The sequence below is a fragment of the Pipistrellus kuhlii genome, unplaced genomic scaffold (genome assembly GCF_014108245.1).
Source record: "Pipistrellus kuhlii isolate mPipKuh1 unplaced genomic scaffold, mPipKuh1.p scaffold_m20_p_9, whole genome shotgun sequence".
NCBI classification, from domain to species: Eukaryota; Metazoa; Chordata; class Mammalia; order Chiroptera; family Vespertilionidae; genus Pipistrellus; species Pipistrellus kuhlii.
In genome coordinates, this window is record NW_023425595.1 from 58,502,205 (window position 1) to 58,646,383 (window position 144,179).

At 38.8% G+C, this 144,179-nt stretch overlaps 2 protein-coding genes and 1 pseudogene across 8 annotated transcripts; 1 reads left to right on the forward strand and 2 right to left on the reverse strand.

Annotated features, from left to right (window-relative positions):
- Positions 1-8,879: 8,879 nt before the first annotated feature.
- On the reverse strand, positions 8,880-73,348 carry CWF19L2 (CWF19 like cell cycle control factor 2). 2 transcript variants are annotated; one of them, XM_036427055.2, is made up of 18 exons: positions 73,193-73,348; positions 71,553-71,663; positions 70,483-70,605; positions 67,167-67,277; positions 66,337-66,456; positions 61,678-61,771; positions 57,299-57,414; positions 53,467-54,116; positions 47,730-47,826; positions 45,309-45,392; positions 39,453-39,569; positions 37,702-37,839; positions 29,619-29,831; positions 26,973-27,089; positions 21,177-21,332; positions 18,590-18,670; positions 11,287-11,388; positions 8,880-9,554 (listed from the first exon to the last, which is right to left on the reverse strand). In XM_036427055.2, the coding sequence occupies exons 1-18, from the start codon at positions 73,283-73,285 to the stop codon at positions 9,411-9,413; spliced, it is 2,667 nt and encodes an 888-aa protein (XP_036282948.1). In that variant the 5' UTR covers positions 73,286-73,348; the 3' UTR covers positions 8,880-9,410. The 2 variants fall into 2 exon arrangements, with proteins under 2 accessions (XP_036282948.1, XP_036282949.1); XM_036427056.2 differs by lacking the exon at positions 26,973-27,089.
- An 18,638-nt stretch (positions 73,349-91,986) lies between these two features.
- Positions 91,987-140,575, reverse strand: ALKBH8 (alkB homolog 8, tRNA methyltransferase). Of its 6 annotated transcripts, none has more exons than XM_036427597.2 (12): positions 140,491-140,575; positions 133,251-133,386; positions 129,884-130,121; positions 128,118-128,249; positions 127,356-127,451; positions 125,681-125,785; positions 124,144-124,214; positions 103,788-103,894; positions 102,863-103,014; positions 99,566-99,822; positions 94,666-94,815; positions 91,987-92,741 (listed from the first exon to the last, which is right to left on the reverse strand). In XM_036427597.2, exons 1-12 carry the CDS (start codon positions 140,502-140,504, stop codon positions 92,187-92,189), a joined length of 2,013 nt encoding a protein of 670 aa, XP_036283490.1. In that variant the 5' UTR covers positions 140,505-140,575; the 3' UTR covers positions 91,987-92,186. The 6 variants fall into 6 exon arrangements, with proteins under 6 accessions (XP_036283490.1, XP_045433608.1, XP_036283486.1 ...); XM_045577652.1 differs by having other exon boundaries at positions 140,474-140,494; XM_036427593.2 differs by lacking the exon at positions 140,491-140,575 and adding an exon at positions 140,380-140,489.
- LOC118713024 lies at positions 93,873-94,329 on the forward strand (annotated as a pseudogene).
- Positions 140,576-144,179: the final 3,604 nt, after the last annotated feature.

Sequence of the window (144,179 nt, forward strand, 5' to 3'; positions counted from 1 at the left end):
TCCCTCCCCCCAGCCAGCCCCATTCCCATTACCCTCCCATTGGGGCAGGGCCAGCTGGCCCAGCCAACCTCCCACATCCCCACCTCCTGCTGGCCTGGCCCCAATCAGTCCCTATCAGGATGGGTGGGCCATACCTCATCCATGCACAAATTCATGCACTGGGCCTCTAGTATTTATTATAAAAATGAGAATTGGGTATGATATGCTTAATAACTGGAAACCAATTTAATTTTTCTATGATTTGTATGAGCATTTCCAAACTTTTTATTTTAAAAAATTTCACACATTCAAGTTTTGTAAGAATACTACTACATTGAATACCTGTTTGATAGTCTCTTAGATTTACCAGTTTTAACATTTGCTTTCTCCTATATATCCATTTCCCCATCAACCATATGAAACTACTTGCAGACTCTGGCACTTTATCCCTAACTACTGCAGCATACATCTCCAAAGAACAAAAGCATTCTCATCCATAACTCGATGCCATGATTATACTCAGGAAACTTAACATGGATAAAATACAAGTACCTAAGATACAATCCCTTTCAACTTTTGCCATTTGCTCCAATTAAATTTTGCCAACTGCTCCTTTATAGTTGTATACTTTTTTTTTCTTTTCATTTTTTTTTTCTTTTTATTTTTTATCCAGGAATTAATCAGGAGATGCACAGAGTATTTAATTATTTTTTTCTTTATCTTTTTAGTCTCCTCCAATCTAGTCAGTTCATCAGTCTTTGTGTCTTTTCGTCATCATCTGCTGTATGTCTAGCTCCTTCTGAATCATGCACACTGTAAGTGATCAGATTAGTGATCAGCTAGATGAGCAGACTCTCATCACTGCTATGTCAAATCTTTTCAGGTAACAATCTCATTAGGAGCAGGTCTTTGAATTCAAAGAACAGTTCATAAGATTTAATTATAGTAAACCCCTTGAGATAAAACAGATTTTGTCTTCTAATAGAATATATTACCATTTGGCATTCAAAGTCCCTGATCACTGGTTTGCCAACATGGCCCGTTTGGATCTTCTTTACAGTGTTTAAAGATGAATCGCTTGAAATATTCAAGTAAGGTCTAGAAAACTATTTTCTAGAAATCTCCTTTGAATATTGTGATCACTGCATAGCAGCACAGAAATCCTCAACAATTATACCAGCTAATAATTTAATACTTCTCAATGATGCCTTGTTCCTCACTCACTTGACTTACACTATGCAGATAAACAAGCCTAGAGAAACACATTCTAAAGAAAAAAAGAAATCCATGCTCTTTACAATGATTCCAACTAAGACATCAGATATTAGTGGGGAAATCTAAATAAACTGAAGCAAGTTTCATTTACTTTGTTGCTACACACTCTCATTTAAAAACCAAAAATACATGAGTTCATTATGATAGTTGACATGTATAAAGCATCCAGTAGGCAGTCTGACACAAGCTGCACCAAATAACACTACTTATAATGAAATATGACAGCTGTGTAAATGATGAGCAATGCCTTAATATGCAGTACATAAAAGATAACTAATAAGAAGGTTGGCATGTCTTACTGTTTATCATTAAAATGTTTGAATCGAGACTAATGTGAAAGATAAGATTGATGAAAAGCATTAACTATGCTATAAATTCTGTTACCACATATTTCACAGAGATAAATCCAGGATGATCATTCTGGAGCCTAGAGATACAGATAAATCATCAAGAAAGAAATGCCCTTTTTACTAGTAGAGTTTGTGATATTTGAAAGACTCCAAAGTTTTATCAACTTTTATCAAGACATTTAGGAAACCAGGAGTGTGTGGGTATATTAAACTCAGGGAAGGAACCACCTTCTCTGCCCAAAAGTGGACTCTCCACAGCTGTGTTGCAGTCATTAGCTCAGAGATTCTCTCTCAAGTACTATAAATTGGCCCGTTCTAATGATATAAAAATACAAACGATAAAAGGAAAAACCGTAAGTTATACCATTTCATTTAACTGCTGCTCTTTATGCATACCATGGGACCAGAGAAGCCTCTCCAATGCCTTTCTTTTTCTTTTTAAATATATTTCATTGATTTTTTACAGAGAGGAAGAGGGATAGAGAGTTAGAAACATCGATGAGAGAGAAACATCGATTAGCTGCCTCCTGCACACCTCCTACTGGGGATGTGCCTGAAACCAAAGTACATGCCTTGACCGGAATCGAACCTGGGACCTTTCAGTCCAAAAGCCAACACTCTACCCATTGAGCCAAACCGGTTTCGACTCCAATTCCTTTCTACCCGATTGGGGAGAAGGTTGCATGTATCAACAAAGATGCGTATATCAGCATCTCTAAGAGAGTACAATAAATCTCTTCCTTGCGGTACTTTAGAAGCACTGTCCCTTCATCTTTCCATTGATGTGACTGTGGAATGTTTGATCAAAATTGCAACACTCATTCTAGCCCTTATTATAACAAGATGACAGTAAAGCCTTCAAAATGACCCTCATTTTTTATACTCTCTTCCAGACTAATTTCTTAAGACCCTACTTCAAGTGGGTTACCATCCTTCTAAACTGCACAGATGCCACAATGCGGACAGGGAAAAGCCACAATTACATAGTCTGAGATTTTGCAAAGTTTGTCCCAAAACCTTCAGGGTTCACTTCCTAAGAATTCTCCAAATGGCTTTTGGAGAAACACTTGATTTACTTGTTATCCTCCAAGCATGGTTTGTGTATTTGCCACTTTTGCACTTTTCTCACACTGTTCCAACCAAGGCATGATGTCCTGACAACTCTGTCTGATCAAATCTTATCCATTGACTTGTAAATTCCATAGTTTCGTAAAATTGTCCCATCCCGAATTACCTCTCATCCCTCTGAAATCCTTTTGACATGGTCTGCAAGTTCTTCAGTTGCTTTAAAATATTAATTGATAAAGATATTGCTACGACATATGTCTGATATTTTGCTGCCTTTTGAGTCTTCTGAGATTTTTATGGTTTCCTGCCTTACATTTAAGTCCTTTATCCATTTTGAGTTTATTGTTTTGTATGGTGTAAGTTGGTGGTCTAGTGTCACTTTTTGCATGTATCTGTACAATTTTCCCAACACCATTTATTGAAGAGAATGTCTTGCCTCCTTTGTCAAATTGTATGCTCTTGCCTCCTTTGTCAAATATTAATTGAGTATAGGAGAGTGAGGAAGTAAGAGATCAACCAAAGGATTTGTATGCATGCATATGAACAAAGCCCATAGACATCGACAGTGGGGAAAGGGGAGGTAAGGGTTTGAAGGAGGGGGTGTGGGGAAGAGGTCAATGGAGGAAAAAAGAAGACTCATGTAATACTTAAAACAATAAAGAATTTTTAAAAAGAAATAAATGCAAAAATTATTAATTGAATATTTAACATAATTAAACTTTTTATAATATCTTAGACTTTAACCTCCTTGAGAATAAAAAGCCCATCTCACTCTTTTTCATATTTTCACTGTGCCAAACAGTTTGTTTTTTATAATGGGCACTCAGTAAATACTTGCCAATTTTACTCTGCCTTTATTTAACTAAGGAACTGCGGGAAATGGAAGACCAGATTGCAGAGCAGAAACCACGACCCTTCTTCTTAGCTTTCCATTTCACAGAAAATTGGTTAAATTTGATCTTTTTAAACAGATTGACAAACTTTCCTGTTGGTATCTTTAGGTTCTATGTTTTCTCTCTCTTTGCCTACCTTCTTCTGTTATTTCATATTCCCCATCTATCCCTCTTTAACTGTTCTTACAGTTGTTTAATTACCATTACACCACACATCCTTGATTTGTCAAAGCCTGGTGGGTAGTTGGTCTTCTTCAATGCAGACTTTGAACTCTTTAGCTCCATTTACCTCCCATAACAAATTGTATTTTCCAAAAATGTTTCTAACATTTTTTATTCTGCATGCTCTTCCAATATCTTGCCATTCCCCTAGCAAAAGGCATTATTTCTCCTCCCCATGCAACTGGGAAGACCTGTGTGGCTGCCTACATGAAAAGATGCTACAGATGTAATGCTGCGTGGCTTCTGGAATCAGTGAGTGACCTCAGAGGTGATACCCAGTTTGGACTTCTCCGATGTTCATCCTTCCTAGACCAGTGGTTGATAAACCATGGCTCACAAGCCACATTCGGCTCTTTGGCCCCTGGAGTGTGGCTCTTCCACAAAATACTTCATGCGGACGCGCACGTACAGTGCAATTGAAACTTCGTGGCCCATGCGCAGAAGTCAGTTTTCGGCTCTCAAAAGAAATTTCAATCATTGCACTGTTGATATTTGGCTCTGTTGACTAAAGCGTTTGCCGACCACTGTCCTAGACTAACACTGCCTTGTGCATTTTTCTGTACCTTCAAGCAGGTGCATTTGGTTTATTTTTTATGATTTGGCTGGAAGGAGTGAAATGGGCATAAAATGGGAGAAGTGACAATAGAAATGTAGAATAGAATCACATTATGAAGAACGTTTCTCTCATGTTGAGGAATGAGGACATCATCCTACAGTAGAGAACCCTTGGAGAGGTGTGATGTGATCTTTTAGAGAAATAATTCTGACATTATTGGAAGAGAGAGCAAAGCTGAAGGGAAACAGCAATTACAGTTATCCAGCAGGGGGATGAAGCGGTCACATTGAATGGAAACAAAGAGGCTATGTGAGAGATGTTAAGAGAGTGTATTGTCCGGGACATGATTGCTGATTAAATGTGGGAGATGCAAAAGGTAACTCTCGAGTTTATGGGCTGGGCGATTCATTCACCATTTCTGGAACTATGGGAGGAAGAAAAATTTTGGAGAAGAGTAAAATGTGATTTCTTTGGGATATGTTGATTCTGAAGTACCTTATGGAGAATTTAGGTAGATAATTCACTTAAGGAGGGTACAAAGAAAAAGGAACCAGAACCCATACCTGTAAGAACAACTAGAGAATAAGATAATAGAGACAAGACTACCAATGAAGAAAGAAGAGGAGTTTCAGGTAACATTCAACAATGCCCATTCCCACAGAAAAAACAACTAAGATGAAGACTGGAAAAGAAAACAACTATTCTGGGTTAATTTGCTTTGAACTGGGCAACCGGATCAATATTGCTATTGTAGCTTCCAAATATAAGTAGCTACTGGAGAAAACAGTGCAAATGGCTGGAGTTAAACAGGCTAATCTATGAAAAAGTACACAGTGGGACTGATCTTTTGAAGTGAAGGTGCGGTGCTAGACACTCAGTGGGGAAATAACTTAAGCCCCACAGGTCTTGCCCCTGGGAAAGATTCCTAACTAGATAACATAAACTGAGAGAGAGAGTTCAGAGATCAGTAATTCTCACAAAACAAGAAACCATCTCAACCACACCTCCACTCTCCACCTTGCCCCACAATTATCATGTCTCAAAAAAAAAAAAAAAAAAAAAAAGTACAGAATATAAAATATCCAGGTCTCAAACTACAGTATAGGGTTAACTGGAAAACAACGGATCAAGTTCAAGTGTGAAGAAAGTCAAGTGGTACCAGTTTTTATATAATGTAGAGCCCAGACCTCCAAGGATGAGCAAGATGAAAAGAAACATCCTGGTAATTGCACACACACGGTGACAGCCAATGAATGAGGGAGTAAATATAGAAATACACTGGGACAAAACATGCAAACTACAAAGATCATGATCTGAAGACAACTCACACAAAAGAAATTCCTATAAATTGCTTCTTAACCTGTTAACCGGGGAGTTCCTTTTTTAATTATGCAACCTGTAATGGACGCGTACTCTTTCACTAGGACGTGTCAGTACATCATGCCCGGAGGACATAATTTCATATTATTATTTTTATCTATTTATACTTAATTAAAATAAATGATATTTTTCCTTTTATTTATATATAAAGCACAAAGGAAAATACAAAATTACAAAAAAAATAGAAAAGAATACCAACAAAAAAATGGAAACATCGAATTAAAAAATTATAAATTTTACAAACAATTATAAAGATTACAAAAAATATATAACGTCCCTCTCAGGGTGCAACATATATTTCCAGGACATATTCATACGTCTTACCCGTTCCCAATATTGTTTACGTTTGACGTATTTATAAGTCCCTCTCGGTTAACAGGTTAAGAAACTTGAAGGAAATTTGAATGCAATAAGCAAAAGCTCAGAAACAAGATGATTTAACAACAAAAAAAAAGAATCCGGACAATCACCGAGCTATAAAAAATGAGCAAGCAAAAACTGAACCAACAACATCACTACGTAATAAAATTAACAAATTAGGAACAGCACCAAATAGAGCAGGCCAGGCTGACAAATAATCAGGCTGGCTTTGAGCCCATTTACGCAGGTGACGCCAAATGTGAATCTGGAGCAGCTCAGAGGAATGCAGAGCTGGGAGCAGCAAGCATTTGAATCAACAGAAGATGTTCTTCTCATTAAACGCTTTGAAATAGATTTAGGTATTTAAAGCTGTAACAGTAATGCATTCCGTGAATTCGGATACAGAAGTAAAATGTAGGACAACAAAGGACAAGGTCCGAGAAATGAAAGCAAATTTTCAGGTCCTTCAAATGGAAAGGGGCGTACTTTTGGTGGACAAACTCGTAGGTGGTCTCCATTATGTTCTGAGCCTGGTGCTTGCATCCTTGTGTGATCCCACCCCCTTGAGTGTCACAGGTCCTGTGACATGTCTCTGACCAATAGCAAATAGTAACCGATGAACATGATTTTGTATGATCATGTGCTTGCACCCTGAAAGACTTCAGTGGCCATCTTGCTGGAGTCTCCTTCTCCCCTGGGGGACCCTGTGTGGTAAGAAAGTGCTGATGCCGAGTAGGACCAGAGGGCAGCCCCTGGCCAACAGGTGGCAAAATGAATAAATAAACAAAAACCTTGAAGCTTTTAGTTCTAGTCAAAAGGAACTAAATGCTGCAAAGAACAGAAAGTCAGGGAGTGCACCTTTCCCCATTTCAGCCTCCGGATGAGACCCCTGCCCTGGCGATCCCTGAACACAGCTGTGAGACCCTCAGCAAAGGACCCAGGCAGTGTGCCTGACCTCCGACCCGCAGAAGTGGTGAGCTAAGTAATGTGTGTTGCTTTAGGCTGCCACCTTTGTGGTTGCAGCAATGAAAAAAATGTTATGAATATAACATTTGTGTTGAAATCTATCATTTATCTACGTTGTGTTTTCCGTTTGTTCCATCTGTACTTTATTGCCCCTTACCTGTTTTGTCTTCATTTGGATTAGATTATTTTATGTCCCAATTTATCTTTTTTCTTGGCTGCTATAAATTTGTATGTGCCCATTTTTTTATTTTAGGGTTTGCTTTAGAGTTCATCGTGTTTATTAAGTCTAAATTCAAGTTATATCACACTGCTTCAAGTGTAGTGTAAAACCTTATAATTAGGTACTTCCATTTCCCCCTTCCCACCTTTGTGTTATTATTGCCATTTATTTTGCTTTTACATGTTATAAACTTCACACTAATTGCTTTTTGCTTAAACAGTAAAATATCCTTTAAAGAAATAAAATAAAAAAAAGCCCATATACAACCAAAGGACTTGTATGCATGCATATTAGCATAACCAACGGACACAGACACTGGGGTGGTGGGGGCTTGCCCGGGGTGGGAATGGCTGGGAGGAGAGGGGGAGTCAACTGGGGGAAAAGGAGACATATGTAAAACTTTAGACAATAATAAAAAGCCCATATATTTACCCAGGCATTCAGTGCTTTTTTGTACGCTTGATCATTTTTTACTGGATGCCAGACACTGAATTGTATGTTGTGACTACTGGATATATTTTTATTCCTATAAATATTTTTGAGCTTTGTTCTGGGATACATTTAAGTTATTTAAAAACAGTTTGTTTCTTCTTCTTCTTTTTTTAATAATTAGAGGAGGGAGAGAGGGAAAAGAGGAAAGGAGAGAGAGAGGAGGGAGGGAGGGAAGGAGGGAGGGAGGGGGGGAGGGAGGGAGGGAGGGAGGGAGGGAGGGAGGGAGGGAGGGAGAATATCAATTGGTTGCCTTCCATTAAGAGCCCTGACCAGGAATCGAACTGGCAACTTTTCAGTGCGACACTCAACCAATTGAGCCACTCCAGCCAGGCTAGAAACAGTTTGATCCCTTTGCGTCTTGCTTTGAAGACTTGTCAAGACTAGATCAGTGTTAAGTCTTTAGATGATTCTTCACTACACACTACCGTTCCGTGTGCTCTCCCCCATTCCTGGTCAGTCCTGACCTTCCTGCACATGAGAAATGTTAGCTCTGCTTGGCCCAGGCAGTGAACTCTGCCTCTGCACATGGTGCACTGGTCAGTGCAGACACTAGCAGGGACCTTCTGAAGACTTCAAGAGTTCTCTCTCTGGGCGGTAATCCTCTCTCCAGTAACCTGACCCATTGTCTTGATCTCCCCAGACTCCCACAGCTCCATTCCTCCACTCAGTTAGTTGAATAGGCTCTGCCCAGACCCCACTCACCTGGCCCCACGAGAAGGGAATGCTCTGAACACAGTAAGACGGGGCAGTCTCAGGGCTCATCTCGTCGTTTCCCATCTCTTAGGGACACTGTACTTTCTAGCCCGATAATATCCCAGGTCTCAAAAACCATCGTTTCATAGATGTTACCTATTTTTAGGTTGTTTTAGTCAGCAAGATAACTACTTTGCCTTAGGTGGAAGCGTTAAGTATTGAGTTATTTCTTATGCAAAAGAAGAGTTGAACCAAGGGTAGTAACCAACACAACATAAAAGCAATCATTTGGCTGCAATTTTTAACTTTCATACAAATCCCAAAAAACTGTAAATTGTGTTACTTAGAACAATTACTTTTAAACTCACCAAAATTCAAAGACACTATTTAAAATTTCTAGAAATAAAAACAAATTATGAACATGCTATAATTCAATTCTTTATTACAGTTGGAATATTCTTTTTCTTTTAATAAAAAGAATAGCAGTGATACATATGCTACTGGTAGAAAATTAAAAGATCTCCAATAAAACGCTATGAAAAGAAATTCCAATTTTTACTGAATATGCCAACTCTTAATTTAAAAAGTACAAAAGAAGTCAATCAATAGACTTAACCTTGACGTTGACCCAATTCCTTCTGAACCAGTGGTTTGTTATACTTCCTGCCTAATCTTTCAGAAAAGTCTTTCCGTATGTACACAGAATAGTTCAACCCCAAACGTAGGCACAGAACAGAAACGTGAACAGGTCACCCGACACAGCTGGCCTCACGCTGGGTTCCTGCCACGAAGTCCACAGGAGCAGGTGGGAAGGATGCAACACAATCCAGCGATGTGCTCTGGTCAAAGACCCAGAGCACGACTCCCCGAGGACCTGAGGGTCAGCTGTTTGTTAGGTGCAATGGAAATAGAACGGGAAGGAATCTGAAGAGGAGATAAATCCTGGAAGGTCTGATTCAACACTTTTTATTTTTGGTGAAGTCAAATGGTTTCCACCACTGAGCAAACTGCAGTGCTTTCTTCCTCTGGTCCTCAAAGCTTTCACGGACCCCTCTCCTCCAAAGTCGAGGCTCTACATCCAGCATCCCACCAATGATTTCCTTTCAAAGAATGAGAAAAATACAGACACGTGTATGTATAAATACTGGAAACAGGAATGAAACGACTTGTTTATTCTGCTAATAAATATTGCATTAAGTAGTTTCAGTGAAAATGTCCAAATTTTACATAAAGATTAGTTTCAAGCTTAAAAAAAAAAATCTGGTTTTCAATTAGTTCTAACTATGCAAACTCTGTAATCTTAGGAGCCTCACTGCCAAGCAATCTGTCCATTCTGTGGCCTGTTAGCACATTTACCAGACAGCAGCAAAAGGAGGAAAAGAAAGTGAAATTTAATTTATTTGATCCTTATTAGCTGCTCTGATTTGAAAACTAATCAACATCTAATAATTATTAACTTGGTTGTTCAACTGCAGTTGAATTTCAGGCTAATGTTCTTTCTGCTACCCAGTATATTTATAAACCAATTGTGGTAGGTGAGAGAGTGGGGGGGGGGGGGGGGTGGAGGGGGTTGGAAGAAGGTATAGAGGGAATAATTGATGATGGAAAAAATAAAAATCTAAGATTTATAAAAAAATAAAATAAATGATAATTTACTTCAATTTAAATAAAATGAAGTTTAAAAAAAGTAAATTTTGTCATGTTCAATGACAAAATTCTGTAATTACTGAGTAACAACAGACTGTTTCACAACAATGAAAACAAATTTCTTTCTAGTTAACTCTGGAAAAAAATATTGTGAAAATTCTCAAACAAGTTTCTGTAATGTATCTCAACAGTTCAAAGATGCTGGTTAATCCTTTCAAGGACATAAGCATAAAACGTTTCTAATCCAAACCTGGGGGGTTGAGATTCCTCTTAACACGTCCCTTCTCCATTGTAGAAGATGGTCTTTGATGGGAGATAAAGTGGGGAGGGAGCCCAGGGAACCCTGGGAATTCATCAGGGCTCCTCTCATTAGAGGACGATCTGAGAGGAAAGGTGGAGCCACCCTAGAGTGAAGGGTCACTTGTAGAGCTATTATTGCCTGGACTTCAATAGACTGCCTAAGTGGTTATTTTTATTCTAATCCCTGACGCAGGCTTATCCACCACCCAGAATCTCGGCAGACACACAGGAAGACTATATCCCTAGAAGGCAATCTGCAGTAATGAAAAGAACCTACTGGCCATAAAAGATCTACACTCCAGTATCTTCCCAGAAACTATGTATAAAATGTACGGTTCTTAAAATATACGGTGCTTACTTATAAATGAGGAGGTGAGACCATTTGCTCTCTAGTTCAATCATGAGTTCATGTACCCCTGCTTCTGCCATTTATTAGCAAATTATGTTTGGGCAAATTATATAACCTCTCTGAAGCTTAGTTTCTTCATCTGTAAAATGAAAGTATTGTAATAACAATATCTATATAATGATGTTGTTGTGAGAATTAAGTGAATGCTCAGAACTATACCTGTGTCAGTGTAAAGCCTCAGTAAATGTTAGCAACTACCATTCTCAGCACGAGGCTGGCTGATTCCATAGGAAAACACTACAGTCATTGTTAACACTGCCAACAAATCTTTGGTCCCAACGGGGCATTCCTGACTGTACAACTATTCTGGGTTAATGTTATTAATAGATGCTAGGCTGTACCTCTAAAAATTGGGTGGAACAGTACTCACCAACCTCGCTGTATACTGTGTCTAAAGTTTTGTTTTGACTTCCCTTCAAAAGAAAAGTGCTACTAAATGGATAAACACTCGAATGTTATTAAATTTGTGAGCATACCTTTCCAAAGTAATGAGGGAATTTGTGTTGATCTTCAATGACATGAGCAAATCCTCCTTGAAGACCAAAATCCACAGAGAAGTAAGGTAAGCCTTTAGGCACCTAAATAAATAAATAAATAAATCACATGTAAATACATCACGAAATCATGCTTAATCCCTCTTTTTGCTGTGCGGCATATCAATAACTAAGTATCCTCAAGAAAAGTAAAAAAAAAAAAATAATAATAATAAAAAAAAAGTTGAATTTCTAATATAGAAATACTAAGGCAATGACCTAACACTCTAAAAAACACATTTTATTTGGTAGCGTTTCAGGCAGATAGCTCTTCATAATCATCAAACAATTTCATCAAAACCAATTATTTTTAGGAATCCAAAATGGCAGCAGAGTAAGTGGAAACTATGATGACACTCTCCCAGGACCAAACTGGAATACAGCTGAAATATAAGAAAACCATCCTGAATAATCAACTGAAGCCGGGCTAGAGAGAATCCCGATAACCAAGGTCGGGGAGTGGAGATCCCATAGTGGCTGTAGGAAGCGTGGAGGTGCGAAAGGGCTGGCCGGGGTCCCGCAGGCAGCAGATGAAATTAGGGAGGGATATCTCAGTTGCAGGGGATTCCCACTGAGAACTAGGGCCACCCAGCAGAGAGCACCACAAATGAGAAAGGTGCCACATAACATCTGGCTGGGAAAAGCAGCAGGGTTGCTGCCTGCCAGGGACATTCAGCTGGAAATGCAGAAAGACTCTTAAAGGGCCAATCCACATTTTCTTGTACAGTCACTCACCTTGGGCTCTGACAAAGGGAGGGCAAAGTGAACTAAAGCTGTGTGAGGAAATTCTAAGGTTGGGGACCCTGGGTTTAGAGATTGGAAGGCAGCCACCCCAATTTCCTGTGCTGAGTCATCCCTCAAGCTGCAGAGGACATCTTTCTCAGGGAGACCTTTATTATCCAGGCAGCTTTTGCCTGTGTGGCAGCAACTACCCCACCCTGTTGGAAAATCTCTCACCCTACCTTGTAGAATCTACATCTTGTTGTCGTCGATAGCCTGAGGCTGAGACTGAATAACAATCAGACTGTAGGCAGAAGTGGATCTCTGGTGGTTTTTAGTCCTTGCCTGATCTAATTCAAAGCCTGGGGCTAGGGAAAGCAGACCTTGTTACACATATCTGTCCTTTTCAAATACACTAAGCACCAGCAGAGGAAGCCACAAGTTGTGCATTGCTTATAGCTCCAAACATGGAGCCCAGAGCCAGTCACCAACAGATTCTGAGAGTGAAGGAATGGGGGAAAAATTTCCCAGGCAAATGGAAATGAAAAAAGAAAGCTAGGGTAGCAATTCTCATTTGACAAAATAAGACTTCAAAATGAAGACCATCATAAGAGACAAAGAAAGCCACTTCATAATACTAAAGGCAATGATTCAACAAGAAAATATAACCCCTGTAAACATATATGCATTCAATATAGGAATGAATTAACATTCCTATATTCAGTATTACACTAGATCACATGGATCTAAGTGATATTTACAGAATATGCCACACCAAAGCAATAGAATATGCATTCTTCTCAAGTGCACATGGAACATTCTCAAAGATAGACCACATAAAAGGGCACAAAACAAGTCTATACAAATTCAAGAAGACTGATATAATACCAAGAATCTTCTCATATCACAACGGTATCAACTTAGAAGTCAACTAAAATAAAAACACTCAAAAACATTCAAACACATGCAGGCTAATAGCATGTTATTAAACAATGAATGGGTTACCAATGAGATCAAGAAATAAAACACTTCCTGGAAACAAATGAACACACAACCACCCAAAACGTTAGGACATGGTGAAAGCAGTCCCGAGAGGAAAGTTCATAGCACTTCAGGACTACCTCAAGAAACAAGAAAAAGGACTACTAAAGTATCTAACCCTACAACTAAATGAACTAGAAAGAGAACAAGAGCCCAAAGGAAGTAGAAGGAAGAAAATAATAAAGATCACAACAGAAATAAATGACATAGAGACGAAGAAAATGGTACAAAAGAAAAATAAATACAAAAGTTGGTTCTTTGAAAAGATAACAAGATTTATGAAACTCTAACCACACTCATCAAGAAACAAATAAATATAAGTAGAGATGAAAGAGATGATATAACAACAGACATCATAGAAATACAAAGGATTATATGCAAACAAACTGAACAATCTGGGTGAAATGGACAAATTCCTAGAAACATACAATCTTCCAAAACTCAATTAGGAATAATCAGAAAGCTTGAATAGGCCAATAGCAGCTGATGAAATTGAAGCGGTAATTAAAAAACTTCCAGCTAACAAAAGTTCTAGGCTGGATGGATTTACAGATAAATTTTATCAAAAACAGTATGAAGTTTTCTCAAAATATTAAAAATGGAACTTCCATTTTACCCAGCAATCCCACATCTGTGAATATATCCTAAAAACCAAAAAACACCAATTGGAAAGAACATATGCACCCCTATGTTCATAGCAGAGTTATTTATAATAGCTAAGGTTTGGAAACAGCCCATCAGTAGATGAATGGATAAAAAAGCTGTGGTACATTTATACAATGAAATACTATGCAGCTGTAAAAAAGAGGGATCTCTTACCCTTTGGGACATGAATAGATCTGGAAAATTATGCTAACTAAAACAGGCCAAACTGAGAAAGATAAATGTCACGTGTTCTCATATATTTGTGGAATCTAATGTACTGACCAACATAATAAGACTCCAAGTGGTGAGGCATGGTACAGACGGCCATGATGTGGGGTTATGGGGACAAGAACAATTTATATACCAGTACTTATATACCAAGAACTTATATAGCAGTGTGTATGTGTGTGTGTGTGTGTGTGTGTGTGTGTATGTGTGTGTGTGTATATAGCCCATGGACAAAAGCAATAGGATAGTGAAGACCTGGAGAGTTTGTAGGGGCTGAGAGGAGGGACAAAGAGAGGGAAAATGGGAGGTATCAACAATAAAGAATACATTTTAAAAAATAATAAAAGTTAAAAAAAAAGTGGATAACTTGAGAGTAGATAGTACAGTGTAGTGGAAAGAAAGTGGTCATCTTGAAATAATACAAAGCAATTAAAATTAGGGCTAACAGAGTTTTTCATGTTATAGGAAAAGGGTAAGTAAAAACAACTCAGTTTACAAAATATGCAGAAAAATGTGTTACTGTTTTATGACTTTGTGTTTTTATATTTTCACATTTTAAAAATATAAACATGTGTGAACTAGAGTATTAAGAAAAAATAAAGATACAGATAGAGCTCTAATCACAGTACTGATTCTTATAACAGGCAAGTTATTCAGCATCTCTGAGTCTCATGAGAAGTGTGAAGAGCTCAGAGGTTTGCTGGGAGGGTCAAAAAGGAAAGTGCTCATTAAGTGCCTGGCCCCGTGCCCGGCACAGACAAGATTACTCAAATGTTACTTTCTTTTCTGCTTCTCAAACAACAGTACTTTGTGCAAAACTGGTGGTTAAAGAAAAAAAGGATGGAAGACTCCCATAAAATATTTTTGCTACCTGAAGCAGATCATGAGCGAAACAATGAATCTGAATGGCTAAAACAATGTTATAGCAGTACATCAACTAAAGGACGGTACTTGGAGGGAGAGAGAACTTCAGGAAGCGATTTGTGATGACAATGCCCATGCCTTCTGTTTGGATTATACTGTGGTTGGCAGAATGATGGCCCCCTAAATATGCCAATAACTTAATCCATTATGTGCCATGAATACGTTGCTTTACATGACAAAAGGGATGTTGCAGATGCAAATAAGTTATGGATCTTGAAATGGGGAGATTATCCTGGGTTGTCCAGTGGGCCCAATGTAATCACAATAGTATTTCTGAGAGAGAAACAAGAGGGAGCGACTCAGAGAAAGATTGGAAGGTCCTACACTGCTGGCTTTAAAGATGAAGGAAGGCACCTAGACCATGGCACGCAGTGACTTATAGAAACTGGAAAAGGCACAGGAACGGCTCCTCCACTAGAGCCTCCAGAAAGAATGCAGGCCTGCTGAACACCTGGACTTCAGCTCAGGGGAACTCATCTTCTAATTGTGACCTCCAGAACTCTAAGATAATAATAAATCTGTGTTCCTTTATACCACTAAGTTTGTGGTAGTCTGTCACATCAGCAATCGGAAGTTAATAAACACACCAAATCCTAACAATCTACGGCATAACTGCCAAGATGGCACAGCCAACTCTCCGCTACGTTTAACGAAGAACAGCTCCTCCCCTGTGCTCTCGCTGAGGCTGCTGAAGGAACAGCCTTGCTACCGGAGTTGTTAGTCAGCAGGCATTGGGAAGGCGCTACTTTCAAAATATAGCTTTTATCTTTCCTTGCCTTAACCAGCCAGAGAGAGAAAAGTTAAAACCTTGGTACCATTCTTGAAAAGTACTGATAGAGTTACCTGTTTTTTACAATTGCTACAATTGCAAAACCATTTTATTTATGATAGAAAAACTGTAGTATTTGAATTTTCTCCTTTTAATATTCCAGATATCACTCCTGACTTCTTATAATTATCCTTGAGCTTGATGGTCTCTGAGAAAATTACAATTTTCCTTAAAAAAAATCAGTCCTTAAATGTGTTAGATGTTTTTCACAAAAATACCTTAAAAGTCACATTTAAAAGTTAACAAAGAATTCATATGAAATCTCAATAGCCTTGGAACAAAAATGACCAGTTTCTTGACAAGTTATTTAGTATCATGTCATCTCCCCTGCAATGAACATTCAGAACTATTTCTTTTGTATATTTCCAAAAATTCACACTACACTGCAAAGATATTAAAAGACACAAGAGAGAATAAACAAGATGGACATATAAAGAGACAATTATACTCACATAGTGAGGAAAAATATAAATCAAGAAAAAATCAGAATTAATTACAAATATTTGAATCTCTACTAAAAGCCAAGAATCTACTTTGAAAAAAAAAATCAATTATCCATTATTTGCCATGAATATGTTGGCAAATAAAGTATAAAAGCTCCAAAAGGCAGTTCAAATACTTTATGAAATTACCAAGGACAAAAAGCTCTTAAAACACATATAATGAGGATTTTTTGTGTTTCTTTTTCAGAATAAAAATAATGTCAAAATAACTCAAGATTGTTCACTTCATGCTCAAAACACTTTTATCACTTTAAAATGACACTGGAAAGCTTGTTGACCTAACAATTGACCTGCTTTGGAATTATTCTTATACTCAAGTTCTCTTCACAATTCTATCACATAATTGCTAAATCCTAAAGCTAAGATGGACCTCAAAAATTCACTGACTCCTTCCTCACCTGTTATGACTCTCAGATGCAGCAATATCTAGAACTATTTCTTTTGTATATTTCCATAAATTCACACTACACTGGAAAGATATTAAAAGACCCAAGAGAGAATAAACAAGATGGACATACAAAGAGAAAAAGCAATTGGTGCTATATTTGAAACATTTCAAAGTTGAATATACAACTACTAAGGATTGGGAATCCGTTTTTTATTTTCCATATTAGTTAAGTTAAATATTAAAACCCTCTGAGTACTTCTAGGAGAGTCTTTATGTGTTGTTTTTAAGTATGTTGTCTAGCTCAATTCACTAGCAAGGGAAAATAAAAAAACCATAGAGAATATTTTACCTCTAAATTAAAATTATCTTTGATAATGCATGAAATTTGAATATTCTGACAGGGATATAATACATGTAGTAAAGAATCCTATCATTCACATGTACCAGGAGTCCAGCTTTCCAAAAGAAGAAATGGGAGAAAAATATTCTAGTGATATCTACTACTAGAATAGGGTAGGCAAACTTAAGAAACTTACAAAAGTTTCCACTTAAATAAACTATTTGGAGGCTTTGCAGATCATAGTTTCTGTCATAACACTCAACTCTGCCCTTGCAGCATGAAACCTGCCAAAGATAATAGATAAACAAATGGGTGTAGCTGTGCTCCACACGCACAGGCGGCAGGGTTTAACACACAGCCTGAGGTTCCAAATCCTGCTCTCAATATAAGCTCCGTCAAGTCAGGGATCATCTCTGTTTTGTTCCACTATGTATGAAAAGCACCTAAATAGTGCCTGGTGAATAGGAGGCACTCAATAAACACTTGTAGATTAAATTACACTTTTAATAGAAAAACGAAATGGAATTCACAAGTCTATCTTTATTTCATTTCATTTCTATTTCTAAAAAGAGAAAGGTCATTAAAAAATTACTCAACTTATGTGAACCTTACCTTTAAACATTGATCTGGGTGTGCTCCCCTCCCAGAAGCAAGCCAGTGTCTTTCCCTTCCCTTTCCCCTTCCCCTCTGCTCCCACACCTGTGTATCTCCTACACTCTAAGGGACCCCATGAGACTTGCATCCAGGGGAGCACTGGGCAGCAGCAGCTTGTCCCAGGCTAAACCCTGAATCTGTCTCCAAGGCCCCCTTTTCTTTGACTTTTCAGTGAGCTAGAGCAGCCCAGCCTACGCTCTCTCCTGTTGCTTCTTCTATCTCAAGCCCTTCTTTGTTTCCTTGTCCTGGCTTTAATAAGAGCATTCTCAAAATCAAAATTTTAAAAAGTTGATCTATAAATCAGTATTAAACTAGGAAAAATGGTGGGGATATTCCCCATAATAAACCTGTAATCTAACTCAACTACTTGAAAGGGACATAACAGGAAACCTTTGTATAAAAAAACAGCAACAAAAAAAGAAATGAGTTCAGGTGGTTAGGGCATCCCCATAAGCCAAGGTTACAGGTTCCATCCCAGGTCAGGGCACACACAAGAAACCAATGAATGCATAAATAAGTGGAACAACAAAATCAATGATTCCCTCTCTCTTTCTGTCTCTCCCTCCCTCTCTCTTTCAAAAATCACTTAAAACAACAATGAAAAACAAGTTCAAAAATCAAAATAGAGCCTCTAGAAAAATGTCTCCCATTGTACTTCTGTGACAAGAAAGCCTCGCTCACCACTGCCCCACTGTGGCCAAGAAGCACAGGACAGGAGCTCTCGTGGCAGGGTCTGATGGCTGACTACAATGGCAGAGGGCAGGAGGGGCAGGAATAAATATTCCAATAAGCATTTGAACAAATATGCATTTGCTAGATCAGGCAGAATGAAAAGAAATCCTTCTTCACCTGAAGAATCAGTTACTTCACATTTGGTCATTCAGCCAAACGGTTCCTTCCTCAAATAAGATGTGGAAATTAATGAAGATCCTTAACACTAGGGTAATTTCTTATATTGGAAAAAAAATACTTACAGATTTTCTGATATCTTTGGAAGACAGATCGATCAATTTCTTGTTCATAGACCACTCCTCATCAGATTCCATTATGGCTTTCTAAGAAATAGCCATTTGTTAATGAAAAATAATATATACGTAAATACAACAAGACAGTTTAAAAAACTCAAATACAGTAAATGAATTACAGGGTATATTACACGTGGTAAGTCAGTATTTTGAGTGGATGGGCTTTAATTTGAGTTACTTAAAATTGGAACTTCTTGATTTTTTTAAAAGTCCTACCTTTAGTCAAGAGAGTTTTCTCATTCTTAACTCTTGTACTGAAGTTAAGTTCAGCTCAACTTTACATGAATAAAACCATCTTTAATACAACCAACCAATTTACTATTGCACAAAATTATGAATATAAAAGGTCACAAATTCCTTCCTCTTTTCATAGACAGCTACTACAAATAAATACACTTAGTTTTATTGCTTTTTTCAAATATGAAAAGAGTAATTCCTATGCCTTCTAGCAACCAAGTAGTGAAAACTATTTCTGGACATATAACAAACAAGTAAAAAATGCAGGGGGGGTGGGGGTGGGGGGTGGGGGGGAAACATAGAAATGGCAATATAATACTTTCTAGTCTAAGCAATAGACTAAAATTTATGGTAAAGAAATATTTAATAGAAAGAAAGGCTAGGGTGATTAATATAAAATAATCTTTTTATACAGTACTAGAGGCTCAGTGCACAAATTCGTGCACAGGTGGGGTCCAGCTGGCCTGCCCCAACCAGGGTAGATCAGGCCAGGGGAAGGGGCCGAAGGTGGTTGGCCAGCTGGCCCCCGCCTCCTGGTTCAACTCCTAGTTGAACTCTAGAACTTGTAGTTGAGGGGACAATTTGCATATTAGCCTTTCATTATATAGAATTGTAATTAATGAAGCAACTTCTAATGATGAAATTAACATTCAAATAACACAATTTAAATACATCAGATATACTGCTGCTCCCTATTTAAAAAGCATGGGTTGCCCTAGCTGGTTTGGCTCAGCGGACTGTAGGCTCCATCCTCAGTGGGGGGCATGCAGGAGGTAGCTGCTCAATGTTTTCTCTCATCACTGATGTTTCTATTTCTCTCTCCCTCTCCCTTCCTCTGAAATCAATAAAAATACATTAAAAAAATTAAAGGCATGGGTTACTTGTGTTGGCACTATAAAGTAGCACATTCTATATAAAAATTGAGCCAAATCCGCCCCACCAGTTTGGCTCAGTGGTCAGCCTGTGGACCAAAGGGTCCCAGGTTCAATTTCAGTCAAGGGCACATACTTTGGCTGCAGGCTCCTCCTCAGCCCAAACCCTGGTTAGGGCTCATGCAGGAGGCAACCAATCAATGTTTCTCTCACATCTATGTTCCTCTCTTTCCCTTTCTCTTCCACTCTCCCTAAAAATCAATGCGAAAATATCCTCAGGTGAGGATTAACAACAAAAATTTAAGCCAAATCCAATAAATGCATCTTTAATGATCATATGGTGTGCCCCATACCTCCATGCCTATAGTCACAATCAATCAGGATTATATCAGTTCAAAACAACAAACAATAGGCACTGAAGAACAGTACAATATCTCTCAACTTATTTTCTTTAACAAAGGATTTACATTGCCATCCTATACTGACTAAACATTGCATTTGCAAGTCATCCAACAGTATCTCACAAAACATTACCTCATTTTTTTTATTGCGCACGTTACTATTTCATGTACAGTTCTACACTTATGTAATTATATTAGTCTATTAAACTATACTGTATTCAGGTCAGCATCAGACACATGCTATTTATTAAGTTTCTTGAATATTATAACACTTAAGCAAGAACTGTAGTCATTTACTATATATCCAAAAATGTATGTCAAAGTAAGATATCAGTTTCTCTTTATAAATAGCATAATGAAGTATGAAATACTAAAACTTGCAGCAATAACTTGCTTCAGCAATTGCTATTTGTACTGTTAGTATGTAACTGTCTATGGCTCTCATGAATTTCAATGATAAGTTTTCTAGAGTATGACTATAATTTTGATTTGCAAGTACTTAAAGTAAAACTATTTTTCATTTGAAAAATGAGAAATTGGAATAGTAATTATAAATTATCATTTGATATTATATGCACACTTATAAAAAAGCATGCTGCCCTAACCAGTTTGGCTCAGTGGATGGAGCATTGGCCTGTGGACTGAAGGGTCCCAGGTTCCATTCTGGTCAAGGGCATGTACCTTGGTTGCGGGCACATACCCAGTAGGGAGTGTGCAGGAGGCAGCTGATCAATGTTTCTCTCTCATCGATGTTTCTAACTCTCTATTCCTCTCTCTTCCTCTCTGTAAAAAATCAATAAAAAAAATATATATTTTTAAAAAGGCATGCTTTTCAAGGCCAAAAATCCCAAATTTCTTTCCATAGAAATTTATAAAGAATTTTTTTGTGATTTAATTTGTGTCTTCATATAACATAAAATCTTATTTAAGTACACTGGAGACAAAATACAAAATAAAGATAACTATATTCATAAAACTGCACTGTAGCAAAATACAAGTACTCATGCAAAGACTATCTGTAAATACCTTAAAATAGATGGGCGCCATGTCACCCACTTCCTTTGGGACAGGAATGCATTCATAAACCATATGATACTGTTTCTTCAGGCTCATGTTAGTTTCTAAAAAGACGCAATCCAACCCTTTACCTTCAAACATCTTTACCAATGATTTTCTAAACATCTAAAGAAAGGAAAACATAAAGAAAGGTAAAGCACTTACAGAAGACTCAGAATATGAAAATAATTACAAGTACAACCAATCCCTTTAAAATAAAAGACAAATTGTAAACTACACCAGAACTACATGTTACTTTGTAGCTGCTTTACTTTCTAAATCCACTACATAATTTCACATATTTAAGCAATGTTTTTAAAAACTGCAACTCACACTGCATAGTTTTATCTATATATGAAATGGTTCCAATAAACTAAAATAAGGAAAGAGATCAAGTCAAATTCAGGTGGTAAAATATGCAGACATTACAGTAAAATATAGAAAAACATCCATATGCCAAAAAAAAGGCAGCATCCTTTAATCCAGTAACAGACAGGCAGACTTCACTTCTAATCGTTTCCCTATGCTCACAGCATCTTCATTTGCTGGTTCTCTCATGTCTGCTGACCCTTCACTTGTAACCTTGTGTGTTACAGTCCTACCAAGAATATGAAAATCAAATATACTAAAGATGAAAAGAGTAATTTCTCTTCCCAAATAGCTCATCATTATTACAAAATCCTTATTATTATTATTTTTTACTTATTTATTTAATTCACATTTCACACTCCTTGATCTGAGGGATTGCTGTCTGTACAGGAGCTTAGACAAAGAGTCCACAACTTTAACATGTATTCACAGGCTACCCCTCATAGTATAGGAGGGAGCAGGGATTGGAAGAAGAAAGGTGAGCAGGCCAAAGACCAGGAGCCAACTCTCCCCACGGCACCATGTGCAGACCCCCAGGGTGTCTGAGAATTACAAATTCAAACTTGGCCTAGTAGAGTGTTATGCAAGTATGTGTGTCCAAGTAGGGGAATGAAATACGTTTCATTTAGATTTATCAGCCTGATTTATAACTTTTAAATATCTTAATTAAAATTATTTTATTATGATATAGATCACATGCAGAAATAATACGGAGCAATCCCATGTGCTCTTAACCCAGCTTCCCCCAATGGTAACATTTTATAAAAGCACATACAGCTGGGACCGGTTTGGCTCAGTGGATAGAGCGTCGGCCTGCGGACTGAAAGGTCCCGGGTTCGATTCCGGGCAAGGGCATGTACCTTGGTTGCGGGCACATCCCCAGTAGGGAATGTGCAAGAGGCAGCTGGTCGATGATTCTCTCTCATCGATGTTTCTAACTCTCTATCTCTCTCTTCCTCTCTGTGAAAAATCAATAAAATATATATAAAAAAAAAAAAAAGCACATACAATCAAGACAGTAATATTGATGCAAGTAAGATACAGAACGACTCCAATACTATGAGGATGTCTCCTGTTGCCCTTTTCTCTCACGCTCACTCCCACCCCCATCTCCTTTCTTAAATCCTGGCAACAACCACTTTGTTCTACTCTCTTTAATTTTGTCATTTCAGGAAAATTATATACACTGAATCACATAATCTTTTGGGGTTGGTGTTCTTCACTTAACATAATTCTCTGGAGATCTAACCAGTTTGCTGCTCAGACACTGCCTAGAAGTTAAGGTTCCCCTCTCAGCCCCTGCTGACACCGGAAAAGGGAAGAGGCTGCTCATTACTGTGGGTGGGGGATTAACAGTCTGGTCCCAGCCAGGCCTCCACTGATCATTGTCACTCAGCACTGTTCTACCTTTCGCTCATTTTATGAAGTAAGAGAAGTTGGAAAGGAAGGGAGAGAGGGAGGGGTCAAATAATTATAATTTGAGGTGAATTATAAGGGTACCTCATAAGCAACAAGCATGGGATTCACTTTTCATTTCTGATGGCAGCAATATTAAGCTCAAAGTCTCTAAGACTCCAGAGGCCCGCCTCCACACCAGCAGAATACTAAAGAATTATCCTTTGTAGAAGGCAGCTGGGCTAAGAAAACCAGATAGCTGAGATTCTACAGTCTGAAAATGGGCATTATATTTAAATGTTCAACATTTTGGCACTCCAGCCGCTTCCCTGACTCAGCTCCCAGAACACTGACCAGCTGGCTTTAATGCTCGAGGCAAGAGATTAAAAGGGTCTTTCTAGAGATTCTGATTCGCCCCAAGAAAAAGACCTAAAGGTACCCACACTGGAGGTTTCCCAATGGAATGGCCCCATCACATCTCTCCACAGTGAGGTCCACTGTAGATGAGAATCAAGGACTCTACCCCCATACTGCTAATTTGGGATATTTAAAAAATGGACTTGTAACATATGTTCAAACACATATTTGTCAAACTGATAAAAATAAATTTTAAAGGGGACGGAATTTCACTATGTATTTAACAAAACTAAAAATCTGGAACTTATTCATTCAAAATTTGTGATTATTCCCATATGTTCCGATGAAACTTATCTTTGCATTTTTATTAAATATAAAATCTAAGATTAAATTTAAATGTTACTAGAGGATGGTGAAAAAGTCACTTGAAAGAAATGGCTCCTCAGCTGGTTGTGGAACGAACCAGAGCAACAGAGGCCAGGCCCGGAGCAGCCTAGCCCAAAACAGCTCTCTCCTCGCCTGCCCCTGCCCCACGGCTGCCTCTCAGACATGGCTGGAAACTTTTGCAGGAACTTGAGGGTCTGCTGAATCAAGTGATGAAGGCTTAGATCTGGATGTGTTGAGTTAGTATAGTCCTGGGGTGTTGATCTGTGAGTGCCTTGGGTGGGGCCTGGATGAGGCTGGTTGTCCTATTAGGAAATGTCTTTTGTGTGAAGTGTATCATTGGGCATGTGGAGGTATTATTGATATGAGAAAATGCTAAGTAACTGATTTGCTATCTGAAAAGGGATTTACTATCGGGGAAAGGGAGGGAGGAAGAGACTGAACATAAACTGTGCATCAATGAATGAGGATGAGGGGGCAGAGGGTGGGGTGGGAACCTGGTGGAGGGGGTAAGAAACGAGGAACCTGTGTAATAATATGAACAATAAAGATTGATTTAAAAAAAAAAAAAGGGAAAAAAAAAGAAATGGCTCCTTAGCTGAGACCGGTTTGGCTCAGTGGATGGATCGTTGGCATGCGGAATGAAGGGTCCCGGGTTCAATTCCAGTCAGGGGCGTGTACTTTGGTTGCGGGCACATCCCCAGTGGGGGGTGTGCAGGAGGCAGCTGATCGATGATTCTCTCTCATCGATGTTTCTAACTCTCTCTATCCCTCTCTCTTCCTCTGTGAAAAATCAATAAAGTATATATTAAAAAAGAAAAAGAAAAAAGAAATGGCTCCTGCATTTGCAAACAATATATTCATATATATATATTTTAATATTTTTAATGATTTCAGAGAGGAAGGGAAAGGGAGAGAGAGATAGAAACATCAATGATGAGAGAGAATCATTGATCAGTTGCTTCCTGCACACCCCACAGAGGAGATGGAGCCTACAACCCGGGTATGTGCCCTGACTGGGATTCAAACTTTGACCTCCTAGTTCATAGGTTGATTCTCAACCACTGAGCCACACAGGCTGGGCTGCAAACAATATATTTTGCTAGCTCTAATCATTTTTTAAAATATATTCTCTAAAAGAGGTAAATAGCCTTATGGATATTTACCAGGGTATAAGTTGACTTTTTATACATATTTGGAAGTAAAAAAATAAATAAATAAAAAGCTACATTTCTTTAAATATGCAAGAATTCAGATATCTTATTCATTTATTATTTTACAGCAATTTACAACGTTTAACAATTTTTCTTTTTATCACACACACAAAGAGAGCTGTAATGCCATTATTTGTATGAAACAATTTGGTTTTTCTTCCCTCACTCAATATTCGGTAATTCACATGGCTTACAAAATCTGCTAAACTATAATGTAACCTGTACTAGAATATGCCATACATTTGGGCAGAATTAATGAATGCATTTATCTCTGCATTTCTCTCAACACTTGGATTATCTTATACTCACGTATTCAGTATATGTTGTACTGAATAAATTCCTTCTTTATCTACCTCAATGTGTTTCATAAAGTAGCTTAATTTCTTACAGAAATATAAAACACACAGACTTGATTCCTGTATTACCTAAAATCTTTCTGGCACTGTATTTTGTTCTAAATAAAATCAGTTTTGACATATAAATTTTTTGTTTTATATGAGTACCACTTTTTTCATTCTTTTTTTTTAATTGATTTTAAAGAGAGGAAGGGAGATGGAGAGAGAGAGACATCGATGAAAGAGAAACATCCATCAGCTTCCTCCTATAGGGCCCCACTGGGGCTGGAGCCCATAACCTGGGCATGTAACCTGACCAGGAATTGAACCGGCAACCTCTTCTTGCATGGGATAATGCTCAATCCCCTGAGCCACATGGGCTGAGAAATATATATACTTTTTAAAAGCACTTCAGAAAAGTCCCAAAATAATTCTGAAAACTGAATTTGCATATTTTTCACTTGAAATTATTTATTGCATTGGCATCCACTACTAGGAAAAAAAAAAATTTTTCACATCAAATATGTTAGTCCACATTCTTACCCTTGCTTGACAATAGATGCATTAAAACAGTCTGTCCTTTAACTTTCCCAGCATAAACTTAAATATTCCCGGGAAAAAGAGACTTGAATTTCATTCAATGCAGTTAAAATATCTCCTCTTTTGGCATCTTTACCGGCATCATGAAAAGACTAGACTAGTATATAGTCTCTTTTGAAGTCTAACCATTTTCACATTTTTCTAGGTAGAATTCCTGTATCCATAGATCAGGTATTAAAAAAAAAGAAGAGTTTTCATTCTTTCTTTCTTGGTGATTATGAGGACTTGAAATAATTTAGCAGCAATTTCAACAATACTATTGTGCCTTTCAATTTCTTAAAGCCCCCTGATGGATTCAGCGTCCCTGAATCCAAACTCTGGGCCAGGTTATAAAGGGAAAAGCGCAAAAATTAAAGCTGGTAACAAATCCCCACAAAAATCACAACAGCAGAGACAGTCATTTCCATTACAGGAAAAATAAAACAACTGCTGAATATAAAAATCTAACTTCCAAAATTTATTTTTCATTATCTAAAAATATCTTTCCTTTTGGCTGTAATTTATTAGCTTACTGTGGTAAGCATGATATCTCATGTTTCACAAATGCACAGATTAAAAATCTTACACTGACTTTTTTTAAAGTAAAAATAATAATTACTTTGCCACAGTTTATATAGTAGACAAAAGCTTACAGTTGAACACCTGAAACTAAAATGTTATATGTCACTGTATCTCAATTTAAAATAAAATAAAAAAATTTTTTTTAAACTTTCAAAATATGGCCCTGGCTGGGTAGCTCAATTGATTAGAGTGCCATCTTACTATACCACGTTGCAGATTCGATCCCAGGTCAGGGCTCATACAAGAATGAACTAATGAATGCATCAATAAGTAGAACAAATCAATGTTTCTTTCTCTCTGTCTCGTCCTCCCCCCCTCTCTCTCAAATCAATAAATAAATTTTAAGAAAGTAAAAAGCTTCCAAAGTATATAGTACATGAGGGATCATGATGGAAATACCATGATCCACAGATATGCACAACTATATAAATGTATACAACTTCAGAAAGTTAAAAATCATTGGATGAAGGTATAAAACTTGAGATTTATCAGAAGAGTTTGTAAAAATTGTTCATAAGCACTACAATGACAATGGACATTATCAAGCTGACCTGAATTTCCTCCCAGATGTCTTCATCCAATAAGGTAGCGGCTCTGTGGTGCTGCAGAGGGACTATCAGGCAGTGACCCTCAGTAAGAGATTGAAAGTTGGGCAAACATAAATAAACCTATGGGGGGGGGGGGGGGGAATTGCAAACATGAAATGTTATTGCTATTTATTCTCAGTTGCAACAAACAGACCCTTATTAGGGAAATACGGCTAACATTTAATAAAGTATACTTACCTATAAGCAATATATTTTAATATTTTTAAAATATTTTAAAAGCCACAAAGATGTTTTTTTTTAAACTAAATCTTTATTGTTGAAAGTATTACAATAATACTTGACCCCTTCTAGCCCACCCCACCTCCCTACCCCAGGTCTTCACCCCTATTGTCTATGTGCATGAGTTATGCATATATGCATCCAAGTTCTTTGATTGATCACTGCCCACCGACCCATACTCCCCCACCTTCCCTTTGATAGTCTGCAGTATGTCCTATGCTTCTATGTCTCTGGATCTATTTTGTTCATCAGTTTATTTTGTTCATTAGATTCCACATATGAATGAGATCATGTGATACTTGTCTTTCTCAGACTGGCTTATTTCACTTAGCAGGATGTTCTCCAGGTCCCTCCATGCTGTCTCTTTTTTTACTGCTGCATAGTATTCAATGGTATAAATCTGTAGTGGGCAAACTGTGGCTCTTGAGCCACATGCGGCTCTTTGGCCCCTTTAGCATGGCCCTTCCACAAAATACCACAGCCTGGGTGAGTCTATTTTGAAGAAGTGGCATTAGAAGGAGTTTAAGTTAAAAAAAAATTGGCTCTCAAAAGAAATTTCAATCATTGTACTGTTGATATTTGGCTCTGTTGATTAATGAGTTTGCCGACCACTGGTATAAATGTAACATAGCTTTTTTATCCACACATCTACTGATGGGCACTTGGGCTGTTTCCAAATCATTGCTATGAATAGAGGGTGCATAGATTCTTTATGATTGGTGTTTTAGGTTTCTTAGGATATATTCCTAGAAGTGGGATCACTGAGTCAAATGGCAAGATAGCTTTTAATTAATTAGAAATTAATAGCACAAGTCTCAGTTTTAAATAGTATACATCAAAGATTATTAAGCTTACCCAAGGGTAGAATGAAAGACACTTTATCCATGATCTGAAAAAGGTATATGCTTTAAAGACCTTGGTATAATTTTGCAAGAATAAAACATGTGTGTGTGTGTGTTTTATTCTTGCAATATATATGGCCTGGTAATAGCAGATGTCTAACTAATACTTATTAATTCAGGCCTTTCTCTCATTGGCTGAGAAAGGAGAATTCACTCTACTAAGAGAGAACGGAAATATAGCCTCTGAGTGGCTATACCTCTCTGGCTAAGTTCCTTTTATTTACATACATGTATTAGCTACAAGCTGGAGCTACTTATCCATTATAAACTTTTTTTTTTTAAGAAAGCGTTAATAGGCCCCAGCCAGGTGGCTCAGTTGGTCCCCATACATTAGAAAGGCACATACCTAGGTTGCAAGTTTGATTCCTAGTATGGGAGGCAACTGATCAATGTTTCTCTCTCACATTGATCTCTCTCTCTCTCTGTTTCTCTCTCTCTCTCTCTCTCTCTCTCTCTCTCTCTCTCCATTTCTTCCTCTCTCTAAAGTCAATAAACAGATCTTCAGGTGAGGATTAAAATAAAAGGTCAATTAGTATGCATAATAGTGAGCAAAAGGTATTCTTGAGGAGCATCAATAATATTCTGCATAGTCCCTTGATCACATCTTCTGGTTTTTGTTAGGCTTTAGCTAGAAATATTTTGTATGGCAGACAATATTTATTTATTGTTTGTTTTAATAAAATAATTCAAATTTTTAAAACTTTGCTGAGAAAGGACCATATTCGCAATTAAAAATGGTATCAGTAGTGATTCATTAATAAAATAAGCTCCATAATATATGAGTCTCAATTTTCCCCAGTGAATAATTAGGGTCAGTGAATATCAGGTACATGATAATGATTTACTTAATATAAGAATTAAGTCACCAAATATTTATTGAAATAAGCGACTCTTATTAGTTACTACTAAATAAGTGATTATTAAATTTATTGAAATAAATTACTGTAAATAGGCATTCTTGGCATACAATGATGAACAAATTATCTATATCCTCATGAAACTTAGACTCTTGGGGAAGATATTCAATAAACAAGTAAAACAAAATACAGTAAACTTCTTCAAATGATGAGATATTCTATAAAGAAATAAATAGGTTCTGTGAGAAAGTAAGCAAAGAAGAAGCTACTTTAGATGATCTCTTATGTGGATTTTAATTTGGAAAATCAAGTGTCAATCATAAAAATAAGGTCAGACACGGGATAATGACAGAGCCAGAATTTGAATTCACATAATCTGGCTCCACAAAGAATTATGCAAAATGCAAGCTTCATGTTATTTAAATATTTACACTCGCTGTAAAAAACATTTTAAAAGTCATGGGTCATGGGTCCCTAGAAAAGAAAAATATCTGAAACATAGAATAAGAGAAGACAGATTCCTTAGGAATCTTATAAAAGTATGAAGAAAGAGGCAAATCTATTATACGTATACCACTAAATCATTTCCCAATAAATTGTATATTTCTTACCTTAACACCTATTGCAATAATAAGGTGCTTGGGAAACTGAGAGCTGTCAAAACAATACAGACACCTTTCCATTTGTGCAGCAAGACTCCGGTGTTCAGCAATAGCTCTTTTCCTCTGGTTCTCTGCTTCTTCACCGAAATGCTCTTTTTCAGCTGCTTTGGAGACAAACATGTCATCCAGAGTATAATAGTCTCCATCTGTTTTCCCCATAAACTGAAAAACCAAAACAACAGTAGTAGAAGGTAGTAGTTAAGATTTTATTGTATTGGAGCATACTTAAGTCCTATGTAAGTTCTATGATAAAACGCTTACTTTTTTAAAAAAAGGAGAAAAAGAAAACATGATTAAAATTTAAACTTGACCTTCAAGAGTCAATCCATCATCTTCATCATCGCTAAAGTTTATTGAGTAATTACTATATGCAATTCTAAGAATGTGTTTTACACTTCTATGAAGAGGGGACCATTCTCATTTCCATTTAATAAATGAAGAAACTGAACCACAGGAGCCATTTTCACTATAAAATTAGCATTATAGAACATAAAACATTTTTCAACTATATCTCTAGGTATCTTCTCCATATCTCCCCTAACATAAACTGTACCAAGGGTGATGCTTTTAACAAAAAAGCATCGAATTTTACTTATGTCCCTGATTAAAAGTCTTCAAGAGCTCTGAACTGTGAACAAAATCAAGTTCAAACTCTGGGTTGGCGTACTAAATCATAGACACAGAAAGACATAAAGGTTAAAAGCTTGACCTCTATAGTCAGAAAGACCTTGGTAAAATTCTACTTCCTGTCTTTGTTCTCTGTCTACGCCTTATTTCCTCATTTTACAATGGTTATAAGAATATTATCTATCTAATAGGTTTACCTCACTTAATCTTCACAATACATGCCTGGCACACAGTAAGGAATCATAAAAGTGAGCCACCATTACCATTACAAACCTCTGTGATCTGGAATTGATCACCTCTCCAGTCACATCTGATCACATCCCTACAAACTCCCTGCTCTAGCCACTCTAATTTCAGCCTGCAAAGTCCTGCTGTGCTCAGGCTTTGGGCGGATCACTCTGTGACCAATGTTGCCACTGTACTCCTGCTCATATTTCAATCTGAGGCTTAGATGTACTTGTCACCTCCGTGTTAATACTTTCCTAGATCTTCTAAGCAACTCCAGCACTGTATGTACTCCCATCAGTCTTATGATGACCACACTGTATCATAATTGCTCATTAACTTGTGGTTTTACTTCCCTTACACTCAGTTCTAAGTTCTACTTAGTCTACTAAGTACCAAAAAGAGAACCACCTTTTATCAACTACAAAGCAATTGCAAGGAACTCAGCAGGTATTTTTAAAAATATGAGCCTGGTCAGTGTGGTTCAGTGACTGAGTGTCAACCCATGAACCTGGAGGTCACCATTCCATTCCCTGTCAAAGCACAAGCCCGGGTTTCAGGCTATATCCCCAGTAGGGGGAGTGCAGGAGACAGCTGATCAATGATTCTCATCACTGATGTTTCTATCTCTCCTACTCCTTTCCTCCCTCTGAAATCAATAAAAACGTATCTTAAAAAAAAAAAAAAAAAAAAGATTTGAAGAAAGCTGAAGTGGCTCTAGTCATATCAGAGAAAGTAGATTTCAAAGCAAACAGGATAAAGGGCATTTCATGGTGATAAAAGAGTCAGACCATCAAGAGGACACAATAATCCTGAAGTGCATGAACCTATTAACAGTTTCAAAATATATGAAGCAAAATTTGATAGAACTGCAGGAGAAATAGAAAAATCCATAACTATAGATTAGAAATTTAAACACCACTGTTTCAAAAAATTTAATAGAACAAGTAGAAAATCACTAAGTATATTGAAGACTTAAATAAACTACAACTTGAATAAACTATAAACCTGACATTGATAGAAATTCTATCCAACATCAGCAGGATACACATTCAAGTGCACAAAGAACATTTACCAAGACTGATGACATTCTTGGCTGTAACACAGTCTCAATAAATTTAAAAGGATTCAAGTAACATAAATTATGTACACTAAACACAATGGAATTAAATTAGAATTTGTAACATAAAGATTTTTGGAAAAATGCCAACTATTGGATATTTGGACACCAAATAACATACTTCCAAATAGCCCGTTGATCAACAAGAACAACAAAAAGAAAACTAGAAAGTATTTTAAACTGGAAAAAAAAAAAAAAAAAAAAACCACATATGAGAATATATGGAACATTGCTAAAGTGGGATTCCCAGGGACAATTAAAGCACTAAACATCTATATTAGAAAACAAAAGAAGGCCTCAAATCAATGATGTCAAATTCTACCTTAAAAACAAGGGAAAATGAAACAATATAAACAGGAGAAAATTTCTAAAATGTCATTGAGAGAATCAGGTAAAACAATTATCAGTTAGGTATTTCCCAGAGAACATTAGCTTTCTTGTCCATACCAGGAATTTATTTTTATCTTTTTTTCTCCATATTAATCCTTGTATGTCTCTTTGTTCTTTCAGGTTTACCTATTTATGTGAACTGCCCTAACTTACAAATTATTATTTTAACTTCAGACTATATCTCAACCATAACATACTGCAGTTCTGATATTTTTCATAACAATGAGCAACTATATGCTAGGTATTAATAAAAACTATGAGTACTCGCCCATCCAAATATCCCTGCAACAGAGAATTTATCATCCTCCTTTGTATTGTCATACAAAGCTGAACCTGAGAGAGACTAAGTAACAAACAGTCACACGGCTATTAATGGATAGAGAGAGGAACCAAACATAGGTTTTCCGATGGTCTTAGGCTCTACAGTAGCGGTTCTCAACCTGTGGGTCACAATCCACAGGTTGAGAACCGCTAGCAGGGTAGCCTAAGACCACCAGAAAACACAGATATTTACATTATGATTCATAACAATAGCAATATTATAGTTATAAAGTAGCAACGAAAGTAATTTTATGGTTGGGGGTCACCACAACATGAGGAACTATATATCTATATATTAAAGGGTCTCGGCATTAGAAAGGTTGAGAACCACTCACTGTCTTAGAGATTAGATCCAACCACTCTGTTTGACTGCCGGATGCTCCTAACAGCTCGCCTTCCTGCCTGATTGCCCCTAATCCCTCTGCTTGCCTGCCTGATCACCTCTGCCTGCCTTCCTGATCGCTCCTAATTGCTCAATTGGGGGGGGGGGGGGGCGGCCTGCCAGAGTGAGGGGCCATGGTCATTCTGATTGTTCTGCCATTTCAGTTGCTGGACTTTTATTGTATAAGATATTCTTATCAGGCTATTAAGCTTTTGAGCTCCCCAAAATATCATCACTAATTTTGAAATTTAAAAGCATATATATCAATTCTTGATTCTGTGTACTATAAATCAATCACACATTCCAGGAAAGTTGTCCTATCATCTATCTCTATGACCATAAAACCTGAATAACTTTTTCTCAGCAGTTCAGTGTTATAACCACGTTGAAAGTTATAGAAATGTGGAAACGTTTGAGAATTAAAAGGTCAACAATGCTAAGAGATAAAAGATTGTGCTTGTTTTTAAAGTAATATTGTTGCAAAATCAAAACAACAAGCAGTATTGAGAAAAACAGAAAATATCTTAATTTTCTATGCAAGTTAGTATAGTAGTGAAAAGGGAAATTTTGTCTTTGACTTCAAGTCTCAGGTATGTGATTCTGGGCAGCAAATATTTATTTAATGCTCTTATATGCTAAGGACTCTAATGGATAGCTAAGTCACAATGGTAAGCAAAAGCAGACATAGTCCCAAAAATACAGAAACCACACAGCAGTGGGAAGACAGACTTACTAAAGGGTTGCACAGTAGAAAAATCGAGTTAGAGCGATGATGGTAATTTGAGATCCTAATAGAGGGAATGATATATGCAGAAAGATGAAAAAGGCTTTCCTGAAAGAATAATGATAAAGGTGAGATATATATGAATAGAAAGAGTCAACTAGATTGAAGGTGGTATAGCAGAAACAGCATGTGCAATGTGTTTTTTGTGGCAGCGGAAAACAGAGCATATTTGAGGAACTGAGTGAAAGTCAGCATGGCTGGAACAGAGGAAGCAAAGCAAAGAAAACAAGATTCAAATGAGGCTGGAGAGGAAGAGAGCAGATCATTCAAAGTCTTGTTAGGCCAGTAACAAGGATCTGGTCTTTAACCTTATAGCAACCAAATGCCATTTGAAATGTCTTAACATAGAGGACAAAGGACCAGATATACATTGGGGGAGGGGGGTGCAGTGAGTCTGCCTGTAGTGAGGTACAGTTAAGAAAGAACTAGAAAAAGATAAGAAATGCCAGCTAACCAGTTACCAGGCTCCTTTCATAGACCTGGTGTAGCAGCGGGAATGAAGAGAACAGAGTGATTAGGAGTAGGGGGAGGACATGATTGGTGATGGATTTGATGTGGAACATGAGGGGAAGAGTGGCATCGCTGAAACATCTTAACTTTCTGACATCGGCTAGACAGCAGCACCATCTACTGATAAAGGAAAAAATTAGAAAATGAACAAGTTTCAGGAAAGGGATAAGACAAACTATTAAATATCTCTGAGCATCGGTTTTTGTTTATTAAATGGGATTAATATCAATGCTGTCAGATAATTATAAGCATTAATGTATATAAAGAGTCTGATATATACCAAGACTTCAAAACGCAGTAGTTAATATTCTCTGTTAGAGTAGTATTCTCAACGGGGGGGGGGGGGGGGTGTGCGGGGGGGGGGGGGGGGGGGGGGGGGAGAGGGAGGATCTGGAAATACCTGGAGACATTTTTAGTCGACACAACATGGGGTGGATGTGGATGCTACTGGTAACTATTGGGTAGAAGCCAGGGATGCTGCTAAACATTCTACAATAGACAGAGTCCTCCCACAGCAGTTAGCCAGCCCAAAATACCCATAATGTCACAGCTGAGAAACTCTGTCCCAGAAGGATTATGATCACATTATCACAGCAAGGAAAGTTCTTTTGTATTCATTAATTATAATGACTATCCATGTGAATTAGGGAGTTATATTATTACTTGGATTCTGTTTAATCTAGTAGTTTCCAAATTAAAGTCTGGAAACTGAAGATGTTGGTGAATTAATGGTTAAATGCCAAGTATACAAAAATGTTATATGTCTTCTAACCATGAAAACTAATTTGTTTTCCTATTCTGATATTTAAGTAAAAAAAAATCTGAATTATAACTGGCATCTTATAAAAAATAAATAAATAAATAACATGATGCTAAGAAAAATTAGACAAGCAGGTGTGGCTCAATGGTTGAGTGTCGATCCAGGAATCAAGAGATCAGGTTCAATTCCCAGTCAGGGCACATACTTGGATTGCAGGCTCAATCCCCAAAAGGAGGCATGCGGGAGGCAACCAATTGATGATGTTTCTCTCTCATCAATGTTTCTCTTTATCTCTCTCCCTAAAATTCAATAAAAACATATTTTTAAAAAATTATATGAAAATTGAAAGCTTTTTTAGCATTATGCAGAACAATGATTTGTAACAAATCTAATTAAGGAATATTGCATTATTACACAAAGACTGCCCACAATGAAATAGAAATTGTAGTCTAATTCTTACAAAAGCACTTCAACTTTTATAAGATTTACTCAAAATTTTTTTATCAAAACTGAAACTGTCCTTCTAATTCCAACCCCTCAAATTCTGAGAATAGAATGGTTATAAGATAATTGAAGCAACGAAAGATGACAATTTTGATATTCCTTACTTTTGTGTAATCATGCTTTCAAGAAAGATGTGTCACTTAATTTCTCAAGATTTGTTATTATTTTAATTAATTGAAAATGAAAAAATAAAGAATTTAGGTTATGAAAATATGTACTTTGTAAATTTTAAAGACTACTTCCATAAGAAAATATATCAAACCTCAAATGACACAAATTCAGAAAAATAAAACTATCAATAGAAATACAAGCCATCTTTTATTAGAAAGTAAAATCTTGTTTTCTCACAGTTTAAGATAATACCCTAATTACTTAAGTCTCTCTTCCTTTTCTTGTACCTTCCATTTTCCTTCCGCTCCAGTCCATTTTTACCGCACTATCAGTACAAAAAGTATGAAATGACTGCCCACAATGCAAACAAAATTAACGAGGAAAGATGTATATAGATCTCACAAAGATGTGCCCAAGTTTACGTTGCCACGGAAACACTGACGTCTTAGATTTTAAATGGAAGAGTTTATATTTAAAGAATGTTGGAGTCAGTAGAATGTATTTTAAGAAAGAGCAAAGCACATACCACTTTTACTCCAAATACCAACAAATGACACATGGAAATTGTACAAAAACAATTAGAGTTAGGCAACAATCAACAACCATTTATTAACCTGAGTCACTTGAAAGGCAGTACTGTTTAATGAAAAAAAGTTGACCATGGAGTTAATAGTTGAGGCTTATGGTGCCGGCTTTTGCAGATCATTAGTTATGGGAACTTGGAAAAGTTACTTAGCTTTGCATAAGCCATTTCATTACCTCAGAGTTTTAGTTTCACCCTCAGGGAAATTTTGTGAAAGATTAAGCAAGTCCCTTTCTAGAACTGAATATTCTTTAGTTTTATGATATCTTTCTTTACACATTGAATTTCCAGATCCTAAACGATATCTAGGACTTTCTCCAAAATAAATAGAAAATTATCCTCCTGGCTAACTGTAAGATCCCACATAATTCTTGGTAATGGAAAGAATGACCATTTCTATTTAAACCCAAGTTTGCTTTACTCCCTCCCACAGACACATACAGTACACACTCAGTCTAGTTTTCATTAAGTTACTTTTTTTTTTTTTACCAGGTAATATGTTCAATCTTTTTTTTTTTTTTTAAAGTCTGAAAAGGTACAGTACAAAGTCTCTCCCATGTCCTTTAAATACCTAGTTCAAATTTCTACAAACTTCACACTTCACAAAGTAAGTTCAAACTTCACAAAGCAAGCACAGGTATCAGAAAACAGAGATGAGCAAATTTTTCTGTAAAGGACCAGATAGTAAATATTATCAGCTTTGTCTGCTATTAAAGTCTCTGTCACAGTTATTCAACCTGGCCATTATATAGTGTAAACAAACACAGACTACGTATAAACAAATGTGCATAGTTGTATTACAATAAAACTTTAATTGCAAATATAGGCAGTGAACTGAATTTTTTCAGTGGGATCAAAGCCTGTTATAGAGCTAAGTTTGAATATTTCTCTATTTTTTAATCCTTACCAGAGAATATGTTTTTACTAAATTTTTTTAAGAGAGAGGAAGAGAGAGAGAGAAAAAATATTGATGTGATAGAGAAACAACAATGGGTTTCCTCCCATACCCACCCTGACATGGGGAGTGAACCCACAACCGAAGCATGTGCCCTGGCTGTAAATCAAACCAGAAATGTTTTGGTGTATGGGACGGTGCTCCAACCAATTGAAAAACCCAGCCAGGGTTATGCTTCCCTTTTATATGAGAATTTTAATGGTAGTGTTTGGTAATTATTATAATACAATAGAAGAAACTGCAACAAGAAAACACTACTTGAAACAAAAATTTATCCTACTACCCATAATTATGTATAAATATACATTTTCATGTAAATATAAAATTTTCATATAGACAGACAAGATTATTCCAAGATGTCTTCTCTATAATCTATAATATATTACACCAAATATACTCCTCTAGGCATAATTATGAAGAACTGGAGGAACAGTACACTATTGGAGGAAGCTGCACACTATCAACTTAAAATTCTGGCCTAAAGCTTTCCCTTACAATGGTAGATCAAATATATAACTAAAATTTCCAAGGAATATATTAAAAAACTAAATCAGAGTTTATTAATTAAAAACAAACTAAATCCTAAATATATATTTCCCAATCAAATCAATTCCAAAATGCATGTCCCTAATATGTCTGACACAGGTTTTAATGTATGAAATAAGTCAAGATGAGAAAGAACCAGCTCTGCCTAAAATACAGATCATTACTGAGTAACCAGCTTCTCAAAATTCAAAGGTATCCTAGGAATATATCTTACCTTAGATGCCATCCTCATAAAAAGTCTGTTCTGATTTTCTGCTGTTCCCATTTTCTCATTCTTGACTAAATCGTTTAGACTTAAATTATCATCATCATGGAAGTATCTGACCCTTTCTTTTTCCTCATGGGTTGAAGCCTATGACAAAAATAAACATTATTAACTTAGTGAAAATATGAGTTTCTCAAGTATTTTAATGAATTACCTATAAATCTGATATTAAATGTACAAATCCCACTGTCCCATAATCTTTCCTTTCAGTTAATCCCTAGTCTATTTGCCTCCATGTGGAAGAATTTCCATTAGAAAAATAATCTATACTTTTCGGCCCCTTTCCTTTCCTCTTCCCTAGGAATGGAGGCATGAGCTTCTCTGATTTCTGAGTTTGAGGAAAAAGGCAGAATTGTTTTATCCCTTCTCTCCTCTCTGCTCTTCTCCTCCCTGTAGTAGCAACTCCCTACCCTGTGAAGGAAAGCCTGCTGTTACCCAGATTTCCAGTAAGCATATTTAAAACAGAGGTGAAGTATTAGCAAACCCACTTCAAACAGCTCTATCAGAAACAAGCTGGTATTCTGATTCTTATCTGAATCAATCCTGAGTTTTTCCTATCATTTGTTTCTATACTTACATGTGAAAAATAAAAGTGATATTCATTTTCTCCAAAATCTCTCTCCCCGATATTAGTTTCACATTCCCTTATACAAATAAAACCTGCTCTTAAACTTCTTTGAAATCTTGGAACACATTTCCAGTATTTTCCCCCAACTATTCCTGTCTTCACCAGCTTAAATCTCATATCCATGACTTCAGTCACTCTCTAGCTCCAGAGCCTTAATTTCTGGCTCTGATATCCTTTCATTGTACCCAAAAAGCGAACCTCAGTCCTGAATGAGTATGTCCACCCTATTTATTTCTATTCCTAGATTGCCTGGTAGCAGGCAACTAAAAAAGAGCCCTTGATGATATCTGGCAATGTATCTGTGAACCCCTAGCCATTTCAATATAATTCAGACCTTGATGATTCTCCTGCCACATACCCCTGCAAACCCCTAGGCCTCACATTTCATTAGATATTCCAGGCCTATTTGCTGAATGAGTCCATTACTATCTCTAGCAACATAGGCACTCAACAAGCAAATATAAACACCTGACAGAAAAATTCTGAATGAACTAATCTTCTGTGGACCTCTCACCACTTGTATTGTATAATCTTACAAATTTAAAACAAAAAACCTAGTTTGGGAAAACCAGATACATTGCTTTTGGCATCTCAAGCGCCTCAATGTAGTAATAAAAACTAATTGCTAAAGGTGAAAGTTGGAAAAGAAAATTAGGTTTATAAAGGATCACAGCAACTAATTAATACATTACTGTACATGGATATCCTACCACCAAGTCTCAAATTAGCTAATACAGATAACAGGTCTGAGAGACCAAGGTTTTCCCTAAAAGCTAGGGTAAGTATATAAAAAGAAGCCAGAAACAAAGTCAAAGCAATGTACACTAAAGTTAAAATTGCCTTAAACAGTCAATGCTCAGCAGTTATTTGAAAACTGTAGTTGAATTAGATTCCATTTTATAAAGGGTAAAGGGATTTAAGTAAGAATAAGAGTAATAACAATTTATTGCCTTCTAATATTTGCATTATACAGTGAAATTTCATAAAATATTTTGAAGTACATAGTCTGATGCAAAGAAAGCCCCAAGGGGAAAAAAGAAACTCTGAATTTTAAAAAGTATCTGGTACATACCATCTGTCTCTTCCTTCTTCCTCCTTTAGAGTCCAGAGGTCTCTCTGGTGTGTTCACAGGCCAAACTCTCCCAGACTGATCTGTTCTGACAAGAATCACTTCTTGCTGGTCTTCATTCTACGGGAAAATTTAGAGATAACTTTCAAAATTATTGCAAAGAGTGTTGAATGTTTATATTTAATAACAACAAGGATATAAAAGTATAAAAATGATTTTAGTTTTCACATAATATTATGGATTATCTTAAGTCTCCTGGACTTTCATTGCCCACTATAAGGTAAAATGACCATAATCTATATAGGAAAAAGGTGGGGGAAAATATCCAAAGTTTATTTTATTGTGTGTTTTTTTTTAAATAATCATAGAAGTGAACTTCAAATAAAGTTTTCATCTAGACAATATTAAGAAATGGCAGTTTTAAACTTTATTTTCCTGGTTCTGCCTTACCTCTCTGACCCATTCATTCATTTTTTAAAAGTATTTACTTTATGTAGTAACTAAAGAAATACAGACCCTGCCTACAAGCTTATAACCTTTTGACAGACTTATTCTCTACATGAATTATCGATATAAAAAAAGTCAATTTCACTTCCCGTTCCATTTCAAGCTACTATTCAATGAGGATGATTCCAGGGTTCCTTGGCTTCCAGCCTTCTAGCCTGAAACCTAATTATCACTTATACCATCAAAAAAAGTCATGTTGAACACAAATATAAATATGCCATTTTTGTTAAAAACCCTGCAAAGACCCCGTATCACCAAGGAAATCAAGACCACTCAAAGTGTGGTCCACTGACCAGTGCCAATCTGAGAATTACCAGCCAGAAAGAATTAAACACAAAAATGAATGTTTAAAATCTTTACAACAATCTTAAAGAGTAATCTTATGTTGGTTTAATATAAATAAAATGTGGACATATATTTTATATCTTTGTTTTCTAAAATTTTGTTTGACAAAACAGACCACGATGAACTTGAAAATTTAAAAATCACAAAACATCTGATCCTGCACCACAGTTCTGGCAAACACTGTACTAGATAATGGAATAAAGGCCAAGCACCTTAATATGGTTTACTAGAGGCCCAGCGTACAAGATTCATGCACGGGGGGTAGGAGGGTCCCTCAGCCCAGTCTGCACCTTCTCCAATCCGGGACCAGCAATTGGACATCCCTCTCATAATCTGAGACCACTGGCTCCTGCCTGCCTGATCCCGGCCCCTCCAACCCCCCGTCAGCCTCGTTGCCCCCAAATGCCCTCTCTGCTGTCCTGGTCGCCCCAAACTGTCCCCCCCCCCTCTAGCCTGGCGACCCCTTATTGCCCCCCTGCCAGCCTGGTTGCCTCCAATTGCCCCCCTGCTGGCCTGGTCACCCCGAACTGCCCCTCTTTGCCAGCCTGATTGCCCCTCACTGGCCTCCCTGCTAGCCTGGCCCATACAGCCTGCTGTTCAGTCATTTGGTTGTCCCTCATTAACCCCCCTGCTGGCCTGGTCAGCCCATGAAGCCTGCTGTTTAGTCTTTTGGTTGTCCCTCACTAACCCTCTTGCCAATCTGGTCGCCCCACACAGCCTACACTCAGTTATTTGGTTGTACCTCACTAACCAGCCCACCCTTGCTGGCCTTGCTGTTTGGTCGTTACTGTGACAGCATCCCGGACAATTTGAATATTCCTCTATTATTAGTACAAATAGGCCTTCAAATTCAAATACTAAGACCCTCTTCAAATTCACTTTTTCTCTAGTTCTTCATAGTATTGTACTTTTTGTTAACTTATTGTACATTTTACTTCCTAAATAAATTTAGGCATGCTTATATTGCTAGAACATAAGTCTTTTAAGTAATTATCTGTTTACAATTGCATGTCTCTGCAACTTTTCTAGGCCAAAGACCAAGCAATATACTACCTGGTTATCTGCAGCACCTGGCACCGTGTGAAAAAACAGTGGGGAGTAAACAAATGCATGGGAATTGGAATTATCTGCCTCAGACAGATTGATTATGCTCCCAAAGGTACCAGGTATTTTTCCTAATCAAAAACAAACCAAGATAATTTTTCCTGATAGAAGTTAATATCATAAATAACAAAGAATATGCTAATTAGACTGGATGACGGAACAACCTTCCTGAAGGACCAGTGGGCGGGGAGTGGAGCCAGTGAGCCTACGCTGCCAGGCCTGCCGTGGTGGTCCTGGTGCCCCTGCTTCCGCAGAGGCCACAGGAGAGGCAGCGGCACAGTCCTGGTCCCAGCACCGCCCCTTCGGCAGAGGTGATGGGAGAGGGGGTGACGCAGTCCTGGAGCCTCCACAGAGGCAGGATAGGATGCAACTGCTGTGCCTCAACCTCCCACAGCCCCTCCCCTGACCCGCCCAGCCCTCAATCTCCCCTGCCAAGTGTAGGGGGCGCAGGACTAAGGAGCAGCAAGCCTGGCTTCTGGTTGAGAGAAGGGGTCCTGGACTGAGAGAGCCCTGGAATGTGACAGGGATGTCTGAGCGCAGGCTTAGTCCTGATCCCTGGGAGCATCGGGCCTAAGCCACGTGGACATCCCCCAAGGACTCCTGGAATGTGAGGGTGCAGGCCGGGCTGGGGGAACTCCCCCCCACCCCCTGTGCATAAATTTCGTGCACCAGACCTCTAGTAATTACATAATTTCTATTTCAAGCCTAGGCTTCTCCCAACTACATATATTCACCTGCCCATTTGACATTTTTACTTGTTGCACATTAAAAGATATCTAAACTCATAAATCAAAAATAGAACTTCTAATCCTCTTTTCTTCCACATTTCAAATAATGGCCACTGTGTTCTTCCAGCTGCTCAGACTAAAAACTGTAGAGTCCATTGTGCCTTCTCTCTTTATCTCATACTCCCCCTTCCACCAAATGCATCATAAATCCTTTCAGCTCTCCTTTCAAAATATATACAGAAAACATTTACACATATGCAAAAATCTTATCACCTCTAGCAACCTTCTCAGCTACTATCTTGGTCAAAGACAGTATAATTTATGTGTATTATTGCAGAAGTGTAACTAGATCCAATTTCTGCCCTTATTCTCCTTCCATTTATTTTTAACAAAGAAGCCAAGTTGGCCCTGTCAAAATATATTATTTGCTCAAAACCCTAAAGAGCTTTCATTTCACCTAGAATAAAAGGTCATTTACTTACTCTGACTTTCAAGTTTAACATGAACTGGCCTCCCATAGTCCCTCTGATTTAGATATCCTACTTCACTCTCATTCATTTAACTCCAACAATACTGGTCTCCCCGCTGTTCTTCCTACACATCAGACACATTACCACCTTTGGACCTTTAAAAATTCCTTATGCCCAAAATGTTCTTCACTCAAACACAGAGATTCACTCTTCACTTAAGTCTGTCTGGATGTCACTTTTCAAATGAACTTAAGTCTGTATACCCCAAGCTTAGTCAGCACACTAGGTACTCAAGATCCCCACTAATGTTCCCTGGGATGTATAACTTTCTATATACTAACTTATTATTTTTATTGTTTATTGTCTCTCTCCCTATCCGCATGAAACTACATGCAGGCAGGTGTTTTTATCTGTTTTGTTCACCAATAGCTGGATGAATGAATCATGGAACAAAATAATTTGTTTTACATAAAATGGACACCAAACTTATGTCTCTCACACTGTAGGGGAAGAACTTAAAAACCAGTCTGACTTGCACAAAATCAGTCAGTAAGTAAATGACAGAGTCCACCATAAAACCAGGTATCCTTTGCCTAGCCTTTTGTCTATCAGGCACACTAGTGGAATGAAAGGCAATTCATATGAAAATAAATTTTAAAAACAAGCAAACAAGCATATGCGCGCGCACACACACACACACACACGCACGAAACACAGACACAGAGATACAGTTTATATTAAAACTAGTGGCTTGGGTGTAATTCATACACATTAAAAGGCAATTAATTACAGGAAATATTTTAATATTGCTATTCGCTCTTTCTCTATAATAGAAGTGTCAGAGATGAAAGAAAATTAGTAAAATGTATCGGGTCTAGTAATAATTAATGTCGTTTTTTAACATTCGTTTAAAATCTTGCTTGGCGTTGACTTGTATTGACATAACCTTCAAACACGTGGTATCTACAGAACGTGTGAAGTACAATTAACAAGTTTTGCTTGAAAAGTTTGTGTTTGGTTTGGTTTTTGTTGCAAAACTAGGGCTAAGAAGATGGCGGATAAAGAGCATATTCAGCACTGCATGCTTTACGAGTTCCAATTAGGAAGAAAAGCAAGTGAGGCTGCAAAAAACATCTGTAGTGCTCTTGGTCAAGATGCAGTTAGCGCCAGAAAATGCCAGTGTTGGTTTGAGAAATTTCGCGAGGGAAATTTTTCGTTAGATGACTAGAGTGGTCTAGGCTGTGTGTCCAATTTTGATCAAGAAGCTCTTCAAGCTCTTTTGGTGCAAAATCCTCAAATTACCCAACAAGAGCTTGCGACAACTTTAAATTGTTCACAAAAAACAATTTCCAATCAATTGCGTGCACTTGGCAAAGTCCAAAAGTTTGGAAAATGGGTTCCTCATGAGTTGACCGACAACAACCGTAATCAAAGAGTCACAATTTGCAGTTCGCTCCTCTCTCGTCAAAACCGTTTGCCGTTTTTAGAGCAAATTGTTACCGGAGATGAAGAATGGGTGCTGTATGTTAATTTGAAAAGGCGGCCTCAATGGTTGGACAAAAATGAGGCTCCGCAGCCCACGCCAAAACCTGACTTGCATGCGAAAAAAGTGATGTTGTGTGTTTGGTGGAATTTTAAAGGAATTCTTCATTATGAACTTTTACCATCTAACCAAACCATTACAAGTGCAGTGTATAGTGCCCAATTGGAAAGGTTAGCCCAAGCTTTAAGAGAAAAAGAATCTGCGCTGATTAATCGGAAGGGCGTAATTCTTCACCACGCTAAAGCACGACCGCATACTGCAAGAATCACTGCTGAAAAACTGCGCCAGTTGGAATGGGAAGTTCTCCCTCAACCTGCATATTCTCCTGATATTGCCCCTTCCGATTACCATTTGTTTCGTTCTTTGCAAAACTTTCTTCTCAGAAAAAAATTTAATAATGAAGAATGCCTCAAAAATGCATTGACCGAATTTTTTGCATCAAAATCACAAGAATTTTACAACAGAGGGATTAAAATGCTTCCTGAGCGTTGGGCACAAGTAGTAGAAAACAACGGCAACTATATTGTTGATTAAATTTTGTTGTATTGTTTAAATAAATTTGATTTAAAAAAGTATTAGAAAACGACATTAATTATTACTAGACCTAATATATGAAAATCTTCCTCCTGTCAGGATCTGGGGCGCACCGGGAACCAGAGGCAAGTCCCTACCCACCCGCACACGCCTCAAAATCGCATGAGACCCAGACCTGGCTGGCCCCACCACCATCAAACCCACCGGGCAGTGGGCACAACCTCAGATCCTCAGCCAGCCGGGGGGCGCAGCTTCAGGTCCCCCATCAAGCCCGGCTGGGCGAGGGGTGAAGCCTCAGTTCCCAGGGCCTGGGGCGAAGGGCACGCCTTGAGGTGACCAGGCCAACCACTGGGGTGGGGAGCATGCGCCTTGAGGTCCCCTATCAAGCCCCACTAGGCAGGAGGTACAGCCTGAGGTCCCCCACCCTGCCCCACCCCAGCACCATGCAGCCTCAGGTCCCTGCTGATAGCTCATTATGGAAACAACGACTCCACTGTAGGTGCAGCCATCTTGTGATGGCATGAGGGTTAATTTGGATATGACCTCTTTATTATATAAGATATTACCACTGCCAAATAGTATTATACAAAGTAATCATATACCTACAAACCTAACCTTTAATACTTACCTCTATCCCAGATTTTTTTGATGATATAGTTTCTTTGAATTTATTTGCCTTTTCAAGTTGGGCTTTAAGTTGCTCAGCTAATTCCTTCAAACAGAAAAACAAGAAAAAATACATGTGAATATATAGTTAAATCTCTCATTATGTCATATTTCAAATGTATACAACAGAAAGAAAAACAACATAGTAAACAGCCATGTAGCCATCAACAAAAACACAGTTACCAAACCATAGCCCAGTACATTTCTTCTAAACAAATCAATCTCAGTGACAAGCTTCTCAAATACCTACAGCACTTATTTATGCTTTGAAAATGAATAATTATAAAAACATATATTTTAGGGAAGATGAGAAGATAAAGGAAATACATAACTTCAAGAATGACATTTTTATGGTTCCTTAGATATTATCAACTTCCAATCCTTAAACTCTCAGCTGTTTGTAAGAAGGGAGACATTACATGACTTAAAATATTACTTTATTGTTGATAAGTAATTTAGATAAAAACTCTGAATATATTTATTTTTACTCTAAGAAGTATATAGGAATTTATAAAAAACTAAAGGCCCGGTGCATGAATTTGAGCATGGGTGGGATCCCTCAGTGTGGCCAGCAATCGAGGCCTACAGGGGGGCCAGCTGGCTTGGGAAAGGGATCCCCGGAGGTTGGTCAGCCACCCCCCCCCCCTTCCCGATCAAGACCTATCAGGGGCAAAGGGGTGGGATCATGGGAGGTTGGCTGGCCAGGGGGAAGGGCCGTGGGAGGTCGGCCGGCTGGCCCCCCTGATCGGAGCCAATGGGGGAGCTGGCTGGCCAGGCAGAGGACCGCAGACGTTGGCTATGGGAGTGCACTGACCACCAGGGGGGAGCTCCTGCATGGAGTGTCTGCTCCCTGGTGGCCAGTGCGCATCACAGCGACTGGTCAACCAGTCATTCCAGTCGTTCAGTCATAATGGCAGCTTAGACTTTTATATATATAGATAGCTGACATACAAAGCAATAAATCACAAAGAAATAAAAACATACGACAAGCAAAAAATAAAACTCTGCTGCAGTTGTTCCATAAACACAGGAACAATACCTTTAGCATGTTAACCTCCTAACTTGGTGACCTCTCCTTCATTATTTTAACTGATTCTTTGTGCTTTCAGAACTCAACCTTTATTTTTTTGCTATTATTATTATTGGTTTGTCTCTTTTCAATTTCTGGTAAACTTCTGAGTTGAAGTTCAGTGTTACCAAGGACCAGATTCAAAGTGGGAAAGCAGCACACATAAGATATGCCTTTTATCAGACATACAACTGAATAAAAATATGTGTCTTGTTTGGCCACATTTACTTCTACTACAGAAGCTGAACTGATAGTATACCAACGACATATTTTAGGGAAGATAGGAATATGAAGGAAATACATAACCACAGAGACTATATTTGTGTTTGAGATGATTACATATATATGACCGTGAGGGAATCTACTCTGTCAAGACATAAAAAGCTCCCCGACTTTGCTAATCTGCCATATGCAATATAACATGTATTAGTATAACAGAAATGTGGCAATATAATATAGATGATAGGTCGATAGATCAATAGATAGATGGATGCAGCTCTTACCAAATCACCCCGATTTCTATTCCATCTTGAGGTAAATGAGTCTTAAATCATAACATTACAGGAGTTGAATGGGCTAAGCTATACAGAGTAACTAAAACACTATTAGGCGTAAGCACATTGCCTTAAAATTTGAATAAACTAATTAACCATCCTCTTGAAGAGTTTATATTTTAGGTTCCTATGTAAAAAACTATTAAGAAAGTAATACATATCCTTAATAATGTATGACTAAAAAAGAGGGAAAAGTCAGTAATATCTTTATCTCCCTCAGATCTGAGCTCAGTAAGTTAGAAATGCAAGAAATAAAGTACATAGCAAAGTAGAAAATAAATTAAAAAGCCTTTAGTTTCCTAAGAGCTTAAATTTCAGAAACCTGACAGAGAAAAGTAGGTAATTTATTTAGAAGTAGACAAACAGTACTGTTTTTAGAAGTGTTCAATTTCTTTAAAGAATCAATAAGCATGCCAACGCTGGTTTGGCTCAGTGGATAGAGAGTCAGCCTGCAGACTCAAAGGTCCCAGGTTCAATTCTGGTCAAGAGTACATACCTTGGTTGTGGGCACAACCCCAGTAGGGGGCATGCAGGAGGCAGCTGATCAATGTTTCTCTCTCATCAATGTTTCTAACTCTCTAACTCTCTCCCGTCCTCTCTGTAGGGGATCAATGAAATGTAGTAAAAAAAAAAGAATCAATAGGCAGCAATTACCCTCAAAATGTGCTATGTCCACATTGTTAAGGAAAATTCCAAAATTATTCATCAGAAATTAAATATTTAATTACTGTTCTCCAAAAGAACCACATATAAGTCTTACCATATTTCCCATCATCTCTGCCTTAATAATCTTGGCTCCCAACTTGTTCTTCTCATCAACACTCAGGATGTGGACGGACTCATCCTCGAAGTGGCTTCTGTTTGAACAGGGCATATTTAGAACATATGACATATTAAGTACACTGCAAATAACAGCATCAAGACTCAAATGTTACTTTAATTGACCTCACCAAAGTTTCAACCAGTATGTCACCATGTACACACACACACACATACATATATAAATGTAATGTCACACCAAAAATGAATAGTTTAAGGCAGTGGTTGCCAACAGGTGGTCCGCGGACTACTGGTGGTCCATGAAGTCTGAAAGGTTGGCAAACAATGGTTTAAGGTTCTGTATTACACTGCCATGACAGCCTATGGCAGTTATAATAATAACTGAACTAAGTCCCACTAACAATGATGTAAAATAATATAGAAGTCAACTATTCTTCATTATTTGTTATTCCCATACTCATTCTAAAACAAGGAAACAAACAAAAATTAATACAAACACTAGAATCAGGCCGTAATCCTACACATCTGAAGAAACTTTTCATTCAATGTGATATTATTAATAACCCAAGCACATGACACATTTAACTCACTGAAAGAATAAAAACAATGATAATGTACTCTTTTGCAAAGTTAACCCAGAACTAGTCACACAACCTAAACTAATTTGCAAATAATATTATGTATGAAATTATACTAAGGAAGCTTCACAGAAGAAAGAGAAATTTCAAGCCAATGTCAGATTCCTGGCATATGCTGTTGCCCGGGCTTACTACCTTAAGAAAGATTTGAACTATAATGCAGGAAGGGTAAGCCCAGGAAGAGTCTAACTCCTCAATAAAGGATACATAGCTAAGAGTATAAGAAGTCCTAAGCAGCTAAAGAGAGAGCTGTAGGGAGTTCCCCTGAAGTATTCAGCTAGAAGCTCACAGCCAAGAAAAGAATCATCCAAAAGGGTTAGAGGAACAATGCCTGGTCACGCTAGCCAGAGTAGGAAAAACTCACAATTCACAAAGCACAAGGTCAAGTATTAAGAGAAGGGTTTTGCTTCATTGGTGGAAAATAAGCCCTAGAATATGATGCATTGGGCTCACCTCACAACTGTTAAAACAAGAATCAAACTGTTTCCAATTAACTTAACCAGGTTACCAAACAAAGCTCAACAATATTTATAGAAATGCAAAAATAATCTGCATCAATAAAATTCATAATATCTCTCATCACTGATATTTCCATTTCTCTCCCTATCCTTCCCTCTCTGAAATCAATAAAAATATGTAAAACAAAACAAAACAACAACAACAACAAAAAACAGAACTAAGAGTGCATGACATATGATACCATGTGTATAAGACTTCAGAAAATGCAAACAAGTCTTTAATGAAAGAAAGAAGATAAATGGTTGGCTAAGGGGGTTGGGATGTATAGGGAGAAAGGGATTATAAAAGGGTACCAAGAAACCTTTTAGAATGATGGTTTCATTAGAATATACATATTTCAAAACTCACCAAATTGTACACTTTATAGTATATATGTCAATTATACCTCAGTAAAGTTGTTTTTAAAAACCCTCCAAGGGCTGTGATAACAAATTGAAAAAGCAGAAAAATTTCTGTCATAAATCTCAAATATAAAGAGCATTACTAGTTTTCCCAAATTCCTAGATTTCATCATACTCTACTGAAATTAACCTGAATCTTCAACATACACTCTGAACAAGTAGTAGAAAATACCTCCAAGTTAAAACTTGACTTAACAACCATATTTGCTCCAAAAATTATTCCTTTGGAGCAAAAAATAAAATATTATAATTGACAACACTTGAGGTTTTGTGTTCTTTTAAAGGTATAATCCCTGCAGAAATTCTGTGTGAGCCATTTCTTCTCATAGTGGTGAAAGGAAAGGCAATACTCTGGTGCTTAGACTAAGAAATCTAAAATACTTCACATAAAGCAACATTAGAAAATGACGTATTTTTGTTCCCCTGAAGTTCTTTCAGTCTACATTTCAAAAAGCAATTAAGACAAACAGCAGGTGCACTATATTGTCTAAGCAGGAGAACTTTATCACTTTTTATATGCTTCTGTGGATTGAGGTACTGTTTGTATTATTAGTTGTACTCTTTTTGTACGGAAAAAGGTTTTCAATCACTTTTTTAAATTAAATTCTGAGGTACATGTCATTTCTTTTGTATTGTGAATGTAATTTATTTGCATTTCAAGCAACCCAATCATATTTCAATAACATTTTTGACTTTCTTATAAACACTTTTCTCAACTTGTACTCTTTCCCATTCAATTAATTTTCCAAAATTCTCTGCTTTGAAAATTTACTATTGCTGGCCTTTATGAAATTTGAAATTTTTGCATGTGTGTGTAATAGAAAACAAATTAAATGACAACAGTCATGCCCTTTCTAAAGAGTATCGGTGTAACTATTCCCCCATGACGTCAGCTTGCTCCAGTTTCTGCTGTAACTGCCTACCTTCATGAGAAACTTCCTGAATATTTTTCCTTCTTTTTCCTGCCTTTATTCATTGCAAAGTATTTAAGTACCTGACTAGGTATTTTGTTTTGTTTTCCCCCTACAAAGTTATATTCTAGTTCACTAATTTTCATCTCAATACTAGCCAACTGAGAAAATTTAAAAATGGAGAAAAAATAAAATGAGTAAGGGAGTGGTTTCTCCCAATATTTCTCTAATCCTTTCTGTTAATCCAGTAGATGCTCACATAATATAGACATGGTATATATAGGACTTTTTAATGAGTTCAGTTATTTCAAAAATAAGCCATCCTGCAAACAAGTTTAAGTTTGATAAGACCAGAAGAATGAAGGCCAAAAGACATCCATCTGTCCATCTCCTTTTGAAGACAAAGATTTTAGGATGTTAATAAACTATATCAAATGTGAAGATATTCATGCCTACTAATAGATATGGGTCAAAATAGAAGTATAAGTACCTAAACACAGGTGACTAAATTCTAAGAGTTCCTAATACAAGCTTTTTGTGAAGCACTAAAAGCTTTTTCTTTATAACACTAATCGTTATCTTGCACCATCATCCTTTCAAGAAATGGGAAATCCCTCTTAGTACTATGAGAAAAGAAGTTCTGCAGTCAGATTTACATGGATTCTGCCATTTACTAGCTTTATGATCAGGCATGTGTCTTAACCTCTCAGAGGCTATCGATTGAGAAAATGATTAATATTTACCTTCACATAATTGGAACTAAATGTAATAATGTATACATTATGGTGATTGCAGTAATATGATTACAGAAATATAACAGCAGGGGAAAAATTGTAAATTTATCTAATTTAAGTTCCAAAGGACATCTCGGATACAAAAATAACCTACCCTTCAGGCCAGATTTTTTTTTTTTTTCAAGTTTGACTGAGTAAAAGAAACAAACAGTCCAAACACAGCACTTAAACTGGTGCTCAAGAATGGTTAATTCCCTTTGCCAATGAAAGCCAAATACTGAGTCAAAGAGGAACCCTCCAATCAGTTCCTAGTCCATCATGCTTCAAATCCAATGTGAAGTCCTTTCAAGAACAGCTTAACAAAGAATGTCTACAGCTGGTGCAGATACGTAACCAAATCCTTTCAAGGGGCCACAGAACGAAAAGCTTAATCCCCGAGTCGAGCTCCTCCGCTCCTCCAATCACTCCTCTGGTTCATGACCGCTTGTCTCTCAGCCACAGCCTCCTCACCAGAGTATCAGCCTTAAATCTGTTCCATTTCCCAAACTAACCTTCTAAAATCCAAATCTGAGAGATACTTCTTCCCTATCACTATAGGATACTGCCCAATTCATAAACATGCTTCAGGAGCCATTATAACCGTTTTCCTCTCATTCAATAGAGAGGCCAATATGTGCTAAGCATTCTAACAGGATTTAAAGATGCAAAGACTAGAAAGAGTAGGGAGCTACTGCATCCACCCTCAAAATACTATTTGCAAATCCTGAACTATACCACACCATCTCTGTCCATATGTTCCCCACCCTCCCACCCCCATGCTGGTTGCCCTTCCCCACTTACTGCCTAAGGGGTTTTCCTTCAAGAACTCACTACCTTTCCCTACATAACCTTCTGGGACTAATCCTCCTAAGCTTATCCCAAAAGAGTCAATCACTCCTCCTTTTACATAAATACTATAGCAGTTAACTACCTATACTTGTAAGTATCTTCGCATTTATGTACCTCTTAGCAACTGCAAACTGGAGTAGTCTAGCCTCTTGAGAACCTGGAGTAAAGCCTGGACAATTCCACACGCACACAACCTTCGACATTCTCTATCCCTGCCACGTTAATAAAGTCAGCACAGCTAGATTCCTCCTTTGGTTCCTGGGAGCAAAGCTCTGACTTGAACCAGAGCCATCTGACTGGCCTCCCATCAGTCCAGATTCTGCCAGCTTACTCCCACTAAAGCAACACTGTGCTTTAAACCCACAGCTTCAGATGGAGCCATTAACAAAAATGATTTACCACTTATGACCCTGATCACAATGCTTAAACCTACTACTGCCAACACTGAATTCTGTTATTGCCTAAAACCTCTTCCTTCAGTGTCACATTCATTTGGTGGTATTTTAAAACATATTTTGATGATTATTCGAGTATAATTAAGTCACTATCCTTGGATATTCATTTTTCTATTTATGGTTATCTCCTACAAGCCTACCACTATGCTAAATCAAGTTTTCCTACGTCTGATTACACTCTACCTAGGTTTCCTATTCTACTAACACAGCCCTATATGTAAGCATAATATGTATAAGAATAATAAAACCACTAAATACCTATTTCCCTAATTATTACAGATACCACTGCTATCTTACCTATATTTCTCTCTGAAAACTCTAACATTCGTATTAAAACCTGTCAGGTATCAAAAGTGGGTTATTTTTTTTCTTTGCAAAACCACCACCATGCAGTCACGCTTCCTTGTGCAGGATCTTTCAAATTCCTTTGTCACTTCTTATTTGGGCTATGGCAATATATTTTCCCTTAGTCTCCCAGACCTCCAGTAGGCATGCAATATTTAGAATTATAGCCGAAACCGGTTTGGCTCAGTGGTAGAGCGTGAGTCTGCGGACTGAAAGGTCCAGGGTTCGATTCTGGTCAAGGGCATGTACGTTGGCTGTGGGCACATTCCCGGTAGGGGATGTGCAGGAGGCGGCTGGTCAATGTTTCTCTCTCATCAACGTTTCTGGCTCTCTATCTCTCTCCCTTCCTCTCTGTAAAAAATCAATGAAAATTAAAAAAAATAAAAAAAAAAATATATATATATATATATATATATATATATATATTTAGAATTACAATTATTCACAACAATGCAATAATTTCCTTTGAAAGTAATATGTAAACAGTAACAAAATACACTGAAGTATTTCCTGTAGTATATCCATTTAAAAAGAAGATTAATTTACTCAGGTTTTTTTTGTTGCAAAAAAGCAACAAATTTTAAACAAATATAGCTATTGAATTCTTCCAGCTTTTTTTGTTAAATAAAACTGTGAAATGAAATGCAATCCATAAAACAAAACTAGTGGATTGTTAAATGTCCATATCTCATCCATCAAATTTAAGAAACAGGAGATCGCAACTCACATCTAATTAATAACCGATGTTCTAAAAATACAGTTCAGTCTGTTGAATCTTCTGGACCTTAATATTAATTTATTGGTTTATAAACAAATAACAAAATACCCAGAAAATGAAGACTTTGTGTTTTGGAGATGTTCTTTTCTCAGTGAGTCATCCCTCGAGCTTTCATCATGTGATTTCTGGCTTACATCTTCTGAAATACATTGATAGTCAACACTGTGACTGGTTTCCAATGGATTTCGATGTGAATGTTTCTTCTCTCCTCCTCTCTCATCAGATCGACTCCATGATGATAAACTTTCTTCGCTTTCTGTCGGTTTTCGAAAACCACAACGCACAGAACCCTGAGTGGCCAGTGCTGAGGGTGAACTGGATGATTCGACATTCCTGCCCATGTGATGAAATGGCAGTTCATCATCAGAGGGCCTGATGAATTTAGGTCTCAAATTTCCAAGAGCAGAAAACTCTTGACTTTGCCTTGAACTAGAGTCTCTTCTATATGTTTCTGAAGTCCCAGTTCTATTATTTTTTTCATCACCACAAAACTTATCTTTATCTTTTGTAATATCTGCTGAACTATGTCTATCCCTTGAACTTTTATTATATTTTGTCAAGTGTGATTTTCTACTTTCTTCACTACTTAGTGCTTTATCTGAATACGTTGGCTTCCTCCAGCGTTCTCGTCTACAGTCCTCTTTTGCGGATGCAGTTTTTTCAGCTTCTTCTAATTTCGACTGAAATATTTCCATTGACTAAAAAGGAGAAAAAGTAAACAAGGTAAGTAAAATCTTAGAAAGTTCAATGATTTGTACCCCATATTCTACTGGGCCATGATGCACTGTTATTTAGCACAATGAAAGAAAAATCCAACAAAGGTAAAAAACAACAAAAAACAACAACACATATATGGTCATCCTACCTGATATGGGCTGAATTGTGTGTCCCCCAGACCCTGACCAAAGTCACATGTTCAAGTTCTAACCAGTGAAGTACTCCGAATGTGACCGCACTTGGAAACAGCCTTTAAAAACATGACTAAGTAAAAATGAGGTCATTAGGTTAAGCCCTAGTCCAATTTGACTGATGTCCTTATAAGAAGGAATTTGGGCACACAGAGATAACAAGGATGCACACAAAGAGGAAATACTATGTGAGACACAGCTGGAAGGCATGCCAAGAAGAGAAGCCTCAGAAGAAACCAAACCTGCTGACACCTACATCTTGGACTTCCATGCTCCTAAAGCCAGGGTGAGGGAACTTTTCCTGCCAAGGACCATTTGGATACTTATAAGGTCATTAGTGGGCCATACAAAATTATCAGCTTAAAAATTAGCCTGTTATATTTGGTCAAACATTTAATTAACTCATCCCTAATGCCTTCGAAGGGCCAGACCAAATGATTTCACAGGCCTTAACACGATCCATGGACCAGACATTCCCCAACCCTGACCTAGACTGAGAGAGAATAAACTTGTTATTTAAGTCATCCCATCGGTAGAACTATGTTATGACAGCCTTAGCAAACTAATACACTACCCAAAAATAAATACTTTTAAAATATGATTAATGAATGAAAAATTACCAAATTAAAAAGAAATCTTGGAACTGAAAAGGAGTCAGTAAAATACATAATACAGGAAATAGTTAAGGAATATTTTTTTTAAATTCCTATCTGAGATTCAAGAGGTTGCTACACAGCTAAAACATACAAACTCTATGTGAAAAGCAGAATTCAAGAACAAGAAAGACTTGAAAATAAAAACTGTGTCTATAAACATGCAGATATAGTGCATGGAGGAATAGAAAGCACGGAATCCAAATTAGTGAATTCAATACTAGCCTGGGAATTCTCTTCAGTTAGGAAAATATGGTAAATAGATACGTTATAAGGGTTAAAGAAACTGGACACTTAATTCTAAAGTAAGGTAATTTAAAATGCATGTACTAATACTTGCAGAAAGAAAGAGCAAAGATAGAAAAATTAAAAATAAAAACAACCACTAATAAAATGTAATAATATAAGAAAATTGCCCTAGCTAATTTTCCAGTTCCAAAGTACTCATCCGATATCCATAAGAGAGGGAAGAAAGTGAAGCATAAAAAGACATGCATTCCATCAAACCTCAGAGGGAAGGCAGAGGTGGGGAAGGGTCAGAGATCAACCAAAGGACTTGTACGCATGCATATAAGCATAACTAATGGGCACAGACAACAGGAGAGTGAAGGCCTATATTGGGGAGCAGGGGCAGGCTGGGAGAGGTCAATGGAGAGGTCAATTGTTGGAAAAAATTCTTCCAACAATAAAGAATTAAAAAAAAAAAAAAGACTCATGCATTAAAAACCCTACTTCCTGAGCCTCAAAATTCATATAAAAAAGAATTCTTAAAAAAGACTAGATCAGAGGAAAGAAGGAGTAAGCATAGGCATGCTAACAGATGGGAGTAGGTAAATAAGTAACACATTACCTACAAAGGAAAGAAAATAAGACTGTTAACTTCTCACCTACAAATTCTATAAATGGGATAAAGATCAACTTTAAAAATAATTATAAGGCAATAATTCTATGTGTAGGAATCAATTCACAAACTATCTAATACTATCTTACCCTCGTACTGACCCCCCCAAAAAAAAACATTTCCAAAATCTGCCAAAATATCAGAATGCAAATCACTTACTAATTCTGGGGGGAAGAGGGGTGGGAAATTACTCAGGATCAGTAAGCTCAACCATAAATGAATTAGGGTAAGAATCACTGCAAAAAGGAAGGCATGCTATAAACCAAATGGCAAATATAACGAGTAAATCTAAATAATTGTTCTTGTAGTCGTGAGGTTTAATGCAATTGTCAAGAATAAGGTGCATATTTTTAAATTTAATACCAACTGGAATAAAAATTTCAAATTATTTCAATAACATTGAAGAGGTGAGATGGGAAACCAAAACATGCTGAAGTTATTATTTTGCACGAGGCAGAGATAATCCATAACATTTTTTTTTGTTATTTTTAAAATACAGATTTAACCTATTCCTTAAGTTCAATGGCAACATAAACAGAATAGATATTTTGGCAGTAAGGTGGGAGAGATGTTTTCAAAATGAAAGCACCTTCCCATTGGCAGCTACAATTAGTGGCTTCTTAGAGACAATAAAATATGATAAAGACAACAAAACAATTTATCACAATTTATCCAATGCTTATTATATTACATTGTTTGCATCATTTAATAGGCTGTAGGGTCAATATCTAAGTTCAAATCTACGTATTGATCATGCAATCTTGGTTATTTAACCTGTGCCTTCCTCAGTTTCCTCATAAAACAAGAATAATTATACTGTTGTATTAAATAAAGTGAATTACACACATAGTATTTTAACAATGTCTAGCATATGGAAGCACTAAGATAATTATTAATGTTTCCAACAATTCTATGACAATGATAATAATAGTCATGTTTTTAAAATGGAGGGGAAAATGGTGCTAAGGTCACAAAGCAATAAAGTAACAAACCTGATGTTGAAATTCAGAACCATATGACTACAAAGCCATATGTTTTTTACTATGTCAAAATGCCTCATTCTATGATTATTAACTGTTCTAAAGAATTAAGAAATTATATAAAATGTTACAATCCAATAATAATTATCCCTACTATCAAAACTTAATAAAAATAACATAAAAAGAAAACTAAAGGACATAAAGATATAAATTCACTAATTAAAGGAATTGCCATGATCAAACAGGAGAATGAAATCTTGCCATCTCTGACAGCATGGGTGAAAAGCAGAAAATGGCTTCAACAGGTTATAAATTTAAACTTTAATACCAAGTCAATTCAAAGGTGTTTCATGGCACAAAACACTGACAATATTAAAGAACTTAATTTCCCATATAACTCTAAAAATAACACATTATGTCCTTAATATGAATACTCACCCCATATCTTTCAGCTACAATGTCTTCAAAATTTCTATTCTGTTTCTCAGCTTGTTCCTTCATTCTTTGGTAAGACTTCCTTAGCCAGCTTAATCCACCATCTTCTATTACTGAAACTAAATTTCAATATTAAATGTCAGTTATACTTTTCATGTAGTATAACAGAATTAATATTGCTTCTAAAATCACTTAAAAAATAAAATTAAACATTTTTTATATTTAATTTTTTGAATATTATTTTAATAAAAATCATTAAGTGCATTTAAAATTTACTATATATTTATGTGCCTATATTTGCAAAGTACAGAGTTTGTAACTAAGACGAAAGAAAAATAAATAAAACTATCCTTAAAAAACTGAAATCTAAAAGATGAGAATAAAGGAGTATAATAATAATAAAGATAATATTGGCTGAATAATACAAAGAGACATAAAGAATTATAGAAAAATTAGAAAAGGGAAGGAGTATTTTTAAATGGAAAGTAAGGAAAAATTTCACAAACCAGGCTCAAAAAAATGTTGGATTTCTTCAAACAGAGTTATGAATAGGCATGGAATTCCCAGAAATAAATAAGGAACAAAGGTACAGACATAGAGGGGGAAAAGTACCTCTAATATACCACAAAAGCAAATATGGAAATTACATGTGATAATGCTTAAATGTATATTAAATCAGATTATTCTACATTACTAACAATTACCACTATGAAAATCTGAATGCCTTCAATGAAGTTTATTAAGCACTTATATTTCATTCTATTCACATCACACTTTGATACGTATAAAGAAGAAATCTAGCCCAGCCAGCATGGCTCAGTGGTTGAGCATCAACCTATGAACCATGAGGTCATGGTTCAATTCTCAGTCAGGGCACATGCTCAGGTTGTGGGCTAGATCCCCAGGGGCATGAAGGAGACAGCCAATCAATGATTCTCTCTCATCATTGATGTTTCTATCCCTCTCCTCCTCTCCTTACCTCTCTGAAATAAAAATATATATTTAAAAAAAAAAATCTAATCAATTATTTAAGTCAAAATTCTGTTTCTGATTTTTCTTGTCCAAATATCAATTATTTTATATTGCCCCAGTTCTATAGCCAAATAAAATGTATACAACACAGATCCCAAAAGACATGTACAAGAGTCATTAAGAATCTGCCATAATCTCAGCCTAGAAAATAACCCATATGTCTACCATTAAATGGATATATGTTATAAATTATGATATCTTTTTTAATCTTTATTGTTGAAAGCATTACAGATGTCCCCATAAATTATATTTCTAAAATAGATAATATATAGCAATGAGAATAAGTGACTACAATAAACAAACATGGATGAATCTAAAAATATGGACAAAGAAGCAGGAAACAAAAGAAGGCATAGTGTATGATTCCAGGAAAAAGTGATTTTTGGTGCTAGAAATCAGAATAGTAGTTACTTTTTTGGTAACAGCATAGGAACTAAAAAGACCACAAAAGGAGCTTTGGGGATGCTGATAATGTTCTCTTTCTCAAACTGTGTGCCAATAACACAGATGTTTCCACTCTGTGAAGACGATCCGTCTTTATAGTTAAAGGTTGTGTACTTTTCTGTAAGTGTTAAATGTCAATAAAAAAGGTTACTTACAGGAAAAGTAAATTTTCAACCCTCAAATTCGAGTTCCTCATTCAAATCTGTTTATCCTTAGTGTTCGAAGATACAGTCTTTCTTTACAAGTCTAAAATACTTTTGTACTTCAAAACCTAGATCTCTAGTTAACTCAATGACTCACTTTTTATTCAAGTTTATTTTGCTCTTGCTCTTTCTTTTCTTACTTATCTAGTCTATGAGCTCAAAATTAACAATGTACTCAGAAAGTGAGTCTAAATCTGCAATTTATAGTGATAACAGAAACCTCCTGTAATTAAACTTATGTTAATGTCCCAACTATGTAATTAAATTGCTTATTCCAAAGATTTATTTGTGAAACTGACAAAATACTGATGGGCACAATAAAAATTTTCTGAACAGTTTTCAGAGGAAAAAAATCTCAAAGAAAAAATAAGACTGCTTTAATTCCTCTATATTGACAATTATGAAACTAACAGGAATAATAATTTTCATTCAATTCAGTCATTAGTCAAATCCACAATTTTAGAAATATTTTTACAATAATGTCACCTTCAGTCAATTATATATTCTATTTCAATAGTCTTATTAATCTTATGAGTAGAGATGGCAAAATTACAATATTTTAACAAGAGAAAATTACAAATTCATAATTTAAAAAGCAAATAAAAAATACCAATTTGTAGCACCATCGATCTTGAAATTCAATCCAACAAATATTTAGTGAAATTTACTATGAATATGAAAATTTGTTGCACATTTGGGAATAAAAATATAAATAAGACATAGCCCCTGTCCTCTAGGCTGGGATAAAAGGATATCAATAGTTACAAGTTCATTGTATGCAGCACCAAAATATACCTGTATCTGAAATTATTTTTGTAAGTCAAAAATTAAGAGACTGAAAAAATGTATGCTTCCATCATAATTAAGTTATATTATTATAGACCAAATATAACCAAATGCATCTGTGCTACATTCTCCATTTTTCTTAGAAGACGAGATAATATTAAAATTGCAATAAACTAAAGATCAGGAGAACCTAGATTTTTAGCTTGCTGCTGCTATGATACTAACTAGTTTAAAGATCGTAAGCAAGTCATTGACTTCTTTGGACCTTTGCTTCTTTATCTGTAATAGAAAGGCAGCTGATTTAAACCACCTTTGACATTTCTTCCAACTCAAAAGATTCTAAAAGAGAAACAAAAAAAAAAAAAAAAAAGAGGGAGGAAATCTGTAAGAACAGAAAATATCAGAAGAGTTTTGTAAGCAAGTTTTTGTAAGCTACAGTTTTCTACTAACTACACAGTAACAAGTATATTCTTCTAATGAAGAATCTAGAGTAACTAACTCTGGACTAGAAATCAGAAACCTGGGTTCTACTACTGATCACAGAACTAGAAGTAAATTACCTGGTCACTTTAAGCTTTAGTTCCCTGAACTACAGAAATGGGAAATAACATCTACTTTGCTATCTTCACATGGTTGCTACAAAAATAAGCTGATATGTAAATGTGCCATGTAAACTTTAAAATGTACAGATTTTCCCGTTACTAAAATATGATTTAAAATAAATTGTATCGTTACTGAAAGCTTATTTATTTTCCACTTAAGGGCTCGATTCCCAGTAGGGGGCATGCAGGAGGCACCGGTCAGTAATTCCCTCTCATCATTGATGTTTCTATCTCTCTTTCCCCTCTCCCTCTCTGAAATCAATAAAAAATGTGTGTGTGTGGTTTTTTTTAATATTTCCCACTTAATTTTGTCCAAAAAAAGAAAAAGAAAGATTAACTCATTATTATTAAAAATATGGCAATCATTACAAAAATACTGTTGATAAAATCTTCCCAGAACATTTCATCGTAAGGAAAAGTAATATTTGACATTGTCATTATTGAGTATTCACTATATTCCAGATACCATGCTAACAGATTTTCTCATTTAATCCTCACAATAACCAAATGATAGGTACTTACATATGAGTAAAATGGACTCAGAGAGATCAGAAATTTTCCCGAATTCATGAAACTAATCAGTGGAAATACAAAGTTCTATAACTCCAAAGCCTGAGTTAACAGCATGTGACCTCTACACACCTCAATACTAACCTTATAAACTTTTCAACTCTACCATTGGTCTAAACCAGTGGTCGGCAAAAAAAGAGGGAGGAAATCTGTAAGAACAGAAAATATCCCGAGCTTCGGTTTGCTGCTCTGCTGACTAATGAGTTTGTCAACCACTGGTCTAAACAGAAAGACCACACTATTCGTATGTGTTGTAAAATCTGCAGATCATTTCTTAAAACTTGATTTCAAGTTTGGGATCTGAACCTCTGTCAGACATAGTTTTCTGTCATCTTTCCTTTCTAAGTAAGTACAATATGGAAGAGGGAAGTGCTGAAAGCATGTTATGAAGGGGAGGAAAGAAAGGCCCTTTAAAAGCTTTATGAGATAATCACTGACTAGCTGCCTCCCATACGCCCCACACTGGGGAACGAGCCCACTTCCCAGATATGTGCCCTGACAAGGAATTGAACCGTAATCTCCTAGTTCACAGGTTGATGTTCAATCACTGATTCACACCAGCTGGGCTGAAGTCACATCTTTAAAATTTACACATTATTTCATGAAATTTAATACTTTTTATATTTTGTTATAAAATGTAGCAAACTAAAGCATTATTATTTCCTCAGAGAATCATACTTTGTATCAACCCAGGTATACCAAGTTATAAGAAATGTCTGTGTGGCTATTACAAAAATATGCATACCTTTAGTAACTGATGACGTAGCAGAGTCTTCTGGTGGAAGACCTGTCCCACCGTCCTTCCAATATGGATTCAATTCTCTTTCCAGCAGCCTGGACTAAAACAAAATATTTTCAGAGGTCATAATTTAAAAATAATCTCACCGCCGAAACCAGTTTGGCTCAGTGGTAGAGCGTCGGTCTGCGGACTGAAAGGTCCCAGGTTCGTTTCGGGTCAAGGGCATGTACATTAGTTGCGGGCACATCCCCGGTAGGGGGTGTGCAAGAGGCAGCTGGTCATGTTTCTCTCTCATAGACATTTCTAGCTCTAGCTCTCTATCTCTCTCCCTTCCTCCTCTCTGTAAAATATCAATAAAATATATTTTTAAAAAATAAAAATAAAAATAATCTCACCATAAATAACATGTCTGAGTCTCAGTTGCAACCTTGGACAAATATTTAAGAAAATAATTTAATATTGCTATTTGCTCTTTCTCTATAATAGAAGTATCAGAGATGAAAGAAAATTAGTAAAATGTGTATGAAAACCTTTCTCCTGTCAGAGTCTGGGGCTCACATGGGACCCAGAGTCAAGTGCCCACACACCCACATACACCTCAAATCGCGTGAGACCCAGACCCAGCTGCCCACCCCCCCACATTGGGCTAGATCCAGACCTGGCCAGTCCCACCCTTGTCAAGCCCTGCCGGGCAGGAGGTGTAGCCTCAGGTCCCTACTGACTGCTCGTTAAGGCTCCTTATTGGAACTTGGTCTCAGCTGTGGGTGCAGCCATCTTTGTGATTGAGTGATGGAGTAATTAGCATATTCCCTTTTTATTAGATAGGATTTACCACAAGTAAAAGTCAGGAATTGTTATTCTTCTTTTAAATTACTTTTACTGTTTCACTTCATTACTGCTGTGTATGTGCTCCAAATGAGTGACGTAGGTGCTTATGTAGATGGGTTCCAACATATAACGAAAATCAAGTTATGTCGCGCCATAGGAACAGATCTCCAATGTAACCTGAGGACTGCCTGTATTTATAAAAGACTAGAGGCCTGGTGCAAAAAATTGGTGCCCTGGGGGGTGGGGGGTCCATCAGCCCAGCAGGCGTCCTCTCACAGTTTGGGGCCCCTTGGGGGATATCTGTCTGCCGGCTTAGGTCCAATTTCCCCCAGGGACCGGGCCTAAGCCAGCAGTCGGACATTCCTCTCACAGTTCGGGATCTCTCTCCCAGTCTGGGACCCCTCACTCCTGCTCGCCTGCCTGCTCGCTGCTCCTTAGCACTGCCATGGAGGCGGGAGAGGCTCCTGCCACCACCGCTATCCTCGCCAGCCGTGACCCCGGCTTCTGGCTGAGCGGCACTCCCCCCGTGGGAGTTCACTGACCACCAAGAGGCAGCTCTTGCATTAAGCATCGGCCCCGATGGTCAGTGCACATCATAGGGACCAGTCGTTCCGCTATTCAGTCGATTTGCGTATTAGGGTTTTATTACATAGGATGGGTGCATACTGAAAGGGTTAAAGAGAATTAAACACGACAGAGAAAAACTTCCTGTGCTTAATAGAATTCTTGTAGAAAGCTTGCAGGCTTGAGTACCCTATAGATCAGATAACCAGAAGACACCTGGTGGCAGGAGGAACCAAGGACCAGACCCTCATGCCAGTCTAACTGCTTGCCGCCATCAAGAGCTGATGAAAGTCTTCCACCTCCTTGCACTCCCCGCTGACTCAGCCCGCTGCACCCAGGAGCCTGAAATAAAAGCTTTTTTGATACATTACAGCCTCATGTAGAGGTGCACGATCCCAGCCCACTCCGTACCTTTCATATACTTTGTAACTTAGTAACTTCACTTTAAGATATCCACCATAGCAAAATTTGCACACACATACATGAGGAAAAAAATTGTTCATATGGAAAATGCAAGAATCAGTAAATAAATATACAAGAATATACAAGAACTCTTGTGTTTCAAGTATTCCCAACTGCAAAACCTACTTTTGCCCCACTGTGTATCTAAGGACCTTCATTTAGCACTGTTTGTATAATAGTAGTGAAAAATAGCACACAATGTAAATGTATAGTTATCCAGAATAAATGGATATTTACAGTATGTCACAGACAAGAAAGATAATACAGTGATTAAAAAGAATGAAATAGAAATAAAATATATCAACACAAATCCATCTCTAAAACACTCTCATGCCTTCTAGTCAAGATGGCTCATTAAGCTGCCAATCATCACAACCTCCCTGCTCAGGACAAACAGAAAAGAGAAGCAAAATATAAAACACACTTGAGGTCAGAACAAGGTAATTATGTGGCCTTGAAAAGAACATAAATGCAAAGCAGTAAGCAGAACTGAAGCCACAGGTCCATGTGCAAGCAGAAACTGATAGTCCTCAGTTCAATTTACCTATACTAATAAAAGGGTAATATGTTAATCAGACCAGAAGACCTTCCAGGAGACCTTCCGACATCCTCCAGGACAAAGCCTTGGTGATGGGCCGAGGCAAAGGCAGTTAGGGGCGATCAGGCCAGGAGAAGAGGGCAGTTGGGAGCAAGCAGGCCAGCATGGGGGCAGTTGGGAACTATCAGGCTGGAGGGGGGAAGAGAAGAGTTGGGGGCAAGCAGGTAGGCAGGGGGGGCAGTTGGGGGCGAGAAGGCCACCCACCCGTGCATGAAGTTCGTGCACCGGGCCACTAGTATAAGATAAACACTAAAAGTGCTCCTGCTAAAACAGGAGAATGAAGCTAATATCACCACCAAAGCCAGGGCCTGGGGTGGGGTGATCTCCTGCTTGTAAAAGAAGACTGAAAAGTTGGTATGCATTTCATTAATGCTAGACAGGGTCTATAGTACACGCTACAGGTCTATAACCTACAGCACAATGTGGGCATAAGAAGCCCAGAGGATACAGATGTAACCATGAGCATTGATTTTGAAACTTTTTTGTGAACTTTTACCCAGAGGGAGATTGTGTGTGTGTGTCGCATCTGTCTATCTCCAGAACTAAGGAAACAAAATGTACCTTTATTACTCGTACACACAATACATACTGATACCTTATATTGTTAAATACTGACTGCAATAAATTAATTTCACCACACACATTTTGAAAAACACTAACCTAGAAAACTAAAGAAATTATATCCTCAAAATCAAGAAGAGAAATAAAATCAAGCTTATATTGTTAAATAATGACTGCAATAAATTAATTTCACCACACACATTTTGAAAAACACTAGCCTAGAAAACTAAAGAAATTATATCCTCAAAATCAAGAAGAGAAATAAAATCAGCATGCTTCACATCAAAGCTTCAGCTAAGGGCCAACATTGTAGGCTAGGGCTAAATGTTAAGAATATGATGACGCGCAAAAATCAACACACTCAAACTAATGTGCCGATATTTGATAACTGGCTAGTCTCGGTCAGTAGTCTCAATGGTTTACTTCTGCACACAACAACCTGAATTCTTACTGAAGCAAAATAAAAAAGTAAATCAGATTATGATCTTCAGAACTAAATCAGTGATTTAAAGAGCAACAAGGTAAAATCATGGGGAAAAGAATAAGTCTGCTACAATTTCAAAAGTACAAAAAATAAAAAAGCACCTATTAGCTACAGAGTTCTATGCTAGCTGCTAAGGAAGATACAATATAAACAAAACAGATTCTCAAAAATATTATAATCTCAGGAGGGAAATAAGATTAAGACTACTAAATTACAGAAAACTACAAGTATTATAAAAGAAAGGAGCAAATACAGTGCTATGGAAATATAAAGTAAGAAGAAATTGATATCAGTCAAGAGAAATAGGAAGAATTTCATAGAGGCCCGGAGCACAAAATTCATGCATGGAAGAGGGGCCCCTCAGCCTGGCCTGCACCCTCTCCAATCTAGGACCCCTCGGGGGATGTCCAACTGCCTCTTGCAATCTGGAACTGCTGGCTCCTAACCGCTTGCTTGCCTGCCTGCCTGCCTGATCGCCCCTAACCTTTCTGCCTGCCTGCCTGCCTGATTGTCCCTAACTGCTCCCTGTAGACCTAATCTCCCCTAACTGCCTCTGCCTCTCCCTGCCCTCGGTGGTAACTTCTGCCAAGCACTTCAAGGCAGTTTTAACTCAAGAATACTTCAAATAAATTATCACCCGAAAGGTTTCAGACCACACAAGTAGCACAGTTTAAGCCTTAAATCCTTATGAATCCAAGCTATAAATTAAACTCAATTATTACTCAACTAAATTGCCCAGATTTTAAAATCTAGTATTTATTTTTTTTAATATATTTTACTGATTTTGTACAGAGAGGAAGGGAGAGAGATAGAGAGTTAGAAACATCTATGAGAGTCATCAATCAGCTGCCTCTTGCACTCCCCCTACTGGGGATATGCCCGCAACCAAGGTACATGCCCTTGACCGGAATCGAACCCGGGACCCTTCAGTCCCCAAGCGGACGCTCTATCCATTGAGCCAAACCGGTCTCGGCAAAATCTAGTATATTTTTAAACTTACTTCCTACAGAAAACTTATTTTAAAAGAACTTATAATTCACAGTTGTCCCCACTAATTTTTATAAAATACCACAAAAAATAATTATCTCAAAGTAAAACTGCATTTGTATAAATATTTTATTGGTTTATTGAGGGAAATTAAAAAGTTAAAGTACTTTAAGTATCTTACCTGTTCAAGTGCTTGGGTTTTTGCTTGCTCTATTTTCTTTTTTGTTTCTTTTTCAGCTTTGAGTGATGACGACGACACAGTTTTAACAGACATAAAATCAACAGTCATCCACTCATCCCTCTGTATAAAAAAAGTCATTTTGACCTAAATTAATGAAAAGTTAACACTAAACATTTAGTAGAAAAGAGTAGGCTCTACAGCAGCAGCCCACAGGCTGAGAACCGCTAGCAGGGTCACCTAAGACCATAGGAAAACACAGGTATTTACGTTACGATTCGTTAACAGTAGCGAAATTACAGTTATGAAGTAACAACAAAAATAATTTTAAGGTTGGGGGTCACCACAACATGAGGAACTGCATTAAAGGGTCATGGCATTAGGAAGGTTGAGAACCACTGTTCTAGAGCAGTGGTCAGCAAATTCATTGATCAACAGAGCCAAATATCAACAGTACAACAATTGAAATTTCTTTGAGAGCCAAATTTTTTAAATTTAAACTTCTTCTAACACCACTTCTTCAAAATAAACTTGCCCAGGCTGTGGTGTTTTGTGGAAGAGCCACACTCAAGGGGCCAAAGAGGCGCATGTGGCTCACGAGCCACAGTTTGCCGACCAAGGATCTAGAGGAACTAGAACAGAGATAAGCACTTAGTTTCTCATAGGAGGAGGGGGGTAGTATAAAGGCTCAGCAAACAGCATTACTGCCAAAAGTACTTATAAAAGTATATGGTTTTCTAATTTTTCTACTTAATAAATTATAATCATCTTTCATTTAACATTAATCTATTCTTACAAGTTCATACTTCTTCGTTTAAAATAAAGTGGTTTACCTGAATACCTTGGTTGTCTTCTTTTTCTGACTTTTCACCTTTCAGTTTCCAGGCCTTTTCCTTGCCAGAAGTCTCAGGTGGAACAGCCTCAACCCACTCCTCTTCGGAGCTCTAAGAATATTTAGCATATAAGTAAATTTTCAAATTTGCATACTTTCATATGAAAATTGTGCTCTTAAATAGCAGAAATTCAACTTCCTAAAGAAAATTCATATACTACAATATAATTCGCCTTTAAACAATTACATTGAAAATATGAAGAACATGTCAACTATTTAGGAATGTGCTCATGAAGCACCAATCAAATCACTTCTAAGTTCTTAGTAGTATATTAGCAAGCCAAAGAAAAGCCAGAGAAGAGATCAGAATGCTCGACAGAGAACTCACTTTGACACAGAACTGCAGTTCCTACCCACATCAAGTGCTACTAACATCTTTGCTTAACTAGAACCAAGGAAACAACACCCAACTAAATGAGTTTGCCTCAAAGTTTCAACTGTTGAGAGTTTTCTAGATGTTAAAAATGCACAGATCTCAGTTAACAGCTAGGCTGGCTGGAAAGCATTTTGCTTACTGAGTTTAAATAACAGATTATTAAATCAACAAAATGGCATTTAGTCAACATCAGCTATGTGCTCAACAGATTTTGGGTTTTGTTTTCAACAAATATATCCATCAATTCTTCTATGTTAAGTACCAGAATACATGTTTTTACATATGCCATCATGTTGACTCCTTAAAACAACTTGACATAAAATATTATTTTGGTTTTACAGATAAGAAATTAAATAACTTTCCCAGGTTACATGGCATCCAAATAGGAAAACCAGGATAGAAATGTAGGTCTGCCCGGCTCTAAAATTCATTCTTCAGAGCTGTACAACTCAATGTAGGAAAGATCCTGGAAATCACCCACTGCAAGCTGCTTGTTAGTATACAGCAGAGAAACTCTGAAGCCAATGAGGAAAAAGTGGGTTTTCTGAATGAAACCAGTATTCCTTCATTCCACAAAGTTTCTAAAAACTACCTAACTATAGAACAGAAAAAATGTCTTGTAAAAAGGTAAAATCCACATGGTGCAAACATATTTGTCTCTGGCATTTCAACTGCCAACAGTTTCCCAAAGCAGAGTAGAATTTATTCATTTATTCATTCATTCTTTTATGTATTATTTTCAACTTAGAGAGAAACCACAGAACTGCGTGCGCACGCGCGTGCGCACACACACACACACACACACACAAACACAGTTACAATGTTTGAAAATAATCTCTATAAATATATTTCTGGTCTACTCATATTTATATTGTCAAATCAATTTAGAAAGACCTGGTTCTTACCGTTTTGTGTTAGCCATTAAAAAGAGAGCTTAACATAAACAAATTGGAAGATAAAAATCACATAATCAAATCAATTAACACTGAAAAAGCATTCGACAAATTACAACACCTGTTTTTCTTAAAAACTCTCAGCAAAGTTGGAATAGACGGATCATACCTCAACATAATAAAGGCCATATATGACAAACCTACAGTCAACATCACATTCTATGGACAAAAACTAAAACCAATTCCTCTAAGAACAAGAAAAAAACAGGGATGTCTGCTTTCATCACTCTTCTTCAACACAGTACTACTAGAAGTCGCTGTAGCCACAGCGATCAGACAAGAAGAAAATAAAAAGGCATCCAACTGGGAAAGAAAGAAGTAAAACTCTCACTAATTGCAGACAACATAATACTGTACATAAAACCCCTCAAGACTCCACCAAAAACCTGTTAGATTTAATAAATTAATCTGGCAACGTTAACAGGATACAAAATTAACACCCAGAAATCAATGGCATTTTTATATACCAACTAGATGCCCGGTACACGAATTTCGTGCATGGGAGGGGGTCCCTCAGCCCAAACTGCACCCTCTCCAATCCAGTACCCCTTGGAGGAAGTCCAACTGCCTCTCAAAATCCAGGACCACTGGCTCCTAATCACTCACCTGCCTGCCTGCCTAGTCGCCCCTAACCCCTCAGCCTGCCTTCCTCATTGGCCCTAACCACCTCTGCCTGCCTGCCTGCCTGATCACTCCTCACTGCTCCCCTACTGGACTGATCATCCTCAACTGCCTCTGCTTCGCCTCGCACCCGGGACCCAGGATTCCCTCCTCCGGCTAGTCCCAAGCACCCAGGACCTGAACTTCCCTACCTCTGGCCTGCCACAGGCACCCAGGACCCAGGCCAGCTTCACCCAGGCCAGCCACAACTGCAAACGACCAGGACCGCAGGGTGACCAACTTGTCCCTCTCCTTGGCCGCAGCCACAGGAGCTGCTGGTGCTTGGGACCACAGGGTGGGCGGCTTGTCTCTCTCCTGGGCCACAGGTGCAGGCGCAGCCACTGGTGCCCAGGACTGCAGGGCGGGTGGCTTGTTCCTCTCCCAGTCTGCAGCCTGGCTGGTTCCCATTCCTATCTCCCCAGTGTTGAGAGTCTGAGCTGTTATGGCATAAGGACATGATGAGCATTTGCATATTGGCTCTTTATTATATAGGAAGATATACTGGCTACTTGATAGAACTATTCAGTTGTATTGCTCACTATGCAATGTATCATTCTCATGTAAGTGAGGCTTGGTCGCACCCATCTTCCCTCCCCTTTAGGCCCGGTCGCACCCAACTCCCCCCACCTGCAGGCCTGATCTCGTCCCCAACTGCCCTTCCCTGCTGACCTGATCTTGTCCCCAACTGCCCTCGCTTGCCAGCCATCTTGTGGCAACCATCTTATAGTGGCCATCTTGTGATGACGTGAGGGCAGACATCTTCTGGTGGCCATCTTGTGATGAAGTCGCGTGACACCCCCGTGCGATGCCACCTAGGCTTTTATTATATGGGATATTCTACTTTAAAGACTTAAATGTTAATTTCTATGAAAAAACAAATAGGGATAACAGACTCCCAAAGCCTCAGAACTCCTTTCCTTTACTTGTAACAGTACTCGTGTGCTTCTCCTAATTTTCCAACCACTTCTACTTAGTGTCCTTTCTTGGCTCCTCAGTGCTTGTGTTCTTCTTTCTTTTCAGTTTCCGTAGGCAATTCCTTTATTCTAATGGCTTCAATAAGCAATGACTCCCAAATCTCATCTCCATCTTCTTACCTTTCTAGCTCCTGAATATTCCCAAGTAGATGTTTCTCAGGCATTTTCATATCCTAACTAGTAGTATATTTTTTTTGAGATCTCATATATTGTAGTTTAAGTTTCCATAAAATTTATTTTCTTAAAAGAAAGTTTTCTCAAATAGAGGCTTGATTAGTTTTAGCATATACTTACTGATGAACTATCAGATGACTCATTGTTCTTTTCATACTTCTGTTCCTTGCTCTTTTTTTTCTTCTCTTTCTTTACTTTTTTTGAATGTTTGTCTTTTTTCTTCTTTTTCTTCACAGAGTGTTCCTTTAAATAATCATTTTGAAAAAGTAAATAGGGAATTGAATTTTACCTTACCTTAAAAGGAAATATTTTAAGGGGGGGAAAAATCTGTTCTAAAATACTTTAAATTTTTCAGAAAATGAGACAAGAAACATGACAAAAATATTCAAAGAAACCTTAACAAACTTTTATAATATATGCAGTACTAATAAATCATAGAGCTGAGATATCTTATCAAAAATAAGTAAAGTTTTGCCAAAACCAGTTTGGCTCAGTGGTAGAGCGTCAGTCTGCGAACTGAAAGGTCCCAGGTTTGATTCCGGTCAAGGGCATGTGCATTGGTTGCGGGCACATCCCTGGTAGGGGGTGTACAAGAGGCAACTGGTCGATGTTTCTCTCTCATCAACGTTTCTGACTCTCTATCTCTCTCCCTTCCTCTCTGTAAAAAATCAATAAAATATATTTAAAAAAAATAAGTAAAGTTTTAATTTATTTGCAGATTCATTTTACAGATATAATCAAGTAAAAATATATATGCAAACATATCTACGTATATATGCATAATGTATGCATATATCCTTCTATGGCCCCAAAGAACTTATAGATTATTAGATCATTTAAAATATAACAAGATGGCATAAATTAAAATTATGTAAAAAGAAAAGTATTAAGACAAAAAAAAATACACATACGATATTAAGTTTAAAATGCATCAGATTGCTAAAAGTGGGTCAGAAATTTGAAGCTAAGCTTTCTATCAGCCAATTCAAGTAACACAATATGTCCAATGTCATAATGTCCAAAATATTAAAATATATTATTTCTTCCAAAGATAAAAGTAAAGCCTACTCTGTGATAGTCGTTCTGCAACTTTTGAAATAGTCTATAAAGCTGCTCCTCCAATATTAATTTGAGTAAATGCAAAAAGAGTCAGACATGTAACAGGTTTGAGTAAACCTGTTAGTATTCACCTGTGAGAAGTGCTCAATCCGCTCATTCACATCAGGTAGCATCCATGTGTCCTCACCCCGAAGTCGTTTAAGTTCTTTACGCCTTTCCTCCTTCTCAAAATTGGCTTTAGCCTAAAATAATGAGGGGGGAGGGGGTAACTAACAGAATCAACTGCTTTTCATTAAAAAAATAAAACAAAATCTTCTCTCATTTTCACACACGTTCTCATGAATCAACTGTCCCTTGCCAGGAATTTGCTTCGATCAAAGTGTAGGAAACATTTTAGTAAAAAACAAACAAACAAACAAAAACCTCCCCTTCCACACTACCAATCAAATTACCAATTTCTAGTGAATTGAGCTACCAATCAAAGACAGAATCCTGGGACCTAATGTAGACCCTCCCTTTCCTTAAGCTCCCAACCTAAAGTCTGGCTTGAATCTCTTTCCCCTTCACCATCCAAGTGCTACTGCCTGAGACTTCTGTCAGTGATGAGTGACTGACCTCCCAACTTCTATCTGCAATGCCCATAACCCTCTACCCACAACCCCAAAATACTTCAGGAAGGATCATCTTTCTAAAAGCAAATGATCAGATTGCTAATTTTTATTCATCCTTCAACAACAGTCCAAAAAAGTAAGTTCTTCCTCGGAAGTTGTTCCTGCCCCTTGATTCTCTCCCCAAATTCCAAAGCTGGGCCTGTCCTTCTCAACCTGTATGTATCTCTCTATTATAAAATTTATCAGAGCTTACAAACAATACCCCTTCCAAAAACTGCCTGAAATACCAGAGACAAGGGTAAAAATAGTTTATTATTCGTATATGTCACATATGCTGTAACCAAAGGACACTGACCTTTCACTTGTCCAAGATTAACCATCCTCTCTTCCCACCCTTTCTAATCTGCCTGTCCTTATGCCTTCTCCTTCAGTTTCCTCTACCTGCTCCTTCTTATCAGCACTTAAAGCCGCTTAAAATCTTCTATCTCCAACCAAATAAAAATAAAAACCCTCACTTGTACTCTATGATGATCTCCCCTTCATTGCCACATTTCTTACCTCTTTTCAGATAATTCAATACAATTTACTTCCTCCATTCTCTCCATCTTAATGAGAAATACAGTGTTCCTCCACCTTTTTTCCAGGAGCTAAATTTTCAGGGTCTCTGCTGTCAACCCTCGTTTGGATCAGTAAGGGTATACAATAAGCCAGGAATTGATACCAATAGTAAGACAGCATGAAACGGTCAAACACAATGTACTCCAATGAGTCTTATACGTGTTCCTGAAAACTGAAATTTTCATTTCACAGCAGGAGCGAGGGCTGGGGCTGTGGAATACGCCGGGGAGACTCGCCTCCAGCAGCGGAGGACCCGGAAAGTGCTGGGTACACCAGAAATGTCAAGGGAGAGCCATGTAAAAGGTAAGGGAACCCAAGAGGACAGAAACAGGGCTTCCTGGAAAGGAAATGAGCAACGGGAGCCAGCAGATGAGAGATGCCCAAAAGCTGGCGCGCATCCCACAGGGAGAACCCCTTTCAGTCCAGATAGATGACACTTAGGCGGGGAGAGGGTTCGAGTGGGAGGAGGGCCAGGCCTCAGCTCCCAGAGACCGCCACTCCCTCAACTCTAAATGGTCCTAAAAGCCTCAAAACCTAAGTACCTGGCGCAACACCTCGGCCCTGGCGATCCGGGTCTGCTCCTTACGCTCTTCGATACTCCTCGCACTTTCAAATCGACCTCCGGCAGCCGCCATAGTTGTTGACGTCGTAAAGTCAGGAAGCTGTCGCAACGGCTCGGTTTACGGCTGTCGTAATTTAATAAACAAACAGGACTTCCCTACCTGGGAAGAAACGGGCGTGCTTCCCCCGAGGGAGCATGCGCGGGTGTGAGTGGCGCCGGCGCTTCCGCTTCCGGCGGGAACTCCCGCACGGGGTTTCAGGGGGACGGGAAGACTGCAGCGTGGAACTGCCCTCCTTCGCTTATTGGGGTCCCCCTGGCCAGGGTTAATGTCACTGATCACAGACGATAACAACAGCATTCTGGCCTAGTTCCTCTTAAAATCACCGGAGTAAGGTAGAAACTCGCAGAGGTTAAGTCCGTTCATGTCCACAAAAGCGCCCTTCTCGCCGAAGGATTTCCCTGGCCTGAAAGGTAGCTGGCCCGGCACAATTTGAAGATTCGGCATTTTGCTTTGGTGGTTTATCTCCCCCTCCGCAATCACCCCTCCCACCCCCACACTCCCCACCTCCCAACCCCCACCCCCCATATATGAAAAAGACATGTGAACTTTGCATTGCATTCCATAATTTATTGCTGCTTATTTAAACTAAGCCGTTATAAATTTTATACTTTTTCTTCCTCTGATCTCATATTATTTGCTCACACTTATTTATCCAGCATTTGTCATTACAGTGGGCATTACCTATTTACTATTTGTGGTTTTATGTTCCTGTCTCCCAAACTTTTAAGTTGCATTAAGAAGACATTCTGGCCGAGACTGGTTTGGCTCAATGGATAGAGCGTCCGCTTGGGGACTGAAGGGTCCCGGGTTCGATTCCGGTCAAGGGCATGTACCTTGGTTGCGGGCATATCCCCAGTAGGGGGTGTGCAAGAGGCAGCTGATTGATGACTCTCTCTCATCGATGTTTCTAACTCTCTATCTCTCTCCCTTCCTCTCTGTACAAAATCAATAAAATATATATTTTAAAAAATTAAAAATAAATTTAAAAAAAGACATTCTGAAATATTGATCAAGGGCTTTGCGATTATATTTATAATCATAAAGGTAAAGGAAGCTGGAGAATAATTATAAAGTAGATACCTGAAAGATACTACAAATATAAAGATAATCCAGATTAGGTAAACAGACTTTTTTTCCCCCTAGGTTTTGTAAAATTGAATTTGTGTTTACAAAGAAAAATACAAACAAACAAACAAACAAACAAACTTAGGAGTTTCTACTTCACTAATTTATGGCAATCTTAACCTTGAACATGTAATCTTTATTTGCTTGATATATAAAATAGGACGTACTTGTATCTTTATTATAGAAAAGTGAGTTTTAATTTATTGATTAATCTTGGAATATTTAAGCCACTAACTAGATACACTGACTGATTTTTATCATAATTCAAATGATATTAAAAATCTTTTTCAGGTTTTGGGGGGGTTCAGAAAAACGTCTGTTCCCTCTTGTATCAGTTATTATGAGGCCAATAAAAATAAATGGCAATTATAGCACAACAACAAAAGTATATGACAAAAACTTTTAAATCCTACTCAAGGCAAAAAGACTAGAACAAATGAAGACATATACCATGTGCTTGGAGAAAGCTTAACATCATAAAAAATCAACTGCTCATAAATTAATTTTTAAATATAATGCAATACCAGTAAAAATATCAACAAAAAACATTGGGGTCAGGAAGTGGAACTAGACAGGTTGACAAAAATGGGGGGACAGCAAGTTGTTTTGACTAGTTTGCATGTGGCCACACCTGATAGAAATCCATGGTTTAATTAAAGGAAGGGTATTGTAATAAGGAGCCTGCAGATAGATGGTTCAGGTTTGTTGCAGTTGCTGAAGGAATCGGATTGTTTCTTCTTTTCTTCTTTGTAGCATTCACCTGTGACTTAAGTCTTCATAGTCACAAGGAATGCACTGTGTGTTTCCACATTTATTCGTAGCATCTATTAAAAAATCCAACCAAAAAATGGGCAGAGAACCTAAATAGACACTTCCTTTTTTTTTAATCAATCTTTATTGTTCATATTATTACAAAAGTTCCTCATCTAAATAGACACTTCTTCAAAGAGGACATAGAGAAGGCCAAGAGACATATGAAAACATGCTCAAAGTCACTAATGATCCGAGAGATGCAAATCAAAATGACAATAAGGTACCATCTCACACTTGTCAGAATGGCTATCATCAACAAATCAACAAGCAATGAAGTACTGGTGAGGATGTGGAGAAAAAGGAACCCTCGTGCACTCCTGGTGGGAATACAGACTGGTGCAGCCACTATTCACTCATATTCCAATGGTCAGCTGCCTTATGCATGCCCCACTCTGGGGATCGAGCCTGAAACACGGATATGTGCCCAGACTGGGAACTGAACTGTGACTTTCTGGTTCATAGGTCGGCGCTCAGCCACTGAGCCAGGCCATCTGGGCCAGACATTATATTCTTTATGATCTGACTCAATAGGAAGTACATAGTATCGCTGACATGGCATTTTTGCCAAAAACAAAAGACAAAAAATAAAACAATGAATTCAATCCAATGTCTAGATCTAACTAGTTTATCAGAAACATGAAATCTAGAGGTCCATCTAGGTTAAGTAGCATCGTAAGAAAGGGATTGACTGAATCCAGAATTACACTAGACAAATAATACATCCTGGAAATCATAGCAAGATGCATACCTCTTTCATAGGTTACAAGAATATATTCATTCATGTATGGACTGTTTTCCTCACCAAGAATAAATCCTAGTGGAGCAGGTATTTTAGTCTGCTTTTGCTTCAGTGCCTAAAACAGTATCTATCATAAATACGTTTTTGTTGAAGGAATTTCAAAGCATGTGGTGGCTCTGACAGATAATCCTTGGGGTGATTAGAACTGCAGATAGTGGGGCAAAGTGAGGGAAGCTCCTAGGTCAGCGTTAAGGTTTCTGAAAGGGCTTCTCATTCCCAGTCATCCTAAGCTGAATCTTGGAACACCTCTAAGAGTTGGCAGGGCAAGAGATGGGCAGTGTGACTCACTGTGCAGAGGCATAAGAAAACATGGCACATCCAGTGGGAGGTGGGGGAAGACGTGATCCAACTGTCCCTCCATCTAACAAGTTATCTAGGAGTGAATTAGACTGATCCCTTCTTCTGGTGTAGCAACCTTGGAGGTTTGGCATATTTCACAGATCTAAAACAAATAACTACAAAAATTTATATGGAACCCAAAAGACCACGAATAGCTGCAGCAATCTTGAGAAGAAAAAACAAACTTGGAAGGATCACAATACCAGATATCAAGTTATACTACAAAGCCACTGTAATCAAAACATCCTGGTACTGGCACAAAAACAGGCATATAGATCAATGGAAAAGAACAGAGAACCCAAAAATCGACCCAAGCCATTATGCTCAATTGATATTTGACAAAGGAGGCAAGAGCATACAATGGAGTCAAGACAATCTCTTTATTTTTCTTATTTTTTAAATTAAGGTATTATATATGTACATACCTTACCAATCCCCACCCCACCCCCGCTCCCATACATGCCCTCCCCTCCCCAGAGTTTTTTGTCCATTGGTTATGCTTATATGCATGCATACAAGTCCTTCAGTTGATCTGAAATAAGCCAGTCAATGAAAGAAAAACACCACATGATCTCATTCATTTATGGATAATAAGGAACATTATAAACTGATTAAAAGACAAATACAGAGACAGTAAAAGAAAGAAACAGACTGTCAAATTACAGCGGGGAAGGTAGGGAGATATGGGGGAGATAAGAGATCAACCGAAAGACAATCTCTTTAATAAATGGTGTTGGGAAAATTGGACAGATACATGCAAAAAAATGAAGCAAGACTACCAACTTACTTCATATACAAGAATAAACTCAAAATGGATAAAAGACAAATGTAAGATGTTAAACCATAAAAATCCTGAAAGAGATCACAGGCAGCAAAATCTCAGACATTTCTCATAGCAATATGTTTACCAATACATCTCCTAGGGCAGTAGTCGGCAAACTGTGGCTCACAAGCCGTGATTTGCAGCTTGTGAGCTGAGGTTTGCTGTTCTGTTGACTAATGAGTTTGCTAACCACTGATAGACTCTCAATTTTAATAATTACAAGCTGTTGTTCTTTTTGGTTAAGCCCCTATTAAGGCAAGGGAAACTAAGGAGAAAATAAACAAATGGGATTATATCAAAATAAAAAGCTTCTGCACAGCAAAAGAAACCATCAAGAAAATGAAAAGGGAACCCACTGTATGGGAGAACATATTTGGCAATGATATATATGATAAAAGGTTAATATCCTAAATGTATAGGAACTCATACAACTTAACAAAAGGAAAACAAACCATCTAATTAAAAAGGGGCAAAGGACCTAAATAGACACTTCTCCAAAGAGGACATACAGATGTCCAAGAGATATGAAAAAATCCCCAAAGTCACTGATCATAAAAAAGATGCAAATTAAAATTACAATGAGGTATATCTCACCCACGTCAGAATGGCTATAATCAACAAAGTAACAAGTGACAAGTGCTGGAAAGGATGTGGAGAAAAAGGAAACCCTAGTATACTGGTGCTGGGAATGCAAACTGGTGCAGCCACTGTAGAAAACAGTATAGAACAAAAATTAAAAATGGAACTGCCATTTGACCCAGTGGTCACATTTCTGGGAATATGTCCTAAGAAACCTGAAATACCAATCAGAAAGAATGTATTCACTCCTATGTTCATTGCAGCACAATTTACAATAGCTAAGATCTGGAAGCAATCTAAGTGCCCACCAGTAGAAGAATAAATAAAGCTGTGGTACATTTACACCATGGAATCCTATATAGCAGTAAAAACGATAGATCTCTTGCCCTTTGAGACAGCACAGAGGCACTGGTGAGTATCATGCTAAGTGAAATAAGCCAGTCAGAGAAAGACAAGTATCCCATGATCTCACTCATACGTGGAATTTAATGATCAAATTTAAACTGATGAACAAAATAGATCCAGAGACATAGAAGTATGGAACAGACTGATGATTCTCAGAGGAAAGGTGTGGGTGGGTGGATGGGTGGGTGGGAAAAGATCAGCCAAAGACCTTGGTATGTATATATGCATAACCCATGGAAACAAACAATAGGGTGGTGAAGGCCTGGGACTGGCTAGAAGGAGTCCATGGAGGGGTGGGGGGCGGGTGGTAACATATGTAATACTTTCAATAGTAGATTTTTTTTTAAATACCCTCAGGTGAGGCTAAATAAATAAATAAGAGGATATTGGAAGCACTTTATGTACAAAGGAATTAGGTGACCACTGTTTCATGGAGCATCTGGTGGTTCGGGTTGAATCTAGCCCAGTGGATGCTCTCCTTTCACATCCCACTCTATGCAATCTATCTGCATGGCTAGTCCTCTCCTGTTCCCAGTTTTCCCTCCATTGGGGTACAACTGAGGCTGGATTGTAAGGCTGAAACCTGGTCCTGAGTCCCAGCTCAGTTGGAATCTCCCTTACCTGGCAGCTTCTTTCCTGGGGTGAGGCCCTGCTTTTGTTATCTCTCACACTATTTTGAAAGGATCTCCCAAACTATGTGATTCTGATTCCTACCAGATTACTACGAAACCCATGTTGCCCTTGGCCTGAATCCCTTGGATAGTAATACCTGCCCTAACCAGAGCAGACTTGATTATACTTCCTTGATCTCCATAACAGTACTGTTTCTTCACAGAGGTAGCCATATCCGCTGCCCCTGTTAGTTTCTCCCAGCTCTTGCTAGCATTTGGCTTGCACTCCCCATTCAGTAGAAACACTAATATATTGCGTGCTAAAGGGTCAAGATAATTGATCTGCCTGGCCAGAATGGCTCAGTTGGTTGAGCGTTATCCTCTGCCAGTTCGATTCCTGGTCAGGGTACATACCTGGGTTGTGGGTTCAATCCCCAGTTGGGGAATGTACAGAAGGCAACTGATTGGTGTTTTTCTCTCACATCTTTGTTTCTCTCTTTTTCTACCTCTGTTCCATTCTCTGAGCATGTCCTTGGATGAGTATTAAAATAAAATAAATATATTAAAAAATTTTAAAAGCAAAAAGGTAATCATTTGTCCCATCTCATTAAGTTTGAAATGCCACTTTTTTGCCAGTTGAGGCTTTCACTGGTTTGGGAGCTGGGATGGCTAGTTTTTAGTCTCCAAGGAAAGTCTGGAATAACAAACTATGAATTCCTGTTTTCACATGCAGAAAGTTCACTGAGTTTTAAGTAGCAATCAACTCTTAATTATCCATAGTAGTGGAGGGGAGTAATGACACATTTTTATGTAGCATTGTACTAAATCACATATGCTTCAGAGCACAATTATTTTCACAGCAGATTGGCTTTGCTAGTTATGCTGTGCCTGTAATTTTATTAAAATAAGTCTGCTTTCCCTGAGCACTGTTTCTTATAATCATATGAGGAGTCATCACAAAAGACTGTTTGGTGGCAGGAGCCAGTCAGTCTGGGCTTAGATATTTTGACTAGCTGCTTACTATAGAAAAATCCCATGCATCTGTCAAAGAGCCAGTCATTGTGAGCTTAGACATCAGATACAAGATCTTGGTGGGATTAGGATGGAAGTGGGATATAATTTGGAGTAAGGCATTACACATGCAGGTAGTTATGATAACCAAATAGGAGAACAACCTAGACAGAAAGGAAAAAATTCAAGAATTCATTTATTCAGTTACAACATGATGCAATGTTCACATGTTCACATGTTTAGGAGCCATGGTTGTGTATTTCATAGTAAAAATAATGTTATATTAAAATAGTAAAGCTTTAAGAGAGGATGTAGAGTGAGGATAAATATAGGGAGAGGGAGAAGAAAAACTCACATTTACTGAGTGTGCTGTTCATGCCAAGAACTGTTCTTGGCAACTTACATGCCATAGCTCTTTCAGTCCTGGCAACAACCCTATAAAAAAGGTACTATTGTTACTCTCATTTTATAGATGGGCAATACAGAGAGGTTAAGTTATATAAGAGCCCCAGGCAATCTGATTTCAACAATATTATTACTCGTTTTCTTTTCTACTGCCTTTCACAATAGAAAACACTGATGTTACGTGAACTTTAATATAACATCAAAGAAAAAAATTATTGAAATGATTAAGCCCTGTTAATCTTAGATAAAGATGATTTGGGGAATTAAATGGATAGTAGGGGTAGATAGTGGAAAACATAATTATATTTCTACATCTACATCCACTTTAGTACAATATTGATTACTTACAATGACAGGGCAATACATGTTATGTTTTTAAAAGTGTCCCTGCTCAGGGCTGAGGTGAACGACCTCTGAGCAAAAATCAGATGCTAGAAAGTGAACAGTGTTTGGAGCCTAGAAATGGAAAAAGCTAAGAACAAGCACCGGCCACATTCTCGAAGAGGAAAGCACTGAGAAGACTTGGACAAGCCCATCACCAGAGAGATGTGATCTGTTGTTTTGTCAGTTCTTATCACAGAGTAAAAAATATAGACCTCAAAACTCAATATCTGTGCTAGGATTCCCAGGCTGCCACATGGCACAAATCCAGGGGACACCATTTGCATTTTATTCTATGGATTCTACAGAACCCTTTGAGGACTAATGCTACCTCCTCAGAGCCTTAGTACAAAGGAGTGCCTGGAACTATAATATAAGCAAGGACAACTAACAAGTGTTATTTGTTAAAATTTAGTCTCTGAAAAGAAATGTTTTCCATTATACAGGAACCAAAGGGACTAGATCACTGTCTTACTACCTTGGGTACTGAGCTCCTGACCAACTCTGGCCTCCCTAACACAATTCAGTTTTGGGACCTGCAAACCTGAAGCCAAGCCCTACCTGGTTTGGTTCAGTGGATGGAGCGTCAGCCTGTGGACTGGAAGGTCCCGGGTTTAATTCCGGTATGTAACTTGGGGCATGTAACTTGGTTGCAGGCACATCCCCAGTGGGCGGTGTGCAGGAGGCAGCTGATCAATGTTTCCCTCTCATTGATGTTTCTAACTATTTTTCCCCCCATCCTTTCTATAAAAAAATCAATAAAATATATATATATTTTAAAAACCTGAAGCCAAAGCCTGGGCAATGGTCATCACCAGTATACCTTCCACCTTAAGTAGGAGACCCTGAGTGGCCACAAGTCTCCTTATTGTTCTGAAGCTGCAATAACTGTTAAAATTCTCTACATTAGGTTATATTAGTTGAGTGGCATTTATCAGGTGCTAAATATCTCACAAGGTAAACATGTTTGTAATATAAATGGGCAACTTTCTAAAGCTGTCAATGGTGCCATCGAGAGCCATATGCTGGGAGGGTTAGGCTGCAGTGGTTTGAGTGCTACCACTTCTCTATGGCTTCTGCTTATTTCCTCCAATTTTTCCTCATGACTTATCATCTTGAAGGAACACCCAAATGTCTACAGTCTTTTCCTTTCACCTAAGTTATTCTGGGACTATTTCCCACAAACCACAAAAGCCTGTACAATTTAGTGTCTAGAAAAATAGGTAGAATACCTGTAAGGAGAACAATCATATCAGTAGAAAGTCCCATCCTATTTGCTAGTTTAGATCACATTTTCCCTTCAAAGTGCCTCAGCTCACGTGTAGTGGTTATAGGGCACATGCAGAGCTCATGCTCAGCTGAAATCCGATGGCATTCATGAATAAGTGCCCCTGGAAAAGAGCATTTACCAAAGGAGGGAGGATGCGAAAAGTACATCATGGCATGGTGTAGAATATCTTCCTTCAAGATGATGTCATTCCTGGGACCGTGTCTGCCTGCTTTATTGTACATTTTCACTTGAGGTTGAAATTTCCTATACCAGCACTGTCCAACAGTTTTTGCAAAGATGTATATGTTCCATATATGCACTCTCCACAATGGTAGCCAAAGCTATGTGTGGCTGCCAAGCACTTGCAGTGCAACTGGTCCAACTGAGAATCTGAATTTTAAATCTTCCTTTTTTATTTTTTTTATTTTTTTTTTGTTTTGTTAATCCTTACCCAAGGATATTTTTCCATTGATTTTTAGAGAGAGTGGAAAGGAGGGGGAAAGAGAGGGAGAAACACCAATGTGAGAGAGACACATCATTGGTTGCCTTACCAGGGCAGGGAATCGAGCCACAACCGGTAAGTGCACTTGATTGGAATTAAACCCGGAACCCTTCAGTCCAAAAGACGGATGCTCTATCCACTGAGCCAAACTAGCTAGGGCTTATTTCATTCTAATGAATTGAAATGTTAGTAGCACGTGTGGTTACGTAGCTACCATATTGGACAATGCCACTGTGAAAGAAAAAGGACTACACAAAAAAATGATCTGTGGTAGAGAACCACTGGGAAGCTCCCTGCCTGCTTCCGCAGCACTCCCCATTGAAGAATAACGACTGTCACTCGGTGATCAGGACCGGGGGTGACAACAGTTTGCAGTTCTTTCTGTCATTCAGTGAACAGTAGGAGACCAGCAGCTGCCAAACACCTAGGTGTGTTTATGAAAAGCTTGGCTTACACCAAACAGGTCTTCTAAATGTAATTACACTTACAGATTGGGTTTACCAACAGTTAGAAACCATAATACAAAATACTCAGATAAATTACTTTTTTAGCACATGTCAAACAAAGTTTTACTGAACCTATGAATGAGAGAACCAGCGGGGGACAAGGTCACTGCTTGCAGAAGCATGTGAACAACTGAGATTTAGTCTGTCCAGAAAGAAATGCTGCATTAAGATTGCTAAATTAGATACAAAACTGGTTACTTTCCTATGGAGCAATAAAATTCATTTCTCTATCTGACCCAAGAAAGAAGAAGAGATACAGGTGGAAATGAAGAAGGGAGGGTGGCACCTCAAACTGTGGAGTAACTAACACTGCATTTATCTTTCTAGGCACCTAACATCTCTTTCAAATATCTGGACTTCTTTCAGAGAATTTTCATAACCATTCCTTTCTTTTCCTTCCCATTGCTACCCAACCACTTTAGTTTCTTATCATTTCACTGGAGGCCTGATGCACAAAATTCATGCATGGGGATGGCCCTCAGCACAGCCTGCACCCTCTCCAATCAGGGACCCCTTGGACATCTCTCTCACAATCCGGGACTGTTGGCTCCTAACTACTCACCTGCCTGGCTACCTGATTGCCCCTAACTTCCCCCCTCCCCTTTGCTGGCCTTGTCACCCCCAACTGCCTTCCCCACTGGCCTAGTCGCCCTCAACTGCCCCCCCCCCCGCCCCTTGCTGGTCTGGTTGCCCCATGCAGCCTTCTGTTCAGTCATTTGGTCATCCCTCACTAACCCCCCTGCCGGCCTAGTAGCCCCATACAGCCTGCTGTTCAGTCTTTACAGTTACTGTGATGACGTCCTGGACAATTTGCATGTTCCTCTATTATTAGTATAGATCGTCAAAGGCAGTTAAGCAAACAAGTTTTCTGAGCTGTTTAAGATTCAGGAATGCTTCTGAAATCACTTTTTATCTCTACTGTGATAAATTGTTCATTGAATACTACAAAGACAATGGATGGATCTCAGAATCATGAATACCCTGCCCTTTCAAGAAAAGCTTAGTAAGTTTTTATAATTAAAAAAATCAACTAATGCTCTTAAAATTCACCTTTAATTTTAAAATTTATCATTGTTTTCTGAAGTATAGTTATCTGAAGCATTTGAAACAATTAAAAGGTGCCAAACATTTTTAATCTGTTAGAAGGAAGGGACACAGAAAGGGGGTGGGGGAGGATACCAGTAAGCTTCCAATTTCTGAGTACTAAAAAAATTATCTTCTTTTTAAGTTAGGTGGTTACAGATCAATAAAGAGAAAAATGTGAAGCATGCATGGGAAGGAGCAAATAATCTGGTATGAATGGTGTCCTGGGTGGGAGGTGGGAGCAGAGAGATTTGAGAAGAGAGAACTGGCAGACAACAGTTTGAAAGAGTCACACTTCTATGAAAAGGAGTTTGGATTTCATTGCTGAAAGTCACTGATGAAATTTAGTTAAGGAGACCAATTTGCAAGTTTCATGAAACTCATTTCGGTAGCAGTGCAGAAAATCAGAGGGAATGTGTGGGTGGGAAGAGATGAACTAAATAACTGGTATGAATGGATACATAACCCTGAACACAGACACTAAGGTGGTGAAAGTCTGGGGCAGCGGGTGAGGGTGGGCTAGAAGGGGTCAATGGGGGTAGAAGGGGGATATATGTAATATTTTGAACAATAAAGATTTCAAAGAAAAAAAGAAAATCAGAGGTGAAGCTTAAGACAGGGGTGAAGAAATCAATGCTTGAAACGTTTAGAAGCAGTAATCAGCAGGACTTGACCTCAAATGCAGAAATGATTGTGCACTGCATGAAGCAGATCATTCACTGTGATAAATTCTGAGGTGCAGGCTGTATGTGGAATGGAATTCAGGCCAGGGGATAATTATAAGATCTGGAGAAGCCGGGAAGATTTTTGAATATCTAGTTGTGAAGTCGTGCCTTCCATGAGTCCTTGAGAGGTTGCTGCTTGCTACGTAAACCACAGTTTCAGTGTGAAAGTGTTAGACTGAACCTCCCTAAACCCCCCCCTCGTCAACCTACCCTGCCCCAGTTCCAAGAACCTAACGCCCTAACCGCAGAATGCTCTTGGTCCTGGGTTGCAAAACAACCTATCTGCTTGGCTAATCTTGCGGGTTTGAGCAAATGATAGCTACAGGATATAACCATTACATAACCTAGAATAGAATGGAAAATTCTTAACCACCTGCGTGTGGTTTTTGCCTTTAAAAGCTGTACCCTTCCCCTTGTTCGGGGCTCCAGCTAGCACTCACCCTTGGTGACTGCAGGCTGTGAGACCGAGCGCTCGAATAAAGCCTCTTGCGTTTGCATCAATTTGGTCTCCTGGTTCTCTCTCGGGGTCGCCACCGGTCAGGACCAGAGACCAGGGGGGTCTTTGGCCCAACATTTGGGGGCTCGTCCGGGATCTGTGGCGGCCACAGAGACGACCAAGACCATCTTGGAGGTGAGTTTTTGTGTCGGCCGACTGTCTGTCTTTGTGTTATGTCCCTGTGTGCGGCGACTGGTTTTGGTTTTTATTCTGGTTCCAACGGGACTGTCTCTGTCGTGAGAGAGGACAGTCTTTGGGTCAGACAGGGGGTCTGGCTCTCAAAAACCGTTGTCCCCGGGAGACGTCCCGGGGTCGGGGAAATTGATCTCTAGCTGAGATCATTTCCATCTGTTCTGGTCAGGTTTTATATGACTCCGTCGCCTGTCACATTGTAGTTGGACCGAGGATTGCCGCGGCCCGGTTTTATAGTTGTCTGTGGTTTCATTTCTGTCATTATTTGTTTTGGTTTTTTGTTCAGTGACATGGGTCAGGGGAAGTCGACTCCGCTGAGTGCGACTCTTAATCATTGGAAAGAGGTCCGAGGACGAGGTTTCGATCTTTCGGTAAATGTGAAAAAGGGTCCCTGGCAGACTTTCTGTTCAGCCGAGTGGCCCACTTTTGGTGTTGGTTGGCCGGTCGATGGTTCTTTTGATTTAAATTTGATTTCCCAGGTTCTCTCCCGAGTTTTCGAGTCCCGGACTGGTCACCCCGATCAACAACCTTATATTCTTGTCTGGCAGGACCTGGTCCAGCGACCTCCTTCGTGGGTCCGGCCCTTCCTCCCGCCATCTAACCAGTCTCAGGTTCTTGTTTCACAGGTTCGTGGAGTCCCGCAGAAGGCGCCCCTGCGCGACTCCCAAACTGACCTTCTCCTTCTCGACCCGCCTCCTCCCTATCCTCCTTCTCTGCCCCCAGTTCCCTCCACTCCCCCGGCCCCTCCACCTGTCCAGGCTGCCCAAGGTGGTCCCTCGCAGCACACGCGTAGTCGAAGGACCCAGCCTCCTTGTTCGCCCGATTCTACGGTCACCTGTCCCCTCCGCCCTCTCGGCCCGCCGCCGCCGCCTCTCGACGACGGCACCCCGGTTCTCCCTCCCTTCAGTATTGGCCCTTCTCCTCCTCTGATCTGTATAACTGGAAAACTAACCACCCTCCGTTCTCTGAGGACCCGTCTAAACTCACCGCTCTGGTTGAGTCCCTCATGTTTTCTCATCAACCCACTTGGGATGATTGTCAGCAACTTCTCCAGACCCTCTTTACTACAGAGGAAAGAGAGAGAATTCTCCTAGAAGCTAGGAAGAATGTTCGGGGCCCGGATGGGCGCCCGACACAGCTCCCCCATCTCATAGATTCTGCCTTTCCCTTAGCCCGCCCTGATTGGGATTTTAACACTGCAGAAGGCAGGGAGCGACTGATAGTCTACCGCCAGACTCTAATGGCAGGTCTCCGAGGGGCTGCCCGTCGCCCCACTAATTTGGCCAAGGTGAGGGAAGTTATACAGGGAGCCACGGAACCTCCGGCAGTGTTCCTAGAAAGGTTAATGGAAGCCTATCGCCGATACACCCCTTTTGACCCCACGTCTGAGGGTCATAGTACATCGGTGGCAATGGCTTTCATTGGTCAGTCAGCCCCGGATATCAGGAGGAAATTACAGAGGATGGACGGGTTACAGGATTTAGCTCTCAAGGACCTCGTTAAAGAGGCCGAGAAAGTTTATCATAAAAGAAAGACAGAAGAGGAAAAGGAGCAGAGGCAGGAAAAGGAAAGACAGGAGCAAGAGAAACAGAGAGAGAAGCGGGAAGAGAAGCGACTGACTCGTATCCTGGCCGCAGCGGTAGGAGAGAAATCAGATCAGAAAAAGAAACAGGAAGGACAGAAAGGGAAACGCCAGGGCGGCAATCGACCTCCGTTAGACTGAGACCAATGTGCCTACTGCAAAGAAAAAAGACACTGGAAGAAAAAATGCCCCCAGATGCCCAAGAAAGATCCGGTTCTGGCCCTCCATGAGGACAGCGACTAGGGGGGTCAGGGCTCGATTCCCCTCCCCGAGCCCCGGGTAATTCTCAATGTAGAGGGAAGACCGGTCAATTTCCTGATTGACACCGGGGCTCAGTTTTCAGTCCTCAAGCGGCCTCTAGGAAAACTATCTGGCCAAGCCTCCCTGGTCCAAGGGGCGACCGGACATAAGAAATACCCTTGAACCACTACCCGGAGCATTGACCTAGGCCGGGGAGAAGTGACTCACTCATTCCTTGTCATACCTGAGTGCCCCGCTCCCCTCCTGGGAAGAGACCTCTTGACCAAGCTGGGGGCCCAGATTACCTTCACCCCGGCAGGACCTACTACCAAATGGGGACCCCCGATGGCCCTCACTCTCCACCTAGAGGATGAACACCAGCTCTTTCAGCCAACCGATGGGCAACGGAAGGCAGGTGCTGCGGTTGTAAGCCTTCAAGATACGGTATAGACAAGTAGCCTCCCCGAAGGGACCTCGGCCCAAAAAGCAGAACTAATCGCCCTCACTAAAACCCTACAGTTAGCAGAGGGGAGGGCAGTCAATATCTACACTGACAGTGGATATACTTTTGCCACCGCACATGTACATGGTGCCATCTACCGACAGCGAGGCCTGTTAACTTCGGCAGGAAAAGAAATCAAAAACAAATCGGAGATCCTACAATTGTTAGACGCTGTCTTAGCACCTAAACGCCTAGCCATTATACACTGCCCCGGGCACCAGAAAGGAGAATCTGAGGTTGCAGAAGGGAACAAACGAGCCGACGCAGCAGCCCGAGGAGCAGCCCTCGGACCTTGCCTGCTCACCCTGACGGTGTGGCCCCTGAAGCCTCCCCAGCCGACTTTTCTACACTACTCCCAAGAAGAGGAAGAAAAATTTTCCAGCCAGCCTGATCTGTTCCTAAAGAAGCAAGGCATCTGGACTACCCGGACGGAAGGTAAGCCGGTTGTCCCCCGGGAGGCGGCGGCCGAGTACCTTGCCCAACTTCACAGAATCACCCACCTTGGAGAAAAAAACCTCAAAAAAATCTGTGGCAGTACTGGATACCACTTCCAAGGACTGACCAAGGCCCTAGAGAAAGTCATCCGAAGCTGCCGGGCTTATCAGTTGGTCAACGCAAAAACTTCTGCCATCCCTGAAGGGAAACGGGAAAGAGAAGATAAGCCAGGAGTTTACTGGGAAGTTGACTTCACTGAGGTAAAACCTGCCAGGTATGGATATAAATACCTACTAGTATTTATAGATACCTTTTCAGGATGGGTTGAGGCCTTTCCCACAAAACATAAGACTGCTATGGCGGTAGCCAAGAAAATCCTGGAGGAGATTTTCCCTCGATTCGGACTGCCCAAGGTAATCGGGTCTGATAACGGACCGGCTTTTGTTGCCCAGGTAAGTCAGGGATTGGCCAGGATACTGGGGATTAATTGGAAATTACATTGTGCCTACCATCCCCAAAGTTCAAGACAGGTAGAAAGAATGAATAGAACCCTAAAAGAAACCATAACTAAATTATCCATAGAGACTGGCTTAACAGACTGGACAGTCCTCCTCCCCTATGCCCTTTTTAGAGTAAGGAATACTCCGAATTCTGTTGGGTTGACCCCCTTTGAACTCCTCTTCGGAGCGCCTCCACCCCTGGCCATAGATCCCTGGGATAGTCACCCTTCTATCTCTACCCCCCAATCTCTCCTGGCCAGGCTGAAAGCCATCGAGTCCTTACAGAAGGAAGTATGGACTCCCCTGGCAGAGGCCTATAAGCCGGGGGACCTTCGTGTTCCACACCAGTTTCAGGTCGGGGACCTGGTCTACGTCCGGCGCCACCGCACCGCCAGCCTGGAGCCCAGGTGGAAGGGTCCTTATGTCGTCCTCCTGACCACACCCACAGCTGTCCGGGTTGATGGAGTCCCAGCCTGGGTCCATGCCGCGCACGTCAAGAAAGCACCTGAACAGGATCCGGATGGCTGGGTCGCGGAGAAGACCGACAACCCCCTCCGACTCAGGATCTACAGGCGCCCCGACTCTACTCACCCGACCCCTTGACGGCGCCCTGACCTTCAGCCCCGCTCTGGTCGGACTTCTTATTCTCCTATCCTCGCTTCTGGGCCCCTTGGTAATCTTGATTCTCTTACTTACCATTGGGCCGTGCATCCTAAACCGCCTGGTCTCTTTCGTCAGAGACAGGATTCAGTCAGTCCACATGCTAGTGCTTCAGCAACAATACCAACCCCTAGACACCGAGACCACCCTTTGAGTCCGATGATTCGGACTCTCCAAAACAAAAGGGGGGAATGTTAGACTGAACCTCCCTAAACCCCCCCCTCGTCAACCTACCCTGCCCCAGTTCCAAGAACCTAACGCCCTAACCGCAGAATGCTCTTGGTCCTGGGTTGCAAAACAACCTATCTGCTTGGCTAATCTTGCGGGTTTGAGCAAATGATAGCTACAGGATATAACCGTTACATAACCTAGAATAGAATGGAAAATTTTTAACCACCTGCGTGTGGTTTTTGCCTTTAAAAGCTGTACCCTTCCCCTTGTTCGGGGCTCCAGCTAGCACTCACCCTTGGTGACTGCAGGCTGTGAGACCGAGCGCTCGAATAAAGCCTCTTGCGTTTGCATCAATTTGGTCTCCTGGCTCTCTCTCGGGGTCGCCACCGGTCAGGACCAGAGACCAGGGGGGTCTTTGGCCCAACAAAAGAACTGAGCTTTTCACTCAAGCACAGATCAAGACTTCAAAATCTGGCTTGCTCCTGGTTATTTAAAGAGCTAAGTAATTAAATATTTTAAGCTTCTCAAATAATACAGTATTTAGCTAATCTATGAAAAAGTAAAACGAGTTGGAAATGTATGTTGGTAGTTAATCCAGCTACAAGTCAGGTATACCAGGGGATGAGTTATTTGCCCAAGGAGTTAAACCACACCTAACCCAGTAGTGGCTGTGGGGAATCTGAGTGCAGTGAGGAAGACCATGGACGATCTGCTCCAGGTTTTAAGAACTGGCTTAGATACAGAGACTTTGTGTTCGGCTTTGTGAATAGGAGTTAATTAATCTAGAGGCATCCCAAGGCTGCAGAAATATGACAAGCTGACTTTCCGGAGAACTAACGAGATGTCTAGTGCAAATATGGGAGTGGGGTGGGGGTGGGGGCACTGGGGGAATATGGACACATAGGTAGTAATACCTTAATCAATAAGAAAAAACTGGGGGAAAAAATAAAAGAGGATCCATGAAATTACTACCTGCAGCAGTGTAGCAACACTCCCCTTTTTGAAAGAATGATGAAACCATAGCTTTACAAATGAATGAAAAGCAGCCTACAGAGAAAATCCTATATAATAAGAGCCTAACATGCTAAGGACTACCAGAGGTGTTTATGGCACATCTTCCTTTTTAAGCAGCGCGAATGCTCTGGCACCACCATGCCCATGGTTATGTCTTCCTATGTACAGCACTGAGCTATGCATTAAAATATATTTTAAGTACTTAAATTATTTTCATTTTTATTACATAAAAATAATTTAAGTGCTTAAAATATATTTTAATGCATAGTTAAGTGATGTTTACACCAAATAAAAAACAGCTAATGTATCTTGAGTGCTTACCTAATAATTCAGTAGGTAACTAGTGGCCAAGCACTAAACAGATGTTATTCAACAAATGTGTTACTACTTGAGGCCCAGTGCACGAAATTTGTGCACTTGGGGGAGAGGGGATCCCTCAGCCCGGCCTGCACCCTCTCGCAGTATGGGAGCCCTTGGGGGATGTCTGACTGCTGCAGAGGGAGAATTTCCCGTCATAGCCACTGAGTTCACCAGCTGTGAGCCCAGCTTCTGGTTGACCAGCACTCCCCCTGTGGGAGGGCACTGACCACCAGGAGGTTGCTCCTGCATTGAGTGTCTGCCCTCTGGTGATCAGTGCACATCATAGCCCTAGCTTGCAGGCTCCATCCCCAGTAAGGGGTCTGCAGGAGGCAGCCAATCAATGATTCTCTCTCATCATGGATGTCTCTCTCTCCCCTCTCCCTTCCTCTCTGAAATCAATAAAAACTCTATATAATAAAAGGCTAATGTTTTTTGTTGTCTGCCCAAAGCTCCCCTTCCAGTACTTACAACAGTGACTGCTGCACGGTAGAAGCTCAGCAAGTATTTGTTGGGTGAAGCTCCTACAAATGCATGGGTATCATCCGAGTGACTAAATTTACTGAGCACCTACTATGTGTCAAGCCCTATGCTAGTCAGGAGTGATGGCAGAGTAGTTATTGTCCATGACTGTATGGAGCTAAAAAAAATCACAAATAAAATTTCAGATAACTTTCTACAAAACAGAAATTTTCTTTATTAAAGTGTATGATTTCTTCTATATAATTATGCATAATTTAATTCATTTAGTAACACTTTATAACAAAAGTTTATCTTTAAAATGCTATACACTTATCCCAGCATCCCAAATACTTCACAAACTACAATTACTTTATAAAAAAAAAACCATCCCTGTTCCTCCCTATAGAAGTCTACATATTTATTTATTTATTTATTTATTTTTTATTAAATTATTATTTTTGTACATATACCATTTATGGATAAAACAAGGTCAGCAATAGCAGTAGACTAAATGTTTCCTAATTAATCCCTACTTTAAAATTTCTCTCAGGTGCACTCCTTTGGTACTTGACCACAAGTTTTCTCTTTAATTAAAAGACTGCTGCCCTAGCTGGTTTGGCTCAGTGGAGAGGGCGTCAGCCTGCGGACCAAAGGGTCAAGGACCCGTACCCTGACTGCAGGCTCCTCCCCAGCTGGGCCCTGGTCGGGGCACGTGCAGGAGGCAACCAACTGATATGTTTCTCTCACATCAATGTTTCTCTCTCTTTTCCTCTCTCTTTCAATCTCCCTAAAAATCAAAGGAAAAATATCCTCAGGTGAGGGTTAACAACAGCAACAGGAAAAAAAAAAGACTGCTAATTTAGACTGCTTTGTAAGAAAAAAGCTGAGTGTTTCTTTCCTGACTATGATATGTTCATTCCGATAATCAGGCCTTTTGAAGAATCACACACCAGTTCCCCTGGTCATAGTAGCTTTGCAGAATGCTGACATTATTCAAAGTCTGGCAGGCAGCTTCCAATTCTCCCTCACAGAACACATGGTAGTAACGATGAAGCACAGGGCCTGTGTCATGGGTTCCTGCCGGACCAAATGGCTCCGTAGGTTTTTCCTTACTTGCATTTCCCTTAAGGTGCCAGGGAACCAGTAAGTCTTGAGAATGGAAAGAAGTCCTGTTAGTGTGAATAGGCAGCATGGAATTAGCAACTTCTCTCGAATGATATCTTCCTTTCTGAAAGTCATTAATGGAGGGAATGGAACATGCTGAATCTTGGTGGCCTGTGTCAGGCACTGGCTCCACAAACAGCTCCTGTGCTGATGGGTCACTGCTGATCTCTTGCCTTCCTTGATTAGATTTGTTTTCTCTGAGATACTTGGACTTCTTCTTCTGATACTCTTGTTCCATCGCCCACACATAAATGAGTGCCTTCCCACCAGATCTCAAGAGTCGGGCAATTTCTTGAAGAGCTGCCATTCTGCGCTCCTAATAAAAAAAAAAAATGTTGCTATTTATCAACCAGAAGGAGACTGAGAGAAAACGAAAATATAACTGACTGTAGGACTGCTCTCAGTTAAGATAAATGGCCCAGAAAACCTAACAAAATATCTTCTATAAAACAAAAAAGGGGGAAGAAAGGTAAGGGGAATTTTGTTCTGTTATTGAGTGGTTAAAAAATAGTGTTGAAGGAAAAGGAAATTTTTATTTCTGTTAATAAAATAGAGGCACAGAGTGTTTTCCATTTTGTTTTGTTTTGAATTCAACTAAGATTATAAAGTATACTAACTAAAATTGCTGGAGACTCCAGCACAGGGTGATCTATAGATTAGGGGAGAAATCACTGACACTCAAGAAAGGGGAATTTTTTCTATAAAAAATATAAAATTTGCTCTAACCGGTTTGGCTCAGTGGATGGTGTCGAACTATGGACTCAAGGGTCCTGGGTTCAATTCCAGTCAAGGACATGTACCTTGGTTGCGGGTACATCCCCAGTGGGGGGTGTGCAGGAGGCAGCTGATTGATGTTTCTCTCTCATTGATGTTTCTGACTCTCTCTCTCCCTTCCTCTCTGTAAAAAAAATAAATAATATATTAAAAAATTAAAATGTGACTAATTAAAGGCATAAGAGTCACATTTCTACCAATTACGTATATATATATATATATATATATATATATATATATATATATGTTGGTTTCAGAGACGGAGAAGGAGAGAGAGAGAAACATCAGTGATGACAATCATTGATTGGCTGCCTCCTGCATGCCCTCTACTGGGGATCAAGCCTGCAATATGTGTGCCCTTGACCAAAATTGAACTTGGGACCCTTCAGTCTGCAGGCCGATGCTCTATCCACTGAGCCAAACCAGCTAGGGCAAGTACCTTATTTTTGAAAAAAATAGGGAAACAAATAGAATGGGAAGGAAGTGAGATTCTGATGTCAGGGATGAGTGAGAGTTGAGAAAGAAAAATGGAAACAGAAATAGAGAGGAGGCTCAAAGGCTAAGGAGAGAGTCTACTCAAGAGGCACAGAGTTCTCTTAAAATCTTACAGCTAAACTTTAAAGATGAGCAGGCTGCTGTGGACTGAGGCCGCTGGGGTCTGAAGGATCTTAGGATGGCTGGGCAAAAACTTGCTCTAAAGGACAATGACTGGGTAGCTTTTGGGGAAGTACATATCCCAAAAACGAAGGCCACTGCTAACTCCTTGAACTCCTGAAATGAGACCCTCACCTCCAGGTTGGCCACTTTACCTGAGAATCTACCTGCTAGCACTTGCTACAAGGCCAAGGTAGCGAAGGCTGGTTTTGGTAGGTGACTTTGAAAAGCTTAAAGCCCTGAAGGTTCCTATGCCAGAGCATATAGTACCCTGATGGGTGATGAAGAAAGAGATGTGAAAAGTTGTATTGAGTTTTGGTCTCTCTTAAAGGCAAGGATTAAGCAATATGGGAAAGAGCTGGAGAAGACGAAGAACATAATTCCATTTAATCAGATGACCACTGAGGATTTGAAAACTAGACAAGAAGAGGCATCCCTACTGGCCTCCCAAGCCAACTGAGGATTTACAAACTTGAGTGTAGGAGAAAGTACTGGCTCTCATATACAAACTTGGACATTAAAAATAATCAGATAGTGAAAAAAAATTAAAGATGAGTAAGTCTCAAAGTAGGAAAAAGGTAAAAACATGCAGCAATAACAACATCAACATACAGTCCATTAGGCTTCTGTTTAACTAAGTACAACTTCCATGTAACTCAACTCCCTTCCATATGCTCTCTTAACAAGTGGTGTAAAATATGACAAGAGAATGAAAGAAAAGAAAAGCTAATACGAGTTCCAACTAGTAAAATCCATGAACATTTCCTGCCACTTTAGTTACAAGTTCTGGGAGAGAGAAAGACAGTACTTACTGCTGTCGCAAAATGGTGAATAACAGCAATGGAGATGCAGGCATCACAGGACCCACTGCGGACTGGCACTGACAATGCATCACAGACAAAGGCCTGATACTGCTTCTCTCGACAAATGTCCACAAGGTTTTGGCTGCGATCACAGCCGATCTATAATAGAGAAAGTCACAACACCTTACTTAAATGGCATGAGAAATTAAGAGCAATGGATTTACTGCTTACCATAAAGTTATGAGACAGATTTCATATGGTGAAATGGTCTAAGACCATGATATTATCAATTTTTACGGCCAGTACAAAGTAAGAATATATAATTCACTGGACAGCATTTATTACCTTAACAAGTATCAAACAGAACTCAATTAGTGAATGTAAACAAATGACTAGAATAAAAATGACAGCAGTGGGTATGTGAGGCCCTAATGGATACCTAAGTGATCACCATTCAGGATCTAGATCGCTTTGTAATATCACACACTTAAAAATGAAAACTATCCCATAAACATAGTCTTTTGAGGGAGCTACAAATAAGAGGATCTAAAGTATCTGTCATTATTAATAAACTATACTCTGATGGTCCAGAATAAAAAATTAGCTGTTGTTTTTCCCCCCCTGCTTTATACTTACTTGTGCAATCAGAAAATAAAATCCCCAAATAATAAAAAAAGTAATTTATTTCATTTTTTTAAATTATTGATTTTGTTCTGCTAAACACCTAATCAATATATAAAAACCCAGGGTCCGTAACATCCAAAATAACCAAAGGCTTGACCGAACACCAGATGTCAGCCCTGCAGTCTGACCCAGCACTGACTGTTGAGGGGGCTGCAGATCAGCCATTGCCTCTCTCTTTCTTTCTGGAATTCACCAGCAGCCACACCTCTTTTTCTCTCTGGGCCTCCACGGGGGCTGCTGATGAGCCCCACCTCTCTGATCAGGCTCGGAGATAGGCCTGGAGACACTGACTGGCATACCCTGTTTCCCCGAAAATAAGACAGTGTCTTATATTAATTTTTGCTCCCAAAGATGTGCTAGGTCTTATTTTCAGGGGATGTCTTATTTTTCCATGAAGAAGAATACAGTACACATTTATTGTTAAATGAAAATAAAGGAAATTTATTACCTGTATACAGTACAGTAGTACGGTAGTTGTCAACACAAACCAGACAAACTGTGAATCCTACAGTATCAAGAATTTACTCATTTATTCCATGACAATCATGTCATCATATTCTGGAACATCATCATAACAATCCAATTCCTGAATTTCCTGGTGAATTTCTTGTGACTCCATTTCTTTCAAAATCAGTGGACCAAATCTCTCATGTTTAACCTAGGGAGGGCCTTATTTTTGGGGGGATTCCTTATATTTCACTCAGAAGGAAACCTGAAAGTAGGTCTTATTTTCAGAGGATGTCTTAGTTTTGGGGAAACACGATAGAAACCGACCAATCAAATGGGTGCTACTATAAAGGGAGTAAGTGCCTTGAAAGTATAAAATCTTTGCTTATAAAATTTATCTCTGAAAATAAAGCCAAAAGTTAGTTAGATAGAAATGAAGAGTAACTGAAGAAGTCTAAAAAAGAAATGGTTCTTAGTCAGAATATAAAAATTTTGAATTAGAGAGAAGAGTAAGCTCAGGCATGGCTGAGATCAGATAAAAACAAATTCACCACATATACTTCTTACAGAAATGGAAAGCAGTTCATAAAACTATTGCCATGAAAGCCCTATCTGGTATTTTAAAAATGCATTGTTAAAGAAATTATATATAAAGTAAGTTTGTAATTTTTTTTCGATTCTATGATTATCCTACATTTGAATACCAGAATGACTGTCTCGGGTCACATCCACTGAATATCGAATGCACATATTTTCACATTTGAAGATGGCTGTTCAAAATACTCAGGTATTATGGCTACATCCAAGTTGAAGGCTCAGCAGCTTAAAAAAGCAGGTTTCCCACCCTGGTTGATTTGGTTTTGTGGTCAGTGTCCTCCCTCAGGCGGGTTCAATCCCTGGGCAAAGTCACATACCTCAGTTGCAGGTTCGATCCCCAATTGGGGCACATGTGGGAGGCAACCCATCAATGTGTCTCTCTTGCAGGAGGTAACCAATTGATTTCTTTCTCTCACTCACTCTCTCTCACCCTTCTCCACCCCCTCTTCCCTCCCTTCCACTCTCTAAAAAATCAATGGGAAAAATATCCTCAGGTGAGGATTAAAAAACAAACAAACAGAGTGAGGAGAATCCAAGATGGTGGCATAGGTAACACCTAACTGCAGCCTCACACAACAATTTCAATAAAATACAACTAAAATATAAAATGGAGATTACCCAGAACTACAGGAAAGTCGACTGACTGGAAATTCTACAACGAGAAGGAAAGAGAAAACCAGAAGGAAAATCAGAGGAGCTGTAAAAGCCTAAGGTATGGCTTTTACACACAGCGTGCTGAGAGGACGGAGCTGGAGAGGAGGGGTCCGCTGAGTGCCTGGCTGGCATTCCCTAGCGGGAAGGAGATAAAAGCTCCGGACTGTGCTGAGCCCCAGTTCCGACAGCACTGAACTCCAGTTCTGGGTGAGACCCTGGGGACCCAGGCTCATACAGAGGGAGCCTGGGCTGTGAGGCGGAATCTTAGGGGAGCAGCGAAAGGCAGAGCCCCCAAAGGCATGTGCATTACGCACAGAGGATGGACCGTTGACTCTGCTGCTAGATTGCCCTAGTGGGAAGGAGAAAAAAAGCTCCAGACTGTGATGAGCCCCAGTTCCGACTGCACTGAACCCTATAGGGTTCTGGGTAAGACCCAGGCTCATACAGAGGGAGCCTGAGCTGTAAAGCGGAAACCCAGGGGAGCGGTGAAAGGAAGTCCTGGAGGCATGCTCACTGCACGCAGAGAACGGGCGGTTGACTGTGTTGCTGGATTGTCCTGGCAGGAGGGAGTCAGGGGCTCCAGACTGCTCTGAACTCCACTTCCAACTCCACTGCCAACTGAACTGAACCCCAGTTGTGGGCTCATTGAAGGAAAGACTAGACTGTCTGGTAGCAGGCAAAACTCGAGGGCACCTTTCTCTCAGAGGTGCTTGTAGCGAGTACCGAAGGACACTGAGGAACACTGAGACTCAGGAGCTTCATAGGGCATGGCTGACGGAAGCTAAGGCTGTAGGCTCCACCCTGAAACTCCGCCCCATCCAAGCTGAACACAGAGACTTTTAAGGCTACCAACTCAGGGAAGCTGCGAAAATGCTGAGACAAGGAAACAGATCACAAATGAAAGAAATGGAGGACAAAAAGCGACTGGATATAGGGTTCAAAACCACGCTTATAAGGTTTTTCAAGAATTTCCTAGAAACGGTCAATAAAACCTATGAGGATGTGAAAAGGGATCAACTAGAAATAATAAGGGATCAACAAGAAATAATAAGGGATCAACAAGAAATAAAGAATACATTGTCTGAAATAAAAAATATTATACAGAATCCTAAAAACAGAATGGAAGATCGCAAGAATCAAGTCAAAGATTTGGAACATAAAGAGCCAGAAGATACTCCTCCGCAGAAGCAAGAAGACAAGAGAATCCAGAAAGTTGAAGATAATGTAAGAAACCTCTGGGACAACTTCAAGCGAACCAACATCAGAATTATGGGGGTCCCAGAAGAAGAGAGAGAGCAAGATACCGAAAACATACTGAAAGAAATAGTGACAGAAAACTTCCTCCATCTGGTGAAAGAATTAGACCTACAAGTCCAGGAAGCACACAGAATCCCAAACAAAAGGAATCCAAAGAGGACCACACCAAGACACATCATAATTAAAATTCCAAGAGCAAAAGAAAAAGAGAGAATATTAAAAGCAGCAAAAGAGAAACAGGTAGTTACCTATAAAGGAGCACCCATATGATTGTCAGCTGATTTCTCAACAGAAACCATGCAGGCCAGACGGGAATGGCAAGAAATATTCAAGGGGATGAATAGCAAGAAACTACAGCCAAAAATACTCTACCCAGCAAAGCTATCACTCAGAATCGAAGGACAGATAAAGAGCTTCACTAATAAAAAAAAGAGCTAAAGGAGTTCATCACCACCAAACCAGAATTATATTAATTACTGAAGGGGGTTCTTTCGGAAGAGAAAGAAAATAAAGATAAAAATTATGAACAACAAATACATAACTATCAACAAGTGAATCTAAAACCAAGGGAATTAAAAAACCTGATGAACAATATTAACTGTTGAATATAATAGAATCAGAGGTATGGAAGGGGAGTGAACTGATGATTCTTGGGGAAAAGGGGAGAGGGGGATGTGGGAAGAGACTAAACATAAACTGTGCACCTATGGATGAGGACAATGGGAGGTGGAGAAAGGGCACAGGGTGGGGTAGGAACCTGGAGGAGGGGGGAAAAATGAGGAACTTTTGTAATATGAACAATAAAGGTTTATTAAAAAAAAAACAAGCTTCCCTTTTGTCATAAGTAACTCAATTTCTGGTAAAATAAAAATGAGAATTACAAACAGACAAGCAGGCTCCAGGAACAATAGACAGGAAGGAATACATGCAGATAGGAGGGGATACATGACTAAGGTTGCAGGGCTAGACCCAAGATATGCTCCCACATCTTGCCTGATGCCAGAGTTTTCTGTTTTCAGTAGCTGTAACTTCCTTTTCTATGGACCACTTTCTCCCCGCCCCCCCCCCCCCTTTTTTTTTTGCTGTGCTAGGAAGTAGGAAGTTCTCCCTGCACCAGAGCATTATGGCAAATACTCATGTATACTCTTCTCTATGAGGACTGGTTATAATTTTTCTGCATCCTAAAAAAAAAATCATTGTATCATGGGAAGAAGATAATAATATTCTTACAAATAAAGCGGAAAGAAAGCCAGAAGCAACAATTACTTGCCATATATAACTCCTTATTTATGCCAAGATACTTTCCATTTCCACATCCAACATCGGCCACTAAGGAACCACTTGGCAAGGCTTTCAAAAACTCCACAATGTGTGGCCAAGGAGTATGTCTCGTGCTGCTGAAGTGCCCAGCGATCTCTTCATACACTTGATGGACATATTTTTGCTCCAACTGTGAGGCTTCTTTATCACTCTCTGGAAATGATGGAGGAGGTTCCTTCATTTGGCTGTCACAGACCAAAGGATAACCTAATGAAGAAACAAGGTAATATAAATCTTTTCTTTTTATCCAAATAATTCACAAGGTCTTATGCTTTCTTAAAAGGAAAAAGCAAATCAGTTCAAATTTGGAGACTAGGGATAAGAAGCCTCTGATTTATGAGTTAGAAAACAGAAGGAAGAAAACCCATCTACAACAAGACATGACTGCAATTCTGTACGTCTTAAAATGAAGATGCCTACTTCACCTTTGGATTAAAGATCCTCACTCAGGAAAGCATCTTGATGGGCCAGGCCTACGCAGAAGATATTTAGCTACATTAACAAGTTTTAGGGTGAAAGTGATAGGAGTTCTGGGGGCACTAAAACTTTTAGAAGAATGAAACCTAGAAGCAAAATGTCATTAGGTAATAATCACAAGTATTTAATAAACACTATCTGAAGCAGTTTATATATGTCTCGTCTCAATTCTCACACTATAAAATAGGTACTATTACACCCATTTTATAGATGAGAAGCTGAAGGACAGAATCCTACCTAATAAAAGAGAAACATGCAAATTGACCGCACCTTTGCTATGCCCACAAGCCAATCAGGGCAAGTATGTAAATTAACCCAACCAAGACGGCAATTAATTTGCATATCCAGCCGGGACTGGTTTGGCTCAATGGATAGAGCGTAGGCTTGGGGACTGAAGGGTCCCAGATTTGATTCCAGTCAAGGGCATGTACCTTGGTTGCGGGCAGATCCCCAGTAGGGGGTGTGCAAGAGGCAGCTGATCGATGACTCTCTCTCATCGACGTTTCTAACTCTCTATCTCTCTCCCTTCCTCTCTGTACAAAATCAATAAAATATATTTTTTTAAAAATTGCATATCCAGGCCAGAACAAAGACTGAAGACAGCATAGAAAGAAGCCAAGTGCTGAACGAAGCTGCGGAGAAGCAAGCAAGTAAGGCGGCAGAGAAGGAAGGGAAACAAGCAGGGTAGGGAGAAGGGACAGAAGCAGGCGGAGCAGCAAGAAGGGAGGAAAGCAGGCGGGCTGGGGGAGAAGGGAGGGAAACAAGCAGGGCAGCGACCGCAGCAGGAAGCCCTATTGCAGGAATCTTCCTGCAACAGGCTACAGTGTTAAATAATAATCCCAAAGTGACAAAGATAGTAGGTCATAGAGCCAGGATTTGAACCCAGGCAGTAGAGACTAGAGTCCGTATTCTAAATGACTACACTTCTCCAATGGAATTGCCTTCTTCAATAGAAGGAGAAAAACCAAGTAGAGGACGTGACAGAGGAAGTTTAGGATACAATGTCTCAAATTAATTTTTAAGTTGTCCCCTGTCCTCTCCAATAGTCTAGTACTCATTTCAAATCCTTGCCCATTCTATACTATGCTATAATTCTCCTTTGTCTTCAGCCAAAGTTTGTGACACATATCTTTTAAAGGGTAGTATTCTTGAGAGTGAAAGGAGTAGTGCTCCCAGGGAAATCACAAACAAGACTGAGACAATAATTAGAAATAGTATTGGGTTATAGCACTGATGGATTCAGATATTTTTCCTTTGATATAACTAGCATATGCCAAACTTTGAGAAAGCCTAGAATGGGGGTAGAATTGGTAAGGAGCATGTAGTCCTTACAATGTGTAAAGTGAAGCTCTAAACATTTTAATTGGACATTTAAGAAAAGGGTGGCCCCGGAAAGCTTGAGGACTCCAAAACATATATGTGGAAACAGATAAGTTACATTATGTTGGTTACATCAGAATTGCAATCATTCTACAATATACATTATAATTATTCAAAATTGGTATTAGTAAAATTTTATCTTTTGGAAATTATGAAGATCTAAGTTGTCGAAAGGGAATAGGGACCCTTACCTTTAAAAATCTATAAATCTGTACCAAAAGTATCCAAAAGATGGCCATGAACTTAAAAAAAAAAATCTGTGAACTAACTATAATCAGAACTTTTTATAGGATCCCTTACATTGAATTAATGCCCATAACAAAGAAACATTTGCATAAGAAAACTAGCTTGTCTATCTAACTAGACTTCAAGTTCCTTTAGAACAAGTGCCATAGTAGACATTTCAAGTTTTCTAATAGGAAACTTGTAGCTATAATAAAGGTTTTTCATTTTAAATGTTTTTAAGATTATGACTAGACCCAAAAGCAATTCCTAGATAAATCCCATAATTAAAACCTTACAGGATATAAATAAGATCTTATACATCATTGTCATTAAAAAATAATTTATAAAATGAAAAAGGTTTTTCGCTATTGACTCTAAGAAATATAGGTGATGGCATACTTGTAAAGACAACTCAAAATAGCATCATATTGACAAAGTTTGTGAGTACTTTAAAAAAAAATGTTTTCATTGATTTCAGAGAGGAAAGGAGAGAGAGAGAGAGAGAGAGAAACATCAATGATGAGAATCACTGATTGGCTGCCTCCTGCACACTCCCCACTGGGGATGGAACCTGCAACCTGGGCATGTGCCCTGACAGGAACTGGACTGTGACCTCCTGGTTCCTAGGTCGATGCTAAACCAGTGAGCCACACTGGCCAGGATTTTTGAGTATTTCTTTTATTCTTTAATAGATTTCCAAATTGGCACAAACCACTGTTTGTCCTCCTAGAGTTATCTCCAATTTCTCATATCCAATTTCCCCTTTGGATCGATGAGGAGTAATTTAAAAGCTTCACAAGCTGTTTCCAATAAAACCTAATTTTATGGTATTTTAATGTGCCATAATTGTAGCATGCTTAACTGTGACTTCAATTAAAAAATATTTTTGGCATCCAACTATGCTCAAGTACTATTTGTACAAAATAAACATGAATTAGGTGGAGTCCCTATGTTCAAAGAATATAAACTCATTTTAATGAGGGTGGTCAAGAAAAATATATATAAATGTATTTTATACTTAAAAGTATATATAAATAGTAGGTAAAATGTTGGAAATAACTTTAATAAGGTTATAGCAAAGCTTTCCTTGGCTCTGTTTGGACTTTAAGAAATTTTCATACTAGATTTATTCCATTTTACAATAAAATCAAAATTATATACTTACTACAGTCACAAGGTGTTTGCCTCACTTTCCTGAATGTAAATGATGTCCGTATTCCCCTCTTGCTTAAAGTTAGGTCTCCAACATCACCAGTGATAATTCCACTTTTGTGACCCTTGGATGCTTGAACAGTATCAAATTTTCTTGGTGTTATTCTAAAAACAACAGTAGAAATAATTTATTTAATGTGGTTAAAGATCCTGCCCCCAGGTGAACACAAGAGGGACATCACAAGATGGCCAGCAGGGGAGGGCAGTTGGGAGGCACTAGCCTGCAAGGGGGGCAGTTGAGAGGGACCAGGCCTGCAAGGGAGGGCAGTTGGAGGCCATCAACCCTGCAAGGGAGAATAGTTAGGGGAGACCAGGCTGGCAGAGGAGGAAAGTTGGGGCAAACAGGCTGGCAGGGGAGCAGTTAGACATCAATCAGGCTGGCAAGGGAGTGATTAGGGGGTGATCAGGCTGGCAGGCAGAAGTGGTTAGGGGCAATCAGGAAGGCAGACAGGTGAGCAGTTGGGACCCAATAGTCCTGGATTGTGAGAGGGATGTTAAACATCCCTCGAGGGGTCCCAGATTGGAGAGGGTGCAGGTTGGGCTGAGGGACAACCCCCACCCTGTGCAGGAATTTAGTGCACCGGGCCTCTAGTAATAATGATAACATGTGAGAGACAAACACATGGCAAAACGTTCACATTTGATAAATCTAGGTGAAAGGTGAAGAGAGTTCACAGAACTAGGCTTGCAATTTTCTTTAAATTTTAAGGTTAATAGTATAAAGGTTAATAGTATAAAAAGAGATAGATGTCCCTGGGGTTTTAAACCCAGGGGACTCAATGTGCAGGCCTGGGGCATGGTTCTGGTGGCTCATAGGAAAGAATGAGGACTCTCACAAAGCAAAGGGTATCTGTGGTCAAGGTCATTTCAATACGTACCCATGGGTCCAAAGGTATCTAGATTCTCCTGTCATCACCAGCAAACTCCGAAGAGGCAACATGACTGGCACTGTGACACCATCTGGGTGCTTAAAATCCATGATGATCTTGAAGTAAAGGAAAAAGCACAAAGATTAACCACAAGATGCACTCCAAGGAGAAGAATAATTCACTGATTCTGACTATGTTTCTAGGCTAATGGAGATTAAAACATGACAATGCTTAGAGAATTTATGTGCACTCAAACTTTGATGCACGTAAAACTCAACTGAATGACTAAAAAACATACTTCGTCCATAGAGAGACTCAGTAGGTCTAGGGTGAGAGGCCCAGTAGTTGGCATTTCTAGCAAGCACCCCAGAAAATTATGATGCAGGTGGTCTGAGGACCATACATACTACCCAAAACACTAGGGTAAGTGGTCCAGTGCAGGGACTGTGAAGCTGAACCTTCATATCCTGGTTCTTCCATTTACCAGCCATGTGACCTAAGGGACAGCAAGCCCCTTAATCCCTCTGTGCCACAATGTTTAATAAATTAAATATATAATGATACAAATATAAATATACTGGCATACAGTAAATACAAAAAATAGTGACCATTATTATTTTAATGACCATTAATAGAATTATAATTATAATCCAACGAGAAATCAGTAAGTGCTACAGGTCCTCATATCAATTTTGCCATTAAAGTCATGCTAATTTACAAGAGATAATCAAAGAACACATGAACATTTTCCATCACTCTTCCCTTAAAACCCCTCCTCAGCCCCCACCTTAGGTTCGACCTTTGCAATTCATCCAGATTAGGTTCTGATTTGCCAGTTTCTATGCCAGTCAGCATCAAAAGCTCCACCTCCTAGGCAACCAATGGCTCTTTGCACTTCACCCAGATTTGGTTCTGAATGGTCGGTTTCTATGCCAGTTAGCGTCCAAAGCCCCTCCTCCTAGGCAGCCACTGGCTCCTTGCAATTCACCTAGATTTGGTTCTGATCGGTCAATTTTTATGCCAGTCAGCATCTCCGGGCCTATCTCTGGGTCTGATCATAGAGGCAGGACTGATCAGCAGCCGCCCCAGGCTGCTGGTGAGTGAGCTGAACTGCTGACCTCTGGGAGAGAGAGAGAGAGGCTTGGCTGCTGGTGAGGCCAGGAGAGAGAAGCAAGGTCTGATCACCCTGCTTCTCTCTGGCCCTTTCCAGCAGCTGCTGCTGATTAGCCCAGCATACCCCCCCCTCTCTCAGAGGTCAGCTGTTCAGCCCGCTTGCCTGCTGTGCATGCAGCCTGGCAGTTGGTCAAGCTTCCGGTCATTGTGGATGTTATGACCCCCCAGAGCTATATAAATATATCTTTATATATATAGATAGCAACCTATAAAGAGACAATACTCTCAAGAAAATGCTGTTGTTCTCAGCATTTAAACACCAAACGAATTACCGTATTTTTCGGACCATAAGACGCTCCAGACCATAAGACGCACCAGTTTTTAGAGAAGGGAAATGAAGAAAAAAAGATTCTGAAACAAATAGTGTCCTAAAATATTTTATGTGCATTAAAACCCAACATCACAGTCATAAACACATGTAATCAACCCTGTAAAGTAAACAGCAGCATTTAGAACCATTTTAGAGCCGGGCAAGCACACAGAGACCACACAGAGCCGGGCAAGTAAAAAAAACTTTTTTTTTAAAGTATATGTGTAGGCTATATTTGGACCATAAGATGCAGGGACTTTTCCCCCCCACTTCTAGGGGAAAAAAGTGCATCTTATGGTCCGAAAAATACGGTAAGTCTAAATATAGATAACTGTGAATTTAAAAGGCATGCCACAGGGTATAAATATATTATTAAGTAAATAAATCAATCCATTTGAAAAATATCAGTGGGATGAAGAGAATTTAGCATACTACTTTTGTATGCTAAAGGTAAACATAACACAATACCTTGCATGAAGTAAGCATTCAATAACTGTTAGCTAGCTTCTATAATAAAAGTGTAATATGCTAATTAGACCAGGTGGCTGAACGACCTTCCAGACGACATTCTGGACAAAGCCGAGGCAAGCTGCCGTGGCTGGGAGGGCGGAGCCCCATGCATGAATTTCGTGCACTGGGCCTCTTGTTAATAATAATAATGCTATATTAAATTAGATAGTGCACATGAATTTTTTTGAAATATAAAGAATTATACAGGTCTAAGCTGGTTTACACTTTTCTTATCTGACCTCCCAAGGGGAAGAGGTCGGTGGGGAAAAAAGGACATCTGTAATATTTTCAACAAAAAAGATAAAATTTTTTAAAAAAGAGAAGAAAGCAAGATGATAGACTTTAATTTTCCAACAATCATCTGTTCCAAATTACCACATATAATTTCAAATAGTCTTACTCCAACCACATTCTATTTATAAATGTTGAAGATGAAGTCTGAAGTTTCGGGGGTAAGTATACTAATGCCTGCAACTTCCCCAAGTATATGAATAAAGGAAGAGAAATACTGATAAGACAGATATTTGATAAAGCATATATGTTAAAATGTTAAGAGTAGAATCTAGGTGGTAAATATATTCTGTATGAAAATTTTCATAATGAAATGTTGGGAATAAAAATCCAGTGTGGCCCAATTTTTTAAATAATTTTTAAAAGAATAATTTATTGATTTTTAGAGAGAGAGGAAGGGGGAAGAGAGAAACACTGATGTAAGAATGGAACATCAATTGGCTGCCTCCTGCACACCCCATCCTTACTAGGGAATGAGCTCCAAAGGGGGCGTATATCCTGACCAGGAATCAAACCAGCAACCTCACAATGCACAGGACAATGCCCAGCTAACTGAGCCACACCAGCCTGGGTATGTGGCCCATTTTTAAGCCAATATATTAGTATATAGGTCTCACTTTTCTGAACAGATGCTGAGGTCTACACATAGGAAAGAATGATGAGCATATTTATTAATTATTTTATTAAAGACAATCATTTGTGGCTTAAAGGGATGAAAATTGTTGATAAGAAAAATATTCTGAAAGACTAGACTCTAATTCTTTCAGTAGACAAATACAGAGATGGGCAAAAGTAGGCTAAGAGTAGTATGTGAATTGCAGAGTTTATTTTTGTATTATTATTTCTTAATTATTGTATTATTTATTTGTATTACAAGTGTAAACTTATTATTGCCCATGTTGTATATATTGTGTGAGGCATCAAAAGCTGCAATGGTAAATAAAAGACATGGTCTCTGCCCACCTGGAGATTACAGTTTCTGGCTAATTAATAGTCAACATGTTTTACAGATACACAATACCTACATACTTGTTAAATTCAAATGTATTCTCTTCTATCAACAGAGAGTAGTGATTTTAAAATAGGAAAATCTCAGTTTCAATAAATAAAACTTACACAGAAGTGTGAACATGACACTAATTAATTTGGAAGCATTTACTGTTTACCAGTTTACTGTCAGGATACCAAATGGGTAAAATAAACATCCAGCTGGATGAGGTGCACAGGGCAAGGTTTGTGGGAAGGAGCACAGAGCTTCCAAGCTCTGAGTACACCATCCTCCCGCACCTCCAAGTGTCATCCACCTGGAAGCTCTCCAAACCCTAAGCTATTGGGATGTTTATGGGAGCTTCATCATGTTAACCGATTATTAGCTCCATTTCCAGCCCCTCTTCCCTATCTGAAAAATGAGGGGCAAGGCTGAAAATTCTACGCTTAGAATCACTGCTTGGGTTTTCTGGTGAGCAGCCCCCAGCCAGAAGCCCAACAAGAGTCATTTCAATACAAAAGGACATTGCTATTACCCAGGAAATTCAAGAGGACTTAGGAATTCCGTGTTAGGAACTGGAGTGAAAGACAAAAATATTAAAACATTGCTATCATTGTCTTTTTCCAATCTATTGATGTTCCACCTGAAAGGAAGGAGGTACAAAATGTAAAAATTCTAGCTTATATTAATGGTAACCTACAAATCTTTAAAAAAGAAGCACTTTGCCAGGCTGTTGTGGCTCAGTGGTTGAGTGTCAACCCATATACCAGGAGGTCATGGTTTGATTCTCTGTCAGGGCACATGCCTGGGTAGCGTGCTTAATTCCCAATTGGGGGCATGCAGGAGGCAGCCATCAATGATTCTCTCATCGATATTTCTCTCTCTCTTTCCTCTCTCTGAAATGAATAAAGAAAAAAATAAAAAAAAATATTAGGACAAAAATATTAGGACTAGCATCTAATCACTTAGGAAATGATATGGTTTTAGAATATCAGTTCCAAGAACCTGGACAAAGACTAATATATATTTTTTCTATTATCTCACAGCTATATTATGTGAGAGTATAATTTTTAATTTAGAAAGTAAGTTTTACTTATGAAATTGCATGTATATTTTCTATGACAAAAAATAAGAAGATTAAAAGAAAATTCACTAAAGATTCACAACCAGTAATGCTCTGTTGCAACAGCTGACTCATTCTGCCATGTGCTAGCCCTGCTCCACAGGAGTTTTTTCCAATTATTCGTATTGGCTTTACCTATTTTCTTTATTTTCTGGGGTGGCAGAGTCAATAAAGATCAATTTTACAGAAAGTTCATGGAACATGACTGAGGATAATGTTCAGTTCAAAGCCAACAAACATAAAACCCCAGACATTCTAATCTTATAAAACCTTTATACACCAAAATACAATAGAATAAAGCCCCAGACACAGCTATCACTCTATCACTCAAATAAAGATAAGATTCATAACAAACAATCTCCATGTTGGCTGAACAGGGATTTGAAGAATGTATTGCTCCTAGAACACTTCAGAGAAAGAAGAAAACTTAATCCTGAACCTTTTTGGTTAGAAGTAGACTGCGATCATTAACCTTTTGAAATCCCAAAGAGGATATAGGCAAGGGACCATATAATGAGAAGAATGGTATGTGATTCATAGAGAATGATGAAAGCTGAGAGGACAGAAGTGACGATAATGCAGAAAACATTTCATAGTTAAGAATTTAGCAGAACCAAAACCGGTTTAGCTCAGTGGATAGAGCATCGGTCTGCTGACTAAAAGGTTCGATTCCGGTCAAGGGCATGTACATTGGTTGTGGGCACATCCCCAGTAGGGGGTGTGCAGGAGGTAGCTGGTCGATGATTCTCTCTCAGCGACGTTTCTAGCTCTCTATCCCTCTTCCTTCCTCTCTGTGAAAAATCAATATATTAAAATAAAAAAAAAAAAGAATTTAGCAGAATAGACAGGGGTTTACCTGTTTCCCATAGCCTGCCAACTATAAATGATTTGCTGTTGCACTAATACTTTCACTGGTCTCAAATGAAATTAATTTATTTTAAAAAGCAAACAAGGGATTCCATATACCTCATCATGACCATGTCTACTATGTTTGAAAAAGTGGGAAAAGAAAGAAGGAAAAAGGGAGACAGATTCACAAATGCAAAGACACAAGAGTGAAGCTACACAACATTTAAGAAGAAACACAGCAATATGAACAATGTCCGTTTATATACTTCCTCTGGGTTTACAAATGTAGAATCCTACCATATCATGAGATAATTAGTTTATTATGGGGAAGAACTTTGAACATTTTTAGTAAAACAAATATAATTTTCTTTCTTTATAAAAGATGACATTCCTAGAAGCACACTTTGCTAAGTTGATAAGTAGCTGGAAGAGAATATGCTGATATGCCATATTTTCTGAGAGAGAAATTAATATAAGTTTTGCCTAGGATACCTTAGAGACCAATGGCTAATGTCAGTAACTCTTAAATCTGTCTATCCTATCTAATAGAGAGGGAATATACTAATTGCTGTCATGCCTTCACAAAGATGGCAAGGCCCACAGCCAATAAGGAGGGTGTATGCTAATTCACTGCCATGGCCTCAAAGATAGCAGCACCCACAGCCACAAAATGGCGGTGTCCAGTCCTCTCAGCCCTTCCAGGGTGCCTGCCTTAAGAGTCTCCAGTCCCCTCAACCCCTCAGCCTCTCAGGATTGGCCTAAGGCACAGGCAAGCCTCGGATGTCGGTTGCTCAGCTGCCTAGGGCAGGCCCAAGGCGCAGGCAAGCTTTGGATGGCAGCTGCCCAGCCACCCAGGGCTGCCCGAGGCTCAGGTAACCAGGGCCAGCCGAGGTTTACGCTGCCAGTAGTAGCAGCAGCAGAAGTATGATGGGGGCATTGCCTTCCCCGACTACTGGGTCGCCTCCCACCCATGAGATTTCCCAGACTATGAGAGGGGACAGGCTGGGCTGAGAGACAGACCCCCAATATACACACTGGGCCTCTAATACTTAATATGATAGCAAAATATGGCCAAATTAAATAAAAGCTTAATTTACTTTACTGAACATTGGGCCTCTAGACCCATATAAGCCTGCTTAGTTTATTTTTGGTGGTTTATTTTTGTTTCTTCTTTAGACTGGGCTTGAAGATTCAACTATTTAATTGTAAGAAGCTCATTCTTTTGAACATTTATTAAATACCATATATTAACTTTGGGAGAGCTCAAACAAATAAAGAGCTCAAACTATTTAAAAGGACAGACATCTACAATAATAAAAGAGTAAGATGCAAATTGACCGTATCTTTGTGGCTCCAACTGGCCAATCAGGAATGAGTATGCAAATTAACCCAACAAATATGGTGGATGCTTGCGTTCCACACCACTCCAGCAGCTCCGGGCCTCTGGGCAGCATGGGAAGGCGGGAAGGCAGTTCCGGGCCAGAGGAAAGGCGGTGCTGGCAGCCAGGGAAAGTAAGGCCCATTATTGTATGAACTTCATGCATCGGGCCTCTAGTCCCATATAAGCCTGCTTAGTTTCTTTTTTTTTTTTTTTAAGTTTTATTTTATTTTATTTTTATTTTTATTAAAATATTATGTGTGTACATATCTTGCCTGCTTAGTTTCTATCCTTGAAGAAACACAAATAAAAAATAAAAAAACTACCAAGCCAATGTCCTTTACCTCACTTTTAACAAAGTATGTTTTAAAACAATAACAAAAACAATAGTCTTGAATCCATTTGCTAAATTTCTCAAAAATGGAATAGTGTGGAACTCAAAGGAAGGAGACAATGTCAGCAACACATCCTGAAACCAACATACAGGACACATGACCTCCCGTTTGAAATGACTAAACAAGCTCTGTTCCCTTGTTCTGCAGTGAGAAGTGCTTTCATAAAGTAGAGGACTTAATACTCTTATCATGAAGGGGAAAAAGTCTCACATTAGAACATGAAGATGAGAAGATACCTTATGACACAGAAGAATGATCCAGCAAGTAGTAACTGCAGCAGCTAAATACCACTGTAGCCAAAAAAAACTTATTTTCCATTGCTTTTGAGAGAGGATGTGAGAAGCAGATCACTATTTGTGTTTCAGGTGTGAAAATCTTCCTAGTTGATCAGGTACCATGAGCATATTTAGGGCATACCTGGGAACTTGTCTATAGAACTGCATATGTGAAACAAGCAAAATTAGATTAGGCTAAAAGTTTAAAAGAAAACATCGCAAACAAATATATTGTATAGCACTTGTCAGCAGATTCTACCTTTCAAACACAACTCCACCTAACAATACTAGGTCCTAACTGCTGAATGAACAGATGGTTTGAACTGCTTTATCTAGCTGAGCTCAAGTAAATCTAAAATAATAAAGGCATAATTGCTAATTAGACCGGATATCCTCCTGGATGTCCTTCCTTCTGGACAAAGCCACAGCAGTGCTGGGCGGGGGCGGCGGAAAGGCCCCCAGCCACAGTGGCAGCGCGCAGGGGTCAGGACCAAAGCCTTTGCACAAATTTTGTGCATTGGGCCCCTAGTTACAAAATAAAAAGAGAAAGCATCTTTTAGTTTGAGTCTAAACACACTGCCAAAAGGCACAATAGAGAGCAGAATAAACATTGTGTAACAGAAAAGTAAGCGGGTATAGAAAAGATGCTAAGTAGGAGACATTTTAGCTACCACTAAATACTCAATATTCAATATGTATAAAACTAAGCTTAAATGCCTATGAGATAATACTATCATGCTCATGTGTTTGCACTCAGAGACTTGCTATCAGCTCTTACTTACAGTTTCATTTGTTTGCAGGACCTGTGAAGTGAAATCCACCATCATTCAAAAAATGGACTCGCAAAAGTCTATCACAAACCACTTTAGTAAAATTAAAGTTTTACTTTGTCTATGATAAGGCTACAGAGATTGAAACACTTTCACTTAAAAATTTTTTTAGATTCAATTCTTATTTACTTGTTAGATTCTGTCTAGTAGATTATACTCAATAAATATTTTAAATAAACAATTTGAAAAAATACATAGAAAAGGTAAATGAAGAGAATGAGACAGAGGCAAAATCTACAGAGATAACGGATAGGAATTTTCCAAAACTGATGGAAAAAAACAATCCATTGATTCAACAGATCCAGTAAATTCTAAACAGAATAAACAAACCCATCAAAATATGCAAAATAACCTAGAACATCAAATAAAACTATAGGAAACAATAGGTAAACAATATTAAAAGAAGCCAGGGAAATAAAGCCCACTGTCAAGGTAACAAGGGCAATAATGTAATACAAAATAGTGCACTGAAAGAAAATAACTGCCAACCTCAAATGATATACCTTGTAAAAATAGCCTTGAAGAATAAAGGTGAAATGAAGACACTTAAAAACCAAAAACAAAATTGAGATAGCCATCTGCAGACCTAGACTGAAGGAGATTTAAATGCTGTATATTATACAAAAGGAAAATGATCCTAGACAGAATATGTGAGATACAAAAAAGAAGAGCAAAGAAGATGGTAAATAGGTCTAAATAAATATTGACTATATAAACCAAAGAAATGTCTTTAAAAATTAAGAGAATTCAAATACACGATAGGATATAAATTAGAAGGAAATAATAGAGTTAAAGTGTACTAAAGTTTTATATTATTCGTGAAAAAACTAAAGATAACAATTAAACTTAAAATTTAAATGAATCTGAAATAATTTTGTTGAATGAAAGAAGCCATAGAGAATATTGTATGATTCCCGTATTTAAAAATTCTGGAAATACTAAGGTGCTGAGGAACAGAGGGAGATGAGAAAACCTTTGAGATAGGGGATATATCATTGTCTTGAGAGTAGCAAAGATTTAATGAAAAAATATTTAATATGTGCAGTTTATTTTAATATATGACAATTATACCTGTAGAATGTTGTTTTTAAAAGAAAATGGTGTGAATATAGTTAAAACAGTTATAAATTATGAGGGCATAATTTATAATCTTCAAAATACATGTCAAGAATATTTCCCAGGTTTTAAATTAATCAACTGGTGGAGATTTAGCCAGAGCTGGAAACCTAGAAAATAACAAAAGTTTGTTTTGTTTTGCATGGAAGAATAGCAGTGAGTGGTAAATGGCTGAAAATGAAAGATAATACGTTTTGAGTTAGAGGAGAGAAAATATCTTTTAGAGTTGGACATACTCAGGTCCAAACTCTGAGGAGGAAAATAATCAAGGCTGGAAATGTGTTTGTATCTCCCACATTGCCTGAGACAATGTCGTATAAATAAAAGCTCTTTAAACAATCATCCGTTTAACCAATCATATGCTCCATTTCTTCTGTAGAGCACACTCATGCCCTAAGAGTTTATGATAATAGGCAACTCTCCAATATGTTTAGGTACTTCTCCTACACTTCACAAGTTAATTGTGTATGTTCCCCAATCTCTCTATGCTGGCTATGTATTTCTTTTGCAATTATTTAATTTAATATTATGTAAACTAATGAAAATTGAATATGAAAAAATAGGGTTTTTGCTATATAAACTAAATTGCATGTTGTTGAAAGACTCAATGAAAGTGAACAAATTAATAAACTGCTGTAACTGATGCAATTCAATAATAAAATCTTGAAAATAAAAACAAAAATTTGGACATCTTTAAGCTTTTGTTTCACTTTAAAGAAATCAAAACTGAAAAGATAGGACAGACTGTGGACCCTCACAGAAAGAAAGGCTGTACATTGAAATATTGGTAAGTTTATTGTAAGTTAACATAAAATGTTTGAAATCTGCATATATATTTTACTATTATTATTCTCCAAGTCAAGTGACTTTTTAATTAACAACCAACCACTGGTTCCAGCTATATCTCCCACATGGGCTTTCACTGTAGTTTTCTACATTCAAATGATAAATTTTATTCTAGTTCTACAGTGTAGGTGGGGTGGCTGACTTGTTACAGCTGCTGACTTGTTACACAGTAAATGCACAAATTCTAACTGACAGAAGACTCAGTACTCTGAAGGCTCCAAATAAAGCAAAATGTTCTGATGTTGCTGCACTATGAAGCAGACTGTACTGACTGCTGGCTGAAATATCTCTTTGAAAGAGCATGAATAGAGATCTTACTCCATATACGGGAGATAAAGAAGACACTGTTAAGAACTGCCAGTAGAATCTCAATTGTCAAATTTACACAAAAGGGAATTTTAGCTTCCAAGATATTTTGAAAGAAGAGAAAATTATACAGAAACAGGATATCATCAGAACATAACTTGGTAGGGAAAATGCTGAAGAGTGAAAATAGATTCAATGTACAAAAGTAAACATCCTATATAATAAAAGCTAATATGCAAATTGTCCCCTCCACAGGGAGTGTGACTGGGAGTTTGACAAGGTGGCAGGGCCAGCTGGCCAACCTCCTGGGAACCCCAACACATGAATTCATGCACCGGGCCTCTAGTGATCAAATATGGTACAGCATTTATTTCTGGCCCACAAACCAACAGATCTACTTGTCCACAGAAATTTTGAGTGTTTAAATTTTGAGACCTATTGGATAAAAAGAAAAAGTTTTCCCAATGCCGTGTTGATTGTATTATGATGCAACACAATATCCCATATCAGAGTTATGCTTTCTTTCCACATCTACATCAATATACACAGTCACATAGAAATAATCAAGGCAGATAAAGCATGTGCATTGCACACACACACACACACACACACACACACACACATTCAAAAGAAACATATTCCCACTAGGGGGGGCAGATCATTATCCTTTTAATGGTAAAGTCTCTACTGGGATGTTAGAAATGATCACAAATAAACTATGAAGGATAGAGAAGGGAGATCAAAGCTACATAGCAAACAAAGACAATCAATTTGACAGAATTTCAGAAATGTAAATATTCAAAGGACTATCAGATAAAAATTAAAGTCTGGTGCCTGGAGACAAGACAAAAATGAGAAGGAAAAGTTACTTGGCTTCAGCGGCTATAAAATACTGTATTGCTTATATGAAAATCTGAGAGCTGAATCTGAGGTTAGAGGTCAATGTGTCCAGGGTCCAGACTATATTTGTTGTTTTAAGCTCTGTAAATAAAATGGGTGCTTTTTCCCCCAATGTGTGCTGAATATCAGAAAATAACGAAACATTTGTCTGTTAAAACAATATACTCCTAAAAGAGAAGTACTCTGCCCAGTTTGGCTCAGTGGATAGAGCATCGGCCCACAGACTGACAGATCCCGGGTTTAATTCCGATCAAGGATATATACCTTGGTTGCAGGTTCCACGGCCCCGATCGGGATGCATGCAAAAGGCAACCAATCAATGTGTCTGTCTCTCCCTCTCCCTTCCACTCTCTCTAAAATTCAATGGAAAAATATCCTCGGATGAGGATTAACAAAAAAATTAAACAAATAAATAAACAGGAAGTACTTTGAGAGTCATTCCTGACAAATAGGAATGATGAGCATCTGAACATCTCAGGAGTAAACTATACAGAGATCAGACTCAAAAAAAAAACACAAAGAAGTAATAAAACCATTCAGCTGGCAGTAGAGAAACTGGGTAGCTCAAGACATTTTACAAAGAACTTTTATTCAATGTTCTATTTTGGGAAATCAAGCAGGACTCAATAACTACTGCATGAGACTGGAGAGAAAACAGGTAATATAATGAAAGATGCAGCCCTCTAATAAGCATTCAATAGACAAGAATCTTCATTAGCAAAATACCTAATTACCATGGCCACTCAGTGGCAAAAGTCATAAGAAATATTTATTGCCGAAACCGGTTTGGCTCAGTGGATAGAGCGTCGGCCTGCAGACTGAAGGGTCCCGGGTTCGATTCTGGTCAAGGGCATGTACCTTGGTTGCGGGCATATCCCCAGTAGGGGATGTGCAAGAGGCAGCTGATCGATGACTCTCTCATCAATGTTTCTAACTATCTCTCTCCCTTCCTCTCTGTAAAAAAATCAATAAAATATATATATATATTTTAAAAAGAAATATTTATTGATGAGCCAACTTACAAAATTAGTGTTTGCCCAAATATTTCTCCGTTCAATAATACCACAGCTATCTCTACCTTTTATGGTAACTCTTTTGGTCAGTTTTTCGGTGTATCTTATAACTATCAGCCAATGCAATGCAAATACAAAAAAAAAATTGCAATCACAATTCTTGTAAAAGATAGAAGACTTCCTGAATTTGATAAAGCACCTAACATCTGAAGATCTGGCAGAGCCAGGGCTTTTATAACTGAAGAAAAGAAAATAACAATATATTATCAGTGCTTCAAAATGAAATAATTTGGATTATTAAAAGATTAAGAGAAACTTTGGATAAACTGATAAAGACTACAATAATTTTTTTGTGGAGGACAGGCTCTTTATAATCAAGTCATAAAAGTTAACTGCTATCATATTTTATCAGAAAAACAATACCAAAACAAAAATATCTGACTCATTCTCTGTTAAAAAAATTAGTGCATATTTGAAATATCACCTAATTGTTGTTACTATCTTCATACTTTTCAGATTCATTTTTCCAGATAACTCTTAATCAAAAGAAGTTTTTCCTTATTTACAATAAGTTTGTTCCTGGTTTTAAGTATATATACATTAAGTAGTCATTTCATCCTTAGCTGACCAAGTCTTATGGTACTTGCTGAACTAATTATTTGTCCAATAATGTTACTAGCTCACCACCGCAAGGATGTTTATGTCAAGGGTGTATCTCTAGACATGCATGTGCAAGAAAGGCAGGCTGCATGTTACAGCAGAACAAACCTATCGTGACTATAGAAGAGGGAGTCTTTTCCCCAGAATCACCAGGAATCACGCGATTCCTTTCACCTGCACAAAAGATAACTATCTCCCTCTGGGTCTCCCCTCCCCACTCACAGTAAGGAATGATTTGGCCTGCACACTTGGGTGGCCCCAGAGCCCAGAAATGGTGGGATGTGGGGAGGGGGTGTAAAAGAAGATGGGGAGTTGGGGGGTATTGAAGAGCTTTCCAAGAAAGCCACAGGGCCTGGCATCTCAGGAAATTCCGAAGAGCTAGTCCCGTCTGGCAATCTGAGCTCCTCTTCAAAGTTGAACTCTGAGTCTTCCTCCCAAGGACCATTCTGCTTCCAGGAAGAATAGCTGACAAATCTTGAGGAATAGCAGGCCTTCAAATGAATCCTTGTGTAATTCTTTCAAATTTTTTTCGCTGAGATTCTGGAGAGCTGCTGTAGGCACAGTGCCTCCCGAAGCTGCTTTCCCTGCAGTCACTGGCCGTGAGGTCCTCTTCCATTTCCTCCGGATAATGGGAGTCGTCCTCGTCCTCTCCTCCTCCTCTTCCTTCCTCAGCGTCCTCAGAATCCAGGGTGGTCTCTGCATTGCCATCCTCTTCCTCCTCTACTTCTCCAGGGTCAACGTCCACCACACACCATGTGGGTCTAACCATGTTCCCCTATGGCCCCAGGTGCTTGGGGTTGGGTTGGGGTAAGGATGGGAAGGAGCTGGCGGCTGCTACCTCAGGTTACTGCTGCCCCTGCGGTCTTTGCCTCTGCCTCCTCCTACTAAAGATTTTTTCAAAGTTGAAAAAGATGCACTTCCACTTAAAAGCTCTTTTATTTTATTTTTGCTGTCATTTTTTTTTATTTGACAATGGAAAAGATATCAGTGCCTCAACTAAATAGACAGATATTACACGTTTTAAAAATTATTGTGGCACACCGGTTTAAAAATGCTGGTATAGTGTATTGCAATTTTATTTTGTTTTGGTGTGTTTTTTTTGTTTGTTTGTTTGGAAAGTTGTGGGGTTGTTGTTTTTTAACTTTATTGTTGAGAGTATTACAGATGTTCCTCCTCCAACAGGGTCCTGCCCCACCCCAGGCCTTCACCACCCTATTGTCTGTGTCCATAGATAATGCACAGGTGCATATAAGATTTTTGGTTAATATTTTCCCCCTCCTCCTCCCCTCTTCCCTCTCAGATTCATCAGTCTGTTCCATTTCCATGTCTCTAGTTCTATTTTATTCATTAGTTTATTTTGATAATTAGATTCCTTGTTCATTTTGATTTTTAGATACAGTTGTGGATAGATACATATTTATTGTAGATAGATACATATTTATTGTTGCCATTTTATTGTTCAGATTGTTTTCCCTCTTCTTCCTCCTTCCTTTTTCCTCCTCCTCCTTTTTCTTTTTCCTCTTAAAGAATGCCCTTCCCATCTGACCCAGTAATCTCACTCTAGGAATATATCCCAAGAAATCAGAAACACCCATCAGAAAGGATATATGTATCCCTATGTTCACAGCAGCATAATTTACAATAGCTAAGATTTGGAAACAGCCTAAGTGCCCATCAGCAGATGAATGGATTAAATACACCAGTTTTTCCCAAACTTTTGACATATGTGTACCCCTTCTATAATTTTCGTAACTCTGAGTACCCCTTGTACTCATGAGAATGTAGAATTAGGCGCAGCTAAGCATGGTGCAGTGCATATCCCCACCAAACTCTTCCTGGACCCCTGGGGGTACGCGTACCACACTTTGGGAAACACTGATCTACACAACTGAATACTACGCTACTGTAAAAAAGAAGGAACTCTTACCATTTGCAACAGCATTGATGGACCTGGAAGCATTACGCTAAGTGAAATAAGCCAGTTGGAGAAAGATAAATACCACATGATCTCAATCATTTGAGGTATATAGGAACAACATAAACTGATGAACAAAAATAGACCCAGAGACAGAGAAGCATTGAACTGACTGTCTAATCTCAGAGGGAAGGCAGAGGAGGGTGGGAGGTAACCAAAGGATTTGTATGCATATAAGCATTGCCAATGGACACAGACACTAAGGGGGTGAGGGCATGTGATGGGGGGTTGGAGGGTTGGAGTGGCCAGGGAGAGGTCAATGGGGGGCTGGGGTGGGGGGTGGGGGAAGAAGGAGACATATGGAATACTTCAATCAATAAATAATTTAAATAATTTTTTTAAAGAATACCCTTCAACATTTCATGTAATAATGGTTTAGTGGTGATGAACTCCTTTGGCTTTTTCTTGTCTGTAAAGCTCTTTATCTGACCTTCCATTCTAAATGAGAGCTTTGCTAGGTAATGTTGGTTGTAGGTCCTTATTATTCATCACTTTCAATAATTCTTGCCACTCCCTTCTGGCCTGCAAAGTTTCTATTGAGAAATCAACTGTCAGTCACATGGGAGTTCCCTTGTAGACATGCTTTGATGCTGGCCTCTTTGGGTTCCTCTTGTTTGGGACTCTCTGTGATCCCTGGACTTATAAGCCTATTTCCTTCACCAGGTAGGGGAAATTTACTGTCATTATTTTTTCAAATAGCTTTTCAATATCTTGCTCCCTGTCTTCTCCTTCAGGCACCCTCATGATGTGAGCGTTGGTACGTTTGAAATTGTACCACAAGCTCCTTATATATCTTCATATTTTTAGATTCTTTTTTCTTTTGGCTCTTCTGATTGGGTTTCTTTTGCTTCCTCTTATTCCAAATCATTGGTTTGACTCGTGGCATCCTCAATTCTATTGGACCTTTCTCATGTCTTTCATTTTCAGTAAGATCCTAAAAGTCTCACTAAGTCCCTTGAAGCTCTCATTAAGATCCTTGAACAGCCTTATAACCATTGTTTTGAACTCTGAATCCAGTAGGTTGCTTGTTTCCATTTCATTTAGGCCTTTTTCTGGAGATTTCTTCTGACATGTTTCTTTCTCTCCACATTTTGGCTACTTCCCGGTGTTTGTTTCTATGTATTAAGTAGAGCTATGTTTCCTGGAATTGGTAGAGTGGCCTCGTATAGTAGGTGTCCTTAGGGCCCAGTGACTTAGCCTCCCCAGTCACCTGAGCTGAAGACTTTAGGTATATTCCTCTGTGGCCTGTGTACCCAGTCTTATTGTAGTTGAGCCTTGATTGCTGGTGTCACTGGGAAAAACTGACCTCTGGCTGTGAGGACCAGCTGCGACTCCAGTGGGAGAACTGCTGTGCAGGAGACACCCTTATGGAGGAGGACTTGCTTCAGTGGGCTATGGTGGTCACTGAGTATGCCCCTTGAGTGTGTTGCCTGTGAATGTGTAGAGTTGTAATCTGGTATGGTCTGAAGCTGTTCACTGGGTGCACAGGCTCTGGGGCCTCCCAGGAGGTGCAAAGTCAGCCACTGCCTTCAGCCAATTGGCAGTAACTACAGAGATATACCGATGGCTGCTGTTTGTATTGGGCTGGAAATGCCCAGGCAAGGCCAAGCTGTGCAGCAAGGCTAGCTGGAGCTAGTGCCGGGTCTTGGGCCTCTTGCTGACTCCAAACCTGCTTGTTTGAGAGATTTTAGAAATGACTGAAACCTGAGCCAGAACAGGTCATCCATATGGAAAAGTCACTGCAAACAGTTTGGATGGGGCTGCAAATTGGGTGGGGCATGATCTCAGGGAATCACCAGGGTGGAAGGAACAGTGTGAGCCACACTGATGGAAATCAGGATATGGGTGCCAGGCAGCTCTGCAACACGGGAGGTCTCAGCATAGGAACAATGTCTCCTGCGAGCTCCCGTCTGAGAGAAAGCCACCCCCAAGTTCTTGCTCTGATGCCAGACAATCCAGTTCCTTCCTATATGCCCCGATTCCCCCCCGCCCAAAGCTATTGCCCTATGCTGGAGCCCAGAGGGATTGAGTCTAAGTCCATGCACTGGCCCTTGTAAGAAAAATTGCCTGGGTCTCCAGCAGCCTCCATGTCACTCAGCCACAATCCCCGCTGGTTTTTATAGAAAACTGGACTGGGGGGGGAGGGGAGTGCAAGTGTGGAGTTGGGATCCCCCTGCCTTACACGGAAGGCCTTCACAGCAAAGATACTCCTTCCAATTAAAAACATGGGTGTTAGACCAGCCCGTTCCACACCTCCGCCCCTCCTACCAGTCTCAATGTACTTTTTTTTTTTTTACTTCTCTAGCTGTAGAACTCCCATTCAGCCAGATTTCAGGTGGTTCTGGATGATGGTGGTTCTGTATTTCAGTTGTAATTTTGAAGTGGTTGTGGGAGGCAGTGAGTATCAGTATCAGCATTTACTTACACCGCCGTCTTGGTTCCTAGGCCAAAAGCTCTCTTTTATAAGAAAATCTACTGTTCTTGTCATAACTTAGAGAATAAATGCTTTCTATTACAAAGATGGCTTTAACCAAAGATCCATAATTTAAATTAGCAGCTAAAAATTCCATGCCTCTAGAGAGACATCAAATGGAGATCACGATTACAGCAGAGTTTCAGTGCATCTAGCAGGCGTCTTCAAACCACGGCCCGCGGGAGGAGTCTGATCCGGCCCGCCAGGTTTTTTGGGCAGTGAGCACAGCCGAGGTGTTACAGTAGGAATTAGTAGTTCATATAGTCCGGCCCTCCAGCTCTCTGAGGGACCGTGATCTGGCCCCCACTTTAAAAAGTTTGAGGATGCCTGAATTCTAAAGGGTAAGTTTTCCTTTCTTTACAACTTTTAATTAAAACTACATGATGACCTTGTAGGGTGGGGAGGAACCCTTAGTTCTCTTTCCTCATATGTCCCTAGATGGGGAGAGAACTTCCCTAGGAGTGAAAGTATAGATAGGAAGAGCACCACTTTTCCCCACTCCTTCCAGAAGAGAAGGCATGCCTTAGCTGGTTGGTCACCCTGAGGCCAAACTGGCTTGGCTGAGCCCTTTCCTCTTTCTTTTCAGACCCAGGCGGTTTGCAGAAGCCCGTGTATGCTCCCTCCTGTCCTGTGTGGTAGGCACAGCCTCTGACTCTACGGGGGAAGTCTCCCATTGCCTGCCTGTGTCATTGGTGAGCTATGAACAAGTCCACTTGGCAACAGATCTAAAGCCATGCTCTTTCATGTTTAATGTAGTTAAGCTGACACTCTGACCTCCATTTATCTTTTGTCTCATTTCTTGAGAAGAAAAAAAACAAAGATTTTTTTTTTATTGGCCCATTAAAGCTACAAACCAGGACAAGAAGTAAAATGCAAACAAACCAGATAGAGAAGAGCTCTTTCTTTTTTCTTCCCATCCAAATTCTTTTTGAAAGCACTTAATTAGAATTCGCACATGTAGTTAATAAGATAGTTTTGTCTTATTGAACAAATAGCACTACTCTTCAATCATGTTATCATTATGGTCGCACAAGTTCAGCAAAGGTTAAAGCCAAAGCACTGAAGGCCTAATGGTGGAAATTACACAAATACAAAAAATATATAATGAAGTAGTAGTCACCCCTAGAAACAAAATCACATTCTGAAGCAACTCTACTTAGATTAGAAGATCTCATATTGGATTCTTCTAGATTTAAAATTCTGATTTCTATCTAAAACTGTATATGCAGCTTGCATAGATCATTTAAAATCATGTTTTTGATAACATCTTTTCTGTTTTATTGGGGTGACATTAGTTCATAAAATATATAGGTTTCAGATGTACATCATCTAAACATTGTATTGTGCATTCTCTACACCAAGGCAAATCTCTTTCCATCACCATTTATCTCCCCTTTATCCTCTTCTGCCTACCTCTACCCCCTTTCCCTCCGGTAATCACCATACTGTTATCTGTCTATGAGTTTTTTTGTTCATTTTTGCTTTATAGAGCTTCTTTAGCAGTTCAAGATAAGTTCAGCTCTAAAAACAAGTCAATGAATAAACATGAATATCTTTCTCTTCATATGTAAAAATAGGCTTTTCCCTGCACTACTCAAGGTTTTTGAAAGGACTGGATGAGGTAATATATGTGAAAAAGCTTATCAAAATTCAGGCATGTACATTTTAGTTGTTTCCTTTTACTGTAGCCTGCAGCTACTACCTTTAGCCACTGGATGGCAATGCTGCTCCAGTAAATTACTGCACAAGAACAGTCTAGATTTTATTTAACTTTTGAAAGTAAAATGTGCCAAGACCGGTTTGGCTCAGTGGATAGAGGGTCGGCCTGAGGACTGAAAAGTCCCGGGTTCGATTCCGGTCAAGGGCACATACCTTGGTTGTAGGCACATCCCCAGTAGGGGTGTGCAAGAGGCAGTTGGTTGATATTTCTCTCTCATCGACGTTTCTAACCCTCTATCCTTCTCAATTCCTCTGTGTAAAATCAATAAAATATATTAAAAAAAAAAAAAAAAGTAAAATGTGTGTCCTAGCTGGTCTGGCTCGGTAGATAGAGTATCAACCTGTGGACAGAAAGGTTCAATTCTGGTCAAAGGCATATGCCCAGGTAAAGCAGCTAATTAATGATTCTCTCTCATCATTGGTGTTTCCATCTCTCTCTCCCTCTCTCTCTGAAATCAATAAAAATATATTTGAAAATGTTTTTAAATATAAAAAAAAGTAAAATGTGCCAAAACCAGTGTGGCTCAGTGATTAAGCAAAAAACTATGAACCAGAAGGTCACGGTTCAATTCCTGGTCAGGGCACATGCCTAGGTTTCAGGTTTTATCCCCGGTGGAGGTTCATGCAGGAGGCAGCTGATAATGATTCTCTCTCATCATTGATGTTTCCATCTCTCTCTCCCTTTCTCTCTGAAATCAATAAAAATATATTTTAAAAATAAATAAATAAAATACAAGTAAAATGTTAGAGGTGGGATAGGCGGAAGTGGGCAAAGTAGGGATATATTGAGACAGAGAGACTTTACTTTGGATGATTCACAATGCAGCATGCAGATGATTTTTTTGGGGGATGTTTAAGAATGAATCTTTATTGTAGAAGCCAGAGGCCACATAGTGATATTTTATTGTATATGTGAAACCTCTATAGTTTTATGAACCAATGTCACCCAATAAATTCAATTATTAAAAATATAAAAACTAAAAATAAATGTGTAAAAAATAAATTACAGGGCTTTTCTTGGCTTTTGATGAGCTTATAGATAAACCTTTCAACATCTAAAAGAAGCTGTGGTAATTTCACATTCTGAAAGAAATAAAGTACTAATGGTGTCTTTACTTACCATTTTAAAAAAATCTTAATTCATTTGAATTAACAAATGTGGGAAATCCTATGAAAAGGGCATTGTATAAGGTAAGACATTTGTTGATAGCTAATAAAAATGTCTAAATACTTACCTCTGACCCCAAACTGAGAGAAATGATCTCATCCTCAAAAGCAGAATGTGTATCAATATGAGCAGGAATTCCTGAGATGGAAGATAGGAAAACACGTTTTCATTTTTCCTTTCAAAAGATTCAAGACAAGTTAAATATAGCCTCCCACTATTATGGTGAAAACATTGGTTATCAGGAATTAGTTGAAAGGAAACATTTAGGGTCAATGTGACTAAATAAAATTAAACTAAATTTACACTAAAAATCTCTCAAGTGGCTGAAACCAGTTTGGCTCAATGTATAGAGCATCAGCCTGTGGTACTGAAAGGTCCCAGATTTGATTCCGGTCAAGGGCATGTACCATGGTTGCAGGCACATCCCCAGTAGGGTGTGTGTAAGAGGCAGCTGATCAATGATTCTCTCTCATCAATGTTTCTAACTCTATCCCTCTTTCTTCCTCTCTGTAAAAAATCAATAAAATATATTTTACAAAAAAATCTCTCAAGTGCATGTTCAAGTGCTATTGAGACTTGATTCTAAAATCAAGACTTGAAAGTCATTGCTTAATTAGGCCATTTACTCAACCCCAGCCCAAGAAGAAGATATGAAAGATAAATAACAAAGTCATGTTTCCCTTAAACAATGGATTCCCAAAAACAAACAATAGCCAGATGTGAAGGCTAAGTATATGAATAATTAAGATATGGTCTCTTCCACCAATCTCTTAATCTATATTAACTGAGCATCTCTTTGCTATATGGTAAGAATATATAAAGTAAATAAGACCGTTCCTGTTCCCAAGGAGCTTACAGATCAATGTTAAAATTGACTGGTAAATAGGAATCATAATACACTAGAGGCCCAGTGCATGAATTTGTGTACTGGTGGGTTGTGGCCGGCCTGCCACAATCGGGTTCTCTCTCTCTCTCTCCCTCTCCCCCCTCTCCCTCTCCCTCTCCCTCTCTTCTTCTCCCTCTCTCTCCCTCTCCCTCTCTCTCTCCCTCTCCCTCTCTCCCTCTCCCTTTCTCCCTCTTCCCTTCTCCCTCTCCCTCTCTTCCTTTCCCTCTCCCTCTCCCTCTCCTTCTCCCTCTCTCCCTTTCCCTCTCCCTCCCTCTCCCTCTCCGTCTCCCTCTCCCTCCCCCTTTCTCTCTGAAATCAATAAAAAAATATATATTTTTAAAAAAACACCCAAAAACAAAATAAAAAAAAATTGTGTAAAAAGTACATTTGCAATGTGCAATGCAATAAAACAAGGTGTGCCTGTATTTATAAATTATTTGTTTTCTTCCATTATACATATCGCCTATGTTTTTAACGCAATCTTCTCCATCTCTAAAAGAGTCATGAATAGCAATTGTGTCAGTTTACACTTTGAGATGCAAGTGTCTGAAGAGAGTCATGTAGATTTGCAAGGGATTAAAATCAACGCAGCAAAACATAAGCAGTTACTAAGGGTGTGATATCCTGATATCAAAAAATGATATATTTGATCACAGAGAGTTACACAATCTACTTAGATACGAAATCTGACTGTAATTTTAAAAGAAGAAATACTCACCCTGCCCAGGTTCATACTGGTTCACAGTCAACTGATCAGGTTTGTGTCTAATGAAGCCTTCTTTCAGCCATTTCTCCAGCATGCTATCACAAATGTCAGGAAGACCTGAGGTAATTTTTTTAAAGGTGAAATATATCACAGTATTTACTCTGCATGTTTTGCCCAAGAATAAAAACACAGTCACTCTGATAAAAATCATACAAGTTTTTAATTTAGTAGTCAGATCCAAATATTAACAATAAACATACAAGCAAAGCAAAATATAAAGAAAACCTTCCTAAAAATCTTTTAAAGTTATTATATTGATTTCATCAAATTAAATAAAAAAAAATAACAATTTGGCTAACCATAATTTTGCTATTTTGCAAAAAAAAATAATATTATAAATTTATTATATTATATACTGGAAATTAATTTGTCACTTTCCTTTAATTTAAAATTTTTCAACTTATTTTAAATCTAATTATTTTACATTTTCTTTAAAATAAACACACACTTTTAAAAGTGGAACTAACTTACTTGAACTGGAAGAAACCCTTAAATAGGACCATAGTCATAAAAATACAGATAAATTAAACTCAACAAAGAATTTTACCAAAGGATTAATATCTATATTACACAGTAAGTTCTTATTAAACTAGAAGCCCAGTACACGAATTCGTGCACAGGTGGGGGGTCCCTCAGCCTGGTCAGTGATCGGGGCCAATTGGGGCCCATCTCACCCAGTCCTGATTGGGGCCAGCTGGCCAGGGGAAAAGGACCACAGGAGGCTGGGTGGCTGTGGGAGCTCCCTGAACACTAGGGGGCAGTTCCTGCATTGAGCATCTGCCTCCTTGTCTTAGCGACAGTTGTTTGGTCAATCAGTCATAAAGGTAACTTAGGCTTTTATATATATAGAATATATAGATTAGATAATCATTAGAAAAAACTGGTAACAGATATGAAAAATAATTCACAGGAAAAGAAATGCAAATGGCCAACCTCACTGCTAATCAGGTAATTATAAGGTTAAAATTTTTACAATTACCACATGTTGGCCAGCGTAGGGGGAAGCAGTACACATTTGGTAAGAATATCATGGTATAGTTGTTTTAAATAAACATAACTTTACACAGTCCTAATGTGCTAATCTCCCTTTAGAAACTCTTGCTTTGTGCATGAAGAGGCATGTACAAAGGCTTTCACTGAAGCACTACTTGTAAAAGCTAAAAACTAGAAATAAACGTCTATCCAAAGGGAACTAACTGAATAAACTATTATCACCATTCAAAAAATGGAAAATTATATAAGATCTCTAAAGGAACAAGAACAAGTTGGAGTGATAATGTAATATATTAAACAACATAATACTCATATTAACAACTATACACTTATATTTGGATGTAAACTCGCATGGTAAAGGTTTGGAATAATATATTCTAGACTGTCAATGGTACTACTAAGAAGAGGTATGGAAGTACAGACAGTGTTTAAGAGAAACCATAGCTTTATCTGTTTCTATGAAGTTTTTAACACAAAATTGCACTATTTATAATAGTTAATATAAATGTTGTAGTTTAATCAACTGTTTTGAAAGTTCACCTAAAAATGACAAATAAAACACCCTCAACTATGATTTACTTCTAATACATTAAATCTTTTTTTCCTGAATCAACATTTATTAACAATTTCTTACCTCCAGGTAATGGCTTGTCTTTATGTACATTGTTATTCTCATAGTGGAATTCATAACCAAAATGCTTTACTCTTCTGTGTTTTAAGGATTTTTGAACTGTATGAAGAGAATAAAGTACACTATTTGGGTAAAAAAGAATTTCATTCCTTCAGGTATTTCAAAATTAATATTATGAGTAAGGATTACATATAGTAACTTTTGTTAACTGCTAAGTTATTATCTTTAATAACATCAACATTCTAACTCATATCTGCTGTCCTTTTAAGTCTAAAGTGGTAGCAAACACTTAAAAAGTTTCCAATCAATCTGACAGAGCTAACTAAACACATACATTGCCAATCACAGACTGCTAATAACCTGGAAAGAGGCACAGTAACTAATTTGCAAATATCTCCAGGAGGCTCTCACGACATGATGATGGTATGGCAATGAACTGCTGATTCCTCAGAAGAAGCCTGCCTTACGGAGGAGAGGATCATATAAGATGATGTATGTAAATGAGCTTATAAATGTTAGGTCTACTAATGTGGGCTAATCAATATTAACCAGTTTGGATTTTAAAATTAATAGCTATATAAATGTTATTTATTATCAATACTACTAAGATTTGTCAGTGTGGCTTGTCTAACATTGGATCCAGGCTACTTTAGGTAATTTTGAGGAAACATCAGTTTTAATAAGCCAAATGAGAAGAAAAGAAGGATCAGTAACAAAGCATTTTGCAGACACTTTTAAAAATCAAATTTTAAAGTTTTTACTTACAATTTGGATTGTCTGTATCTTCTGTCCAACTAACACTTTCCAAAAGCAGTTTCTCGTCCTCAGAAGAAATAATTTCTTCTACTACTTTGAGGCCTGGAGGTAAAGCTTGAAGCCCCAACTCTTTCCACTGTGCTGTGGAAAACCAAATTAAAATAGTCACAATCAAAACTTAAAGTTCCTATATACAAATAACTCTGCCCAATAGTCATTTATTAGTTAAAAAACTCCCACTCCTCATTTTATGAACTAAGAATGCCAAAAGGCACAGCATACTAAAAGGACAAAGCAAAGAGCAAGATAAAAATTATGATACGTTTTACCCACTGCAATTACCAACAGCGAATAGAATAGTATCTACTTAAATATTCTGTTTGAACATAATGGAGTCATTTTTTTTTTTCCTTCTTTTAATCAAAATAACAAACTTAAGTTACTTTTCCTGGAGTCATTTTTTAAATCTAAGAAAATGTTTTTCAGTTCTAGACAAGATGGAGTCATAGGTGATCTTTGAATCTTCCTACAACCACATCAAAATTATAACTAACCCTCAGAATAACCATCTCTCTCACAAAATCTAGCTGAACAGACTGAAAATAAAGGGATGGAAAAAGAATTTCATGAAAATGAAAACAAGCAAAAAAAAAATAAAAAATAAAAAAGGATGGGGTAGCAATACTTATACCATACAAAATGGACTTTAAAACAAAGGCAAATGGACTTTAAAACAAGAGACAAAGAAGGACCCAGCAATTACACTTCTGGGTATTTATTTGAAGAAACAGGAAATACTAAATTGAAAAAGATATATACTCAATGCAGCATTTACAGTAGCCAAAATAAGGAAGCAAAGTAAGTGTACATCAATAGATTAATGAATAAAGAAGTGGTGCATATACACAATGGAATATGACAGCCATAAAAAAGAATGTCTTGCCATATATTGTACAACAACAATGATTGATCTAGAAGGTATCATGCTGAGTGAAATAAGTCAGACAAAGAAAAACAAATGCCAGATAATTTCACTTATATGTGGAATCTAAAAAACAAACTAAATGAACCATCAGAAGAGAAACAGAGAACATTTTGATTGTTGCCAGATGGAAAGGAGGTTGAGGGGTGGGTAAAAAAAAGAATAGGGCTTAATTAAGATGTACAAATCGGTAGTTATAGTATAGTCATGAGGATGTAAAGTACAGCATAGGGGATATAGTTGATAATATTCTAGCCCAGCCTGTGTGGCTCAGTGGTAGAGCATCAATCCAGAAACCAAGAGTTCACTGTTTGATTCACCATCAGGGCACATGCCCAGGTTGGGGGCTCAATCCCTAATATGGGGTATGCAGGGCTCCGCAACCAATGGATGACATTTCTCTTTCATGGATGTTTCTATCTCTCGAACCCTCTCCCTTCTTCTCTCTCTAAAAAATAATAAAAACATATAACTATGTTTCTGTATATGGTGTCAGATGGGTACCAAATTTATTAGGGCAATCACTTAGTAAGTTATATAAATGTCTAATCATTGGGTTGTGATTAGATATTTATTTAACATGTAACTAATATAATATTGAACATCAACCATAACTGAAAAAGTTATTGAAAGTAGAAAAAAAAAAGAAACAAGCTTTTCTCATAATATCTACAATATGCCTCTCTATAAACAAGTCAGATTGTCTATACAAATTAAAATCCCAACTTCAATGTGAAAAGTAAACTCAAACAAAAGCAAGAACTAGTTTGAAAATATACCTGTATGATAATACCTTTTTCCACAAAATTCAAGTACAGAATGATCTTTTGTCCTAAATCATTCACTATGTTTTGTCCATTGAGGGTAGCATAGGCTTTCTTGGATTCCTCTGTAGTTTTGTATGTGACAAATGAATAGGGCTTATTAGGTGGCATTAGGAGAGCATCCACCTGTCCGAGTTTCTCTAATTCTGGAAGCAGTTTGTTCCTACTCACACCATTACCCAAACCACCATTGGCAACAACCAGGATCTTAACAGAAAAAAAAGAAAGTTAATATGAACAGTTGATATCAACCTGTTTCTTTTTAAAATACCTTTTTAAATAAGGTTATTTTTAAATAACATTTCTACAAAGGTGTAATTATGAAAGAAAAAAGGGTTTCCTTAGAACTGTTATTTCATTTTCTAATTTCAATGTAAATCAATTTACTAAATATAGTATTTGGGAATTAAAAAGTATTCCTATGTTGTAAATAATACTGATTTTGAAATAGTAATTTCAGTAAAATATTCATTTCTTAATAACCTACATACAAACTAAAATATAACTTTTACTGTTCATAAATATAATTAAACATAATGAAAGAGGAAGAAAGGAGAAGGAACAAGGAATTACTGATACTTGCTTTTTTGCCAGACACTGGCCATATACTTTTACCTATTTAATCCTCATTAACATAATCTTCATAACAATTCTATAAAGTGGATAATATTAGCCCCACTTCATCAAGTAAGAAACTGAAGATGAGAAATATAGTATTAAGTGAAGGTAATGTTTAGGAGGAACTGGGCCTCAAACTTATTTCTGACTGTTTTCAGAATTCACTGTTGGTATCACCACCCTACAGTGTTTACTAAAAACTAAAAGTAAAGACAGTGACTCAGAAAACCAATTACAGGTTCCTTAAATATAAAATGGGAAAATTTTCCTCTGTGCCTGAGTAATTCATTCATTTTGTAATTTTTTTTTCTTTTTAAGTTTCATGCTGACTCCTGTCATTTACAGTCCTGCACACAATTATATTCAAGAAATTCTGATGATTCTAGTCTTTGTACTTAAAAACATCCTTCATGGTGTTAAGATCTTTGATTCATGACTCCTAAAAATTTTATAGCATAACGAAAGTAAACCACTAATGGCATACTTTCATCAGGTTCATCATTTATAGCAGATATTGGCAAACTTCTGAAAATGGTCACATAGTAAATATTTTAGGCTCCACAGGTCATACAAGTCTGTCACACAGTCTTATTTTTATTTAACAACCTTTAAAAATATAAAACTCACTCTTGCCTCACAAGCCAGAAGACAGTAGTTTGCCAATGTCTAATCTATAATAAACTGGAGATTGGAACATAATGTACTGGTTTCATATTCACAAAATGGAGCTATCTAGAATCTTGTTTTTAAAAAGCATATAATAAAACTAGAGGGCTGGTGCACGAAATTTGTGCACTTGGGGTGAGGGTGGTCCCTCAGCCTGGCATGCGCCCTCTTGCAGTCTGGGAGCCCTCAGGGAGTGGGCCTACGCTGGCAGTCGGACATCCTTAGCACTCCTCACAGTGGCAGCGGGAGGTAGGAGGCGGGATGCCCATGCGCTGGGCCTCTAGTTTGGTTATATGCAGCGATCGTTACAAATAAAAACATTTCCATATTCTCAAATCTAAGGAACTGCAAAGGTTTTATAATGGCCAGGGTCCACTGAGGAACTGAGGAAGATGTGAGGTGTGACTTGAAGAATAAAGTGGTCCTAAAAATGCTAAGTTCAGTGGGGGATGGAAGGGAGGAATTTATTTCCTATTACATGTGAGTTATACAATATAATTAAATGTAATAATTGTTTTATTTATCATTTCCAGCTAAGCAATTTCCCAATGATATGAAGTAGAGAATTAAAAAAAAAATTTTAAAGTTATCTTCAATCCTGACAATTTGAGGATCACTACTCTACAAAATCTCACAGTGGCTATAGATTTGCACAAAGCACCCATATTTATAACACCTAGTGAAAAGAGCATTTGTTCTCCCGGGGATAGATAATATATAATTAAAGGTCCATCTATAATTTTATTCCTTTTCCTTAAAATTATTGTGGAGAAAAATATCAAGCCTAAATAAATGGCACTTTGGAAGACACAAAGATAACAATAAAACTTCTAGAGCTCCGAATGAAAAGACAGACCCAAACAAAAAGCATGCTTCAGCGGGCGCCCATTTCTTTTCTTACCACTTCTCTTTGTGTTCCATGTAAGGAAAAGAAAGCAAATTACACTTGGGAAGAAATGAGAAAAGAGTATAATTTTCCAAACGCTGCACATCGTCTGTGGCTCTTGGCAGAAAGTGTATGCAGACGTATTAACCTAATCCCAACCTTCCCAAAGGTATTTGATTTAAATTCTCTGAAGTCATTAATATGTAACAAAATCTAAGTAAGCTCCTCACCTGCTAAATTTTAATCTCTCTCAAAGGAGTAGTCATTCCTAAACTATGGTACAGCACAGCAGACAGTGTATTCGTGATATAAGGGAAGGGTATTGGTCTGAAAGTCAGGAGACCTACATTTTAATCCCAGCTTCACCTTCTCAATTGTTTGTCTTTGGCCCTCAGTTAAATGATGGCTAAGCTTCCTTCCTACTCTTATCTTATATCATAAGAATACTTCCTATCCATATGGTACTTCAATGACTAATAAGTACTGTAAAATACATGTCCTCTTTAAAATCTAACAATCCAATAGGATAAAAAATGGGCAATGTTATGTCCTTACAAATGAAAAAAGCCAGGATCAAAGGATGCTGCTCATGTCCAATTAAGTGGAGGATCTAAGAGTCAAAGTAAAGTTTTCCTAATTCATAGGCCAGGAAGTCTCACAGTCCCATGTGTATAATTTTTGCCCTAAGATAATGAAAAGGCGTTGTAAATAAACTCTAATAAATAAAAAATGTCTTATAGCATATAATCAAAATACTTTATAATATGGATGAAAGAAGACTACAAAAAAAAATCTAGCTTTAGCTTCAGCCACAAAATATCGCTGGACATATCACAACCACTCAAAACCTTAGTTTTCTTATCTATTTCATAAGGTTTTTTAAAGATAATTAAAGATAATAATAAATATAAGTATTCTATATAAACTGTAAATAATGTATAGTTAACATATACCCACAATTTCTTCTAGTTTCAACAACACAATCAATGGAGATTCAAACTACACTAAGGCTAAGTCCAAAAATAGAAAGGTATATTTAATACAGATGCAATGCATGACTGAACAATAACAGCCCTCTTCTCTGAGCAATTTTTAGCAAATATTACTCTAGCATGTTAACATGACAATATGTTTACATTCAAATGATGATAATAGTTTTAGGTCACCTGCGTGGCATAGGATACTGTTTCAATGCCTTCATGTCTCAGCAAAGTATGCCTGGCTTTTATCTGTTTCCTTAAGAACTTCTTCTCAGTTTTACTGAGTTTGACATTACTTTGATGGTTGCTATCCATAGCAATACTGAAAAAAAAAAAAAAAAAAAAAAAAGTCAACTTTAAGAGTCTTAAAGGGATAGTTATAAAGATATTATCATATATTGTCTAGTATATAAAATAGTTCTATGTGACAATTCTTTTAAATTCTTACTTGACCTTTTACCAACCAACAGAAGTGAGAATAAACAGGTGCATGGACAATACTTAAGAAGGTAACAAAGAAGCAAGAACATCTAATAGCATGTCTTGGAATTCTACAAAACATCCCAATACTCTACCTCTATTAAGTAAGCTTTTTTACTATAGGTATTGTATCCCTTTACTTATGAAGTTCTAGGTAAAGTGTTGCATAGACAAATTTCACAAACATAATGTTAGGAAAGAAAAAAGGAGAAACAAAACAAATATCTCAAAGAAGAACATACAGTTCAAAATCCAAAAGTAAGGCATATATTGTTTAGAAATACATAGCAAAATGTAAATAAAGGCAAGGAAATGATTAACACAAAGTTCAGAAAGACGTTTGTCTGGGAGGGAAGAGAGGAATGTGATGTGAAAGGGACATAGGTCATTAGTGGTGTTTGCATAGCCATGTAGTGTTCAAGGAGAGGACAAGCTGGCCAGTGCAGCTCAGTGGGTTGGTGCGCAGTCCTGTATACGAAAAGGTGGCGGGTTCCATTTCCAGTCAGAGCACAGACCCAGACCGTGGTTTCAATCCCTGATCGGGCATGTGTGGGAGGCAACATCGGTGTGTGGGAAGCAACATTGATGTTTCTCTCTCCCTCGCTCTCTCTCTCTTTCTTTCCTTCCTCTCTCAAAAAATAAAGAGGAAAGAGTTTCAACAATAAAGATAAATTTTTTGAAAAAGAGAGGAAATGAGGTTAGAAAATTTTAGGAGTCATCATTAGACAGGAAGGGGATGATAGCTAAATCGATACTTTTAACATTATACTAATTATAATGGTTTATTCTAATATCTGTCCCCTTCCATTGAACTATGAGCTCTTGAAACCGAGATTAAATTGTATTTTTTTTTTTTTTGGTCTGTTTCCCCAGGCCCCCTGCAGTGCTATGAGACAGTGTTTAGGGTTCTAGGTTCTAGGTTCAAATTTCAGCTCTAACACTTAAGCTGACCCTGTGTGAGTTAATGATTTATTTCTATAATTAGGTTTCTTCAGCTATAAAATAGGAATAGCGCCTAGCTTGGCACATAACTCCTTCCAAACACTGGACTAAAAAATGTCACCAAACTGTAGCATGGCTTCTAGCAGCATAAAGACATGTCCCTAGGATGACCCCAATAAGTAATGCCTAAGAGAACTCAAAATGCTGCCTGGACATTTTGCTATTTACTCTAGCAACACCTGACCATAGGCCCCTGACCTCCCTTTCTTAGAGCACTTACTAAAAAGGGCTTACAATTGTGAATATGTATCTCAGAGAGCCATTCCTTTGAAATGTAATCGTTAGGAGAGATAGGGCCTGTCCCGCAGTCTCTGTGGCAAGACAGAATCCAAACCTCATAACTGCCAGTAGCAAACAAAGCTGGCCCAGATGTGTGTACTGACCAACCTCTTGTATATTTTCATGTGTCTGACTCTACTGAGCAGTTCTATCCCAACCCCATTATCCTTTTAAAACAGCCCTACTGTCAGTAGTTACTAAACAAAATGTCCTCACTGCTGTCACTAATGTCTGGCTGTGTTAATCTTTGACACTCTCTCATAACTTTGTTACAAGGATTAAATAAGTCTATTATCAAATCACTGTCAATTTCCAGAAGAACCAGGTTAGAATAATTTAAGAAGAAAAGAAAAGGCGAGACCTTCAAAGGAACTATCTTACTGTCATTCCATGCCAAGGTCATCACCTTTGGCATGGCACCTTTGCAGTACGCAGTGGAGAACGGGATAAATGCACGGAGACTTTTTTTCTTAGTACGTCACATGAGCGAAGACTGCGAAGTGGAAGAAATGAGAAAGATGCTGCACATCTTTGTAAAAGTCTGACATTAAGAGTCCAGCACCAGCAGATGGAGCCTCCTAATCACATTTCTATCATTGCCTTTCCCTTCTCCTCGCTCAGTCATGCAATGTCACTATTACAGTGAAGAAACAAAGCCAGATAGCTCCGGGTGCTCATTTGTTCCCTATTCCGGTGACTTGGCAATGGACTGGCCCAGCGGGTCTGTCACCTCAACAAGGAAAAGGCTGTTACCAGCTGCTGAGGTTTGGAGGTGCCCCTTTCTAACAAGGCCACCTCCCTGGCCAAGGAATTCCCACTATTGCACAAAGGCTTGGATGCTCCTTGCCATGTTGCAGGAGTGCTATGGGATGTTACAGAAGTGAGGACACTTTGCTGGAATACTAGACATGAAAGTCAAGTCTAATCATGCTCAGCCTACGCACACTCCCTGGAGGATAACAAAAGTTTAGAGATCATACATGCTCTGCTAGTAAGTTAAACCCAAATATATCCAATTGGATATTGCCCTAAATGGTAATAGTAGTATATGCGTCTGTACCCTCCTTAAATAATAGAATACCTATAATGAACAAGCATTATAAACCGATGTTCTTGTGCTTATATATAAATTATACTTAATTAATAACAAAGATTAGAAAGAACTAAAATTCCTATCAAATAGGCCTGATTATGAAGTATAGCACAGAAATAGAGGGTATACATATAAATCTCTAGGACTTATAAGTAGTTAGTGATAAAGGTTGCCTCCATGAAGGGGAAATGGGTAAATGGGCATGGCAATGAAAGTGAGCTTTCCTCTTTTGTAACTTTTTAATTTATTTATATATTTTTAAATATATTTTTATTGATTTCAGAGAGGAAGGGAGAGGGAGGGAGAGAGAAACATCAATGATGAGAGAGAATCACTGATCAGCTGCCTCCTGAATGCCCCCTATTGGGTTTTGAATCCACAACTTGGGCATGGGTCGTTGACTGGAATGGAACATGGGACCCTTCTGTTCACAGGCTGACGGTCTATCCACTGAGCCAAACTGGCTAGGGCAGTAACTTCTTAATGTGGCTATTCAAATTGTATTACCTATTAAAATTCTTTAAAAGTTGAAATTAGGAAAAAAAAAACCAACTGACTCCATACTTTTCTTATCAATTCATTTTAATTCCTTGAACACCTACACTATATTTTTATGCCCTCATTAATTTGTCTATTTTCCATCTTATTTCTCTAACTGATTACAAAGTAAGCTCTATGAAAGTAGAAAGTCTGTCTGAATTCTTCACCTGGTAGCACGTAGCACCAAGAACAGGATCTAGCGCCTAATGAAGATTTATTGAGTAAACCTAAACTTATTAAACTTACTAACCCTGCCATCTTACTTCCCAGTCCTCTTCTTCAGAATTTTGGGTTTGGTTAATGTTTTCACTAATACTTGGTGTGCATCTCTATCCTGTAGTTGTCACACCGTGGCATAATTTTACCTGTTTGTGTGTTGTACTCATCCCTAAGGCTGACATCTACTTGAGGGCACAGACTTGAATGCCTGGCATTCAGCAGAACTGAAATCACTGGCCCCATGGTCTTGGATTACTCAAGTAATAGCACAGGAAGAGAGGACCCAAATAAATAAAATCAGAAACAAGAGGTGAAGTAACAACCAATCCTGCAGAAATATAAAGGATTATGAAAAAATACTATGAACAACTCCAACAAAATGGACAACCTAGACAAGATGGATATATTCTTAGAAAAATACAAGCTCCCAAAACTCACTCAGGAAGAATAAAAAAAAAACAAAAACAAACAAACAAACAAACAACAACAACAAAAAAAAACCCTGAATAGGCCTATAACTACCAAAAAAACTGAAGCAGTGATCAAAAATCTCCCAGCAAACAAAAGCCCTGGTCCGACAGCTTTACAGGGAACTTCTACCAAGCATTCAAAGAAGAACTAAAACCTATCCTCCTCAGACTATTCCAAAAAACTCAAGAGGAAGGCACACTTCCAAGCTCTTTCTATGAAGCCAGCATCACCCTAATTCCAAAACCAGATAAAGACACCACACAAAAAGAGAACTACAGGCCAATATCCTTGATGAACATAGATGCTAAAATCCTCAACAAAATTCTAGCAAATCGGATTCAGCATTACATTAGAAAGATCATACACCAATATCAACCGATGCAGAAAAAGCACTTGACAAAACCCAACACCCTTTCTTGATAAAAAACTCTCAGCAAAGTGGGAATAGAGGGATCATACCTCAACATAATAAAAGCCTTATATGACAAACCTATAGCCAACATCATACTCAATGGGCAAAAACTAAAACCATTTCCCCTAAGAACAGGAACAAGACACGAATGCCCACTCTCACCACTCCTGTTAGACATAGTACTGGAAATGCTAGCCAAAGCAATCAGACAAGAAGAAACAAAAGGCATCCACATTGGAAAAGAAGTAGTAAAATTCACAGATGACATGATACTATATATAGAAAACTGCAAAGACTGCATCAAGAAACTACTAGACCTAATAAATGAATATGGCAACATTGCAGGATACAAAATTAACACCCAGAAATCTATGGCTTTTTTTATACACCAATAATGAACTCACAGAAAGAGAAATGAAAAAAAAAAAATCCATTTACCACTATATCAAAAAAATTTAAGATATCTAGGAATAAACTTAACTAAGAAGGTAAATGCCTGTACTCCAAAAACTATAGGGCATTGAAAAAAGAGATAGAGGAAGACATAAACAAATGGAAGAGCATACCATGTTCATGGATTGGTAGAATCAACACCATTAAAATGTCCATACTAAACAAAGCACTCTACAGATTCAATGCAATCCCCATTAAAACCAACGGCATATTTCAAAGATCTAGAACAAACTCTCCAAAAATTCTTCTGGAATAAAAAAAAGACCCTGAGTAGCCACGCAATCCTGAGAAAGAAGAACAAAGTTGGAGGAATCACAATAACAGATAGCAAGCTATATTACCAAGGCAAGGTTCTCAAAACTTCCTAGTACTGGCACAAGAACAGACATATAGACCAATGGAACAGAACAGCAAACCCAGAAATTGACCCAAGCCATTGTGCTCAATTAATATTTGACAAAGGAGGCAAGAGCATACAATGGAGTCAAGACAGTCTCTTCAATAAATGATGCTGGGAAATTTGATCAGATGCATGCAAAAAAACCTAAACTAGATCACCAATTTAAACCATACACAAAACAAACTCAAATGGCTAAAGGAATTAAATGTATGGGAAACCATAAAAATCCTAAAAGACTCCATAGGCATAGATATGTCATAGCAATAGCTCACCAATACAGCTCCAAAGGCAATGGAGACTAAGGAGAAAATAAACAAATGGGACCACATCAAAATAAAAAGCTTCGGCACAGCAAAAGAAACCATCAATAAAACGACAAGATAGCCCACTATGTGGAAAAACATATTTGCCCATGATATTTCAGATAAAGGTTTAATCTCCAAAATTTACAGAGAACTCATACAACTTAAAAAAAGGAAGATAAATGATCCAATAAAAAAAAAATGGGCAAAGCATCTAAATAGACACTTTTCAAAAGAGGACATACAGAAGGCCCAGAGACATATGAAAATATGCTCAAAGTCATAATCATCTGAGAGATGCAAATCAAAACGACAATGAGACACCATCTCACACCTGTCAGAATGGTTATCATCAACAAATAACAAGTGCTGGTGAGGATGCGGAGAAAAAGGAACCCTCCTGCACTGCTGGTGGGAATGCAGACTGGTGCAGCCACTGTGGTGAACAGTATGGAGTTTCCTCAAAAAACTAAAAATGGCCGGCACCTGTTTGGCTCAGTGGATAGAGCGTTGGCCTGCGGACTGAAGGGTCCCGGGTTCGATTCTGGTCAAGGGCATGTACCTTGGTTTTGGGCACATCCCCAGTGGGGGAGTGTGCAAGAGGCAGCTGGTCGATGATTCTCTCGCATCGATGTTTCTAACTCTCTATCCCTCTCTCTTCCTCTCTATGAAAAATCAATAAAATATATTTTTTAAAAAACAACAAAAAACTAAAAATGGAACTCCCATTTGACTCAGTAATCCCATTTCTAGGACTAAATCCACCCCCCCCAAAAAAAACAAAACAAAAAACAACAACACAGAAACACCAATCAGAAAGGATATATGCACCCTTATGTTCATAGCAGCACAACTTACAATTGCTAAGATTTGGAAACAACCTAAGTGCTCATCAGCAGATGGGTGAATTAAAAAACTGTGGTACATCTACATAATGGACTACTACGCTGCTATAAAAAAGAAGGAACTTTTACCATTTGCAACAGCATGGATGGACCTGGAGAGCATTATGCTAAGCGAAATAAGCCAGTCAGAGAAAGGTAAATATCACATGATCTCACTCATTTGTGGGATATAATGATCAACATAATTGAATGAACAAGAATAGATCTGGAGACAAATGGCAGGGGAGGAGGGTTCGAGAGCAAACAAAGGACGTGTATGCATGCATAGTAGCATAACCAATGCATACAGACACTGGGGTAGAGGTAGGGGGCAATGGGGGAATGGGGGGGGAGAGGAGATATATGTAAAACTTCAGACTATAATAACAAATAAAGAAAAGCGCACAGGAAGATGCAGCTGTGAGAGTGACCAGACCTCCAGCAATGCCTTTCGGCCCCTGGCTTGGCAGGGGTCAGAAACCCCAAGAAGCTGGGAACTAACACTCCCCAGGCTACGACCATCAGTTCCCATAGCAAACCTAAGACTGACACAGACACCACGTGAGCGTCAGCGCCGAACACAAACACAGGCCCTTCAAACACCGACAGGGCCGCCCTATGGTGCAACCTACTGCCCAGGGGCCGCACCCGGAAACGCTGGGGACAGCCCCCCTCTCCCTGGGTCCTCAGCCCGGCGCGGGGAGGCCGAGAGACCGCACAGGCCGCCGACCGAAAGCGACGATCGCAGTCATCGTGCCCGCCGGTCATCGGGCCACAAACCTCCGCCTCGGCTCCGGCAGGGCCCCCGCCCCGCGAGGGCTCTCTCCTTCGCCCGCCTCTCCCATCGGGGCCAGAAAGTGCGGCGGGTACTCACGTCTCGCCCAGCCTCCCCTGGGCGCGGCCATGTTGGAGGCCACCGCACTACATTTCCCATGAGCCTGCGGGCGACGCAGGGCGCTCCCACAATCCCCTTCGCCTCCCTGTGTTCCTGATCCCTCTTTCTCCGCAAAGAGGCTTAGGGCAGTAAATCTTCCTCCCTGACAATGAACATTCTTATTTGGGGAAATAGCAAAGGTTGGGAGAGCAGCTTATTAGAGGTAGCTCCCAAGTGGGCGCGGTCGAGCAGGTTTGTCTCCCTCGGGCCCTGGGGTCTGAAAGATAACATCGCAGGAGGGAGGAAGGTGGGAGGGAGGGAGAGAAGGGCGGGAGTTGCTTGAATGCGCTAGGGCAGTGGTCGGCAAACTGCGGCTCGCGAGCCACGCGCGGCTCTTCTACAAAATACCACGTGCGGGTGCACACGTACAGTGCGATTGAAACTTTGTGGCCCATGCACAGAGTCGATTTTCGGCTCTCAAAAGAAATTTGAATCCTTGTACTATTGATATTTGGCTCTGTTGATTAATGAGTGTTACGAAGCGAGTCCCCAAGAGATAAACCACCAGAGCCAATTTGATCAAGCATGCAAGAGTTTATTACAGATTCGAATCCGGGTTCAAACCTTGGCTGACACAGCTGCCGGCAAACACCCAGGCAAGAGCCCCGATGGAGGGGCAGTCCCTCCTTTTATACCTCTTTTTCCCATCCCATCCCACTGTTGGTCTCTCACTCTCTCATTGGCCCCTCAGGACAAAGAACTGGCCGTCTTTAGCTGTTTTTTAGGTGATTTACACAACCTGGCCTGTTTTGCTTCAAACAGAATGTTTGCAGTGTTTTATGACCCCGATTTCCCAGCCTGATGTGGAGGGAGGCCTGCATGTCCCACCCAAAGGAACTCCCGGCACTGAGTAATGACTGACTTTATTTTTTTAAACTTTTTCCCCCTGGCCTGGTCTGTCTCCAGAGTCCTTATCTCTTGGGCAGAGGGGCCGACTGTCACAATGAGCTTGCCCACCGCAGAGTGATGGAGGATGTGTGGAAGAATGTGGACACAGGTGGGACAGGCCAGGTGGGCTGTGCCAGATTGTAGTAGACTTTGCATATTGTTATTCTGTAAACTAAAGGCGGTCGCTGAAAGGAATGGAGTAATAGGATCTGAGCTTCTCCTGGAAGGTGGAAGGAGAGACTATAAGTCAAGAGATCAGCCCCGCCTGAGTGCCTCATTCCAGTCAGGGTATATGCTCGGTGTGGCCTCGGTCCTCAGTGTGGAGCTTGCAGGAGGCAGCCCATCAATTATTCTCTCTCAGCATGGATGTTTCTAGCGCTCATTCCCTCTCCCTTACTCTCTGAAATCAATTAAAAAAAATTTTTAAATAAAAATAAGGAGGCCATTTAACAGATTGTTGCAATGGTAAAGTGAAAAGTAATAAATTATTAACTGGGACACAGCAGTGGCAGACAGAAAGGAAAAACATTTGGGAAAAAAAGATGCAGGAGAGGGTGATGATTAGCCATTGATCCTGCTCTCCTGTTATTTGTGAGTGGTATAAATATAATCATTGTGCCTACATTGGATTAGGAGCTACTAGTACATAAATAAGTACAGGGAGTGGAGAGGAAATGCTTCCCTATAAGTTGATACAATACCCCTACTCACACCCCCACAACATCAGTAACAGTAAGGGCTGGCTGGCCAGTCAGTGCCATTAGTGAAAAGAGACTTGTTCAGAGGAATGATTTGTATGAAGAATAGAGGTTGGGAGACAGATAGGCAGCCGTTGCAATAGGCTGGGAAAGAGCAGTGATGTTAAAACTGAATAGCAAAAGTGAAGAGGCAAATGCAAACTAGAGATGTCAGATCCACCAGACTTTGCAAAGTTCTGAAGAGGGCAAAGTGGAAACACCTTCACCCATGGTCTTGCTCCTACACTACTAGAGGCTTTCAAAAACATAGTCTGGTAGCACTTCCTGTGATGATGGAAATTTTTATAATATGAGTTGTCCAATATGGTAGCCATAGGCACATGTAGCACTTGAGCATTTCAGGTGTGGCTAATACAATTAAGAAACTGAAGTTTGAATTCTAAAAACTTAAATAAGTGGCTAGGGTCTACCAAATTGAACAATATTAAATGTCCTCTTATCTCCTATTGGCTAAATTCAATTATTTTATTTCTGTATCCATCCTACTTTTAAAACTTTCAAAATTCTTAGAGTTCTGTCTCTTAATGTTACCGGAAACCCCTAGGTGACCTAGGGCTGCCTGCAATTGTGTCTAATACCGAAGGCAGGGTTGAATTATATTAGGCATTTATTGTGAAGGCTAGCCAATCAAGGTCAGCATGTCATTTATAATTGCTTTCGGTTACCAGTGATGGAAAATTGATCTGATCATTTAAATAAATAGCTATTTTTCCTCAAATGACCAACTATCAGGCAAAAGTAATCACTGGCCTTGGTTTTGCTGTTCAAAAACATCATCAAGACATTTCTAGTCTCCTGTTCCACCATCCTTGGTAAATTAACTTTTTATCCTCATTCTTGAAGCTTGCTGGTTATGAGGTGGCTTTTGTACTAGGATCTCTAGCTAGAACAAAGCAGCAGAGTCTTTGTCTTTTCATCCAACGGATGAAGCTCCAGATGGACAACCCCCACCTTGTTACGTTGATCACACATGGATTGCATACCATTATAGGCAGAATAATGGGTCCCCAAAGATATTCACACTCTAATCCTCAGAACCTCTGACTATGCAGATATGGTATAATTAAGACTGCAAACATTTTCTAGGGGCACAGTACAACCACCCAATTTTTTAAGAGCAGAACATTTACTACTCTGGCTGGAGCGAGACAGATCAAGCAGAGAGATCCCAGGTGTGCAAGGACTGGAGAAAGGCTCCTGTGAGGGAGGGCAACCTCCAGCTGGTAGCCAGCAAAGAAATGGGAACCTCTGTCTTGCAACCACAAAGAACTGGATTCTGCCAGCAACCTGAATAGGCTTGGAAGCAGATCCTTCCCAGAGCATCTTGATAAGAGCCAGGCCAGCGAACTCCTTAATTCTGTCCTTAGGAAACGCAAAGCTGAGAAACCAAGCCAGCCAACCCAAGCCAGTGACCAACAGAACTGTGAAATAAATTTGTGCTAATTTGTTACAGCAGCCAGAGAAAACTATTACACATGCTTACTCTAGAGTCTCGCTAAAGAGAGTAGAATTGCTGCAACTAATTAGGACAGTCATGATTAATTCCATAGGTCTGGGCTAAGGCCCATCCCCGTGATCAAAATACTCTGATAGCCTACATTCCGTCTGCAGAAAAATATAATTAGTGTCTATTAGCAAGAACAAAAGATGGGAGAATAGTTGTTTGGTAGATAATTAACAGAATGTTTCATAAGGGAGTTGAACAACATGTGTCTGGATTTTCATAATATCATCTCAAAACCTAAGGGAAGGATTCTAGAAGGATGAGCACTCCCATAACTAACAAAGCATTCAAAGCGAGAATTCCAATAGCTGCTGTATTTCTACTTCAAGATTCGTCCATCAGGAAAGATCCGAAAAGTTCCCAACAACCCTTAAAAACTGTTATGTTTTTACTCTGGTTCCAAAGTATGATACCTTGACACTGCAGTTTCAAGTTCAATTCCTACACTCATGAGGTTTCTAATTTCCCTTCCCCTTCTCAACCCAGATCATGTTTG

Bases quoted from the DNA above. Each gene is read 5' to 3' on its own strand.
- CWF19L2 (XM_036427055.2), bottom strand. From the start codon at position 73,285: ATGGCGGCTGCCGGAGGTCGATTTGAAAGTGCGAGGAGTATCGAAGAG. The intron at 57,415-61,677 runs GTATGCATATTT...ATTGAAATTTAG, and splicing joins TACGTCATCAGTTACTAAAG to TTTCAGTAATAGAAGATGGT. The intron at 21,333-26,972 runs GTCAGCTTGATA...TCCTTTCTTTAG, and splicing joins ACATCTGGGAGGAAATTCAG to ATGTTTAGAAAATCATTGGT.
- ALKBH8 (XM_036427593.2), bottom strand. From the start codon at position 140,444: ATGGGAGAGGCGGGCGAAGGAGAGAGCCCTCGCGGGGCGGGGGCCCTG. The intron at 103,015-103,787 runs GTACGTATTGAA...TGTTGTTTTTAG, and splicing joins AGATACCTTTGGACCCATGG to AATAACACCAAGAAAATTTG. The intron at 92,742-94,665 runs GTAAGTACTGTC...TTTTTTTATTAG, and splicing joins TTCACCATTTTGCGACAGCA to GAGCGCAGAATGGCAGCTCT.